This window comes from Mya arenaria, chromosome 8 (genome assembly GCF_026914265.1).
Source record: "Mya arenaria isolate MELC-2E11 chromosome 8, ASM2691426v1".
Taxonomy (NCBI): Eukaryota; Metazoa; Mollusca; class Bivalvia; order Myida; family Myidae; genus Mya; species Mya arenaria.
This window is the reverse complement of record NC_069129.1, coordinates 35,339,824-35,484,002: the sequence shown is the minus strand read 5'-3', so window position 1 is coordinate 35,484,002 and position 144,179 is coordinate 35,339,824. Positions and strand designations below refer to the sequence as shown.

The following is a 144,179-nucleotide window of genomic DNA, read 5'->3' as shown; positions in this document are numbered from 1 at the left end:
CTTGTTTTCTGTTTTACTTGGGCACAAATCTTAATACGTTAACCAGTTAGTATGTTACTTATTAACTGAAATTCGCCTTTTGATCTGTATGTCTGACCTTGATCTTGAAATTAGCTAATTGAAACATACGCTCTGCATATCGGCTTAAAATGGTGAACATCTGTGGGGAGTCATTTCAAAATACATCTTTAGGTTCAAGAGATATGGAAATGACACGAGTCATATGACCTTTGACCTCTAAGTGAGACTTGACCTTGAACTTAGTTGGTTGTTACATGCGCTCTACACATAATGAAGAGGTATGAAGTAGACAATAAATGCGGTCATATTAAATTACCTTTGATCTGTATGTCTGACCTTGATCTTTAGCTAATTGGAACATACGCTCTGCACATAAAATTAAAATGGTGAACATTTGTGGGAAGTTATTTTAAATTCCTTTAAGGGGTTCAAGACATATGGAGCGGGAAACAAGTTATAGTCATATGACCGCTGACCTTAAGTGTTACACCTTGAACCAAGTTGGCTGTATTATGCGCTCTGCATCCGAGTTATTTTAGAATCCTTTAAGCGGTTAAAGAGCAAATGAGCGGCACGAAATGAAGTCATTGAAGGAATGAAATGCTGGGTTGGTGACATTATCGGGGTATGAACGCAGTTTGGCTGGTTAAAGCGTGAAGGATCCGACGAGTACTTTGGCCAGCCCAAGTGCGTTCATAACCCCGATAATGACATCAACCACGCAATTCATTTCTTATATTTACACTAATAGTTCATTATTTCATTTAAGAAAACAATACCATAATTCTTTCTCACCCATTCTGTAAATAGAACGACGCGGTCGTAACCGGAAAGTTTATCAATTTACGTCATAATAACGCGGGAAAAGATTAACCACTTATAAATGTAAAATTAAAACACTAATGACAACAATCATACATTTAACATATCATTAATTAACACTCTCTAAAATATTGATTGAAGTTTTTCGGGGCCTGCTGACACAATAGTGAATGCAAACAGTAACCAGATCATCAATTTCCATGTACTAGTATATGGTTATGCGATGATTCGTGATCCGAACATGTCCGAAGATGTTGCGTTCATCGGATAATATTCGCTATTGCCGAAAGGCGGTTCATTTAAGGAATGGAAGTTTTGGTGTATATATATAATATATATATATGGCATTTGACTGCTTAGTTTGACATTAACCTTGAACCGAGCTGTTTGTAACACGTGCTCTGAAGATCGCTCAATATGGTTAACATGTGTTGGAAGTTATTTTAAAATCCTTTTGAAGCAGTTGAAGAGATATGGAGCAGACACGAAATGTAGTCATATGACCATTGACCTCTAAGTGTGACCTTGACCGACCGTAACCGAGTTGGTTGTAACATGCGCTCTGCACATCGTGTCAATATGTCTCCATTACTTCCAATAATGACCAACACAAACAAGATTTACTCCCCTTGCTTCTAGTGTCTATGGATTTTTCACTCTGCACAAATCGTTTTAATTGTTCAATTAAATTACACATCCACTAGTCAAGTTGCTGAAAATTTATTGAACTTTAAGCAGGTTGTTTGCTGTTTCTAATATAGCTAGAGAAAACAAATATTTCGGATTGATTTTTAAAACACCAAGTCGGCCAGTTCTGGTTATTGTAGGTCAATGGAGATGGTTACCCAAGGAAGCTTCCTTTTAAGTTCCAATAAATTTGACTCGGTCGTTTCAGATTTGTTTTCTAACGCATATTAAACAGGAAGTCGACCATATTTATGTTGTACATGTATTTAATTTCCTGATTTAAACGGTGTTATTTTCATTTACAAATATTTTTCTTTACTAGCAGGAACTCGACCAGCATTTGATGTGATTATTCGCCATGTGACTTGACATACCGATGGTTTCGGAGTTTTACCGAACCACTGCGAAATGGGCTATAGCTCACCTTGTGCACTTTGTGATCAGGCGAGCTAAAAGTTGACTAAGCATGTTCAACCTGCTTTTGCAATCTCAAACCATTCAGCTTTAAAACCTATCAAGATGGAAAAAGCAATGGTTTGAGGTTTAACCATGATTTGGTTTGCTGTCATGTGTTAAAAGAAAATGCAACACAAAGTACATACTTCCTAATTGGTGTAATTTGCTCTAAATACACAAAATTTGCATTTTCAAGGTCTGGAGAAAAATTACTGAGTTTGCACATGCCACAGAAAACCATGATATAAGTGTTTCTGAAAAACACATTTTTGAGACATAGAAAACGAGACAAAAAACAATTTCAAATGTATTATGACAAAGACGATATAAAATGTACACAATCAAATGAAAATGGTCGCATGTGGTAGACAATACATGAAAATGAATTACTATAAAGAAACATGGATGTTGGAAACTAGTTCCAAACTAGAGTTCAAGTGCTTTTCTGTCCATTTGGTTGTATTTACTTCAGAAGAACATAATTCTGAATAAATTTTTAAACATAATTCCAAACGATTTGCAGAATATTTCCACACATAAAAATGCCAACCTAGAACAGTTAAAAGATCACTCTGGTTTCACCAGTTGTAGTGACATGATGTTATGTTGGGACACTGGAACTTGACCTTACTATAGTTTTTGGAAACCTTCCTGGCTTTACTCTGTCTTCAAGCGCTTAGAATCTTGGACCTGAAACAGAAGAATGTTTTAGTTTATACAAGTGTGTCAAAATTTCAAGGTTTGCATGCACTAACTTTACAATTCTAAGTAATACACACTTTAGAGACTTAAACAATTAACCCAAATGCACGACTTAAGAGGTTTTTTATTACTTTGAACCACATCTATGACTGTGAATCAGTGTTTTTTTTACAAGACTACAAGTTGTGGCCAGCAGCTGATTACAAGCTTGCATGCCCACGCTTGTTAAATGTCTGTTTGGCATTTACTATACTTAGTTTAGCTCCTAGTTTGCTTCTTCACATCTATTGCAGTATGAGGTGACTATAACACAGGTTGCCACAGAAATAGCTGACTTGTATTCAGAGGGATTTTTTTTTAATGAATGATAGCAGGGATTTTCTGTCCATATTGGGAAAATTTGTTAATTGAACGATGCAAATTCCTAGAGAAATTGGGAAAATTTGCATCATTCAATTAACCAATTTAAGGCCAAAGTTATCAGTCGCCTCAAATTCTGGGATTTTTTAAGGTTTAAAGAACAAGGTATTTGCATCTAAACATTAAGAAAAACATTCTTCTTATTGAGTTATAATATGAAAAAGCAGATTTTCACTTTAATAGTAATGTTTCAAAATTCAAAAATGTTTAAGACCAATACATTTTTATAATGCATGTTTGTGCTTTTATTGTCAGCATTAACAGCACATGTTTAACCTTTGTAATCAATATAGCTGGATATATGTTCTCTAAGAATATTGAAAAACATACTGGTCAAACATGTTGCCTGGATAATCACTGACAGGACTTGTCACAGTTGCCTGCACACTGACAGGACTTGTCACAGTTTCCTGCACACTGACATGACTTGGTGATTGACTGCACACTAACAGGATTATGTTCAGTTGCCTGCACACTGACAGGACTTGATGATTGACTGCACACTGACAGAATTTGATTCTCATACCTGCACACTGACAGGACTTTGTTCAGTTACCTGCACACTTACAGGACTTGACAATTAACTGCACACTAACAGCACTTGGTGCCTGCACACTGACCAGACTTTTTTTAGTTACCTGCACACTGACAGGACCTTGTTCAATGGCCTGCACACACACAGCACTTTGTTCAATTGCCTGCACACACACAGGTTTTTGTTCAATTGCCTGCACACACACAGGTTTTTGTTCAATTGCCTGCACACACACAGGTTTTTGTTCAATGGCCTGCACACACACAGGTTTTTGTTCAATGGCCTGCACACACACAGGACCTTGTTCAATGGCCTGCACACACACAGGACTTTGTTCAATGGCCTGCACACACACAGGTTTTTTCAATTGCCTGCACACACACAGGTTATTGTTCAATGGCCTGCATACACACAGGACTTTGTTCAATGGCCTGCACACACACAGGACTTTGTTCAATGGCCTGCACACACACAGGACTTTGTTCAATGGCCTGCACACACACAGGACTTTGTTCAATTGCCTGCACACACACAGGACTTTGTTCAATGGCCTGCACACACACAGGACCTTGTTCAATGGCCTGCACACACACAGGACCTTGTTCAATTGCCTGCACACACACAGGACTTTGTTCAATGGCCTGCACACACACAGGACCTTGTTCAATGGCCTGCACACACACAGGACCTTGTTCAATTGCCTGCACACACACAGGACTTTGTTCAATGGCCTGCACACACACAGGACCTTGTTCAATGGCCTGCACACACACAGGACTTTGTTCAATGGCCTGCACACACACAGGACCTTGTTCAATTGCCTGCACACACACAGGACTTTGTTCAATGGCCTGCACACACACAGGACTTTGTTCAATGGCCTGCACACACACAGGACCTTGTTCAATGGCCTGCACACACACAGGACCTTGTTCAATGGCCTGCAACACCACAGGACTTGTTCAATGGTGCCACACCCAGGGACCTTGTTCAATGGCCTGCACACCACAGGACCTTGTTCAATGGCCTGCACACACACAGGACTTGTTCAATGGCCTGCACACACACAGGACCTGTTCATGGCCTGCACACCACATCCTTGTTCAATGGCCTGCACACACACAGGACTTGTTCAATGGCCTGCACACACACAGGACTTGTTCAATTGCCTGCACACTGACAAAACTATGTTAAATTGCTTGCACACTACAGAATTTGATTCTCATCCTGCACACTGACAGGACTTTGTTCAATTCCCTACACAGTGACAGGCTTTGTTCAATTGCCTGCACACTGACAAAACTATGTTAAATTGCTTGCACACTGAAAGAACTTTTAGTATAGATACACAAACAACAAACAGTGCACCATCCAAAAAAATCAATAAAGTGCTTTAAGCTCTAAAAATCAAAATCAGAACACATTCAGCACCTTCCACTTATATCATTGCTTCTTCCATCTAGGTCAACATCACCTTCCTTCACATTTTCAAAATCATTTTTTCTTTAAATACATTAAGGCTTATTAACTATCCACACAGAAGATAAGATTGTAGCTTAGAATAATCTACATGAAGTTTACAATAATCTACATGAAGTTCAATGGAAAAGTATGATTATTAAATTTATCATTAAGTAAAAATAACATTTCTTCAAATGAATTGTGTGTAATAATAATATGAATCTATGAACCTAAAAAAGAACAATAATTACCTTAGAAGTGACTATGTTGAAGACTTAATAAAATTTAAAATCTATTCCCTGGTTACTAAAAATAAGAAGTAGTGGAATCTCCAACAAAAAGGGAGGCCATATAGCAAGACTTGCTGCCCTTGTTTCAAGAGTAAACTACATAACTATCAGATTTTAACATTTTGGTCATTTTGTTGTCGTTGATGATGTTGTTGACCAATTGACCCCTTGTTGTATTTTTGTAGAGGGTCACCTAAGGAAGCTTCCTGTAAAGTTTCATTGAATTTGGACTGGTAGTTTCAGAGGAGATGTTTTTTAAAGCAAAACAGGAAGTCGGCCATTTTGTTGTTGTTGTTTATCAATCGTGACCCTTGTTGTATTTTTGTAGATGGTCACCTAAGGAAGCTTCCTGTGAAGTTTCATTGAATTTGGCCAAGTAGTTTCAGAGGAAAAGTTTTTTAAGCAATTGTTGACGGACGGAAGGACTGACTGACTGACTGATTGACAAAGACCGATCACAAAAAATAATAATTAATATACCATCCATGCCAGTATCAGTTCTGAGAGTGGCACCGTTCCGGAGCATAAAAATATAGAAATCATCACAGTGGCAAACTGTTTTTATTTGGTGAACCGGCGGATTCCCTAAACAATAGGCTGTGCTAATCCTCAAATCTTGAAATCAACTAAGAAATCCAACAACACTCGAATGCCCTATTTTGGTACCGTTTCATTTTCGGGTCCCCGGTACAGGTAGACGATTATTTTTAAGTAATTCAGATTTTTTTGTCCAAGAATTTGATTTCAGAATTGATTCAATGTGTATGTTATCATACTTGCCTTAACTGTGAGCTTCACATAAACATGTCACACTACAATGTGTACATACCCTGGCCTCTCATCATGCCTGGTGGGGGTCCCCTCATGCCCGGTGGTGGCCCACCACGTCCCATCATACCTCCACGCATCATACCTGAACATAGATCATAGAAGTCAATTTGTGTGAAATCAGAACATAATAATACAACTTCCAAGTAATTTGAACTGACCATACCAGGGCTTTTTCTGTAATACCCACGGGTCCGACTATCGGACCCATTCCCAAAGCAAAATATAAGATATTTTTCCCAATCTTCAGAAAAAAAATCCCAATCCCAAAAAAAAAAAAAATTTTTTTTTTTTTTTTTTTAGAAATTCTTTTTACCTGTACTGGTTCATTTACAACATCCTTATAAATTATGTGATGTGAAGTTTTTTTGGTAATTGAACTCAGAAATCATTGATTTCATCACATTCAGAGATATGAAATATTATCTGTCATGATTTATTGCAATAGATATTAACACCCCAAGGATTGATATTTCAGCCATTGTGGGTCTTTTAACGGGAAAATAAACTAATATTAAATAATTTCCTCATTCACAGGAGACTAGACAGCTTTTTCTTTTCACTGTAAAATTTCCCAATTTCCACATTTTCACGACGCAAAATTTCCCAAATGTCTAGGGTCTTTTTCCCAAAATGGGCAGAAAAAGCCCTGCATACATAAAAACACAATTTATTTTTGGGACCGATATCAAAATTTGGACAGAACTTTACTACTAGATGTTTGGACTAAGTTTCCCTAATTCATATACTGCCCAGTATCTCTGAATTCATACACTTGATAAAACAAGATATGTTTGTCAAACATTATGCCCCCCTGAGCGCAATGTTGTCAGGATTATATGGACAAATGAATGAAATATGCTTGGACCGAAATGACAGCTGATTTGTCACTGACATTGGATGCCGTTGAGGCAGTTTTCAAGATTATGACCATTAAGTGTGAGGAAAGAGTGTGTTATGACCATTTGACTCTATGACCTCAAAATCCAAACATCAGCTGGTCACCAAAAATCTAAATGTCAAGTTAGAGGGCCATGGGTGCAAGCATTGTCAAGTTATCACGCGGGGCAAACCTTTTTACCATTCTAGGTCACTGTGACCTTGACCTTTGGCCAGATGACCGCCAAAAACAATAGGGGTCATCTACTGGTCAGGCCCAGCCTCCAAGTCAAGATTGAGGGCCATGGGTGCAGGCATTGTCAATTTTCACTCGGACAACCTTTTTATCATTTAAGGTCACTGTGACCTTGGCCTTAGGCCTGTTGACCCCCAAAAACAATACGGGTCATCTAATGGTCCAGGCCCAACCTCCAAGTCAAGTATGAGGGGCCATGGGTGCAGGCATTGTAGAGTTATCACTTGGACAACCTTTTACCATACAAGGTCACTATGACCTTGACCTTTGACCTGATGACCCCCAAAACAAAAGGGCTCATCTACTGGTTAGGCCCAACTTAATATCAAGTTTGATGACCATAGGTCTAGGCATTGTTGAGTTATCACTCAGACAAACTTTAAAATTATTTTACCATTAAATAAAAGTCACTGTGACCTTGACCCGATGAGCCGTAAAATCAATAGGGGTCATCTACTGGTCAGGCCTCAACTTCGTGTCAAGTTTGATGACCATACGTCCAGGAATTGTTGAGTTATCAGTCTGACAAGCTTTGGTCTACCGACGGACGGGCCGACGGACCGACCAACTGACATGTGCAAAGCAATATACCCATCTTCTTCGTAGGGGGGCATAAAAATAAATGAAATAAACAAATAACTGCAATTAATGAATAAACAAGAGCTGTCACAGTATGTGACGAATGCCCCTGAATGTGACATTGACCTATGAACAAGGTCAGTACATGAAAAGCTGATCTTGCAAAATAGGGACATGGGTCTTGCACATGACACGTTGTCTTGGTATGTCGAACACATGTGGCAAGTTAATTTTAAATCTGTCCATACAAGAAAAAGTTACAGCCCGGACACGACAACCTATACTCTATGTCCTTATGCAGCATTCCATTGTGAATAAACACCTAAGTGTGACCTTGACCTGATAGGTGAGGACAAGGGTCTTGCACGCGACACGTCGTCTTGGTATGTCAAACACATGTGGCAAGTTATTTTAAAATCTGTCCATACAAGTGAAAGTTACAGCCAGGACACGACAACCTATACTCTATGTCCTTATATGCAGCATTCCATTGTGAATAAACACTAAGTGTGACCTTGACCTTAGAGGTAGGGACACAGGTCTTGGTGGGTTGAACACATGTGGCAAATTGATAGGCACAGGTCTTGCATGAGACACGTCGTCTTGATATGTTGAACACATGTGGCAAGTTATTTTAAAAATCTGTCCATACAAGAGAAAGTAACAGCCCTGACATGACAACCTATACTCTATGTCCTTATATGCAGCATTCCATTGTGAATAAACAGCTAAGTGTGACCTTGCCCTTAAAGGGAGGGACAAGGGTCTTGCACGTGATACTTTGTCTCGTTATGTCAAACACATGAGGCAAGTTATTTTAAAATATGTCAATACAAAAGAAAGTTACGGCCCGGACACGACAACCTATACTTTATGTCCTTATATGAAGCATTCCATTGTGAATAAACACCTAAGTGTGACCTTGACCTTAGAGGTATGGACACGGGTCTTGCACCCGACATGTAGTCTTGGTATGTCAAACACATGTGGCAAGTTATTTTTAAATCTGTCCATACAAGGGAAAGTTACAGCCCAGACACGACAACCTATACTCTATGTCCTTATATGCAGCATTCAATTGTGAATAAACACTAAGCGTGACCTTGACCTTAGAGGTAGGGACACAGGTCTTGGTGGGTTGAACACATGTGGCAAGTTATTTTAAAATATGTCCATACAAGAGAAAGATACAGCCCGGACACGATTTATTGAGCCGGACACACGGTGCGATTTTAATATGCCCACCTTCGGGAGCATATAACAAAAAATGAATCATGAAATATTTTTAATGTCAAAAGTTCTAAGAAACAAAGTGGTGGCTGTCAACTGTAATACAAATGTTTATACATGTACCTCCAGAAGGAATGAACTGAACCCCTGTTAAAACTGACAATGACAACAATCATTTAACATATGGTAACTTGATTGTTCAATTTCAAATATATTGACATGACACAAAACCACCCTAATATAAATTGTTACCTTTTTACCAATAAAGATATTACATAGTCGCGTGATAACACTGGACAAACAAATGCACATGGCCAATTTACAGTTACTTCTAACCCTCGAAAATATAAAGTATCTTGACACTTCATTTTGCGTCATTTCATCGAATGAATGATCAATTAGAATTCAAAAGCATCAAGTACTGGTAAAAGAACGGAGATGACATCTATATATAGTTCCATGTTTAAATAGCTATCAATTAAACACTGCCCTACCTGCTTGTGGGTTCATCATTTGCTGCGAGGGTCCCCCAACCCCCCTTACAGGACCCTGGAGGCCAGGGGCTGCACCCCCTGGTCCACTTTGTACACCCCGCCCTGCTGCCCGACCAACACCTGCACCTGGGGCTGCTCCCGAAAGTGGCACACGCGACATACCATCCTGTGAAAAGAATTAGCAACAATAAAAGAATGTTACAGTTCAATTATTGTCAGTTGTACAGCTTTCTTAAACTTTTACAAGAAGGTCATGCAGTTTATAAGAACTGTACTTAAAAAAACAAGAGAAATCATTGAGATAGTGAAGGAAAGACACCTTACAAAACATACTAACATCATTATTATACATAGCTCCAGCCAGTATTTGAAAAGGGCAGTGTGCTGGGTTAGGAAGGGCACGTTTGATGTGCATTGAATGGACCTTAATGGGGGCAATGGCCAATGTTCAATACTTATTATGTAGGTGTTTTTACTACTTTCAATGCTAACAGTTTGTTATGAATACCTTACCTGTTATCTTTGCTGTACTGTCATTTGTGTCGAAATTGTATATTTATTATTTTCACTCATTTCTAAAAATTGACTCAATTTGTCAAACTAAAGGGCACAGCAGGGTGTCGTAAAAAGGCAGCAGGGTGTTGTAAAAAGGCAGCAGGGTGCCAGAAAAGAGCAGCAGGGTGCTCCATCCTGCTACTTAGGCCTAGCTGTAGCACTGATTACCCTATACATAATGGTTAAAAACCTTTATATGACAGATTATCATTTGTAAATTATACCTCTGATGGTGGAGGTCCTTCAACTGTCATAGACACAAGATGTTCCCCTCGTAATAAAACCAGTCCCAAACTTCTCTTTTCTTCTCGCTCACCAGATTTTGCGGTTTTAGGCTTGACCTTTCTGAACTCATCACAGTCCCCAAGAATCAAGTTCATGTGTTTATCAAAGGCTTTAAATGTGCCGACAAAAGTTCTACCATCCTGAAGCGTACAGCGCATCCGGTAGTTGATGTGCTGCAGCATCTTGGAGCTCTTCCCCACGACCTAGATTAAAGAGTTAAACATGATGAAAACAATAGGGGTTCTAAAAAATCTAACTTAAATACAGGATCTAGCATTTTTCTTGCTTGGGAGAAGATCTGATAATAACCCATTGAAACATGTATGGTTAATGATCTGGATTTACAGTATATTTACAGCTATTTTATTTCAGCAAATACAGATGAGAGGCCATGAGAAAGTACCCCTAGTGGGGATCGAACCCACAACCTCTTGGGTGAGAGGCGGACACCTATACCACTAGACCACTCTCACCTCAATTTTGTAAAGAGTATATTTTAATAACACTACAGGTACTGCGGGACAGTGTGCGAAATAAACAGAAGCATCTACCCGAGGCGACGAAAAAATGACACAGGCTACAATTTTTTTTATAATAGCCTAACTGGCGATGAAATCATCAGGCTTGCTGGTTAAAAAAATTGATGGGTCAATGTTTACACGGACACCGTTTACAGACTTAATTTCTCATCGGTACGGATGTTTTCTGATGGAGTGATCTCCCTTATTTAGCAATACTATACTTTTGACAGAAATCATTTTCAGACTGTCAATACTTTGTTTGATAAATTGAGGTATTGAAGTTTAGGCGTTGTTGTTTTATCAAAAACAACTTGGATTAAGCAGTTTTTGAAAATTATGAAATATGTAATAAAATCCTGTCACGAGCACCACAAGCAGCATATGTCGACAGGACCTTCACCCCCCCCCCCCTACACCAAAACTCCCACCCCCATGCAACATAGGTTAACAGCCCCCCCCCCACATGGATCCACCACCAGCCCCCCCACCCCATGGTAAGACAGGACCACCATACAGTACACTCCACGCAGAACTACCACTTTCCGTTTTCCTCGGCGGATTGTAACATCGCCTACATGAAATCCAATTTACCAAAATTCGCTTTCCTCAGCGTTTTCACTCATTCACCCTCCAAGGCTGATCAGACGACCGTATAATTACAATCGCCGCATTACTCGGGGTGAAAACACCGCGAAACTCCGAGGAAACCAATAAGAATCTCCTACTGTACATGTATCTAATTTTGTTGAATTTATTTGAATACTGTTCTTTTATTGTCTTGTTTCAATATTTTTCAGACTCACTTGCACATTATAAGACTGGTAATCCTTTAACGGCGCAAAAATTCAATATAATTATGTTGATGTCCATTTTTGATCCAGTTCTAATTATAACTTACTTATTTGACCTTAGTCCCAGAATCTTAAAGTAATGTAAACATTCTGTTTGCTATGTATATTCAATTAATTTTCTTGCAAATTTTTTACATTTAAAACCTCCCGTTTGATAAAAAAACACACACCATTTTTCGCAATATCAAACATGCCAGGTACCTGAAAGTAGTCTAAATTAAGTGCACAATAAGTCACTACAAAATTTACATATCACGTAACTTCCACGTTGCCAAAAATACTAGATTGCGTTTCATACCAACAATTTCCAATTATTAATTAAGAAGTAATGGTTTAAATATTTTTAAACAGAATATTCATACTAACACCGTAACTTTCATAAAATATTTTAATTGAAAGCTTAATTATATTCATTTAGAGAAGGAAACAGATTACAACAATATCTTCATACAGATGTAGATTAAATTGGCGATTTTAAAACCACAGAACATGAGTTACATTCATACTTTAATAACGTCAAAATGAACAATGCAAGTAAAATACTATCTGGAATGGGGAAAAACATCTGATTTGTATCACAAAAGAAATAGTGACAGGAAAAATATTCACACTTACATGGTACTCAACACTTTCATTTCTCCAATCCACTTGTTCTCATCAATTTAACACAAAAAGAGTATGACGTAACAATGGTAAACAAACAAACATGTGGTGTTATATATTATATGTGTGGATATCAACAGGCCATTGATGTAAGTTGAAAGGTAAATTAATAACTGAACGAGATATAGATGTATTATCTTATTGAATATGTCTTCTTTCTTTAAGAGGAAAAGCTAACGAATGTGAAAATGATCAATTTTTATAAACGAATTAACTGCAAATTAAGTACTTAATTTCAATAGTAGCAAAGCATACAACTTGGAGTTCCTCTTTGAGGCCAATAAAACAACTCGATTACCGGCGATAAAACCCTCGGTGGAAAACAAGCAACTCGGCCAAACTCGGCGGGTTTCAGCGAGGAAAGCGGTTACATATTCAGCAGATGTCCGCAATAAATTAAAAAACCCTCGGAGTGACCGAGGAAAGTGGTAGTTTCGCTAGGAGTGTACTGTACTTGCATCTTAAACTGAATAAAATAAGATACTGTACAGTTTTCATATCATTGCTTGTTTTTAACCATGTAAAGTACTCATAAAGATGCCCCAAAGTATTTCTGTTAACTAGTTGGCTAAGGAAATCTGGCTCAGGCTACAGAAATCTCAAAGTCTGTAGCCCCAAGGTTTATTTCGCACACTGGTGGGATAATAGATGTGTTTATTGGTTTCCAAAAATATATGAATTACAAAACTTTTCGAGTTTGTGGTTTGGGCTAGATCTAAACCTTCGTTGCACAATTCCTAGTGCTCTGCAGTCAGAAGCGCTACTGACTGACCTCACCAAATGACATTTTTACCTTTTTTATTTTATACATATACATGGGTGAAAGTTGGAAATCTTGTGAATCCTGAAAATTTTGCAGGGGGCCCGGAAGCTCCTGGAAATTAGTGGTTTTTAGTGCTTTTACAGCGCTTTTCCAGAATTATATGATTGCCAAAGAAACTGACTTATTATCATGCAGAAAATGCATGATTTTCTGTAAACAGCTCTTGTTCATGGATATACCCTAAACATAATCTTTGATGTAGATTTAGAATGAAACATAACCCTCAAAATTTAGCCATTAGTGTCACATTCAGATAGCCATGCCCATCTCCATTCGTTTGTTTACTTTCTAAGTCCTTAGTGTTGTACGCTGGGGGTAGAAACTTCGTTTTTAACATTTTTTGCAACGATCTTTTATCACAAGAATAATGTTGTTTTTTGAAAGAATCACCTAACCGCCAAAAGACCAGCTATTTTATTGAACTACAGCCTTCAGCGAGCCAATCAGAATTGTTGTATTATATTGTAATTCACTGCTACCCACAGTGGCTTGATGACAAAGGCTCATTAAAGTCACAATAAAAAAATTCAACTAGCCAAAATTATATTTTATACACACTTGAACATGTAAAAGGTTCTCCTGTCAAATATTCAACCCATCGTCTGTTGCGTGTGTGTTTTTCCACCGTTTTTGAGAAAATGCAAACTATACGACGGGTTGAATATTTGACAGGAGAACCTTTTGAGGTAAGGTAACGATAGTCTACGTAAAAGTGTTGAGTGTTCCCGTGGTTCCCGTCCTTCGGTCGCTTTGGCTAATCAATGAAGGCGAGCCGGGTACTACGTCATTTTGACAGCACAATGTCTTCCTAGCGATTGTGATAATTCGCATTTTGAAGCATTTTCGTCGTATACTGTTTCTCTCGACAAGGATACCGGTGTTAACCTGCACATAACTGGTCGCTGCATATATGAGCCAGGTATTTAGTTTGTAGCTTAATTGGAAGTTATCATTTTCGCAAGAATTGGTCTTTGTTTACATTTTTGTCGGGCGAACATTCTTCACTTGTTTCATATTACAGTATAGGGTATTTTTTTTTTCAAATCTCATTTTATGTTTATGGCAATGTATTATATTGATGATATACATGTTCAAGTATGTATAAAATATAATTTTGGCTAGTTGAATTTTTTTATTGTGACTTTAATGAGCCTTTGTCATAAAGCCACTGTGCTGCTACCTAGGCGTTTAAAAAGCGTCTGCAATGTCTTGATGATCGTGAACATTCCCGATTGGCTTTCCAGTTCAGAATTTATTGGCGGGAACGGTCAAACCCAGCTAGTCTATTTATGACCGTAGCCGAACACGCTCTGGGCTATCTTCGTAAAAACCCGAAAGTGAGCACCCTGCAATGACGAATCATTACTAAAAATAAATTGCAAAACAGATCGATTCACTGGAATTCACTTTCGTTTTCGTTTCAACAATTTGAAAGTCGAAGTCAGGGTTGAGGAAGGCCTATACCCCCCTTTGAAATCTCAACAGATTTACACGATTTGGAAAAGTGATCCCTGAGGACATAGAAAATCCAGAACTTCCGGAGCAGTCCGGAAAAATTTCACCCATGCATATATACAGTATAATATATAGTGACATTTTTCAAGTAAAAGTCTTTGTACATTAATGAAATGTCATGTTTTTTCTATCTAAAAATTTTTTAGTGTCACTGTTATGTGACGGACACCTGTGGTTGTGAATGGAAAGGTTTTTTTCACTAAATATTTTGCACCAAATTATGATCCGTACAAATTTCACACTTGACATTGAAAACGTTTTATTAATTTATATTAGATATACAAACATTAATAACAGTTGACCAAGCAGCATAACAAGCCTGATAAAAAATTTAATGTAAGTCAAATTAACAGAGCCAAAATGTAAACAATAGAACTACTTCGAAACCGATCGATTATTTAACCAGTATCTCGTATAATGTGCATATTCCATTTGACTTTTCTTCGTTGTTCACAGATGATACTTAAAGAAAATAATTAAATTCACCATATTGAAAGATTATGACGGTGGATTCCGTCTGATACAAAAATTGTTTCCACCAAAGCCGGTGTTTCGTACTGTGTACGAATTTTCAAACCTAAAGAAAAACTAGTAGAAAGGAAAAATATTTAAGGCAACGAAAAATCAAAGAAAAGAAAATAATAAAATTCGGGCTTACTGAATTCATGCAGTTAACTAGTATTATATCATACGACGGAAGAAAATTACCAGATTAAAGCAGTTTCTGAAATGGATGAAAAAGACTGAGTTTTACTGCACATTCCATACGTTTTTAAGGATTTCATACGAAACTACTATGGCGACAGTGGTATATCAATATATCTATCTTCCGTTAATGTCAACGGTTAACCCCCTACTGGTGACCTAGACACTTGCCCGTGAAGGATTGTAAGTAGTACAAAACTTATGCAAATAAAGTTAAAAATATGAGGTACAGATCAGGTTAAAATAAAATAAGTTTGATAACTCTCTATGGCGAGACATGTTCAATCTGACCGACAGCCTTATTGAACGGCTCCAGGATAGAGCAGGCCACAATATATCGTTCGTCGGGAGGTTGTTCCAATGGAATACAGCTCTTGGAAAGATGGCAAATTTGTAATAGTCGGTGGTGGCTGATACTAGTTTGTGATAATGTCGATATGGTATTGTCAGTGGGATAAGGTGGCCGGAGATGGTGATGGCTATAAGGCATTCGGAGCTCCTCGGCCATTTTTATCGAAAACAACCTCGGATGCATTCGGAGCTCCTAGGCCATTTTTATCGAAAACAACCTCGGATGTTTGCCGGTACATCAGCTGAATTAAGTAGTTCGTAAATTTTTGAATTATATCATTAATTAAATGTAGTGTTTTAGAGTTGTATTTATTGATCTAAGTTTAAATTGACTGCCAGTGAAGTGTATTATTGCAAACATAATTAAGATTCCCAAGAGCTAAGTCATAAAAATTAACTGCTAAATAAAATTACTACGCGATCTTCTTGCAGCGGACTTTTAAAAACGTACGTAGGACTGATTCGAAAGTTGGTATATATGGGTATCAGTGAAAGGACACCAAAATGTGGAGCAATATTCAAACTAAGGATGGACAAGAACTTTGTAGGCAGAATATTTCAGTGGTTCATTTCCTTAGAAAACCATATGTGCTGTTTGCCTTCTTAGAGATGCGATTTATGTGTGAGCTTCAAAAATTGTTTTTAATGATTACACCTCAACTTACGAAAATCTACTTCATAGATTTCAATTGCCAACATTACATTTGAGTAGGGTAAGATACATTGCTATTGAAACTTACAAATGTCTGTATGGTAACTCACCAGAATATGTTTAAAACCTTGTAACTTTTAAGACATGTAATTTTAATCTGAGATACAATGAAAACTGTGTAGACGTTCCATCAGTAAGAACACAGACCTATAAATAGGTCCATGGTAAGAACAACTAAATATGGAAATACTCTTTCCGCTTTGAGGCCAGTCAGGTATGGAACAGCCTCCCAAAGGAAATAAGGTGCTCCCAAAACTACCTGGAATTTAGAAAGCTGATCCGCACCTGGACAGGTCCCTCTTGTAAATGTTCAATGTGTAAATAATACCTTTTTGCCTTAAAAATAGAAGAAAATGAGAACTATAAGATGTTGCACTGAATATCTTTTATATCCTTTGTCTTAACGGAAAAGGAGTTTTGTTTTCAGTGGGATGGCTTACACCCACTGGACAAGATATGGGATTCAAATACCTGAAAAGATTTAAGCGGACTTCTTTGACTAAAATAACAACTTATTAAATTAAATTACATGGGCTAATATCTAATTATGATTGTTCAAATGTATATAACATCTGTCGTACACATACAACTACTTGTGTTTTTCTTTCGGCAAGTATTTTGTTTAGGTGTTACGACTTTACTTTTTCAATTTTTAGCTCTACTGGCCAAAGGCCAGAAGAGCTTATGCGATGGTAATGTGTACGTAGTATGTGCATCCGTGCATCCGTGCGTCTGTAAACAATTGCTTGTGAACACTATACAATCTTCAGTTTTGATTATATCTCTTTTAAGTTATGCACCTGGTGTCATTACTGGCCACACCCAGGGTTCACATAAATCTGGAAAGGTTTGAAAATCGCTCTACTGGCCAAAGGCCAGAAGAGCTTATGCGATGGTAATGTGTACGTAGTTTGTGCATCCGTGCATCCGTGCATAACTTAAACATTCACAACCAATTTTGTTAAGATGAATGCGCAAACTACAGAACTTAAAGCTAAAAAATGGCCATTGGGCTTTCAACAAGAACAAGGCAGAGTAATTCACAAAATCAACTGCAGAAGCAACAAGCAAATTGTCTCTCAAAATCCTAGACTTGCAAATTGTCTCCCTTAACTCTAGTCTTGAATTTACATGTACATGTAAACTTGGCTAAAATAGAATTCGCTCATGCAAACCTGGCTAAAAATAGAAAGCATTTCTTTAAAACTTTCATGGCCCATAATCTAGGCATTTATGGGCGGATCTGGCTGGTTTTCGAAAGGAACCGAGCTTTAATGGATATCTTAATACTGTACAAGTTTCATCGGGATACAATCAAAACTGAAGACTGTATCGTGTTCACAAGCAATTGTTTACAGACGCACATACTACGTACACATTTCCATCGCATAAGCTCTTCGGGCCTTTGGCCAGTCAATCTAAAAATTAAGGACTACTTCTATACTGATGTACCGGCATACATTCGAGATTGTTTTCGATAAAAATGACACGAGGAGCTCCGAATGTGAGTGTGAGTGATATGGGGCAGTTCCATTCGTATGTAGTGTAAAGATTTAAGATATTGAATACAAACAATGAATAATTAATAGACGTGATTTTGCTTATTTTCGCCCAAAATAGACATATAAATAGCCATTTTTTAAAAAGCTAAATAAATATCATCTTAGTACCGACTAAATTCTCAAATTATCTATTTCATTTTTTTTACTCCTATTAAAAGCAAATTAAATTGTCTATTTTGTTAACCAAACATCGGAATATGGAGACCGGATAATACGGGGAGAGACCGGGGAATAGTATCGCCCATCCTATCAGTTAAGGTATGACGTCACCATTGCGTCGTATGTACTTCCGTTGTGTGGAAAATTCTCAATAAAAAATGTTTTATGACTGATAGACATGTTTTCACATGCTCAATACACTGTAAATAAAAAATATCATTATTCCTGAAATTTTTATACCTTGAGTATCTATTATTGCTTGATTTATCATTTAGAATAGAGATTTAAGCATAAACTGCTGCCCTATAGTTGAAAGGTCATTTTGGAAGAACCGTCATGGCGGACTGTGCAATTTTTAGAGCTTGTTTTTCAAGTGGAGAGATTTTTCTTAGGAATAGCTTGACCCCCCTTTTTATTGGCTTAAAATGTAATTTAAAGCTTGTACTTAAAGAATACATATGTTTATCATAGTCTGCATTCGCTCGAAATGCCTTTACATGTTGTCTAAAAATAATCATTTCACATTGAATGAGGAAATGACAATGGTGGTGTGTAACCTTTAAAACTAGAATCGTGGTCATCGGATTCGGACAAGTTTATTCCCCGGAAATTAAACCGGAGAATTCGGTAAAACCTGGAAAAACATGGATCGTACTAGAGATGCGATAAAATGCTCATTTGGCGTAAGATATCGAACCAAAATGTTTTCAATAAAATTATGATATTTCATTTGATCCTATAATCAGTTTTATTGGTGATTGTAATTCATTGCACCAGAACCAACGGAAGACAAGCAGAAATCTTTTGAACCGAATGTGGTTCTGAAAACACATTGCATACAGCTTTTCGGCGGGAAGGACTCAGAATAGCGGTATACAGTTCTAAAAGTACAAGTTCTTGCACTGTGTTATTCATTGTCTGTCGTGTTTCTCCTTCATAGAAGTCAGACAGTAGTCTTGGATGGCGATCATTCTGAAGAAGTACCCGTAACATCTGGTGTACCTCAGGGCTCTGTACTGGGTCCCTTGTTTTTCTTGATTTACATAAATAACCTCCCTTCTAGTATCAAATCACAAGTTCGACTTTTTGCAGATGATACTGCTGTTTACCTTACCATCAATTCTCCCTCTGACTGTGCTATCCTTCAAAATGATCTCAAACAACTGGAATTATGGGGAAATGATAGGGATATGGAGTTTAATCCCTCCAAGTGTCAAGTTTTGCACATAACAAAGAATAAGCAAATCATCAGAAATCAATACGTACTCCATGGCCTCATCTTAGAGCCAGTATCAAGTGCTAAATATCTTGCTGTTGATATAACAGCAGATCTCACCTGGAACACTCATATTTCAAGAATTACCACCAATGGAAATAATACTCTCAACTCCATTAAAAGAAATAGAAAAACAAAAACAGAAAGTGTCAGGACTTTAGCTTACAAAACCCTTGTCCGTCCACAGTTATAATATGCAAGCACAATTTGGCACCCACACACAAAATCAAAGACCAATAAAATTGAAATGGTTCAACATCGGGCTATTCGTTGGGTTAAACATGACTTCTCTCCTCTCTCCAGTGTTACAAACATGCAGGAAAGTCTTGGTTGGCGCTCAATTGTACAACGTAGACTACATTGTAGATTACCAACTTGTAATGTTTTACAACATATACCATCATCATGTTGCTATTACGCTGCCATCTTATATTCAAACACCAATAAGATTTACCAGACTAATGCACCCACTATGTTTCAGACAAATTCAAGTAAAAACTGACAATCACAAATTTTCATTCTATCCTCACTCGGTTGTACTTTGGAACAGTTTGCCAAATCATATTGTCACTATCCCCACCCCTGACACATTCAAGGTGGCTGTGGCAACCATTAAGCATTAGATAAGCGAGCAGTGTTTTTATCCTTTTACCAGTTCACCAATCACTTTTTATCATGTTACCTAAATTGTGTTCTCTTTTATACCCTAGTTCTCACTTTTCTGATGTAATTTGCCTCATCAGTGTTTTATTTATTTTTTTCCCTAACAAGCCGGCGCGCACCGTTCATATCAGTAACACTCGGAAGAGGAGTTGACATTAAACAGAGATAGTTTTGCGACTGCTATGGCGCTGAATGACGTCATGTTCACAAATCAGGAAATGAAGGTATTTCCTGGACTGAGCACGAAACCCCAACTCCCTGCATGGCTAGTGCTACAGACCACAGCCTTCTATTATATCATGTTTTCAGAGACTGAGATTGCCCAGAACAAGTGGAACACATTTAGTGTTACTGTTTAAAATAATGACGCTCTTATACATAACGCACAACATCGAAACTGGTGATTTAGCTGACTTACAATATGTAGAAGATAGAACAGAAAAGAAGAAGATTAAGTGCTAAATAAAGAAGTTGACAAAAACTGTAAGGATATTGAAGCACATCGAAAAATGGTTTTATTCTTGTGGATGAAAAGAATGATCTAAAAATCGCTATTTCATACACCAAAGAAGCTTGCAGATGTATGTACAAGACCTGCTGAGAAGGAAAACATTGTATTTACTTGAACTGTTCAAAAGCAAGATGTATGACTTTTACCTGATGAATAAGACCTGTTGAGATGGAAAACATTGTATTTACTTGAACTGTTCAAAAGCAAGATGTATGACTTTTACCTGATGTATAAGACCTGTTGAGATGGAAAACATTGTATTTACTTGAACTGTTCAAAAGCAAGATGTATGACTTTTACCTGATGTATAAGACCTGTTGAGATGGAAAACATTGTATTTACTTGAACTGTTCAAAAGCAAGATGTATGACTTTTACCCGATGTATAAGACCTGTTGAGATGGAAAACATTGTATTTACTTGAACTGTTCAAAAGCAAGATGTATGACTTTTACCCGATGTATAAGACCTGTTGAGATGGAAAACATTGTATTTACTTGAACTGTTCAAAAGCAAGATGTATGACTTTTACCTGATGTATAAGACCTGTTGAGATGGAAAACATTGTATTTACTTGAACTGTTCAAAAGCAAGATGTATGACTTTCACCTGATGTATAAGACCTGTTGAGATGGAAAACATTGTATTTACTTGAACTGTTCAAAAGCAAGATGTATGACTTTTACCTGATGTATAAGACCTGCTGAGATGGAAAACATTGTATTTACTTGAACTGTTCAAAAGCAAGATGTATGACTTTTACCTGATGTATAAGACCTGCTGAGATGGAAAACATTGTATTTACTTGAACTGTTCAAAAGCAAGATGTATGACTTTTACCTGATGTATAAGACCTGCTGAGATGGAAAACATTGTATTTACTTGAACTGTTCAAAAGCAAGATGTATGACTTTTACCTGATGAATAAGACCTGCTGAGATGGAAAACATTGTATTTACTTGAACTGTTCAAAAGCAAGATGTATGACTTTTACCTGATGTATAAGACCTGCTGAGATGGAAAACATTGTATTTACTTGAACTGTTCAAAAGCAAGATGTATGACTTTTACCTGATGAATAAGACCTGTTGAGATGGAAAACATTGTATTTACATGAACTGTTCAAAAGCAAGATGTATGACTTTTACCTGATGAATAAGACCTGTTGAGATGGAAAACATTGTATTTACTTGAACTGTTCAAAAGCAAGATGTATGACTTTTACCTGATGTATAAGACCTGTTGAGATGGAAAACATTGTATTTACTTGAACTGTTCAAAAGCAAGATGTATGACTTTTACCTGATGAATAAGACCTGTTGAGATGGAAAACATTGTATTTACTTGAACTGTTCAAAAGCAAGATGTATGACTTTTACCTGATGTATAAGACCTGCTGAGATGGAAAACATTGTATTTACTTGAACTGTTCAAAAGCAAGATGTATGACTTTTACCTGATGTATAAGACCTGTTGAGATGGAAAACATTGTATTTACTTGAACTGTTCAAAAGCAAGATGTATGACTTTTACCTGATGTATAAGACCTGTTGAGATGGAAAACATTGTATTTACTTGAACTGTTCAAAAGCAAGATGTATGACTTTTACCTGATGTATAAGACCTGTTGAGATGGAAAACATTGTATTTACTTGAACTGTTCAAAAGCAAGATGTATGACTTTTACCTGATGTATAAGACCTGTTGAGATGGAAAACATTGTATTTACTTGAACTGTTCAAAAGCAAGATGTATGACTTTTACCTGATGAATAAGACCCGCTGAGATGGAAAACATTGTATTTACTTGAACTGTTCAAAAGCAAGATGTATGACTTTTACCTGATGTATAAGACCTGTTGAGATGGAAAACATTGTATTTACTTGAACTGTTCAAAAGCAAGATGTATGACTTTTACCTGATGAATAAGACCTGCTGAGATGGAAAACATTGTATTTACTTGAACTGTTCAAAAGCAAGATGTATGACTTTTACCTGATGAATAAGACCTGCTGAGATGGAAAACATTGTATTTACTTGAACTGTTCAAAAGCAAGATGTATGACTTTTACCTGATGTATAAGACCTGTTGAGATGGAAAACATTGTATTTACTTGAACTGATCAAAAGCAAGATGTATGACTTTTACCTGATGAATAAGACCTGTTGATATGGAAAACATTGTATTTACTTGAACTGTTCAAAAGCAAGATGTATGACTTTTACCTGATGTATAAGACCTGTTGAGATGGAAAACATTGTATTTACTTGAACTGTTCAAAAGCATGATGTATGACTTTTACCTGATGTATAAGACCTGTTGAGATGGAAAACATCTACTTGAACTGTTTAAAAGCATGATATATATGACTTTGTCTCCTTGCTTATGAACTACTTATCTCAACATTTCTATGGGTTCCATTGCAATATGGACTGATATTAATATTTTCTTGGATATACTAAAGGTGTTAATTATTTTTTTCTTAGAGCTTATTGATTGCAATGATATGCCACTCTTTCACTTTATTGGTATTAAATATATATGTAAATATTTTGGAAGTTAACAGAATTAATATTATTTCTCAGGAAATATGTTAGGGTTTTCCTCAGGACAATATAAAAGCCATATTTCCTCTCAATGACAATACCTTGACCTTGAATCTGAATGGTAATGAATACAAGCGGGATATTTTTTTATAGAAATTTTAACCTTCTTCATAGATTCTATAAACAATCAGTAAAAAAATTAAAATATTTCTACCTTCTAATTGCAGCTAGCTTTGTCAAATCTAAAATGAAACATGGTGTACTGATTAACTCAGTGGATTAACTTAACAGTAAATGGTGATTTTTTCAAAGCAAAGTTCTTAGTAAAAGTTTTGAATTCATGAGGTTACTTAATTGCGTATAATATATATAGAATCTGTCATGAGTCGTCATATACCGTAATACAAAAATTATTTAACCAGTTCAGGAAATTTGTTCGTAAGCAAGTCTTAGGCATGCTTACTAACATATTTCCTGGACAAGTTGAATAAATTTGTGTTTATATATATGATAACAAAAAAAAAACACTACATGTTTCACCTGCGCTGAAGATGAGCCAAATACCACAAACTGACAGAGCAACGCAATTTCCTTCTCTACACGCATTGTAGAAAAGAACCCGGAAGAATTTAAAACAAAATATATATCCTATGGTTGACATTTCCTGTTTAAATACAGAAACTGACAAACATTATTACAACTTGCTGGACAATTACCAAATAAGCAATAATTGTTTCCTATTAAATTGTTTTCATTATGCGCAGTGCTATTGTTATATTACACATATGTTATACAGAAAAATATGATATGGTAACCGGAAACAAGATAGCATGTGATAATATAAATTATGAAACCCTACCAAAACTATAAAATTCAATAGGGTTGTCAAGGTATATTGTGGTATGAAGTAAACTAATAAAAGTTAATAAACTCTTATTAAGTTTATTTATACTAATTTCTTGATGCTCAAAAATGAAGAAAGCTGATAGCTTATAGAATCTAGCCCTAGTCTATTTCCTTGGTAGAAACCAGTACTGTTGTCCGTTTTGAGTGGCTATGAGAAAGTTACCCTTGTTGTATTGAACCCACAAAACCCTGGGTGAGAGGGGAACACCTTTGCAGGGGTTATAACAACTGATAATTGTCAATTGTCATGAAACGCAAGTGAGTTATGTAAATTTGGATATATACTTAGTTTATTTCGTAGGGATCTTCTATCTATTGATAGATGTGGCTGCACAATTTTAAAATTTCATAAATGCAAACTTTTATGGAGGCTTTATCCAAATACTGCTGGTTCATGTTTAAGTCTAGTACAGATGGTGGTTGACTCAAAATTTCTGCAGAAAAAGAAGCATAATGAAATAAGCAAGCTAAATGCAAAGATATTGGGATCATGTTTGTCCATGTTTTCCAAAGTTTTGATTCTACAATACCCTAAATGTTCTATTAAATGAACCAGGCATGTGTTTTTGAGAATCCTGCATGCTAAATAAGAACCATTTTTCCCCATTCAGCAAACTTTTTAAAATCTGCTAAATTTTTGATAATCAGTCATGTATAGAATCAAAAATATGAAATACCGACTATGCTTGTCACAATTACCAATACACCTATTGATTATCACATGACCTATATCTTTGCACCTCTCATTGTTAACAGTAAGGTTTTTCGTATATACATGCACCAGCAATCTGAGCAGTGCTCTATAATGCTGCAAATGGGAAGCTTTTCGTCGGAAAAAATGGATTTTTTTTTTGAATTTAGAATTAATGTCACAGAATCAAAAAAAATAGACCCTCGAAAAGATTCTGGGCGAGTCTATTAGCCATGCAGTTGAATAGGATATTTGCTGCATTCTTAAAAATGTTGCCATATTGACAATAAAATTTACGTGTATCATATTGTGTGCTTTTAGTAGGAAATTTACAATAATTTCCTACTAAATGCACAAATTAGATATTAAAATTTTCACAAACACTAAGTGGCATTTTCAGTGTACATTGAAAGACATTTATTACATTTTAATAAATGTTCCAGAAGAAAACAATTTTTAAAATCTCATTCTCAACTTTATTTGAAAATAAAATTCACCCTTGCCCGAAGGTCAATTAAAAGAAATCAGGAAATTAGTGCCAAAATATCTATCCAGATAGAAACTAAAACTTATTTTATTCTGGCCTTATGCCCTTATAATCAAGGACATAAAATACAAGAACTAATTTCAGCCATATTGGGGGTTTAAAGTATTTGGATAATCTTGATTCCTGCTGACAGAGGTTATCGATCACTGTAAGTCTATATCCAAGCAGCCTGCTGTAGTACTAATAATATCTGTCATGTGTTTCCGTTCCGGATAGAAAATTTGACCCAAGGGCACCTGTGTTGCCAGGTAACGAGGCTTGCAGAGTTACCGACTACGCAGCGTGCCAGAAGTTCATATTTTTCTATCCGGAATGGACACACAGGATAGATATATTTTCTAGCATACCTTGAATTACATATTTTTTTGTGAAAAATTATATAGAAAAGCGCATTTTTGTACATTTCACCAAAAAGGGAGTGTGATGATGTTTACTGACGTTATTACGCGCAGTAATTTGTATTAATTGCATACGTCAATAAGTTCCTTCGATATCACATCTTTTAAGGTATTTTGTTTTGTTTAGAAGATATTTTTTTGTAACGTTAATGTTAATGGAACTAATCTATTGAAATCTCATAATTATGGTTACATAAAAAGTATAATAAAAGAAATAAGAAGTATTACATCACAGCGCGTGAGTCATCAGGCATAGGGGGTGCCAGATAGAATTATCCAGCACGGCTGAATTCAGCGGAAATGCCTATCCGGTGTGCTAGAAAGAGACTTCCAGGATGGATAGCTCAACTGCCATTCTTTTCTTTTTATTTAATTGTCAGCTTGAAAAATAACATTATACTACGGTAATTATCAGGATATTGAGTGCTTAAGTGAAAAGCTTCATATAACTATGAAACCTCAAAACAGTACTTAAGGTTAAAGCATTTCCATGGTAAAACATTTCATTTTCTTGACACAAAATTTTGCCAATATACAGAGTTTATCTCCCTTCATCCACAAAAACCGCCAACGCTAGCTCCACCATGACATCACATCCCAGTCTGAGTTTTTGAAATACGCTATGACCATTGCACTGACAACTGCCGTGAGAGTCCAGAACGTCAGTTTGTAGTAGATGCCTGAGCCATCTTGGTAAAACACAGACATCCAGCGGTTACGTCGCACTATCAGTTTATGTCTTGCTCTGTTTTGAAGACGAGCTTTATTTAACCTGTATGGACAAAAAATGAGAAATACTCCTGTTAAATAATGAAAACCAATGATTGATGTAATTGAACAGTAACTGATTAATTATGCTTGTTGACAGGATATTAAATAATAGAAAATTGCTTTGTTAACCATTTTTAATGAGAATTTTTTTATTTTGTGTCTAATGTAATTAACAAAAAGAACTTAAATTATTCAGGTGCAACAAATATAATCTATCAAATTATGTAGATACACTTTTGAGTAATGTTTGTATTCAATTTTTGCCACTGGAACAAATGCAAAGCCTTAAAACTTCTCATTGAATTAGGCCTTTTTGAAGTGTATACAATACTGACTGTTGCGTGCGTTTCATGTTGAGTATGGCATCATGCGCAAGGTCATCAGGTGAATACTGGTCATACAGCTCTCCCGCACGTACAATGAGCCGCTCGTACGGAAGGTCGTCTGGAATCTTTGACAGTACACTGTGTAACATGCACATGTCACACTCTGTATCCATTACATCTGCCTCTCGGTACAAAACAATCTGAAAACAACAAGGGCTGGTATTCATAAAACATCTTAAGTAACACCTTACATCAAAGTAGTGATTTTTTAAAATATTTTATAGTCAAATTATAACATATCCCGAAAGAATCTATTTTCGACCACAACCTGCTTTCGACCGGCCCCGGAAAATATGTAAAACACTTTGACTGTGTGCGACATCCGGTCTTATTGTTTATCATAACTGCAGAACTGTCAGAAAACGCCTCGTGAAGAAAACTGGAAATTCTAGAGTTAAAAATCTCAAGTTTTACGAAAAACAACAAAAATTAATAATTTTTAATGAATTCCAAATTAAACCATTGATTTAGAATGATTTCACTTTTAAAACACTTGTGTTGTTTTCGTCTGTCAGATTTAACATATCAACCAGGGCAAAAAAACCTTGGCCGTACTGTTTTCTAAGTATAATGCAGATTGCAGAACATAACAAGTGCAAAATAGGGTATCAATATATTGCTTTTACTAATGAAAATGAATATTTATCTACAGGTAACTTAATTGCAATATAATTGGACTCTCAGTGTTCATTACTTTATACATATTGCAGCCTAGGCAGGTCAAAAGAGGATCATACAGAGTGGGGCCAGTGTTACCAGGGTTCATGATTGGTGAATTTATCCTTTTGTACCCATGTGAAAGCCATGAGAAGGTGTATTGCCCTTTGACCTTCTTGTGGTGATCAGTAACTATAAAGTGGCTGTATGTATATGGAAATGTCATTAACTAAAAGTTACTTTAAACAGTTAAAACAAGTTTTACAATAAACAACTTAATTGAAAATGAAAAATATTGAGCACTTTTGTTGTGAAGTATAGTTAAAGGTGATAGTCGAAAACAGGTTGTATTGAGGCCAAATTACTATATGTGTTAGCCCCCAGTTTGGATGCAAAATGTTAATAACAGACAATTGATATGGATTTCATAGTTTTGTTTTTTCAAAGATGATTGTTTTAAATGATAAACAAAAACATCTATTTTTCATTATCTCTTAGTTATTATCACGGACCTATAAACCATGGATTGGCAACTGCCCCATATCAGTGAAAGGATAAGAAATAATAATTTACCCACAATCCTTATCGCGCGCTCGGCAAATATAGGAATTCCGCCGAATCTCCGATCGGTGATTAACGGCGATATTCCGTTATTTCCGCCAACTCTGCTAATAATGCCTTGTTCGTTATAGATTTAAATATAATTAATAACTGTGACTTTAATCAGATTCAATTGGACTATTATCAACTCAAATGAAAGTACCGCGCATTTGAGTCAATTTTAATTAATGTTTTCCTACATGTCTACATTCGGCCAATGTCGGACGTCTCGAAAATGACCACAGGGTAAGATCTCGGAATGAAATCCCGCTGCACGCGTGAGTTTGAGATTATCCCATTAACACAGATGAGAGTTGCCAATCCATGGTTTATAGGTCCATGTTATTATGCAAAGAAAAAATTCCTTATGCGGTTCAAAAGAGGTTATATGGGATATATGTAAATGTGTTTATTTTACAGAAAAGTATGAATTTTGATAAGGGTCTATAAAAATTAAGTATTTATGACGTTATGAAGATTTTTTATCATGTGACAAGTGGGATACTTAAATAAGGAAAAAGGCATAAGTAAGGAAATGACTTTAACATGTTTTATGAATATCGACTCTGTTGTAATTGTAAGTGGTGTTGCAAAGGAGTTGACTTTAATGCCATTTAGCTGTACAAAAATAATTAAACAGTGACTTTGTCAACAAACTTCTCTTATTCCATAATGGTGCCAAAGAAGTTTTAACAGGGGCGCTTCAAGCCTAATGTCAATGCTTGCGTCTGTTGTTTTCAGTCAAAAACGGGACTAACTGAACAATTATTGTAGCCATATTTATGGGCCTTGCTATACACATGCTCACTGTCTCTTGCAACATGTGTACCAAATTCATTCAAATATCCTGAACATATATTATGGTATGGTCAAAGTTAAACACCTGCTATTACAATACCTGAACTTTTTTTTCTTTGAAAAACAGACAAGCTAATGATGAAATGGATTTTGAAACAGGCACTAGAGTGCAATTGTCTCTTGGACCTAAAACCAAAGGTCACTTACTAATAAATTTCCCTATCTCAGTTATGGGCCTTGCTTTACATGTGTGTATTGTCTTTGGCAACATATGCATCAGGTTTCATTTCAGTTTTTTCAGTTATGGCCAAGGTTTAAGTTTTTGAACAATGACGCCACACAGCGACAACACCAATGCTTTAACAATACACCAGCTTTTTTCCTTAAAAAACAAACAAGAAAAACAAGAAAATTACTTTCATTCATAAGTTAAAGACTGTGAAAGAATTCAAGGAAAACTTACAGCTGCTGCAAGGTATATGGGCATAAGAGGATGGCAGGCAATGAAGAAGTCATAACATCGTACAATGTCACGTAAATGGGGCAACACATGACCGTACCATGTGATCAGCCAGCTAAGGCTGAATATCGTGCCAACTTCAGACCTAAAATATAACAGTTTTTAAATATAAACTTGATAAATTTAGCTCGATGAAGAATTGTAACAGTGTATAATGGCGCGTACATGAGGCAGCATGTCACCATAACATGTTCTCAGCAAGCTTAGGCTAAATATTGTGCCAACCATAGGCTTGAATTGCCAAAAAGTGTCTAGGAGCCTTCCCCCAAGGAAATTTTGGAAAGAACCCCTTAGTATTGGTTTTTTGGGACAAAATTACATAAAAAGGTTTAAAGGTAATTTTTTTCCAGCATGCCTGCAAGTCCTGCATGCTCTCGCAGAATGCCTTCTCAGTTATGATAAAAAGTCCTGATTTTTTTCTGCATTGCCCATCAGGGTGTCCTTATATTGTTCTTGGTGTAGCAGGGTTCTGGAGCAGATATTTGTAGTCTTTAAAATCGATTCCATTTAGTTTCTACCAATTTCTTTAAGCTTCACGGTGATGAAAAGATATAGCATATAGACTCATGCTCGAGTCTGTTTTCTAGGTAGTTACCAGTACTGACATCCACTTCAAGAGGCTATGTGAAAGGGTGAATGAACACAACCTCTTGGATGGGAGGCCAACACCTATATCACTAGGCCAGTCACCAGGCTCACCCTCTTAAAATGAAAACAATTTGTTCCATTGTTTTACATTGAATTACCAAAAATACATGTAAGTATCATTTCTAGGGATATCGTTTTGTTAAATTTTTATTTGAAAATAAACAAAAAAAATTAATTGTCCAACATTGTATTTACTCTACATTCTATTCTAATTAAAGGATAAGGGTTAAAGGGATACTATAGGATATTAGTTTTACATCTTGAATCATAATGAATCCCTCAACAGGGTAAGTTTAACTTCTTAAATCATTGAACCCCTCACCAGGGTAAGTTTAACATGTTGATTCCTTTAACCCCTCATCAGGGTAAGTTTAACATCTTGAATCACTGAACCCCTCACCCAGGTTAAACATTTTGAATTATTGAAACCCTCGCCAGGGTGAGTTAAACATCATGAATCATTGAACCCCTTACCATCTTGAATCACTGAACCCCTCACCCAGGTTAAACATCTTGAATCATTTAACCCCTCACCAGGGTGAGTTAAACATCATGAATCATTGAACCCCTTACCATCTTGAATCATTGAACCCCTCACCAGGGTGAGTTTAACATCATGAATCATTGAAACCCTCACCAGGGTGAGTTAAACATCATGAATCATTGAACCCCTCACCAGGGTGAGTTTAACATCATGAATCATTGAACCCCTCACCAGGGTGAGTTTAACATCATGAATCATTGAACCCCTTACCATCTTGAATCATTGAACCCCTCACCAGGGTGAGTTTAACATCTTGAATCAGTGAACCCCTCACCAGGGTGAGTTTAACATCTTGAATCATTGAACCCCTCACCAGGGTGAGTTTAACATCATGAATCATTGAACCCCTTACCATCTTGAATCATTGAACCCCTCACCAGGGTGAGTTAAACATCATGAATCATTGAAACCCTCACCAGGGTGAGTTAAACATCATGAATCATTGAACCCCTCACCAGGGTGAGTTTAAAATCATGAATCATTGAACGCCTCACCAGGGTGAGTTTAACATCATGAATCATTGAACCCCTTACCATCTTGAATCATTGAACCCCTCACCAGGGTGAGTTTAACATCATGAATTATTGAAACCCTCACCAGGGTGAGTTAAACATCATGAATCATTGAACCCCTCACCAGGGTGAGTTTAACATCATGAATCATTGAACCCCTCACCAGGGTGAGTTTAACATCATGAATCATTGAACCCCTTACCATCTTGAATCATTGAACCCCTCACCAGGGTGAGTTTAACATCTTGAATCAGTGAACCCCTCACCAGGGTGAGTTTAACATCTTGAATCATTGAACCCCTCACCAGGGTGAGTTTAACATCTTGAATCATTGAACCCCTCACCAGGGTGAGTTTAACATCTTGAATCAGTGAACCCCTCACCAGGGTGAGTTTAACATCTTGATTCATTAAACTCCTCACCAGGGTAAGCTTAACATCTTGAATCATTGAACCCCTCACGGTGATGTATCAATTATCATTGTATATTTTTCAACCCTTTGTTATGATTTCTACTCACACATATGGGCAAGTACACCCCTGGTGTTCAGTAAAGACATTGATCCAAAAGCCCAACTTAATTGTTATTAGTAAATTACAGCAACAAAATCATTGTGGCATAACAAACAGTACTTCAACTACCAATTAACAAACAATACTTCAGCTGCCATTTAACAAACAGTACTTTAACTGCCAATTAACAAACAGTACTTCAGCTACTTACTAGAGATTGCTTTTTTGAAAAAGCGTTTGTCTCCCCGATTGAATGGTTGTAGGTGAGAAATAATCATGATGGACATAAAAGTTGTACTTTTGGACTAGAGACGAACAAACATAGGGGTCATCTACTGGTCATGACCAACCTGCATACTAAGTATGAAGTTCCTGGGTCCAAGTATGAAATTCCTGGGTCCAAGCATTCTTTAAAAAAGAAATATGACGTACAGACTGGTGATCAACAAATTGTTTTTTACCTGTAGGTCACTGTGACCTTGACCTACTGACCTCAAAATAAATAGGGGTCATCTACTAATCAAAACCACTTAGCAGACCAAGTATGAAGTTCCTGGGCTCAAGCGTTCTTTAGTTATTCAGCGGAGAACGTTTTTTCATCTAATAGTCAATGCGACCTATACCGCGACATTGACCTTTGACCTACTGATCCCAAAATCAATAGGGGTCATCAACTAGTCATGACCAACTTGCATTTATTTAAAGTTGGGTATGTGTTAACAAGAAACATTAGCTCAATGAGCTATTTTCGGACATGAATAACAGACATACATAACATATCAAATAAAAATAACAATGAGCTTGTGACCTGGAAATAAAAGTATATATGTTAAAATGAACACATATTGGAGCAAGTATTTACAAAAGCCGTTTGTTATCATATTCATGCATACAAATACAAATAGGAAAATTGGATTAGAGCATCGAAAACACTGATTACATCAACAAGTTTTTCCGGCTGTACGGCCAGTCCACACGTGCACGGTTCCACTAGTTGATATACTACTGTAAAATGGTTAGTTGTTTCAAAAGTATAACTTAAAGGGTAATCATATACATTAAAATAGCAAAATTGTAAGTAGCAAAATATACAAAGGAATAACAGCTTTGTACATGATCATCATGTGTAGTTCGTAAAGTACTCATAATTAATCTAGCTTGATAGGTAAAATCTTTGGAAAGAATTGCTTAGAGGAGGTATGATATTTATCATGTTATTTTGATATTACACCTATCACTATAAAAGAATGTTAATTGAAAAAGTAAAGTCGTAACACTTTAACAAAATACTTGCCGAAAGAAAAACACAAGTAGTTGTATGTGTTCGACAGATAAAGTATAAATTTGAAACAATCATAAATAGATATTAGCCCATGTTCTTTAATTTAATAAGTTGTTATTTTAATAAAAAAAGTTCGCTTAAATCTTTTCAGGTATTTGAATGCCATATCTTGTCCAGTGGGTGTAAGCCATCCCACTGAAAACAAAACTCCTTTTCCGTTAAGACAAAGGATAAAAGATATTCAGTGAAACATCATATAATTCTCAATTTCTTCTATTTTTTTTAAAGCAAAAAGGTATTATTTGCACATTGAACATTTACAAGAGGGACCTGTCCAGGTGCAGATCAGCCTTCTAAATTCCAGGTAGTTTTGGGAGCACCTTATTTCCTTTGGGAGGCTAGCTGTTCTATACCTGACTGGCCTCAATGTGGGAAGAGTTTTTCCCATATTCTAAGTATTAAGTTCCTTAGCGCAAACTTTCTTCAGTTATTCAACAGGATACTGTTTTTACACCTCAAGGTCACCTTGACCTTTTGATCTACTGATCTCAAAATCAATATGGATCATCAATTAGTCATGACCAACTGGCATACCAAATATGAAGTTCCTGGATTAATGTGTATTTAATTTATTGTGCGGAAACCATTTTTCAGCTTTAGGTCACCGCCAACATATCATTTTTCACATAAAGGTCACAGCGACTTTGATCTTTGACCCACTGATTTCCAAATCAATAGGGGTCATAACAAACAACAAGTGTCTAGACCCAAAGAATCTTCAGTAATTGAGGAGAAACCGTTTTAAAGTTCCTGGGTCTTAGTGTTCTCATGTTATTGAGCGGAAACGAAGTGTGACTGACTGACAGACAGGGCAAAAACAATATGTCTCCCCCATTCATTGGGGTAGACATAATTAAAAACAGTACTTCAGCTGCCAATTAACAAACAGTATACGTCAGTTGCCAATTAACATTTCAGGCCTCCTATACTAGTAAATTTCACACTCACTCAAATACAATTATTTTTTTTTAAATTGAATTTCCATACAGCCATAAAAAATATCCATGTAAATAATGTTTTAAAATGATACACAAGTCTCTAAGGGACACCTAGGAAGAAGTATACTCGCTTTTCCATCAACATTAAATGAATGTAAATATTTTTTTACTTTACAATAAGGTCAACTTTTTCATGAACATAAACATCAAGGTCTATGCCAAGGTACATGTACTCTCTGATTTACATGTATGTATAGGGATTACTTTTAAAGTGTTTAGTGGATCTCCTGATTCCCTTAGCCCTAATTAACCTTTATTACTGATCATAACCCCCTTAAATTCCACAGAAATACTCTCAGTAATAATATTCTCTTATTCCAAGAGCACGTCCATTGTGCTCTAAGGCACGCACCCAAGAGAGCCCATGCGCATCACTAAAAACGCTACCTAATAGAAAACTTGATGTTCATATTTATAACCAGCAAGGGCTTGTTTATGTCATCATTGCACACTGATTATATTAACGTGACATCATTTAACCAATGATATATGCTGTTACAATTATTGGCCATTTTTATACAAACAAATTGTTGGCAACCATTCTTTAATGATAAATATTCCACTGCAGAAGATTTCATGTTAAACTTATTTCTTACTGTGAGGAATAATTATTTAAAATATAAATACTGATCCCATGTTTTCGAGTGTTCATGCAGGCAGGAGGGCACTCAAAAATTTGCTCACATGCCCTCTTGCGTTCATACAGCAAATTCACACTTAAAAAAGGGATCAATCCGCAATACCTTTCCATATGGTCCAGTAGGTCAGGGTTTACACGGCCAATAAGTGGGTACATGTAGTGAAGAATGTGTTTGGTCCGCTCCATGTCCTCATCCATAAAGTCTCTGGAATAAACACATTGAAGCAATGAAAACTTCACACAGCAGCTATTTCTCTTTGCCGTACTGTAATCACTGCTGTCAGACATTAAGCTTTTAAAGATTCAAACAAAACAAGAAGGCAATAAGATGATTTTTTGATATATTTCATAAAATCAAAATAATACAAGACAAGCCACAATGCGACGAAACCAGGTTTTCAATGATTGACTGAAGAACTTTAACCTTCGTTGTGAGATATATTTTCAACTGTTTATCTATTTTAAGTAACAGTGATCTTCACCTTGACACTAGGGGCCCCAAAAGCAATCCCGTGAAAGTTCTCCATAAAATCTTCCTATATACCAAGTTTGGTCACAATATGTCAACCGTACTAAAGTTGTTCAGTACCAACCATTTTTCCAGTTAAGGTAGCAGTGACCTTAACCTTGTGGCCCACACCGTAATTCCATGAAAGGTCTCCAGAAACTCTTCCTATGTACCAAGTTTTGTCACATTATGTCAACCCTAACTAAAGTTATTCAGTACCAACCATTTTTGTATTTTTAGAAACAGTGACCATGTCTTTGACCCTAGGGGCCCCCAAAAAAAATCCCATGAAAGGTTTCCCTTAACTCTTCCTATATACCAAGTTTGGTCGCAATATTAACCTTAACTTAAGTTATTCAGTAGCAGCTGTTTTTCTATTTTTAGTAACAGTGACCTTGACCTTGACCCTAGGGGGCACAGACGCAATCCCACGAAAGGACTCCATAAACTCAAATATACCAAGTTCAGTTGCAATATGTCAATGAAAGGACTCAATAAAACTCTTCCTGTGTACCAAGTTTGGTCCCAATGTGTCCACCTTAACTAAAGTTATTTAGTGCCAACCATTTTTATTTTTGTTGTAACAGTGAACTTGACCTTGATCCTAGGGGCCCCAAACAAAATCCTTTGAAAGGTCTACATGAACTCTTCCTATATACAAAGTTTGGTAACAATATGTCAACCTTAACTAAAGTTATTCAGTACCAATGCTTTCTATTTTTAGTATCAGTGACATTGACCTTAGGGGCCCACAACACAATCCCAGAAACGGTCTCAATAAATTCTTTCTATAAAACAAGTTTGGTGGCAATATGTCAACCATACTAAAGTTATGTAGCACTAACTGTCTTTCTCTTTTTAGTAACAGTGGCCTTGACCTTGACCATAGGGGCCCTAAATGTAATCCCATGAAACGTCTCAGTAAACTTTTATTATATACCAAGTTTGGTCACATGATGTCAACTCTTATTAAAATAATTTAGTTGCAACCAAGGCAAGTTTGACGCCTGCCCTCTAATCTACCCGCCTGAACAAAGATGTACTTTGTTCTAATAACCAGGTTTCACTTCGTGAAAACCTGGTTTACAAGGGCACTGCTGAGTAAATGCCAACATAAGGCGAAAAAATCAACAATTATTAAAGCTAGAAGCATGTCCATATTGTCTCTAGCAACATCATCACTGTGTACCAAGTTTCATTGAATATCTTGTAACATTTATTCAGTTATGGCGAAGGTTAAATACTGTAATCGATAATGACGCCAATGTCAATGCTGACAACAACACTAAGGCTATAACAATGACACAACATCTTTCTTTGAAAAACCGACATGTACAAAATAAAATGGATTTTGAAAACGTCACTTAAGTACAAGGCTCACAAAATTTTAAAATCCCAAAATCACTATTAAAATGTTGTGCTATGTAAGGTGTATATTATAGCAGTTCCTGTACCTACCTGAGGTGGTTGAGGGACAATTTATCCACAAGGGCAAAAGCCAGATTCTCCCCAGCAACCAATAAGAATGTCACACAGATGTCATGGTAACCCTGGGATAAGAACAAGTTATAATTATAACATCCGTGAATTGTTAAGTCCTAGGCTAAATTAGTTGGTTAATTAATGATAGTTGGAACATGAAGGGAAACAAGAGCTGTCATAGGACAGTGTGATCAACTATATGCCGCTTTGTCTTAGAATTGAACACAATAATGATGTAATATGTGCCTGTCAAAAGCAATAAACAAAAAGTCGAATTCAAGAGTAAACAAGAAACACCGAAATGCGATGAAACCAGGTTTTCAAACATTGACAGAAGAACTTCAGGCTTCATTGTGAGATTCAGTTTTAACTGTTTTTTCTGTTTTTAGTAACAGTGACCTTGACCTTGCCTAGGGACACCAAATCCCATGAAAGATCTTCATAAGGATATACAAAGTTTGGTCGCAATATGTCAACCCTAACTAAAATTATTCAATACCATTAGTGAGTTCGACGTTGCCCTCCTGCCGGCCCACCCGAACAATGACGTACGTCATTCTAATAACCAGGTTTCATTTGTGAAAACCTTGTTAAAAATATTAAAATGTGCTTGTCAAAAGCAATTAAATAAAAAAGTAAAAACAGAGTCAATCAAAGGCCATTATTATTATTTAGGGTTACCGGTATTATAGAGTTATGTTACATAAAGGTGTGATGGCTTCTCTGTAAAGCATGAAGGCCATTGAATGAACAGTTTCCTAAATACTTTAACCAAACTTTTTAAGTTCATCAAGGGCCATAATTTGTATTTAGGATAATATGGAGTCATGTAATCTAATTGTGTGATGGTCGTAAACTACTGTGTGAAGTATTAAGTCAATTGAATAAAGGGTATAGAAGATATTAGTAAAAATCCCAACTTGCCCTAACACTATAACCTGACACAATGTGCCCTTAAACTTTACCCCAAGTTCCTAAGTCAATCAGGGGCCATAATTTGTATTTAGTTTAGGATAATATGAAGTTGTGTGATGATGATCCTGAATAACTGTGTGAAGTTTTAATTGAATTAAATGAAGGGTCTTGGAGTTATAAGTGAAAATGCCAACTTGCCCTAAAACCAAAAGTGACACCGACGACAGGGCGAGTACGTCGTCTTGGTATGTCAAACACATGTGGCAAGTCATTTTAAAATCTGTCCATACAAGAGAAAGTTACAGCCCGGACACGACAACCTATACTCTATGTCCTTATAAGCAGCATTCCATTGTGAATAAACACTAAGTGTGACCTTGAACTAAGAGGTAGGGACACGGGTCTTGCACGCGACACGTCGTCTTGATATGTTGAACACATGTGGTAAGTTATTTTAAAATTGGTCCATACAAGAGAAAGTTACAGCACGGACATGAGTTATTGAGCCGGACGCACGGATGAAGGAAGGACGGACGGTGCGATTTTAACATGCCCACCTTCGGAGCCATAAAAAGAATGTTTGTCCTTATGCCCTCATATTGAGGACACTGAAAAAAGCATGGCACTCAGTCTGTACGAAAGTTCGTCGGACCTCGGCTCCCGCCAATTATAAATGGCGAGTCAATCGCAGCTATTTTGTAGGCCCACATGTCCGGCAATACTTTTGGGGGCAAAATGATTTAATAAATATATGTTCTAAATGTATCTTGTAATTTTTATTAACTAACCTACCGGTATGTTTACTAGATCAAACCAAGTTAATCAGGGCGTTTATCAACCCAAGCTCCCCGGGTTTTGACTCACAGAAATCGTAAATGACCCGAAAAGCATGCATCATAAATTTGTAATATTAATCATTTGAAAGGAGCCGCAAGACATGATCTAAATGCCTATTTAATCAATTGAAGTCAAGAGCAATTAACACCCAAAGTGACAACTGATTATCGATCTAGAATATGAACGGTTTCCATGTCAATTAGCAGCAAAGGCCCACCATTTCTGAAGACAATAATCTCTGTCTTTTTTAAATTTACTTGTATGCCAGTATCATGGCAAAAGCTAAATACTACATTGAGTTGTAACTGGAGATTGTTGGCTGTATCCGCGCAGTTTGCTACGTCATCAGCGTACATAAGGCAGAAAATATCAGGGATGTTATTAGTTATGAAAATACCATGTCTGCAGTTATCCTTTATATATGATACGAAGACATTGATGTAGAGAAAAAATATTATCGGTAAATTCAGATCCCCCTGACTGGTGCCTACATTACATTTAAATGGTTGGGTTGTTTTATTTCCTTCAACTTTCACATGGGCCGGTAATTTTGATGGATACATCTCAGGTACAAACTCTAGGACAACATTTATAAAATCAGTTTCTACAGAAATTTGCTGTTCAATTTAACGTTACCTGGTAGTAGTGGAGTTCATCGTGCCTGACCAGGACTCGCATGATGAGATCCACCAGTTGGTCTTGCAGACCCAGCCGAACATCCTCGTCCATTCCTGCAACAGAACCAACAGAATAAGGTTATGTGTAATATCTCTTAGTGTAATTTATACTTTCTTGACAAAATCTAATACCTTTAAAGCTGCACTCTCACAGATTAACCATTTTTACAACTTTTTCATTTTTTGTCTTGGAAAGCGCAAATTTTTGCGTAGATATCTGCAAACCAATGATATAAGATTGCTAACCAAAGATCAGATCGTAGATTTTCATATTTCCGATCGAAAATTAATGTTTTATGGTTTTACTAACGGTTTAAAACAAAATCATAAAACATCTTTTTTTTATCTTAAATATAATAATCTGCGATCTAATTTTTGTCAGCAGTCTTTTATAACTGGTTTCCATGGAATTTCTAAAAAATTGGCTCGTTCCAAGACAAAATATGAAAAAGTTGTCAAAACGTTCAATCTGTGAGAGTGCAGCTTTAAGAAGCAAAGCGTGCTCTAGTCTGTTTTCCAAATAGAAACCTGTTCTGGTGCCCTTGATATAAGGCAACAACAAAGTGTCCCTGTTTGGCCTTGGACCCATGACCTCATTGATGAAAGTTGTTGACCTACAACACTCGGCCTAAAATGTAATTTAAAACACTTACCATCTTATTCCAGCTCGAGTTAAACAAACAATGTGTTCGTTAATTTATGTTCTGCTGGAGTACAATTCGCCAACAATAATATTATCAGGCATTGCAATCCATTGTTAACAGTGGTTAATAGTTAAAGTGAGGTAAATTAGAATACATGTTTTTATTACAGATGCAAATGAATGGCAAAATCGATTTTTGAATATTTGGTATTCTTTCGATCGAATATTCGATACCAAAATAAATCTTTTTAAAGTTGTAGTAAACTTTTATTATTTGCTATAGCACGGACCTGTAAATCAGGTACAGTCAAAACTTGTTGGCTCGATATTCCAGGGACCCGCCAAAATACTCGATAGTTTGTACTTGTGCCATTTAAAGACAGAAATTAAAGTGATAGCATGTTGGCATAAACCGGTAAACCAATTAAATTTGATAATAATTATGATACCAATCAAGCAAATCTAATTGATTAGGCCAAATAAAAAATAGGTGCGTTTCAGGTAACACTGCCAATAAAAATAGGGTAGGTAGGTCGGAATATTTTTATTTTTTTTTATTTTTTATATATATCGATTTCAGTAACTGTTGACTCAGACTGTAACAAAAATAAAAGTCATCAATTTTCAGGTTTATGAGCAGTTTTTAAACATGTTCCATGCTTCAAAGGAAACATTCTTTATTTGTCTAGTTAAATACTTTGACAATTATGGTTGGATTTCAACTAAGTTATGGTATATCACTCTGCTATTATTAAAGACTTTCCAGGAACGGTTTTACTTTTCTTTATGCACCCTTTTGCTTTAATCACCCTCTGTTGTATGCTAACCTGCCTGTTACATAATTACATGGAGAGTGGGTATCAAATTTACCATATAAGCCATCAGCCAAGGAAACCTCAATGCTGTCAAGAGGACCTGGGGGTTCAGGTTTGAAAAACAAGTAACATGCAGGTTTTATTTCCAAAATTTCACACTAAAGTCAGGCCCCAATTTCTCCAAACTTTACAGGCTTAAGTCGCTTATTTCAATTAGCCAAAATGCATAATGAAAATGGATTTTGATAAATGAAAAATGGTTTATTCTGATAATCATACAGATATTTCCTACAAAATTCCTCAAAATTCCTTAAGAAGTAAATATATCACATTTTATAGAACAACAAAAATAGTGAGATTAGCTTAATCCTGTTATAAGGGACTTAAGAAGTTTCGAGAAATTGGGGCCTGACAAGAATTACACACTTAAGTCTGACATATCAATCCGAAAGTCAGTATCTGACACATTTGTATCTGACAAGAAACTAGAAATGTGTCCATAGGACACGGATGCCCCCACTTCGATTTTTTGTCACAGAAAATAAGCCATAATGATTATTCAGGATAATCTGAGGGCTCTAACTCCTAAATGATTAAAGCGATTTCCATGGCTATCGAACTTGATCAAGATATTATGGTCACAAACATGTGTTAAAAGTTTGGTGAGGATTGGACAAACAGTTTTCAAGAATTAGATCGGAAACATTCTTCGGGACGTATTTTTCAAGTCTTTTTTTGCAAATAAAGGGCCGTAACTCCTAAATGACAAAAGCGATTTCCATGGCTATCGAACTTGATCAAGATATTATGGTCACAATCATGTATGTAAAGTTTGGTGAGGATTGGACACATACTTTTCAAGAATTAGATTGGAAACATATATTTTTGAAGTATTTTTGGCAAAAAAAGGGCCGTAACTCCTAAATGACTAAAGCGATTTCCATGACTAAAGAACTTGATCAAGATATTATGGTCACAAACATGTGTTTAAAGTTTGGTGAGGATTGGACAAACGGTTTTCAAGAATTAGATCGGAAACAATCTTCGGGACGTACTTTTGGCAAAAAAGGGCCGTAACTCCTAAATGACTAAAGCGATTTCCATGACTATCGAACTTGATCAAGATATTATGGTCACAAACATGTGTTTAAAGTTTGGTGAGGATTGGACAAACGGTTTTCAAGAATTAGATCGGAAACAATCTTCGGGACGTACGTACGTACGTACGTACGTACAGACAGACAGACAGACAGACAGACGTACGTACGGACAAGGGCAACCCTATATGCCGCCACTTTGTGGGGGCATAAATATAGTTCAAGAATTGAAATATATCTGACACATTTGTATCTGACAAGAAAATATAGTTGAAGAATTGAAATATACCTGCCACACAAGCACAAACTACCCGTTATTCACCTTACTTAGAGTTCGGACACTCTAAATATTTGGACACCCATTATTATTTTCAAAAATAATTTATTTTGCGTACCTAATTTTCGGACACCCAAAAGACATCGATTATAACTTTTACAGTTACTTAGTCTCACAGACAAAGATTATTGATCTTTATCCTTAGTAAGCTTACCGTATACATCACTGTGACAAGTTAATTAGTTACTACCCATCCTAAATGATGTATTGCCTGTTGAAAAGGAAGTGTGATATATTTAATGGAGGATTAAAGAAACAACAAAGGCAATCAAAGGATTAAGAAAACACAGACATGACATGTTGGTAAAACGATCCACCATTATAAACTTTGAAACTTGTACCACACTTTTAATATAGACTTTATGAAGCAATAATCGTACATTAATACTCATTGAAACATCAATAGAACAATAAAAGTCAACACATTCAATGCTACAGGTAACTATTTAATGTGATGAATTATTGTTAGAAATGCAATACTTAAGTTACAATCGAAAACACCACCCAGACACATTAATCCTGCATAACAATATCCATGCTCTCCATGAGATCCTCATGGGTATAACTGTGAGTTATGTGACGTCACACAGTGTGACTGTTTGATCTGAAGCCTATAGAAGGTGTTTATTTATTTCAATGCATGTATAAAATGGTGTTGAATGGGATTTTAATTAACTTGATGACGGAGTTACACTTATAGGCGTTATAACCATTGATAACTACGGAAAAATTAATAAGTGGTAAAATGCAGACATGAAGAAAAAAGGCAGGTTTAACATACATGTAGATAAAATGTAATAATGGTTATTTTCTATGAATTCGGACAGCGAAAAAAATAATTATTTTAAGGTGTCCAAACTCTAAGGTGAATTCCGGTAAATACAATCAGAAATCCAACTCTAATATTGTCAACTTTGCGTATACATTTCGTAACAAATGCTTTTCGTACCCAAATCACATTTTTTTCAGGGAAAAATTGGTTTGGGTCGGCGGGAAAAAATAGGGTCGGTCGGTAACCTGAAACAGACCTATTTTTTATTTGGCCTTATCACCTTGTGCTAAATGAAGACTAGAAATGTGTCCATAGGACACGGATGCCCCCACTTCGGTTTTTTGTCACAGAAAATAAGCCATAATGATTTTTGAAGTATTTTTGGCAAAAAAGGGCCGTAACTCCTAAATGACTAAAGCGATTTCCATGACTATCGAACTTGATCAAGATATTATGGTCACAAACATGTGTTTAAAGTTTGGTGAGGATTGGACAAACAGTTTTCAAGAATTAGATCGGAAACAATCTTTGGGACGTATTTTTCAAGTCTTTTTTTGCAAATAAAGGGCCGTAACTCCTAAATGACAAAAGCGATTTCCATGGCTATCGAACTTGATCAAGATATTATGGTCACAATCATGTATGTAAAGTTTGGTGACGATTGGACACATACTTTTCAAGAATTAGATTGGAAACATATATTTTTGAAGTATTTTTGGCAAAAAAGGGCCATAACTCCTAAATGACTAAAGCGATTTCCATGACTATCGAACTTGATCAAGATATTATGGTCACAAACATGTGTTTAAAGTTTGGTGAGGATTGGACAAACGGTTTTCAAGAATTAGATCGGAAACAATCTTCGGGACGTACGTACGTACGGACAGACAGACAGACGTACGTACGGACAAGGGCAACCCTATATGCCGCCACTTTGTGGGGGCATAAAAAGCAAACAAATCAAGGTGTGATATTCTTACCTGAGCCCGCGAAAATGACATCATGCCAAGCAAACAAAACAAAGTGTGAAATTCTTACAAGGGACCGCGAAAAATGACATCGAGCGTGGAGGAATATGGACCCTCAAGACATCCAGCCATCTGATTGATTTTAATATGAACATATAGTAAAAAAAATTGGTCCCTTGTCGTGTCGAGCCAAAAAAAATATTGAGCCAAGCAATATCGAGCCAACAAGTTTCAACTGTATTTAGGTCTGTGGCTAAGGTTAAAGCGGGGACCCTTTTCCTATCTATCCTAAAACACTTAACTATAAAGTTATATTTAAAGCAGAAAAGTTACATCGAAACATGGAAAATAGTTTGTAGTACATAACTAGCACATGTCATTCATATCATCACAGCTATTTGAGCAATATTGCGCAGCCTAATTGGCAACAATAAAGACAATACATTTGTGTGACAGCTGACTCCTTAAACACTTAAATGACATGGTCATTTAAATGTACTGAAAATAATTGAAATTTGTTTAATGTCACTTGTCTAATAGCCAGTTATTGTAAAATTACATGGAGTTTTGGTTTATTACATTATGCTTTGTCCCTATATTGACATGGTGTGTGTATAGTGTATGGTCATCAAGTTCACACGTCTGGCATTAGGGGCCAATTGTTGTATAAACAATTCAAACAAACTTTTATCCTTTTCTGTCTGTGCTGTTATTTTAAAACAAAAATTGCAATTTTTTTACAATAACAGTATATTTAGTTATATAATCAGCTTATGATTTAAACTATCTAAATACAGTGGAAACTCACTAAACCGGATCTCCACAAAACCGGAATCCTCGGGATGCCGGACTTTTTTCTGAGTCCCGGTTTTCCCCTTCTATTTTCAATGAAAAGAATCCCTACAAAATCGGTACCCCGGAATTCCGGATACCGGACAAAAAATCGGGAAAATTTGTAAGTGGTCAACGTAATTTTACCTCACAAAACAGGACGTTTATTTGTTCAAACATGTCAAAATAATTTTGTGTATTAGGAATTCGCGAATCGCGTGTCACTTTGATTTGAAAGCCGGTGCGTCGTTAAATATTACACCTGTGATGTTGTGTTTACTCGATAATGATGATTGTGCTGTGGATTGACTGTCACGCGATAATCAAACTTGTGAAAAGAAAATTGGTTGAAACATTAATTTGTTTGTTGCAGAAAATAAAGAACAAGAAACGGTTATTTAGTTATCATTTTGGAGGGTTGTTTTATCTAAAGGCTTCTATGATTGAATCAAATTAGAGCGGTTCGATAATCAAACTATCAAACATACTAAACAGGCATTAAATTACGCGAGTTGTTTTATGTCAAGACTTGGAGGAAAGATGATTATAAAAACACAGAAATTTTTAATTATGCTCATCACTTTTGCAAGTGCTTTAATCATGTCTCAACCTCAATATTTTGAGTAAACTTACTCCGTACATCAAATCCTCACTAAACCGGAATCCTCACTAAACCGGAAATTTTGCCCAGTCCGGACCTTGTCCGGTTTAGTGAGTTTCCACTGTATAATCATCATAATAGTTTTATCAGATACTCAATGAAATCCTGATTCAAATTATCCGGAAATGGATAGTCTTTGAAGCAAATTCGTGCAAAATCTAGCAAAAAAAAAATCTTAATCCCTTTTTTTATCCTCATTCTTGTTTCATAAAATTAATGTTGCCAAAATAAACCGCTATAAAGCAAGTTAATGTATCCTTCTATTGCAAAGTGTGACCTTGACCTTGAACCGAGCTGGTTGTAACATGCACTCTGCACATGGTCGCAGTATGGTCAACATTGGTGGATAGTTATTTCAAAATCCTTCAAGCAGTTCAAGAATTATAGTGAACCTCAATCTGTCCGGGTGCGCTTCGAACCGGAACTTTCCTAAAACAACAACAACAAAACCCCCAAAAGTCCGGACACTTATACTTCCGAAACATTATTATTTTCAAAATTAATTTATTTTGTGTACCTTCTTTTCGTACACTCAATGGTTCATTCATATTTGTAGTGAAATCAAAGATTTTCGCCATGATTTAAAGGTTCTCAGACGATGATTATTATTTTTCCAATCATATGGTATTTTCTGAACAGCCTAGATGCAAACATTGTAAATATGGTGGTTGGTTAACTAGCCTAGTGTAAAATGGGATCATACGGTATTCAACTGATCAATCTAAATTTTTATCGGACAAACCGCACTTCTTTTAAGTGTCGCAATACAATACCATGTGCCTTTTATCCCTACACCATTCATGCTGACGTCACACAATGTACCGTTTGATATGCAGCCAACAAATTTCAGGTTAAACTCTCGCAGGTGTAAGTTTGGATTGCAGTTGATAGAACTTACATAAGGCATAAAAAAATAACCATTGATAATTGCGGATAAATTAATGTAACGATTAATGAAATGTGTATTGAAACCTGACATTTCACGTGTATATACGCAAAGCCTGGTCGTAAGAAAGAAGGTTTTATTTCGGACTTAGAAAAAATAAAACAAGAGGGCCATGATGGCCCTAAATCGCTCACCTGAGTAAAAGAGTTTAACCTTTGTTATCAATATAGCTTGATATTTGTTCTCAAAGAATATTGAAAAACATACTGGTCAAACATGTTGCCTGGATAATCACTGACAGGACTTGTCACAGTTGCCTGCGCACTGATAGGACTTGTCACAGTTTCCTGCACACTGACAGGACTTGTTGATTGGCTGCACACTGACAGGACTTTGTTCAGTTGCCTGCACACTGACAGGACTTGATGATTGACTGCACACTGACAGCACTTTGTACAGATACCTGCACACTGACAGTACTTTTTTCAGTTGCCTGCACACTGACAGGACTTTGTTCAATTGCCTGCACATTGCAAGAACTTTTAGTACAGATACACAAACAACTGACAGGACTTCGTTCAATTGCCTGCACACTGACAAAAGTATGTTAAATTGCTTGCGCACTGAAAGAACTTTAAGTATAGATTCACAAAGTACACTCCACGCGGAACTACCACTTTCCGTTTTCCTCGGCGGATTTTGGTCATCGCGGACATGATATCCAATTTATCATAATTCTCTTTCCTCGGTGTTTTCACTCATTCACCCTCCGAGGCTGATCAGTGGACCGTATAGATACAATCGCCGCGTTACTCGGGAGTGAAAACACAGCGAAACTCCGAGGAAAACCGATAAGAATCTCCTACTGTACATGCAGGGTTCGAATTTAGACTCGCATACTCGCAAAATGCGAGCGACATTTGCAAATTGCGAGTTACTTTTATTCAAGCTCGCAAAATTCTGCGAGTGGCTTTTTCTAGACCACAAAATGTTAAAAGGAATGTAGAATAAACATGAACTTAACTCCGGTACGTAGTCGAGTGTAAACAGCCTATAAGTGGCATGTTTACACTACCAGTATAAAGAAGACAGTATGGAGTCACGCTCTAGTAAGTTTTCAAAAATAGAACAAATACGAAAAAAGCCGAGTTTTATCTTGAATCTTTCCGTGATGCTCCGAGGCGTGCATTATTCAAAGTGAATTAAAATGACATATAATCACATAGCTCAATCATTGGCTAAATTTAGCGCTTTCGCACACTCTTTGTAAACCCCATCAACCTAAGTTGCAATATATTTCCGCCCAACTGTCAAAGTGAATAGACTTCGTTGATTGATATATTTCATGGTCCAAAGCATCCACGCTACATTTACTGTTGCTTTTATTTGTTTTAAATATATAATGTGATAATTTTTGATACTTATAGACTTCATGAAATCTGTAGCGTGCTTGCCGAATGGGTATTACCAAGTATCAAGTTAGATACTTTTTAATTTCATTATAATTATGTCTTAGGTGTAAATTTCTACTTTAATTAGACAATATTATAAGGGAATAAAGCAAATGATAAAATTGCAAGTTGATTTTTCATTTTGCGAGTTGCCTCAAAAAGCACTCGCAAAATTTTGCGAGTGCTCCTCAAAGTTAAATTCGAACCCTGACATGTATCTGATTTTGTGTAATTTATTTGAATACTGTTCTTTTATTGTGTTGTTTCAATATTTTTGCTTACTTGCACATAATAAGGCTCGTAATCCTTTGACGGCGCAAAAATGCAATATACTTAAGTCGATGTCCATTTTTGACCGAGTTCTAATTATATCTAAACTCATTTGACTTCCAACAGTCCCAGTTACTTAAAGTAATGTAAACAATCTATTTGCTACGTATATTCAATTAATTTTTCTTAACTGTTTTACATTTAAACATGCAGTTTGATAAAGAATGCATTTTTCGCAATAAGGCCACTACTTTTATATCAATTGGTTTACAAAACCGGCGGGTCTAATTTTCCGAAAAGTACAAAAAAATGAATTTCACTTTTATTTTCAAAATTATTTTCCCGACCGTATTGGTTTTGGTGCGAAACGAAAGGAAAATGAATAGATAAGAGTACGAATGCAGTGAATCTCGACTGGTTTGTTGTTCCGTAGCCATATTCGCCAATTTATAGTGATAGCATATGAGCAAGTCAACTGTTATGGCAGCGCCGTTGGCAATGGCGGAATTGACGATAGCAGTCATTCTTTGTATAAAATAATTAACTAAAATATGAAGGAGTTGTTAAAATAACAATAGCAATAAACATTTGCAAATTTAACAGCCGACACAAACAATAACTGTCACATGATTGTTGTTTTTTCCCGCTAATTTAGGTCATGAAAATATTGTTGTTTATAGATAAAAAATAAAAGTGTCAGCGGCTGCCATCGAATAAGTAGACACAAATATCTGTAAATTATGTGTGAGAAAAACATTTTATAATATTTTATGGTTATATATCAAATAACAGTGCACAAAACGTGAGTGATGAAATTGAAAGTAAAATTTCTAAGTTGACACCGGTGACCTAGTTTCACAAGTTCGGTCGGTGGTGTTTATGGATTTTAAATCACATAATGGTTTTGAAATACTTGTCATTGGGTCAATGTAAAGCTTGTGTTTATTCTAGATTACATGTTTATTCATGTTTGGGTTAAAAAACAAACAAAGAGTTGAACACATGTGTCAATGACATTAACTCATGCCGGGAGTGGTGTGCAAAACATTTAGATAAAACAACACGGAAAACTATTTTGAATAAGTCCATTTCAATTTGTAATGAACTTGATTTTTCACTATAAATGAGATTTGTTGTAGTCACCAAGGAATACTCTTTAAAATGAAAAAAAAATAAACAAGCATTAAGTATAGATGCCCTGTGAACGCATATATACACAAAATATCCGATACATAATTATGGATTTCTCTGTCAGTTTGCTATCATTGGTACATAAAGTTAAGCCACATGCTAGATTTATTATTTTGCTATATGTGATTTTTATGTACTGATGTGGTAATTTGCTGCAAGATTTGAATTTGAAATGGATTTGGTGAACAGCCCATGGTAAGTATCCCGGTCCGAAAATATCCAGACTTAGCATGAATCGGGTTACACACAACTAGGACCCCGCATGGTAAGAGTTATTAAAACTCAAATCTAGGTCTTGTTAGGCTTTTAGTTTTTCATGAATTGTTTTCACAATATTAAAGCTCAAATGTCTTCATAAATGTTACTTCCTTATTTACAAAATTGGTAATTATTTCACTTTATTGACATTTTCCAATATTAAAATAACTTAAACAATGTTTAGAAAATGTAATGTATTGTTTTAATACAGTGCAATTTTTGTGTATTTTAATGCGTAAAATTCGCCTCCTCTTTTTTTTAATTTAATATTGGTAAGTTTTTAAGTGTTCTGCATTCACTTTTGCTTTAGCATACCCTTAAAGCTAAACAAATGTCTTGCTGAGTGATATTCAATGTATCTTTGATTAAAAGTGTAGTTTATACATGTAAACTCGTTTTATAGTCAATATCATTGATGTTTTATATGCACAGTATGTAAGATTTAAACTGTGTGTTGAATAAGAACTTTGAAACTTTGAGTGTATTAAAGCATGCAATAATAGCAGTTTAAGAAGTAAATGATATAAAAGAAATTTTCACTGTTTTTATGTTGTTTTCTGATTTTCACCCTTTAAGAGTATGTTTTGTGAGTTTTTTCCTTTTTTTTTTTTTTTTTTTTTCGACCACCCAGTGGACATTTTTTCAAAAATCTTGTAAACCAAAAAATAAAAAAAGAGTGGCCTAACAAACATGCCAGATAGCCAAAAGTAGTCTAAATTTAGCGTACAATACGTCACTACAAAATTTGCATATCATGTGACTTCCACATTGTCAAAAATACTAAATTGCGTTTCATACGTATAATTTCTAATTATTAACTAAGAAGTTTCAATATTTTTAAGCACAATATTCATACCAGCACCGTAACTTTCATAAAATAGTTCAATTGAAAGCTGAATTATATTCTTTTAGAGTAGGAAATAGATTATGCCAATATATCATACATGTAGATTAAATCGGTGATTTTTTAAACCACAGAAAATGAGTTACCTTCATACTTTTTTAACGTCATAATTAACAATGCAATTTAGATATTATCTGGAATGCAGAAAAAAAATATGTATCACAAAAGAAATAGTGACAGGAAAAAGATTCACACTTACATGGTACTCAACACCTGTATATTACTCCAATCCAATTTAGTTCTCAACAACACAAAAGCTGTATGACGTAATTATGGTAAACAAACAGCACGTGGTGTTAAATATCTTAAATGTGTGCGGATATCAACAGGTAATTAACGAATATTAGTTGAAAGGTAAATTAATAACCAAAAGGGATAAAGATGTATTGTTTTATTGATTAAGTATTTTTTTTTCTTTACGAGTAAAATTGATTTTTTTAACGAAATAACTGCAAATGGTATTATTTATTTTCAATAGTAGCAATGTAGTAGCAAAGCATACACCTCGGAGTTCCGCTTTGAGGGCAATAAAACAACACAATCACTGGCGATACTGGCAATAAAACCCTCGGCAGAAAACGAGCAACTCGGCGAAACTTGCCGGATTTTAGCGAGGAAAAAGGTTACGTACTCGGCGGATGTCAGCAATAAATTAAAAAAGCCTCGGAGTGACCGAGGAAAGTGGTAGTTCCGCGTGGAGTGTACTGTATATACACCGACAACAAACAGTCCACCATCCAATAAAATCAATAAATTGCCTTAAGCTCTAAAAATCAAAAAGCACTTCATATTCCATAATTGCTTCTTCCATCTAGGACAAAATCACCATCCTGTATATACTTCAAATCATTTTTTTATATACGGCTTATTAACTATCCACACAGAAGATAAAATTGTAGCTTAGAATAATCTACATGAAATTTACAATATTCTACATGAAGTTCAATGGAAAAGTCTGATTATTAAATTTATCATTAAGTAAAAATGAAATTTCTTAATAAAGTGTATAATAATTATTTTAATCTATGAACATAAAAAAAGAACAATAATTACCGTAGAAGTGACTATGTTGAAGACTTAATAAAATTTAAAATCTATTCCCTTGTTACTAAAAATAGAAAGTGGTGGAATCTCCAACAAAAAGGGAGACCCTATAAAAAGACTTGCTGCCCTTCTTTTAAGAGTAAACTTTACATAACTATCAAATTTTAACAAAATGTATTTATAATGAACCTGTAACCCACTGGGTGAGGCCAATTTTTCTCCAGTGGCATAATCTGAATAAACATGGAAGATAACCAATAAACAATGTTACTCACCAAATATTTAACCTATTAGTATTTGCCCAAAACTTTTAAAATCTATTCCCTTGTTACTAAAAATAGAAAGTAGTGGTATCTCCAACAAAAAGGGAGACCATATAGCAAGACTTGCTGCCCTTGCTTCAAGAGTCAACTTTACATAACTATCAGATTTTATATATATATTTATAATGAACTTGTAACCCACGGGGTGAGGCCAATTTTTCTCAAGGGGTATAATTTGAATAAACATGGTAGATAACCAATAGACAATGTTACACACCAAATATTTAAGCACTAGGCTGCATAGTATTTGCCAAAAAAAGTTTTGTAAGTTTTCCTTTAGGTTGCCATGGCAACAAGAGTTCTGCATGGAATTCATTTCTTTGAACAATTTTGAAATAGCACCAATAAAGGATCACTCCTATGAAGTTTCATCAAAATTGTCCAAGGGGTTTAGGAGAAGATGATCATTATAACCAATTGTTGACGTTTTCCTTAAGATTGCCATGGCAACCAGAGATCTACATGGAATTCATTTCTTTGAACAATTTTGAAAAAGCACCAACCAAGGATCATTCCTATGAAGTTTCATTAAAATTGTTCAAGGGGTTTAGGAGAAGAGGATGATTATAACCAATTGTTGACGTTCTCCTTTAGGTTGCCATGGCAACCAGAGTTCTGCATGGAATTCATTTCTTTGAACAATTTTGAAAAAGCACCAACCAAGGATCATTCCTATGAAGTTTCATTAAAATTGTTCAAGGGGTTTAGGAGAAGAGGATAATTATAACCAATTGTTGATGTTTTCCTTTAGGTTTCCATGGCAACCAGAGTTTTACATGGAATTCATTTCTTTGAACAATTTTGAAAAAGCACCAACCAATGATCATTCTTATGAAGTTTCATCAAAATTGTCCAAGTGGTTTAGGAGAAGATGATTATAACCAATTGTTGACGCTGAACGAGGGACGATGGACAACAGACGCCGGACATAGACGGTCACAATAGCTCACCTTGAGCACTTTGTGCTCAGGTGACCTAAAAAGGCAAACAATATCCAAAATATTTGCATTATATAGTCAGGAAAATGTTTCTCCTTAGAACTACCACGTGTTTGGACTGATTACAAGGTTGCCAATTAGAAGAAGTGTTTATCGTAGTGAAACAAAGCAGCTGGTCACGTTAGTCTGATGGTAATCATGTCACATTTTTGGGGTTGTGAATGACAAGCCAGGGTTCTGTATTCAAATTTTTCCTGACTTAGCAGTTTTGGACCAAAAATAAACAAGAAGCCCAAAAGGGCCTATGCTCTACTGGCATGGCCTTTGTGGTCATCAATCCACAGCATGTATGTACCGTATGTGTAAAAGGCAACAGACAAATAGTTTATGTTTTGTGTTTGGGTTACCTGAAAATGTAACACGTTCAACATCTGAGCCCAGAAAGTATTGTAAGCAGATTAGTTGCATGAACTATTTTAATATGTGCCAAGTAAAAGTCATCTGACAAAAAAAAATGCTTTCAAAACTGTACTCATAGTAAAACTTTCTGTAGTTTTAAAAGTTAAAAAAAGTTGGTCAAAAGGTCAAAGTCAAGGGCATCCTAGGACAACATTGATCAATTTGAACAAACATTCACAATCAATTGTGCTGAGATGGATGCACGAACACACAAAAAGATTTTCAAACCTTTCCAGATTTATGTTTACCAAACCTGTGAACCCTGGGTGTGTAGCCAATAATGACACCAGGTGCATAACTTAAACATTCACAACCAATTTTGTTAAGATGAATGCACAAACTACAGAACTTAAAGCTAAAAAATGGCCTTTGGGCTTTCAACAAGAACAAGGCAAAGTAATTCACAAAATCAACTGCAGAAGCGAAAAGCAAATTGTCTCTCAAAATCCTAGACTTGCAAATTGTCTCCCTTAACTCTAGACTTGAATTTACATGTACATATAAACTTGGCTAAAAATAGAATTCGCTCATGCAGACCTGGCTAAAAATAGAAAGCATTTCTGTAAAACTTTCATGGCCCATAATCTAGGCATTCATGGGCGGATCTGGCTGGTTTTCGAAAGGAACCGAGGTCTAATGGATATCTAGATACTGTACAAGTTTCATCGAGATACAATCAAAACTGAAGATTGTATCATGTTCACAAGCAATTATTTACAGACACATGAACGCACGGATGCACAAACTACGTACACATTACCATCGCATAAGCTCTTCTGGCCTTTGGCCAGTAGAGCTAAAAACAAGAGGCCCAAGATGGCCCTGTATCGCTCACCTCAGTAAAATTTTGTGCTATAGACTTTTTGATAATTAAAGGGCAATAACAGGGATTTGGCTTCTCTGATGTATTATGCCCATTCACATTCTCACCAAATTTGCGATGATTAGACAAATGCTTAAAAAGTTATTGAAAGGACAAGAGCAATTTTAGGTAATTACTCTCGGGTAACTACAGCAATTTTGCTAATTATCAAACAAGTTCATACACATTCAGACCAAATTTGGTCATGATTGGACAAAGGGTTAAAAAGTAATTGATCGGACTACATACTGGATGGTGCCTGTCTGCCCTTCCATACACCATAGGTGGAACAATTATTTGTCCAGTTTTGAAACACATGACAAAGATATATTTGTTTAAAAAGATACAAAGGGCAATAACTCTTACAATATTTTGGTTGGATTTTATATAACTCGTCAAGAAAACTCACAATTTACTGTGAAAAAGCTCATGAAGTTTGAAGTTGGAACCTTCTAATAATGGACAATCATCGATCCTAATAACTCACCCCCAGCCTACGGCTAAGGTGAGCTAAAAATGAACAAATTTCAGATCAATTTTTTAAACACTTTCTGTAAGTGAAAATCGGGTTATCTCTTGAACCGCTTACCCACAATTATTCACCATATTGAAATAATGTGTAGAACTCATTAACAAACAGGTCAAGGTTTCACTTAGAGGTAAAAGATCGTATGACTTCATTTCATGTCCGCTACTTATCTTTAAACCGCTTTCAGGATTGTTTAAATAACTTGCCACAAATGTTCACCACATTGAGAAGATGTGCACAGCACATAATACAACTAGCTAGGTTCAAGGTCAAGGTCACACTTAGAAGTCAAAGGTCATATGACTATAAACAGGGCTTCTAGAAGCCGACAATTTGTGTTTGGGGTCCCTTGAGTCAAGATCAAGGTCACTGTTACTACAAATAGTATAACGGTTAGTACTGAGTCATTTGAGTTAGGGTTGACATATTGCGACCAAACTTGGTATATCTGAAGAGTTTCATGGGATTGCGTTGTGTGGCCCTTAGGCCAAGGTCAATGTATCCTTCAAATAGAAAAACAGTTGAAACTGACTTAGTTTGTTTACCTTGATTGATAAGTCGAGGATCTATATCGATACAGACGCTTGCATTAGCAACAACTACTAAGTTTTGTCAAATTTAGGTGTGTATTATCGCTAAAAATCCCTGTTTATGTCCCAAGCAGCTTTAATGTAAATATTTACCACGCGCGAAAATGTATCACAGACAGCATGCACATTTTTGAAACTCATCTTTTGTTACAAATAAATAACTGTAAATGTCATACATGAAGATGCATATGCATTGCCAACTCTGCTATCACATTGTTATTTTTCTTCCTTATTATGCAAACATCATATATTTGTGTTATCTGCTTTCTGACATGTTTTGGTTATTTATAAATAATGCTCATTATATTTTTAATCGTTATCTTTGCCATGGGTAAGGAATATTATTAGATTTTAGAAGTAAGGGATGCAACTCTTTCAATTTCTAAGCTGCTTTTGATTCATTCGGAGCTCCTCGGCCATATTTTTAAAAAACAACCTCGGATGTATTTGGATCGGTTTACATACTAAAAAAGAGGTATGTTTAAGTCTGCTGCAAGTAGATCGCGTAGTGATTTAATTTAGCAGTTAAACTTTATGACTTTACTCTTGGAAATCTTAATTATGTTTGCAATAATATACTTCACTGGCAATCAGTTTAAACTTAGGCCAGAGTTTTAATATCTTTAGATTTACGAGAGCGCCGTACCTAAATATTGTAAAACCCAAATAAAAATAAAATTCATTTTCGTAGTTTAATTTTTATTTTTTCCGACGAACGTTGCTCCAATGTTAAGAAAAAAATAAAATTAGTGTTCTATAACCCATATCTCAGAACCAACTGGTGTACCAATTGTCATTCATTATCGGTCTTTTACCGCACAAACCACGTAAACCAGTCGGAAATACGCGGGGAAACAGAACAGGTACCCGATACCATAACAACGTCCTGTCAAAAGTGAAAGTACTTTTTGTCATACCCCTTATTTCTCACAATTTCTGCAGCTATATAGAAATGTTTTACTACAAAAACGTTCCGATGTTTATGTTTCATTATTTAAATCAAACCGTGGTGAACTTAGAGCGTGTTTATTGTGATTTTTTTGTAGATTCAGTATGTTGTTCGCGTTTCGTGGAATGATTGCGAAACTTCCGGTCAAAATAAGGAGACAGTAATTCGTGGGTTGTATTGTCTATTAAAAGTCGTTGGCGCACGTCGTATATTAACAAGGATGAATTGGATAACAGCGCAAAAATGTATAGCTTCTGACAAACACAAACTGCAAAATGATATCGTGTTCATCATAGTCAAAATGGATATTTTTTTTCTGAATTTGACTCTGGGGAGCATTGAACACACTGCTTCACGATCACATATTTGAAGAGAAAAACACATGGTATCGTGATATTCGTAGTTGTTAATAATAATTTAGAATTTAAATCGTTAAAGAATACTGAAAATGATGTAATAATAACATAGTGTGTGTTTCCGATAAAACAGAAAAAATCTGAACATAAGATATCTGGCAGTCAGTGCAAGAAGTCAAACTTATCCGTTGCTTATTGCCAACGGGCATAGCTGGAATTAGAAGGATATTTTTCAGGTCTAACTCTAAAATCAGTTCTTAGACCTGGTTTTTTGAAACATATAACACTTGTAAAATTTATCTTAATGCTCCCAAATTTTCTTTGGTGAAGTACATAAATGTAGATTTTGAATGTCTGTGTATCCGTAAGCCCTGTCAAACTTTGAAGTGAAGAGGAATTTCCATCAGGGCTTCTACTTTTTTTGGTTATATTTTCTATATAAAAACCACATCATGGTAAATTGTCACGGTGCTATTTCGTTAAAGACAGAAAAACACATTTGACCTCCTTATTATACCGTGTCTGAAACTGTGTTCAATGTTTGATTACTTCACAATGGAAAGGATATGCTTATATTGTGGGAAAAAGGTTAGAATCGGCCATTTAAACTTCTTTATTACACTGACATGTTTCATAAAATCCATGGGTTGATAATATATGCACCTCATATGCATAGATGCATTCGAACAAATATATACAATTAATTTCAATGAGCACTTGAACTCACAGTGTTGAGGTCAATATTTTCAGTCATTAAAAGGATCTTTTAATTATGCTTTTGAAACTTTATGGTGATCTATCACCCTTTTTTCAGCCTATGAAATAGCTGACACAAGCAAGGTGTGTTTTGTCTTCATGATATAAGAAGATTTAAAAAAATATAAAAAATCGGAGAAAAATCCGTTTTATTTTTATTTATTTCTCCTTTGGGACATTTTATGAATTTTATTTTTATTTTTATTTCCTCCTCCTTACCCAACTTTTTGAAAAATCTCCCGTAAATCTAAAGATAAAAAAACTCTGGCCTTAGATCAATAAATACAATTCTAAAACACTACATTTCTAAAATGATTTAATTAAAAAAAATACGAACTACTTCAACTGATGTACCGGCGTACATCCGAGGTTGTTTTTGATAAAAATGGCCGAGGAGTTCCGAATGGCTTTTGATTGAGTTGATTCCTATTCACAGCACAACAGTTACGGAATATCAATTTATCTTTAGATAAAAAATAATTTTAATGGTGTACTCCATGCCACCGAAGGGTGATTTACTGTGTATAAAATGCAGGTTTTTCGACCATGAATCAAAATAATTTGTGAATATGTACTTTGGCAGATGCCGAGGTTTGAACCAAACATGTTTCATGCCAAATTTGAAGTTACTGCAACCAAAACTTGCAAAGATATTGATAAACAATAGCTGTCACAGAGACAGCGCGCTGGACTATTCCGCCGCTTTCCAGTGTAAGGAACTTTTGGCGAAACATGCATGGATCACTGTTAGATTAGATTTCAATGTAATACATGAAGTGCTGAGATATTAACATAAATGTGGTTACATGGAAAATTTTAACCAGAATTTTCAAATCTAATAATAAAGGGCCATTATTTGCAAAATACAGTTATCTAACTTGGTTATTCAATTACGTTGGGTGGTTGAATACCATTGTATAAAGTCTCAATGCAATACATCAAGTAGTTGCTGAGATATAATCCTATGTGTGCTAACATGCAAGACCTTAACCAGAATTTCTAAGTCTCATAATAAAGGGGCAACAATTATATAATATGAAAGATAGAGTAATCTTGCTTGATCAATGAAGAAAGTTAAAGGGTTGGGAGCCTGTGTGTAAAGTTTCAATGCCATACATGATGTATTCGCTGAGGTATTGACTTAAAAGTGGTTACATACAAAACCTTAACCAGAATTTCTATGTCAAATAAAAAAGGGGCCATTTTTTGAATTTAATGCAAACTAGAATTATCTAACTGGGTAAATTAAGTAGGTTGGATGGTTGAGTACCACTGTATCAAGTCTCAATGCAATACCTCAAGTAGTTGCTGAGATATTAACCTATGTGTGCTTGCACACAAAACCTTAACCAGAATTTCTAAGTCTCATAATAAAGGGCAATTATTTGCATCAAATGCAAACAAGAGTTATCTAACTTGGTTAATTAAGTAGGTTGGATGGTTGAGTACCATTGTATCAAGTCTCAATGCAATACCTGAAGTAGTTGCTAAGATATTAACCTATGTGTGCTTGCATGCAAAACCTTAACTAGAATTTCTAAGTCTCATAATAAAGGGCAATTATTTGCATTAAATGCAAACAAAAGTTATCTAACTTGGTTAATTAAGTAGGTTGGATGGTTGAGTACCATTGTATCAAGTCTCAATGCAATACCTCAAGTAGTTGCTGAGATATTAACCTATGTGTGCTTGCATGCAAAACCTTAACCAAGGTGTGACGCTGAGGCCGACGCTTGGGTGAGTACTATAGCTCTCCATATTCTTCGAATAGTCGAGCTAAAAACTGTCCAAACTGTTTGCATCTACAAATGCAACCAGTACTCCTATTTTCGGCAAATATTAGGTTAAAGGGAGTTTAATCGGTGATAACTGAAAAAATATGCAGGGCAGGATTATGATTATTGTATACTGCACTTCCTGTTATTGCCATCTATCTCTATACCAAGTTTCATTTCAGTCCCTTTAGTGCTTGCATATAGATATGGCTGGGACAAACTCCCATTTTTGAAAACTATCAGGTTAAGGAGAGTTTAAAGGGAGATTACTAACAACAAATGCAGGGCAGGATTATGGTTCTTGGGTACTGCAATTCCTCCCATTGTCATCTATCTACAATTCAAGTTTTATTTCAATCCCTTTAGTATTTTCCAAGATATGGCCAAGATAATCACCTCTTTAAATCAAAGTGCTGAAAGCACTGATGGACTAGGGCTTCATTTAGGGGAATGTTGATAACCATGTTTTAAGCATTAAACAAATCGGCTCACATCACAAGGGGTCACTGTTTAATGGGCGAGCTTGAACTTTAGACTAAATCTGCTTGCAAGCTGCAAAGGAAAATTTTAAAAGTGTGGGTAGAGGGAGGGGGGGGGGGGGGGGCTAAAGTGTTTAATCAGATAAAGTCATTGTTCTTTTGAAAATCTCAATGTTGTTAAATCAGACCTAAACAAATTAATTTACGTGGTTGGCGTATGTTAACCAAAGTACACATACTTCTTTAATTTGATTAAATCATTTTATATCAAAGGTCTGTTATCTGCAGTTGTAGAGAAGATTTTCAATGATGTAATTATATCCTATATAGAAAACCTGTCACCTCTTTCAGGGGAGCTTTAAACCACAGGGCCATACTTTGGATAATATTTGTAAAAGACATCAATTAATGCAACAGTTGGCCATTCTTGTATTGTCCTCTGTCTCTGTCCTGATAGCTCCCTATCTCAATAGTTGCAAATGGTTGTAGGTTCATGATTCTCCTGGTCATACAGAAAGATGTTGAATGTAGAATCAAGAAGCTTTCATTTCAGGCACTCCGAATTGAATAGAACTGTACCATTTGGAGTGCGTAGAATTTGAAGGGTTCATAGGCAACATGTATCAGGTGTTGCAGTACATTTACTTTACTACAAATACTTTTTTTACCCGCCCTTGTAAATCTAAAAAACTTTCATTTCGCAAAAGTAGTTCATATATTAAACTATAATAAGGTTGCTAAATCAGAGTTTGAATAATTCTGATATCTAGATGTGCCTTTAATTGCAGCAATTTAATGTCCAACTCATGATGTCAATTGAGCTGGATACTTGAGCTGGTCAATACTGCATTTCCTTGGTGTGGGGATTGCTTTATTAACTTGAATAAACAAACAGTTCTTGCGTTGGAAAGTACAATGTATTAACAATGTTACATGCAATTTTCTTGACCTGACTCCATCCAAGCCTTAAATCTAAGATCAACATGTACTTGGGGCTATGTGTTTTATCAATGAGAACTATAAATTATGTTCAATTTAGTGCCACTTATGATATATCATTCCACATACAAAACCACTAGAATTTTCTTTAAAACAACTAGCATCAATATCCTATGTTATGATAAAACCATTGCCAAGTTGATAATTTGAAAACACAAGAAATTTTATCTGGTAATGGTTTGACATAGTCTTTCTAGACAGCTGGACTTGTTTTGCAGTTACTTTGAAAATCTTCAAAAGCTAAACTGATCAAGACTGGAGCAAAGAACTCACAATACCAAAAGGGATTTTAAAGACTTAAGAGATCATTCTCATATCACCTATACCATTAGTTTTTAATCTACAAACTTAAGTCAACATAAAAATGTTTTACATTAATATTGCAATGAATAAAACATATTGCAATAACATAGCAATCAAGTATGATCACTATAAGCCTAAACATGAGAGTTCAACATTTTCCAGATAAACAATAAATAATTTTACTTAATAATTTTCTCGATACTTACACAAGCTGGAAAATGGTCTCTTTTTGAATACTTCACATATTTCATGGCTTTCATCATTCAAACTAACATTTCGCTTGTTATTTCAATATTCAACGATTTTGTAAACATTCATAAATGATGGTTAAAATTAAGATTCATACTAATTATGCCTACCTAAAACACCCGACTGACCAATTAGAATCAAATTTTGGCAGGGCTTATTGGTGGTTCAGTAAAATCAACCATGACCTCCCACAATCTGCACTGATAAACAGTAGTAAATGCATTGTTTCCTTTGTTCTTATTTTCATAAAGTTAGAAAACAACTGCAGTGAATAAAATTTATTCCTTATCACTGAGAAAAGGTTTAGAATGAACGAAGCCGACGGTTACATTTAGTGGGATATCAAATCCTACAAATGTATTCATCATTTTATGTAACCGTATTTAGTATAAATGTTAAAGTTTTGAAAGTCTAAAAAGTTTCAATTTTTGTATATTTTGTGCTTCATTTAATTTCATTCTTTGAAATTTGTTTTTCTTCGTGTTCAATCCCAAGCATACTTGTTCACATTTAAGTGCAAGACAAGTCTCTAAATTATGATCTGAATATTTTTTTATATTAATGTTATGTCACATAAAAGATAAACAATGTATTGTGCTTTTTAAAAATAACAGTTTTTCATCTGTTTAAAATTATTTCAAATGCTGTGCATTGAAATTTGATTATGAGTTAAAACTATGATGGGAATAATTCAAGGGAATGGTTTTTTTTGTGATTTCTAGCATTAAAATTGTCTGAATCGCATGAAAATCTATAAATTACGTAAGGTACCGGGTATTCTCCAATTGGTCACACTTTTTGAACGTTGTACTGTCTTCTTTTTGCTTGTCTCAAATTTAATACAGCATTGGCTTCACTTGTTGTTTATTAAAGGGACTGTACACCAGATTGGCACCAAAAAAGTTTTTTTTTCTTTAACGAATCTGAGGACAATTTTTTAATAAACTATTTTACTCTTTGATATCCTTATTGTAAATAAAATACCAAAATGTAAAAAAATTGCAGTGCAGTGTCGAATCCACTATGCTATTCAGACTTACTCTTACTGGGTGGAATTTCCAGATATATACCTAACTCGCTTAAATCACGTAATAACATCAACAGCAGATTACACATAAGGAATGAATTATACTCATACAGTGTACCTAGTAATCTTTTTTTAATGGAAAAACACGAAATAACTGCTATTAATAAATCATTTGTAAACTATGTGCATCATCAGTTAGTAAGTTTCAATGCATTAATTGTACACATAGATACCAAGTTAATGTCAGGTTTCTATAAAAAAGAAAGTTTTTTCTTTTTCATTATTAACTGAGTACAGCCCATTTAAAATGTACCTTATAATGTCTGTGACTTATCAAATATGTAGTAGTAATGGTCTGCAACCAAGATTTGTTTGAATTATCAAGGTTTCAAACTGCATTGTGTATGCGATTGGAAAGCTAATCTTGAAAGCTCCCTTAGTATAATTTTTAAAAAATAACATAGACCCTGCAAGGTACGGGATGATTCATAAAGATTTGCACAGTTATTTATGTATAATTGCATTTATTGATACAGGTTACCGTTTTCAAATTTATGATTTAGATTGCAAAGTATAACTTATATAAATAAATATATATTCTTAACTTCTAATAAGTAATTAGTTAATTTGTCAACTGCGCACCAAAACACTGTATCTGAATGTATACTCAAGCTTATGCATCCGTCAGTTGTAACCATGCACACACCCCCTTCCCGGTCCAGGGAATAGCAGGGACTTTTACTTTCGGTCCAGCCAACCCAAGCTAAAATCCCCGCCCTGCAGGGATGATCTGATGGCAAAGTTCCCACCAAATCCCCCCCAGCACCCAAGGGACATTAGGTTAAGCCACATCTGCACTGTATTTTCCACGAAGACCCGGTACTGCGGGGCCACCTGAAAGGTAAAAACACAGCCCATTTCCCCGGTATACCCCCGGATGTGGGGGCCCTGGTTACAATTGACGGGTGCATACTGATCCATAGTAATCCAATCTCATGCCAAGACGATTTCTGGTCTGACATCGCCAGGTAAGTTATTCTTAAGCATAAAAAAAGCCTGGACAGCATTTGAGAAAGGCTGTTGTGAGGTTAAATCTTCATTACTTCACTATGCCACAACATTGGGTGATTACTTATTTTCATTCTTGGCTAGGAAACAAAAAGTGAGATCAAAGCGTCTTCAGAAAAAGAACTTCATGATGCACCAGTCAAATGTAACCACGCCCGCTCCCCCCCCCCCCCCCCCCAGGTCTGGGGAATACTTTGACTTTCAGTCCACCAATCCCCTATAAAATCCCTGCTCTACCCTGCGGGAACGAACTGGTGGTAAAATCCCTGCCAAATAACCTCGCAACCCAAGGTTCTTGGGTAAGGGTAATTCCCCGCTATATTTTGCGGGAAGATACAACCACCGCAATCATCAGGCACTGCGAGGACACCTGAAAGGTGAAAACACTGCCCCTTTCCCTAGTATACCCCGGGGGTAGTAACAATTGACTGGTGCATAATAAGATTAGAAATCAAAAGTGAGCAGGCAAATGGTGATGGTTTATCACACAATGTCATTGAACAAAATGTACTTACACTGAGAATGGCTCCAAGACTTTTCTATGCACATAGGTAAACACTCATATTCATAAGCCAGATGCTGTGCACATATTAATACATTTGGCTTCATTTAGAATCAAACTCCATAAATAAGTAAGCGCATATTTGATATTTATTTATCTCCATTTTGCAAAATTGAAATCACAAGATTTTATCAAACGAACTTGTATTGCTTGAAATTCTACGTGTCAAATTAAACATGCTATCCACGGTAAGATGACAATAAATCCGTTTGATGGTGGTAATCATTCAATGGCGACTTTATTGATAAATTTCTTCAAAATAACACGTATAAAATTCACACCATCAGCATTCGGAAGTAGTGATAACATGTACATGTGTGAATCATTCGGCCGCTCTGATCAGAGTGAATGAGTCAATACAGTAGACTGGTACCCGAATTTACTTTTCCTCAAAAACACAAATTATAACGTTATACAGGTACGCGGCATATGGTTTTTATTTTACATTAATAGTATTTAAACAATCAATACCAAAAATCATGCTGTATTTAAAAAAGTGCTGAGTGCCATGCAATGATTAGTTAAAAAATAAACTTTGTATTTAAAAAGAAAATGTCACGGAAACATGCAAATTATGTCGAAAAAAAGAACAGCCCTGTTAATAAATTAATACCAACATTCTATACAAAGGATAACAATACTTTTAAAAACAAACAAACAAATATCCTGGTTGTTCACTACTTAGACAAGACATTTCGACTGCGCGACGGGCACCGTGGTTAGCTGATACTGGTCTCTATTCGGATAAAAGAGAAAGCGGCTACCAGTCTATCAATAAAGAGCTTTGAACGGAAAATGTCGATGCGTTCTTTTCCAATATGTTCACATTCTTATTGCATTTAATCTGAGCGTATGCAAGAACATTCATGTAGTTAAACCGATTAACTCACTCGCTACGTACCCATTTCCTGTGCTTCATTAAAAGAACATACAATTAGCTTGTCTTGTTAGGAGAACTATTTTTATTGGATGTTTTCATTGTAATCAGTTCTGGTAATACTTTGATTATTCAAATTCGCTATCGACAATCCAATCAAAATTCAGCGTATGAATACATTACGTCAGTGAACCCCCAGATACGGCTTGAAAATGCAGACATCGCGGTTACGGCTATGAACTAGGCCACAAGTGCCCTAGTCCAAAAATCAGATAAAGGGGAAAAACCTGTAATTAAAGAAATATGCAAGACAGGATTTTGGTTCTTGTGCAATGCACTTCTGCTGTAGTTATCAATCTAAGTTGCATTTCAATCCCTGAACTATTTTCCAAGATATGATTTGGACAAAAACCTATTTCCAAAAACTATTAGGTTAAGGGGAGATAACTAGAGAAATATGTATGGCAGAATTATGGTTCATGTGCACTGCACTTCCTTTCATCGCCATCTACCCATACTTTAAGTTGCATTTGAATACCTTTAATATATTCCAAGGTATGGCCCAGTCAAGCCTATTATGAAAAATGGTTAAGGGGAGATAATTCAATAAATATGCAGGTTCTTGTGCACTGAATTTCCTCCTATTACCATCTATCTAAATACCAAGTTTCTTTTCAATCCTATCAGTAGTTTTGAAGTTATTTTTCCGGACGAGTGTGTGACCGACTAATAGACAAACAAAGCGGCTCCTCCCTTTGAGAAACATTATAAACAAAGTCATTTTCACATAATACCTTGAACAAAATATAAAAGAACCAACATTTATTTGCTTTTCATTCACAATATACACAGTATTTAAATAAAGTACTCAGTTGAGTACAGCAAGTGAAAAACTGAATACTAAAAAGCTAATAGTTTGTGTTGGAAAAATACATAAATCATATTGTAATTGTCTTGTGATTGAAATATGTGTATTCGATACCATTATTTTTCGCTTAAGTAACATTATCCGGTAAGAAAATCAAGAGAAATTAAGTTTAGCTGTTCATGTTTGTTTATCTGTCAGAATGTTTTGAAAACAAATTTAGAATCGTGTATGAATGGTTTGCTGTGTAGTGCCGCATACAGTTTGTATCTGCATGCAGTCCGTCAGCAAACATCATCACCATCATCATCATCATCATAAACTATCATAATAAATTTACCCCAGTGGGAATTTGGGTTTATATGCATACATTTGTCACTGCCAGCAAATTTCCCCCAGTGGTAAAATTTGTCATATGAACGGGGTTATAGTGACCCACAAACATTGAATCAACTGAAGCTCGGACTCTGGTCTGTTCAATGTTATGGACTGACTGGGATGTCACTTTAGTGCTTGGGGATCCTAAGAGGACTGCATTATATCCCGTATTATACTTTTATTATTATCTTGATCTTTTATCTTTCATCTTATATAATGAGGTAGTTGTGTAATATATTTATCTTGTAAACCTACTTAACGTTTACACACAAATTGTCTTCAGCGAACCTAATAAGAAAGTCCTTAATTCTTGCTGACCATATTCTGAATGACCTTGCTATCTCTACCAGACATCCAGAGATATCATATATTTATAGTTCATCACTTCAAACAGGCCAATCAGCATATTTCATCCACTATATTTTGGTTGTTGGTTTACATGACTCAATTCATATATAGGGTATTGACGTCTCACTTATGAACTACTTACCTGAGTTCCAACAGCGAAGTATAAGTCAGTTATAGTTAAATATAAAACAAACTTTGAAAACATTTGCTCTACTTGTAATGTATGAACAATTGAATTGTACAGCATTTCTAGGACAACTTAAGATGAAGAACCATTTAATGCCATGGTTGTAATTGTCTATCTTTGCATTACTTAACTGTTAAGTAAACTTAATTTTCAACTTTAAGCAAGGCAAAAATGATTAATTATTTTCTTAGTATTGGCAGGAATCATTTGACTAACTGCAACTTAATGTGGATACAATTCACTATGTGGGGACATTGTTGTGAACGCTACAATGCCACTGTTAAGAATGTCTTGAAAAAAATTCACTGCATTTAATCAAAATAGGCATTTGTTAGATATTCTTTCCCTACCGCAAACTCTTGATGTCCTGTTGAATTAAAGTAGTTATCTCATGACACATTTTGTGCCATAAATCAGAACACACTTAATACTTGGATAATACCAACCAGTGACTATATACATAGGATTGCAGCCAGAATTTTAATTAATTTACAACTATACCATGACAAATATGATTGCTCCCCACGCATGGTTATTCCATGATTATAAATATGATACCAATTGTATTTAAAGTAAACATAAAGCCCAAGGGCAGGACCGCTATTGACTCTGGGGCAAAATTTGAAGTCTGGATATTAAGGACCATGAGACATATAAGGGGTACATACAAACAATTTAATACCATCAGAAAGCCATAACTCATTTCAGAACTAGTATATTTCGGGATGCAGTTTCTTTTTTCCACTAACATACGAGAACATTTAATGAGAACTAACACAGGTGGGACTCAAACCTATAGCCAAGACACACTTCTTAAGAAAAGATACCTGGAGGAAAGCGTTTCAGCGACCTGTTAACATCGAGGACCACCTGGTTATAGTCACGATGTGAGTGAAGCACTTCCTCACCTGAAAATGTGCAGGAAAAAATTAATAATCATAAATTGTTTACCCAGTAGAAAGGACTGCCAATGGTTCTCTTCTATTATTTTAAAAAAATACCGTTTTTCACAAATTGTTAAGCAAACGCTGGGTATTTTTAAATCACATATAGATAATTTACAAAGGACATGTCCCCATTAACAGAATTTAATCTGTCAAACTTTCAAAATGGAGTTAGGCAACAGGCACTATTTAAAATGGTAAGATCTAAGCTTCATAAAACATACAGCAATTACTAGTTTTAATGAAAGTAAAGACAAACATTTCAAACTTATCAAAGTGAACTGCAGTTTTCATGTAACTGTTGACTGACCTTGACCTTTGATCAAATGACAACCTGCCCCAAATAGGGGTCATACTTATAAAGGGCAACCTTCTACTGAAAGTTTCATTGTCCTATGTCTCTCTATTCTCGAATCATTTTGATGACAGTGTTCATAACACTGTTGTAAATGAACTTGACTTTTGACTTAATGAACACATAAATAATAGGAGTCATCAGACTATCCCAGACAACCTACCACTTAAGTTAAGAGGTCCTTGGGAAAACGGTTCTTGGGTCGTTGTGAAGACAAACTTCATAAGACAGTTGACTATGACCATGACCTTTGACCTGCTGATCTCAAAACCAATAGAACCAATTGCCATCTACAACTGAAGTTTCATGTTTATAGGTCAAACTGTTCTTGAATTAATGTGCAAACAAAGTCAGACTATAACCTACATTTACAGCCTTTCAGATTGCCTATTGACCTCCTATAAGTACCACACTCAATCTTTAAGAACTTAAAAGACATAATGTAATAATAATAAAATTCAATGTCACTTTGGCCGAATCTGCCATTGACGGTTTTAGAAAAATACTGATAGTTAATGTTACATTCAGCTCAAAAACAAGTCTTGTGGTTAAAAAACAAACTTTTAACATTTTACCAAAACCTATTAACATTTGTCAAAATAATTATGTGATGTTTATTTTGTACATTGCCTGCCCTCATCACTGCATTCAAAAACAACTATGTTTAAATTGATGTAAACGGTTTGTAAAATACAATATCAGTTATTTTCTATGCATACATTAGAGTTAATTTTGGCAATCTACAGCAAATGGAGCGAGCTCAGCCAGGCTGCAGGCCGAGAAAGCTCACACCATTTTCTGTAGATCGCCTAAATGAACTCTAACTTATTTGGTGTCCGCACTTATTTGACCCACTAGCTCCTCCCTTTTTTGTAGTCATTTGATATTTTGGCACGAAAGTTAAACCACCCAGGCGTTAGTTTTATTAATGAGTGTCGGGCGATGGTATATTTTTTCGGCGGTGTGATTTATTAAAGTACATAAAATGGATTGACGTTTGTACAAAAGATGGAAAACACCGAAACATGAACGTTTATGGTTAATTTATTGATATTTAGATTTTTATTCATAATGATCAACAAAAGATTGCACATTTTGGTACTGAATTTGTTTGAATGGTTGTTTATTATAAAGAGCATATTAAAGGAGGAAAAGTAAATAAGATTTGTCACAGAAAAATATTTTAATTTTGCACTGAATAGATGTCAATACGATTTGAAAGGTGATTACACATCTATTTCCAATTCGGGTTCATGACATAAGCTTCAATTGCCTCTTGAAAATGGCAACCTTAACTGTCAATCATAGTTATTTCGCGCATGCGCAGAGGGCAGAGCGATTTATGAAAATAGACGACTTTATCAAATCATGTAGATCAACAAAATAATTTCTATGAAAATAAATGTTGGTTACATTCACTGTCAGATCTGCTCTACAGGATATGGAGTCGCAGTAAATAGGGTAAATCCTCGATTGTCATTGGCCCACAAATATGTGCGAACACCAAATTTTCTTTTAAGCGCTTGATAACATTCATTCGCTATTTCAATGATATCAATATCGCATTCAACAGACTTTGATCATATGATCAGGTTGTTCTCAAAGTTCATTCTGATTGGCTGACATTCGTTTGATGCATCTACTGGTGATGTTCGAATAATAATTGACTGACACGCGACCTAATTATTACCGATTTTGAAAGCATATGTTGTCTGCTCACAAATACATGAGAAGCTGACAATGTCAATAACAAGGCATCAGGTGCATGTATGGCAAGATGGAAGGGCTGCAGTAATTTCTGTTATTTACAGAAGTCAAAAGAGCAGCATGGCACATGGGAAAAACACCTAGCTGAAACACAAAACACCAATTTTTTTGTGATAATTGAGTTTTTGATCAATTTAATCATGGCACTGTGACCTGCATTCATTGCATTGTAAATCAAAATATTTACATCATCGTCAATTTTTCAGACTGTTTTATCGCTTTTATCTTTCCACCAAGGCCATATTGTTTTTGTTTTTATGAATTTTGACATAGTGAGTGTAAGGTCATTAAACTGTAGTAATCATCTTAAACAATTATATGCATGTCCAGCCAGACATGATGCCAACTGTCTGCAGAAACAATTACATAACATGAATACCCTTCAAATTTCACTTTGCATGTTCTTATTTGTTGACCATTGAGAATTGAGATTTATTGCTGTTAAAGTACCATGTAAAGCAGGGTTACCAATAATATTTCGTAGAGTGAATTGACTAAATAAATGAACCCTTTTATGAAGTACTATGCATATATATATATATAATGTAATTGACAAAGACGGTGAGATTTGAACCTGTGTTGAAATGTTCAGTTAGTACCAAGCAGCACTTCCAACTGAGCTGTCAAGGGATACATAATACAAGATGGGTAAAATGTCTTTCTAACAACATTGACATTGAAAGTGTGCTGTAAGACAAAAGTTTGAATAAATCACTTTTCTCATTGATCTGCAAATAATTGCATCTACTAAAAACGTTACTATATTTTTTAACATTCCACAGAAAACACAAGGCCTCAGTTTGGGATATTTAATTTGCGTAGAACATAAACTATTGTATCTTTAGTGATAAGAAAATTTTTCATTCTAAACATTAATTATATAGAAAACAAGAGCTGTTGTATGGCAGCACACTCGACTACGCCGCTTTGTCTTAGAAGTGAATACGATAATGATCTAATATATGCCTGTCAAAAGCAATAAAAAAATCAAATTAAAAAATAAACAAGAACAGCGATGAGACAAAACCGGGTTTTAAATGATTGGCAGAAGAGATTCAGTATCATCTGCTTTCTCAGTGACCTTGATCCTAGGGGTCCCAAACTCAATCCCATGGAAGTCCTCCATGAACTCTTCCTACATATCAAGTTTGGTCACTGTATGTCAACCATAACTAAATTTATTCAGTACGAAATGGTAATCTATTTTTAGTAACAGTGACCTTGACCCTAGGGGGCCCAAGAGGCAATCCAATGAAAGGTCTCCATAAACTCGTCCTATATACCAAGTTTGGTCACACTATGTCAACCCTTACTAAAGTTATTCACTACTAACCATTTTTCTATTTTTAGCAACAGTGACCTTGAGGATGACCATAACTATCGGGCCCAAAACACAATCTCATGAATAGTCTCTATAAACTCTTCCTATATACCAAGTTTGGTCGCAATATGTCAACCTTTACTTAAGTTATTCAATACCAACCATTTTTCTAATAATAATAACTTTGACCTTGACTTTGATCCTAGGGGCCTCAAATGCAATCCCATGAAAGGTCTCCATAAACTCTTCCTTTATACCAAGTTTGGTCACTATATGTCAAACCTTGCTAAAATTATCCGATACAAAAGGTGACTTTGACCCTGCCCTCCCACCAGCCCGCCCGAACAATGACGCAAGTCATTCTAACAATTAGATTTTCATTTGTGAAAACCTGGTTAAGTATATATAAATGTGCCTGAAAAAGGAAAAATAAAAGAAAGAAAAAAGTTAATCAAGGGCCATTATTTGTATTAAGGGTTTAAATGGAGTTATGTAAGATGGTTGTAAATAACTTTGTGATGTATTAAGTCAATTGAATGAAGGGTATAGAAGTTTTTGATTAAAATCCCAACTTGCCCTAAAACTTGAACCTGCCCTAAAACTTAAACCTATGTTCCTAAGTCAATCAGTTGCCATAACTTGTATAAAGGATAATATGGAGTTATGTAACCTCAATGTGTGATGGTCCTGAACAATTGTGTGAAGTATTAAGTCAATTGAATGAAGGATATAGAAGTTATTAATAAATATCCCAACCTGCCCTACAACTTTAACCTAAGTTCCTAAGTCAAGCAGTGCCATAACTTGTGTTAAGGATAATATTGAATTATCTAACGTCATTGTGTGATGGCCCTGAACAAATGTATGAAGTATTAAGTGAATTGAATGAAGGGTACTGGAGTTATAAATGAAAATCACAACTTGCCCTAAAACTTTAACCGGACACCGAAGCCAATGTTTGGACGAGTAGTATAGCCCTCTTTATTCTTCGAATAGTCGAGCTAAAAAGTTGTGCATTAACACACTACAGTTTTTAAAACTAGATGAAAAGATTGTATATTTACTTTTATTTAGCCTTCTCGCTCCAATTTCTTACTGCCAAAATTTATTCTACAACATCACCATAGTTATCATCAATCATCAACACCTATGCTTACACCACCACCATCATCAACAATGAATATTAAAAAAATGGCATACTGGGTTTTTCAGGAATATTGTCCACATTTATGCCAACCAGCTTCGGCCATGCTCTCTGGCGTATGTCATCTGTAACAAAGCCACCAGGGCTTATGGCAAACTCCCGTAGCCTATCCAAGTCAATATCTTTTGAAGATAATACTTTCTCGATTTCAGCTTTCTTCCTTGCATATTTGTCATCTGTAAGAAAGTAAAATGCTCTTTCATTATTAGGAATAATTTGGGAAAAACTAAATTTTTGGCAATTTAGAATTGGTCCTTTTTCATTAGAAGAAATAAATTAATGAATGTTGAAAACAGTGTTTTGCCATGCAAATGAGAATTTAAAGTAGATTATTGTAAATAATTGAAAAACAGTACATGTGTACTTTAGGGGTTTGGGTTCTCCAACTACAAATTTATGGTATGTTTTGTAATAAAATGATGATTTATTTGTAAAAGAAAGTTATTTTTATTACTGTTAATTATGTTTGCTTGTTTTTATATGGAATCCAAATCGAGTTTCGAATACTAGTGGAATCCGGCATTCCTAACCTGGGCATTGGGAATACTGCCGAAACTGTGCTGGAATCCGGTTCCAAAAATGGAATGACAACCTCAAATGAGATCAACCTCATTCTATTTTTAAAGATTGAAAGAAAATGTTTAACTAATGAGATTAAAACAAACTCCTTTAAAAGTGCACAGCTGGAATCCAGCTATTTCTCATGCATTGTGGAAAAGATCATCTCTGTCCTTCAAGGAGATCATTGACACTGTATATGTGCTTGTAGGAGATTGTTTGTTTTTTCGAGGCATAGGAGATGGCAAGCTGAAGTACAGGCAGCAATTTCATGATCATGACTACCTTAATGACCATGCCCCCTCCCTCCCAACTTTTGCAACTCTAAAAACATACAACAAATTACTGAAATATAAAAAACAACAACTTTAAACATGCAAACATAATGAAAGAACCAAAACTATTTTTTTTTCAAGTTTGATTATATTACTGACATATAAACCATGGATTGGAAACTTCCTTCTATGTCTATATAGATGATTTTGTTTCCTCGCAAGAAGCAAGATTTCATATGCGATCATAATTTACAGGTAGATTTTTTCAATACTTGCAGTGCCTGCGCTCATACATGCCATATCCCCTTTAACTATTTACAAAATAATGCATTTATGGAAATATTAATAACTGATAACAAGATTGTAACCGTGTATTTTATAGCTGAAAACGCAAAAATATTAAATGTTTGATGAATGCTAAAAGATTTACTGTGATCCACTATCGTCTCATAAGGTAGAAATACCGTGTTTTCTGCACCTTTTTTTCAATTTAAATCGGTATCCTTCATCAGAACCATTGTTTTCGACATTTATTCATCTTTTTAGGTATATTTAAACATTTTTATTAATTGTGTTTAATCTTTTTTGGGAGTAAGAGTGCACCTTTAAATAAATTCTGCATTGAATCTCAATTTGAGTCCATATAATCCGTAACTAACTGAACGATCAATTTCATATCACAGGCAACCAATATAAGGCTTACTTTGGGTCATAGAGGACATATAAATGAACATTTGGATGTATAGTTATGATGCATTTAAACAATACTTACTGGTAAGACATCGCTGTTTTTACAGAAACGACATAATTTTCCCAGACTTTTTTAAGAGAGAGTGCACATAACACATTGCCTTTAACAAAATAGGACTTGAAAGGAGCAAATTATTGTTTGAATGCTTTAAAAATTTAATATCAAATAACAATTTTTATCACAATTTCCAACTTCAAAAACATCAATAACAAGAGCTGTCACAGAGACAGCGCGCTCCACTATTCCACCCCTTTTCAGTTTAAGGATTGAAAAGTTTTGGTGAAACATGCATGGATCACCACATATGCATCCTTGGATTTGTTTGCAATATCAGCTATATGATTTATAGTAAACTGATTTATTTAAAATGAATAAAGACAAATATGTCGCAACATTTGCGTTTTTTTGCAGATTTAGAATGAGGGTCTTCCCCGGAAGAGTATCGATGACGTGTACCAAGCCTTTCACGAATGTCTAGATGTGGATGAAACCATTTTTTTTGTGTAAAATTCAAAAACATTCAGCCTTTATTAAAATACAGACTTGATGGAATTAGCATGCAATACATTAAAGGATTATAGGTTGTATACAACAATGCAAGATTAACCATATTTTCCTCAATTACAATGGAGCAGAATTTCTATGTCCAATGTAAAAGGGCCATTATTTGAATTTTATGCAAACTAGAGTTATCTTACTTGGTTATTTAAGTAGATTGGATGGTTGAGTACCATTGTATAAAGTTTCAATGCAATACATCAAGTACTTGCTGAGATATTAACCTATGTGTGCTTACATGCAAAACCTCAACCAGAATATTTAAGATATTAAGTCAAATAATAAAGGCCCATAATTTAAACAAGAGGGCCATGATGGCCCTAAATCGCTCACCTAAGTAAAAGATTTTAACCTTTGTAATCAATATAGCTTGATATTTGTTCTCAATGAATATTTAAAAACATACTGGTCAAACATGTTGCCTGGATAATCACTGACAGGACTTGTCACAGTTACCTACACACTGACAGGACTTGTTACAATTTCCTGCACACTGACAGGACTTGTCCACTGACTGCACACTGACAGGATTTTGTTCAGTTGCGTGCACACTGACAGGACTTGATGATTGACTGCACACTGACAGAATTTGATTCTCATACCTGCACACTGACAGGACTTTTTTCAGTTGCCTGCACACTGACAGGACTTTGTTCATTTGCCTGCACACTGACAGGACTTCGTTCAATTGCCTGCACACTGACAAAACTATGTTAAATTGCTTGCACACTGAAAGAGCTTTTAGTATAGATACACAAACAACTGACAGGACTTCGTTCAATTGCCTGCACACTGACAAAACTATGTTAAATTGCTTGCACACTGAAAGAACTTTTAGTATAGATACCAACAACAAACAGTGCACCATCCAATAAAATCAATAAACTGCCTTAAGCTCTAAAAATCAAATATCAGACCACATTCGACACCTTCAACTACTATTATTGCTTCTTCCATCTAGGACAACAACACCATCCTTCAAGTATGGATAATCAAATTTTTCTTTATATAAGGCTTATTCACTATCCACACAGAAGATAAGTTTGTAGCTTAGAATAATCTACATGAAGTTTACAATAATCTACATGAAATTTACAATTATCTACATGAAGTTCAATGGAAAAGTCTGATTATTAAATTTCATAATTATTTTAATCTATGAACCTAAAAAAAGAACAATAATTACCTTAGAAGTGACTATGTTGAAGTCTTAATAAAATTTAAAATCTATTCCCTTGTTTCTTAAAATAGAAAGTAACGGAATCTCCAACAAAAAGGGAGACCATATAACAACACTTGCTGCCCTTGTTTCAAGAGTAAACAAAATGTATTTATAATGAACTTGTAACCCACGGGGTGAGGCCAATTTTTCTCCAGGGGTATAATTTGAATAAACATGGTAGATAACCAACAGACAATGTTACACACCAAATATTTAAGCACTAGGCTGCATAGTATTTGCCAAAAAAAGTTTTATAATTTTTCCTTTAGGTTGCCATGGCAATAAGAGTTCTGCATGGAATTCATTTCTTTGAACAATTTTGAAAAAGCACCAACCAAGGATCACTCCTATGAAGTTTCAATAAATTGTCCAAGCAGTTTAGGAGAAGATAATGATTATAACCAATTGTTGGCACTTTTCCTTTAGGTTGCCATGGCAACCAGATTTCTGCATGGAATTCATTTCTTTGAACAATTTTGAAAAAGCACCAACCAAGGATCACTCCTATGAAGTTTCAATAAATTGTCCAAGCAGTTTAGGAGAAGATAATGATTATAACCAATTGTTGACACTTTTCCTTTAGGTTGCCATGGCAACCAGAGTTCTGCATGGAATTCATTTCTTTGAACAATTTTGAAAAAGCACCAAACAAAGATCATTCCTATGAAGTTTCTTTAAAATTGTCCAAGGGGTTTAGGAGAAGATGATGATTATAACCAATTGTTGATGCCAAACGACGGACGACAGATGCCGGACATAGACCGATCACAAAAGCTCACCTTGAGCACTTTGTGCTCAGGTGAGCTAAAAAGTGTTATCTAACTTCATTAATTTATTAGGTAAGATAGTTGAGAATACATATCTAAAGTTTCATTGCAATACATGATATATTTGCTGAGATATTGACTTAAATGTGGTTACATGCAAAACCTTAACCAGAATTTCTAAGTCGAATAATAAAGGGCAATTATTTGCATTAAATGCAAACTAGAGTTATCTAACTTGGTTAATTAAATAGGTTGGATGGTTGAGTACCACTGTATAAAGTCTCAATGCAATACATCAAGTAGTTGCTGACATATAAACCTATGGCAGCTTACATGGAAAACCTTAACCAGAATTTCTACGTCAAATAACAAAGGTCAATTATTTGCATTAAATGCAAACAAGAGTTATCTAACTTGGTTAATAAAGCAGGTCTCAATTTAACCCCATGTTGTTTTTTTTCTCATTTATTTTCAACATAAATCATATTTACATAATATATCAAAACATACATATATGTTAAAACATCTCTATGTTGTATTGAAAAATAATTTCTATCTAACACACACGTACGCACGTACGAACGCACGCATGCACACACACACGCACGCACGCAAACACACACACACACACACGCGCGCAGACACGAGTACTTCCCATTTTTTTCTGTGGGTTTCATACTTATCATTATTTAATGCTATTTGCTCTTCTATTTTGATTCTTAATTTCAGATAATGCAAAAATACATCGAAGGATAATTGTCTGTCATTACATTTTGATGAATTGATATAAAATTTCATTAAGATAATTAAAAAATTACAGATATTACTGTATTTCCTTTTTTTGACTATTCCCAATGGGGCTTCCTGTTTGTAAATTGTTATATTTATTGATGTCAATGTAATAAAGTTGTTTAGTTTATTCCATAACTGTTGAGTTTTTTGACACTCCCAATATAAATGTTCAATTGATTCAACATTTGAGTTGCAGAAAGTACATAGACTGCAATCGACTAATTTGACTTTAAACAGAAATTTGTTGGTCGGTAATATTCTCATAAGGAATTTATAGTTGAAACTACGCAATGTTGTATCTATCGTTGATTTGTAAATATTACTATAAATAGCTTTCCATTCCAGATGTTCACTAATTTCCAAAGTTTCTTTCCATTTTGCTTCTGAAATCGGTTTGAGAATATTATGCAACAAAATTGAATACAGAAGTTTATTTGTTTGTACTGATGTTTCAACTTTGTCTTTGAATTGTTGAGTATTAGCGTAAATAATCCCATCCGAAATCAGTTGTGTTTTTATATGTAATGGAATTGATCGAACGAGTGTTTGATAGTTTATAAAATCTGTATTCCTTATGTTGTATAGGTATTGTATTTGATTGAATTCGTAAAAACTGTTTGTTCTATAGTCGAAAATATGTTCAAGATACTTAATACCTTTTTCATACCATTGTTTGAAAAACAGAGTTTTTCCATTATTGCAAATTGTTTGGTTATTCCATATCACTGTCTTAGCTGTTTTTATTGAGTTTGTGTCAAATATTTGCTTAATTTTACTCCAGGATTTGATGACATCATTTATGAATGAACCTTCTTTAGAAATTTTGTTTATTGTGGTATTGTCTAAGTCACAGTCAAAAACCAATTCATTTCCATAGTTAATTAGCTTCTTTTTAAGAAACATTTTCCATTGACTTTTGTTTTTGTCGTCTAAATATCTTTTAACCCAGACAGCTTTAATGGAGTTAAGAAAGAGTTCGACATTTGTAAGTTTTAGTCCACCGTTTTCGTGGTTTTTGGTACATAATATCTCTTTTAATTTTGTCTGGCTTCTTGTCCCAGATGAATTTAAAGATAGATAGTTTAATGTTTTCAATAATACACCTGGTTGGATTTGCGAGAACAGTGAATGGGTAGATGATTTTGGGCAATGCGTATGTTTTCACTACTGTAATTTTACCCATTAATGATAGTTTTCTATGTTCCCATTGTTTTAGAACTTTATGAAATTCTTCGACCTTTTTATTAATATTTTCGTCTATTGTTTTTTGTTTGTCATTGTAGAATGTAATACCTAAAGCGGTTGAGCATTAACCAAAGACTTAAAAGAGAGGTCAGAGCCATCATTAAAATACGTTGCATCATCAGCGAAAAGAGATTGTTTTATTTCTGTATCACCGATTTTAATACCCTTGATATCAACGTTTTGTTTTATATAGCCTGAAAGTATTTGTAGACAAATGATGAATAAAATGGAAGAAAGTGGACACCCCTGGCGTACTCCTTTTTCAATTTCAAAGGCCTCCGACATATGACCATTGTTTATTAGTATACTTTGAATATCTGTATAGAAAAGTTTAGTCCATTTAATTATATCTGTGCCAAAATTAAAGGATCGCAAACTGTCAAGTATAAAGGAGTGATCAATACTATCAAATGCTTTTTGAAAGTCTGCAAAAAATAGGAGTCCAGGTAGTTTATTTTCTTCAAGGTATTGCATAACTTCTATGATAAGACGAACATTTTCGCCGATGTATCTTCCTTTGATAAAACCAGTTTGTTCAAAGTCAATAATTTTAGGTAGTACTTTTTTAATTCTATTAGCTATTGCTTTCGTTGCTATTTTATAATCAATGTTCAATAGACTGATTGGTCTCCAATTGGAAAGGTTTTCTAAATTTTTACCAGATTTAGGAATAAGTGTTATTATACCTTGCTTTTGAAGTGGTGTTAGATGTCCATTTAGAAAAGAGTAATTTAATGAGTCTATAAGAACGGATTGGATATCGTTCCAGAATGTTTTATAAAATTCTGTAGTCAGACCATCTGAACCAGGGCTTTTATTATTTTTCATATCTTTTAAAGCATTTTCGCATTCATATATTGAGAGTCAACCTTCGCATAAATTACTATCGAGATCTGGAAGTTTATTGTTGTTTGTGTTTATAAATGCATCTCTTATATTGTCTTCAAGGTTTAGGTTCTTACTATAGAGTTCTTTATAAAATTTTACTTCTTCAATTAATGTGTTTTTAACTCCTGATACAATTTTATCATTCACTTTAAGTTTATACACTGTTTTTTTCTCAGAGTGTTTCTTCTCTAAATTAGCAAAATATTTTGTTTTCTTTTCATTATTTTCCACGTGTATTGCCTTTGACTTAAGAATATGACCATTTATATATTCACTTCGAAGTTCGTCAAGTCTTTGTTTTTTCTGTATAAGAGATTCAGTTATGTTGTCGATGTTGATATTTTCTATATTTAGCTGTTGTTCAAAAGTGTAATTTCTTTTAATAGTCTTTCCTCTTCTGATTTAAGTATTCTTTTTTTATGCGATGCATATTTGATTGTTGTGTTCCTAATTGAGCCTTTAATTATTTCCCATAATGTATTTGGATTAGCAGATTCATTATGACATTTTGTTTCTTGTATGCATTCCTTTATTTTTGACTTATATTCATTGTCTAATAAAAGAGCACTATTTAGTTTAAAATATCCCGGACTTTTATCGCATTTTAGATCGTCTATCGTTATTGATATAATTGAATGGTCCGTTTTAAATCCTGGTTTAATCATACTTTTCTGTACGTAATTTAAAATATTATTTGATATAAGAAAATAATCTAGACGGCAATGTATATGTGGTTTGGAGTTTGAATGCCAGGTATATTGCATTTTAGATGGTTGGAGTAGTCGCCATATATCAACTATTTCACAAGAATTTATTATATCATGTATTTTATCTCTACACTTTTTATACGTGTCAGTTTTGCCATTCTTTTTGTCTAGAGAGCAATTGAGAATAGTATTAAAATCACCACCAATAATATATGTTTTATCGTTATTCTCCAACAAATATTTTTGTAGCAGATCAAATATACTAGTATCATCCTTATTGGGTCCATATATGTTAATTAAGGTTATTTCATTTTCGTTTAATATGATGTCTACTGTAAGAAGTCTACCCTCTTTAATTTCGGTATGATTTGCTAATGTTATATTCGTATTGGGGTTGATAAGAATTGCGACTCCTACGCTATTTGAACTGTTACCACTAAAAACACAAGGTCCATCCCATTCGTCTTTCCATTTTGAAAATAGTTGTTTAGAGCAGTGTACTTCTTGCAGTAATATTATGTCGTATTTATTATTCTTAATCCATTCGAAAATTTGTTTTCGTTTTCCCATGTTGCCTAAACCTCTTACATTTAAAGATATTATTTGTGTTTCCATTTTTCAAATTCTTGGGGTAAGTCTGATATCACGACACATTTTAGCCATAACAAAACACATTTTGAATCACGGTGGAAATAAAATAATGACATATAAATGTCGATTAATGTATCGGCAAGTGCCATGGATCAAATAAAATTAATTGTGTTTACAAGTGCATCTATTTTAGATAATATTTTTAACTAGTTATAAGTCAATTATAAGGGTAATGAATGATTTATAGGATTAAGTAAGGTATAAGAAGGTACAATATTTCAGCCTTATATGAACAAACTAACAATTTAAATAATCGATATACTAGCATCAAAAACCGAAAAAGTCTTTAAATCTAACTATACTATTGTTCAGTATGAATTTTGCGGTTTTTTCTTTGTTTAAGAATATTTTTCAAAAAAGGAATCGAAAGTAAAAATATCCTTTTAAAGAAAAACCGGCATATATTATTTAAAGTCCATACCCTGTATTGCACAATCTCTTTGTGAAAGACTTCTCGCACTGAGTATTACAGGTACAGCCTGGTGATCAAAGGGATTGAACAGGGCATTACGTCTGTTTCAACAGAGATCGATAATCTAAGTTACATATCTAAATCGTATTCATATCTATTGAAAAGAATTAGTTGTACAAAATTAGCATGTATTTATATATACTGTTCCCCTAAAATTCTCCTTATATAATATCTGTCACAAATCGTAATTTTAAATGTTAACACATTAGTCTTAATGACATCAAGTTATACACATTTTACACACTGTAATACATAAAAACCTCATAATACGGTAATTAATATAGTAAATTTGTGATTTCAAAAACATTTTATGATTTAATTAAAAAAAATGTATCCTATGTGTAATGCAATAGTTTAAAAAGCAAAAGGAGGATAAAGTATAACGATATTGATATCAAAGGGAGCTTATAAAAGATCGTTCTTCTAATTACAGTACATTGATTTCATTGCCTCCCTTGAGTACCAATGTTGTATTACCAGGATCATTATCATCTCATTTATGATAAGAGTATTACTTTAAGCATTTACCATTTCCCCGTCATGATAAATGTAAAATAATCTAATATACCATACATAGCTACTAAAGTAAGTATATGATATGGTATAAACCTGTGTTAATAATAATTTTAGATTGTTTTGCAAATAAGAAAAGGATATTAAATTTTGATCAATAATCATATTAAAATAAACATAAAAGAATCTTTTAAGAGAAATCCTTTTAACAGTATCAAAGGGGGGTAATTTTCAGGCATATTACAAGCTTGATAGTAGTACATTCAAGTAGAATAGCTATATCTATATATGTATAGACGTCTATATTATAATTATATTATTTAAACAAAAAATCATAACAGGCTGCTGTGCACACGTGTGTATAATTTTGAATTTGTATTATATCTGCATTTATCTAAAAGTAATAAATAAATCAACAGTTCACAGCCTGTTGAGATTTTTCATGGCAATCACAGTGAACAAATATAATTATGTTTAAATTGTTTCGTTTTGTTTTCATTATTGTCGATTTTACACTATTAAATGTTTACTATTAACCATAAGAAAAGCATGTTGCTCGTGAGCTACAAAAGCTAATCGTATGACATGTCACAGTTTTCACGAGTAATTGCCGCAAGGTATACTGCTTTCCGAAGATAGCGTCACACGTTGATTGCCGATGTTTGCACAAGCCGTGGCCACGGGATGCCAGTCCAGTCCCTGTATTCACGGAAACGGATATTGGAAATGTTGCCTGTATTGTTTTTGAAATATAATTTCCCTTCTCTTGCCCATACGCTTTCATTTTCGGATATCTGCCTTCTCGCATGACTTAACACTAGTCTGTTTAGCTTTGATAAGTCTTCATTGACATAAATGTTTGTACCTTTTAGTTCTTTTCTCCGTTTCATTAGGATGTTTCTGTCCATCCTGGAGATGTATCTCACAATTATTGGCCTAGCTCTGTCACTGGGGCGTCCGAGTCTGTGGCACATGTCTATATCTTTCATCGCCATATCTAGGCCCTTGATATTTTCGTTCAGGGTTTTAATAACCATTTTTGATGTTTCCTCGGGCGTTTCAATACTTGACCCTGCCCCTTCCTTTATTCCAGATATAATCACATTACTTCTTCTTCTATACTGATCAATTTCATTTATATACCCTGCTTGTGTAATAATAGTTCCCTCTAGATCTACAAACACCTGTTTTGTTTTATCTGCGTCCCTTTCTTTCACCTCTGCTTGCTCCTTTATATTTTTTTTCAGCTTGTCATTTTCTTTTTCTATTTCAAAAATTCTGGATTCTATCTTGTCAATTTTGATGTCAAATGCCTTTGTCATCTCTTCTTTTACTATCTTAACAATTTGAGGGACGATAGTTTTAATGTAATCTTCCTTCTGTTTTTCGGCTTTGTTTAATTTGGTGTTTATTTCTTTTAAGGCTTTATGAATTGTGATCATGCTACTGTCTGAAGGTTCTACAGCATCAATATCGTCTTCCGATTCTAGTTGGGGGGTTGCTGCTGACACTGCTTTCGCTCTCTCTATCCCGTTTACGTGTATCAACTTTTTCCATACCTTATCTTTGTTGCGCAGTGTATGTTTAAAATCAGTCAGCGCGGGAATTCAGTATAACGTACAAGGCGATACAAGGTTATCTACATACCACTCATATACAGTTTACATGTTTTTAGCACTAACGAATACATCTACGACCCAATGGTTTGCCGATAGAAAGTTTATAAAATCATTGTTTTTCAATTTTCACAGCAAGAATGATGGTATTTTTCATCTACTTACAGCCCATGTCCTATTTCCAATGTTTATTTTACATTTTTATGTATTAAAACACTTTTAATTTCACAATTTTCACGAGCTCCCAAAAGTAAACACTGTCACACAAGGGACATCACTCTCAATTCCCCATGGTTGAAACAATCATCAAATTCTAGTGTCTATTGTTAAAACAATTATTCTTTGTGGTCAGCAAAACATTGCGCTTAGGGGCCATGATGAGTCATCAAGCAATTTCTAAGCGCTGTTCCATTTCCAGGCAAAAAAATAATAAGCTTCTCAATGATCATTTGGTTAATGGTGATCCTAGAACCCGATATGCATCGCCTAAGATTCAGAATGATCTGATAGGTATTTGTGGCCACCTTTTTTGGGGGGTTTTCGAGGTGTAACGACGCTGGCGTATTTGGTTTTAAGGTGTCAAAACGGATCAAATGCGTGGCCAGGGGTACAACGGTGCCAGCAATATGTCGGGCATACATCTTGGAGTGCAGGTGAGGATTCGATCCCTCATACCAGAGACGATAATTATATACCCATTGCAAGGCACACTGTTTGAACCTCACCATAATCCATGCATCCAAAGATGTTTATGCTAGAAACCTTATAGTACAGTGCAACAGGTGGCATTCGCCTTAAACTACTCCGGAAATGCTTACTTCAATTCCAAGAAACATTTGCAGGAGATGATGTCAGCAGGGAAGGCATGGCGGAGCGGACGCGACTCCGATCTCTTTGTGAGACTCGCTGGTCAGCACATGCAGACGCATTGCACTCATTCCTTGTATCAAACAGGTATAACACAATCTTGATTAAACAGTCGAAAATGAAATCATTGCGTAAATATTGTTTTATTGTTAACCAAACACCATACTGGTACAGACATAATTTTCTTTATCCTGCAGGACCGTGGTAACGACACTCGACCGACTTTCTGATGAAGGGGATATGAAGGCTGCGGTACACAAATTGTCAGTTACGAATTTTGACTTCATTGTGACCCTGGTGGCAATTGAACATCTTCTGTCAGCCCTAGTTCCACTGTCTAACATGCTACAGGCGAAGGACTGTGACTTGCTTCATGCAGCTAATGGCACGGGTCATTATGGTTCTTCTTCGGGTAAATTTTATTTACCATTTTTCATGATAAATGTTAAATATTCAGCAAAAACGTGTAAGCATAAACTGATTACATATAATTATAATAAATTATTATATATTATATAATAATTTATTATAATATCCACAGTGCCTTACGAATCTTAATACTTTCAGGCGGAGAGAAATGACGATGAAGTCTGGACCAACCTGTTTCAGAAAGTGGTGGACATTGCTGGTGACATTGACGTCATACCCGCCGCTCCCAGATGTTATGGTCTTTAACAACATCGAAAGTCCCAGGCAACACGTCCAAATTTTGGAAGAGAAACATATTTTTGCCTTTCGTCGACCACTTGCTGGTAGAATTAGAAACATGCTTGATGCAGCCCATGGTTGGTTCTGTGCCCAACAGCTTCTTCCATTGAAGGAATCTTTTGACGTACATATACATCCTTGGATTTCTTTGCTATATCAGCTATATGATTTATAGTAAACTGATTTATTTAATCAATAAAGACATATATCTCGCAACATTTGCGTTTATTTGCAGATATAGAATGAGGGTCTTCCCCGGGAGAGTATCAATGACGTGTACCAAGCCTTTCACGCATGTCTAGATGTGGATGAAACCATTTTTGTCCACGATTGTGAGCAATGGCGTATGTGGTGGACAGACACGACATTGGCGGTTGAACTTCCAGCTGCCCTGCTGTCTCTGGTGGAATCAATTATGCTTGCAAGCAAAGCCCTTTATCCAAGCATACGACACTGTCTCATCCTTTTAATGGTCATGCCGGTGTCTACAGCAACAGCCATGATGAGAAGGGTCAAGACATACCTAAGAAGTATGATGGGTACTGAGCGCCTGTCAGGTCTTGGTCTCATGAAAGTGTATAGAGAAAAAATTCCCTGGACCACCCTAGTAAGGGAGTTACATTTCAAAATGGCTGAGTTACGCCCCTGAATCCAGAATATCCTATACAACCGTGTATAGGCTGTATCAGTTAATTAAGTCTACATAATAGACGTTTAAAACGGGATTTTTCAAATCCTTCAAGGACTTGCATCATGAAAAATCGTAAAAACTCCGTACACATACAATTATTTGAACTTCTGTACTGTACGTTTAATTTTGCTATTCCACAAGAATAATTGTAAAATCTGCCATGTTTGGTTACCTTTTAGACTGTTTGATTCCCTCTCGGATTCTAATTTCTTTGAATCCGTTTTTGTTTTGTTTATTAGACCATTTTCAACTGTCATTTTATACGTTGCCACAAAAGAAAACCTTGGAAGTATTAAGAGTGAAGTAATTTACGGTAATATTTTCATCGACACCGGGTCCTACCAAGTCAAGTCAGCGGCTACCAGACAAATCGGCCCCTTACCAAATCGGCCCCTTACCAAATCGGCCCCTAGCTCAAACGGTTACCTTTTCGGCCCCTTACCAAATCGTCCCCATCCCGTAGACGTTTCGGCCCCTGATCACCGAGACGTTTCGGCCCTTATTATTTTTTGTTTTTATTTCTAAATATTTCGAAATATAAGTAAAACATGTAATTTCATTTGTTATTTTTATAGACAAAGCTATATACATGCATACAAAGGTATAGATAAAAATAGATTTAAAGAAAATATATGTACACTTGAAAACATTTTTTTTATTTTATTTCTAAATATAAGTTAGAAACTTTAATTTCATTGTTTTTTATAGACAAAGCTATATACATGCATACAAAGGTATAGATAAAAATAGATTTAAAGAAAATATCTGTACACTTGAAAACATATTTTTATTTTATTTCTAAATATAAGTAAGAAACTTGTAATTTCATTTTTTTTTATTTTAATAGACAAAGCTATATACATGCATACAAAGGTATAGATAAAAAGTTTAAGAAAATATCTGTACACTTGAAAACATGTAAAGATTTATTCACGAGATAATTTTATAAAACGAAATAGATTTGAAGAAGAAATGTTTAAACTTCATTTTTTTTTTAAATAATTTTTAAAAATTATACATAATTATGTTGCTAATGTTATGTATAATGACATGTCCATTGTCTAACATCAGTCTTGACCAAACACCTATCGCCCGCCGTAGATGGCACCAACATTTTTCAGGAACTCCTCGCAGGCGACCCTATGGGAATCGTATGAGTCCCACTCATCCATGATCCTGGCGTTGATGTCTCTGTAACACTCTCGACATAAGTTATACATTTTATGAAATTCAGTTATTTATATTCAAATCAGGCAAGGATGAAAATAACTATTATTAATCTTATATTGAATACGTATGCAAAACCATACTGGCTTAAACGGTGTTTTTAGACAGACGGTCTTATGGCGAATTGTCACATTCCACAAAGGTATCAGGTGTTGGAATTGTGACACTTTGTCTTTACAAGCTTATAAATACGTCTACAAGGTTTGTTCCGACTTTCCCAACCGCTTATTCTCACACAGATTAACACAAATTATCTCTTCGCACCTCAAACAGAATATTATTTCACTTTTTTATTATGGATATATTGTTTTACTCTTTTTAAAATGCATATTTATTGTAGAATATCTGTAGAACTATCAAGTTGTCACTTGTTTGCAATTCATATCTATAAAACAAACATTATTTCCTAATTATGTATAGATAAAACACTAATTGTGAAAAAATAATAATTAATAATTATTCTGGAGCAATAGTATACCACATAGATAACAAATTAATGGTTGAAACGTAAAGGCATTTTTAAAAACGCAACACGTTTAAAACAAATGGTACCCAATTTTAGAAACGATTGAATATATATATACTTACGTTCTTTATATTACTCAAATCTTCTTAAATCAACTGTAAATAACATTAACAAATTAAAGACAATTATTCGTTCACACGTATTTGAATGTCTTTTTCACACCCACAACACAAACAGTTTGCCTTGCAAAAAAGAACGCATGGTTCAAAGACAAATTTTCTTTGACGTCTTTAATGATCAATTAATAATTACTACTACTTATAACAGTTATAACAAATAAACTTTCTTAGATTTTCTAACATTTTATATCAAAAATCAGGGTTAATAGTTATTTAGATTTTAATTATATTTTTTATATCAGTCATATCAATGTTTTTTGTCTATTTGTAAATTTCAAGATTTTATTTACAACTTATTTACAGATCTCATTTACATTTATAAGACGACCTACAATGTTTTTCTTTATACTCAAGATAAAAAATAAAATAAAATTAAGGGGCCGAAATGTCTCAGTTGAAAATCACGAAGGGGCCGAAACGTCTCGAGTCATTTCAATTAAGGGGACGAAATGGCAGGGCCGAAATGTCTTATGGGCCGATTTGGTAGTAGGCCGATTTGGTAAGGGGCCGATTTGTCTTGCTCCCAAGTCGGCAGCGCTTACATCAACGAATTGACATAAATTATCTGTCTAAAATCCGCATTTTTTTTAAATCATACAAAAATGGCGTGAAGCTGGTAGAAGTAATTATTGGAAATAAATTTTGTTTCTAATTGTTGTTGTTATTTTAAATTCACTTAAAGTACTGATATGCGATTTATATAAGCGACATTGCCGGTTACTTCCGGGTTTTAAAATGTCCACTTCACCAAAACCTCGATTACGCCGTACACAAAGTTTCAACAAGGTACAGGACATCGGGAATGACAACAAGAAAGAAGTTTCTCTACCCCATGGAAAAACGTAAGTGTTCTGTAGATGAGTTCAACTAAATATATTTCAACTATGAAATGTTACCAATTTTCAAGTTATCAAAGCGTGAAGGGATTTATGTAGATCTATTTTTAGCCATCTTTTTTCAATTTTCACGGACAGACCATGCATGAAACACTTTGTAAACACGGAGCAAACATTCTGTCCTATCAGCAGAGTGCTAGTCCTATCATGATGGAATAGTAGTTGGAGTTGTCTTAATTATTTTAATCACGATGTATCAGTTTCTTTTGATAAGGAACACTGTATATCAAATTTTCAATTTAGTCTATATACATGTAATTCATGGATTTAATATATTGACTAGTCACGGCTGATTCATGTAACTGGACATTTCTTGACATATTGACACACATAAGTGACCTGTTCCATGTACATGCACTTTGCCATTGAAGTTGTGCATGTACGTGTTATCAGAGCCTGTATATAAACCTTGAACAAGAGAAAACCTCCACAGTTTTTGTGCAATGTAGACATTATTAGTGTATATAACACTGATATCGCAACGTTATATGGATCGTTAACAGTTACAATAAAGTGTGAAAGTCTGTATGTAAGAACATATTGCATAGAATAATTTCTAAGTAAAAGGACCTGGGATGTAGATACTGAAAATGGTGGAATGACATCATTCAAATGTTGTTATGTATTGCATTATTAAAAATAACCATAATAAATATAACTGAAAAGTTGATGCAGAACAAACTTTTGACTTTGCTAATTTTCACTTATGTGTCATTGTAAAGATGCCACCATTAAATTTGGAAAGGAATAGTAGTGACCAGCAGGTAGAAAACTTGGTAACTGAAGTTCAGGAAGGAGTGGTGTCTGAGAAAGATGCTGATGAATGTGAGAATACATCTGCTGCTTTTATACCAGTAAATAATTTGGAAGAAATATTAAATGATGACTTGTCAATAATCCAAAAGAAGAATCATTTGTTTAATGAACAAGATGAAAAGAATAGTAAAGAAAATATACAGAAAGAAAACAATTGTTTTGAAGATTCCTCATCGTGTTCAAATTGTCTAAATGAAAAGAAACAAAATTTTCAAATTTACCGCAGAAATTCTAAAGACAGAATAAATAACAATGCAAGTATTATTGCAGCTTTATTTGAAATTTCTCCTGAGTGGTTTAAATCATTTTTGAATGATCCAGAATATATTATGGCTGGATCCAAGAAAGCTGACAAGTAAGTTTTCATTGTTGATTATATCACATTATTAGCATCAAAATATTTATTGCATTTGCTGAGTATGTTTCAAGTTGTAGTAAATGAAGAATTTCATCTTCCGGAGAAATTGTGCCTATATAGTTTTGTCCACCATTGGTGACCATTGAAAATTTCTGTTCAGTAATAATTTTATTCAAGCAAATATCTGGTATAGAGATAACTATTTATTATAGACAAGTGGATTATGCATGATTTAGTTATCATAGGAAATATATCAGGGCTTATTCACCTTCTCTAGAAGAAGCCAAAATTTGGGTACCTTTTACCTGAACCTTATATTTATTCCTATTTTCAGACATGTTTTTCCCCCTACCCCCATAAAAAAAACAAAAACACACACACAAATTATGCTAATATTAAAGTTGTGTTTGTTCCTAATTGTATGTCAATCTTCCATTATTTTGAATTAATGAGCTCTAAGCATTTCCACATGAGATTGACCTAATTTGAAGCGTTTACCCAGTGTAAGAAATTCGGCTTTGAATCCACTAGCCCATTCGGGCTACCGGATAGGAAATTTTACTAGCCCGAAACCAATTTCACTAGCCCTAACTTAAACACTTAAAAGTATCACTCGTTCGGAATAATTTTTGGAAGTTTAAATACGATTCCGCAACGATTCTGATCATCTAATCAAGCACGCTCATACAGTTTCAATAAATGTTCCCCAATCTGAACAATGCGTCAATAATAAATTATAGTCATACATATATTAGTGTAGTCATCAAAAGTTCAGTAACTAATAAAGTTTTCAAAAAGGTAATACGAGAAAAAAGAGAAAAATATTTTCTGAACATATCATTTATTTAATGGAAAGAGTTATGCATATGTACTATAAGTTCTGTTATCCAATGCATCCTTGTCAAATCCGATATGCACCAGCGATTGTGCAATGACATTTTTCTCTTTTCAACTTTCAGTTTCACTTTCAAGTTTCAGGAGTAACAACAAAAATATATCGATGTTTATATTGCCAATATTCCTATAATTGTTTTTTGAAAATTAATGGCAGAGCTATTCAAAGGTATAAAATAGAACCTTACTGTACTGTACACAGACAACGAGTTAACTATATCCGACAGTTCTCCTTTCATTTTGATTAAATTTGTCAGGAAGTAAGCGGGCATATGTTTCCTCTGCATTTAAGACAACTTTTGTAGAATGACTATGTTCTGTTCGCATTAAAAACTTAAATATCTTTCTTTTTGTTTTAGCTAATAAATAAAATATATTTAAATGAAATAAATAAAATATTAATGTTGATATTGCTATTTTAGCATTGTTGATTTTCATAGCCATCGTTGTTGTCGAAAACTGCCGACTTTATCCGTTAATTTACATAATGGGCGGAGTTAATGACGTCATACAGTAGAGTTTGACTGCTGATAATAGACACAGTTACTGGTTAGAAACTGATCGATAATTACTTGTCGCTTCGGGCGTTAATTAATTTTGACATGTGTTTGTATTCATTGATTAAATAAACAAACATTAAGCACAAGGCTTGAGCCCTGAATAGCAGATTAATTAGCTTTTTTATCATCGTAAATTTTGACGAATCCAACTTCGCCGTTGTCAAGGCGACTTAGTCGCACCAGTCGCCTTGAAGGACGCATTCTTGAATAATAAGGCTATGCGTATAAAAAACACGACACGTAACGCGTTTAATTGGCAGGTGTTTTTTTTTAAATCACTTAAGGAAAAAATGGTAGCCCAGTCGGGCTAGTTTCTGTGGAAAATCGGTAGCCCCAGCTGAAATTTGGTAGCCTCGGGCTATCTGGCTACCGTGAATTTCGAACACTGTTTACCTATACCTTCTGTCTAGGTTTTACTACTTAGTCACTCATGCAGTCCCTATTTTCCCTCTATTTTCAGGATTCACAGACATGCAGACTCTCTATTCAGCACATCAAGTGGCTTCAACAATTACAGAGGGCTCCTTAATCTCTGTATCATATTACTGGTAACAATCTGATTAAATTGACATACAAGAAGCTTGGGCTTCGGTTTGACTTTTTCAAACTCAATTTATATATTGTTTCAGAATTGGATATTGTCTCAATTTTTGTTTAGTAAATTTTAAATAACATTCAGGAGTAATTGTTTAGGATAAAAATCAACAACACTTTGTTGAAACTGAATGCAGTTTATTACTTTGTCAAATACTGCTGTTTGCAAATAACTACTTTTAGCAAAATGTCGATTTGAAACCAATGCAAACTGTTCATGTATTGACACATTGTGGGGAGTGTTCTTGCCTGTTCAGTAGTAAGTTCCACAGGGTATGTCAAAATATGTTGGCCATTCAAAAAATATGTAGACTTTCATTATAACTTGTCAAGATTTTGACGTCTTTTCATAACATTTGGTGTGTATGTAAACTAAGGTATTTTTTTAAAGAAACTGGAAGAATAATAGACAAAATTCATTTACTTTTTGTTCTTCTGATGATTGTTTTAACAATAAAATGCTAATACAGAGCACACAGTTAAAAACGTATGTAATTGTTTTAGTGATTAAACATATATGCCTGTGTATAATGCTACCAGTCTTTAAACTGTTTTAAAACTTTCTGATAATCAAGCTTTTATTACCAAAGTGAGCTGGCGAAATGGTTGACGTCGTAATATGAACATAGCAACAATTTCTTTTGTATTTTTCATAAAACTCTCAAATCTGTAAAGTTTTATTTCAAAAGTGCTATAAAAGTACATACTTCTGCATAAATACTGCTTACATTTGTTCGATGTTTAAATTTGAACCTGTCATAGACAATTGCATACATGCCATATTTTCTGGAGACCATTCAGGGGGATTTGTTCAAAAGTCTGAAAATTCAGGGGGATTTTGGTAGTATTCAGGGGGATTTTTTAGCAGGTCTAATTCGACAAAATTTCAAAGTATTTTAAGACGCAAGTACGAAAAAAACAAATTGCCATAATTTTGAAAGGCTCCCGAGGGGATTATGTCCAGAATTTAAGGGGATTTGGGTCACATACCAGAGAATTTTCATCATCGCCATGTAGCATTACGGGCATGACACATGCCAATTTACCTTGTCTACCCCTTTTTCCAGCACTTCATCTATATTTTTATGAGACACAGCCATATTGCATAATAAAAGCACTCACTTGCAAAATAGAATACTTAACAGAAAAATATGTTTCAGAGACAATTTAATGGGCTTACCTTCCTCTAAAATTGGATACAAAATCTGCTCATTATGATCATAAATGATGACTTTCAGACTAAATAGAGAGAATGGAATGAATTATCAATATTTTTCATTTTAATTCCCAAATAGTCAGATTTGTTTGCTTCTGATAAAAAGCAAATATATAATTTATTGTTAAATTTCATAAACATATCTTCTTTTGGCATTCATCAAAAAATAAAAACATCACCACCATAATATTAAAATAAATAAAAGTCATTTCATCCGAATTGTCTACTTTCAGTTTCTCTTCTGGAAGTTCTGTTATTTTTCGATATTTGCAATGAAGGTCATGTCATGTACGTAAACATATTATATTAGTGGGGCATAACAAAGAACAGCATTGTCTATTAGTTATTTTAATCCTTTTCTTTACTAAATAATGTACTGTCACCTTTAAATTATAAATCCTTTTGATGACAATGACACATGTTTTGAAGAACACTTTAATTTGTTACATCCTCTCTGATTGGATAAAACCTATAATTTTAACCAATGAAAATCGACCTTTTATCTGACCAGTCTAATTGACATTTCTTATGCAAATTCTGTCAGTTTCAATCAAAACAATGCATGAAATGTGCACTGCTGATTTATTAAGTGTCACCCAATAGGTGTTGTTAAAACACACCATCAGTTGATAATCCAATTAAGACAGGAAGGGCATTATAACTGTAAACAGGCATATATAATTAAACCCTGTGATAATTTTGCGTAATTTTAAATACACTTTTTTTTTAATTCCGGGGGATTTTCATCCCCCTCCGGGAGACCGGGGGATGGGTCGAAATTCCGGGGGATTTTTTCCCCCTCTGGGGGATATGGCATGTATGAATTGCTGCCTTTTTATATCAGCAAAACAACACCCCTAAGTGCAAATTGAAAATTGAAACTGATGATGTAAACTCAGCATGCTGTGTTTGATATGCTAACATGCCAAATAACATTAGAAGGAACTGTGCTTCTGGTACATTATAAAGACATATATTACTCAGTAGCAAAAATCTTTTAAAAAATATTGAAAATAACTATATAAATTCTTAAGCTGAATAATGATCTCTTTGCACATATAAAAAACATCTTTTGACGTTATTGGATTGCTCTACCTCACCTGCTTTTAGATATAACAACAGCAAGCAAGATCAACGTTTCTAAATGCAATGTTGCACATACATGTGAAGAAAAATTCCTGTATTCCATATGGATAAATTTAATTATTGCCTCTATTATTCAAATGTTTTATGCAACTTGTCTATGTATTTTTGAATGGCCCTTGTATATGCCAAAATGTTCCTGGTTGTAGTCAGTTTGATTGATGTGGGAAGTCGATCGACAGGCTGTATTTGTTATTTTATTAAAGGAAAGACCATAGTGTTTTGACTTAGCTTTCAATAAATTTATATAATTCAGTTTTCTATTTAAGTATTATACATTGTTTTCAACTTTGCCTGAAACATTCTAAAAGATCGCAGTGTTTTGCTTTACAATTTTTTATAATACAATTAATCAATAAATTGTTCATCTTATTCAAAATCTCCTGAAAATATTACTTATTGACATTATCATCCAGCAACCATTTGTATAAAACTGGATAAGGTATTCACAGGTAACTTGAACCAACCCAAAGTAATATGCAATTGACTGCTGATTCAATATAAAGTGACCAGACCATAACATAATAAAGACAATTCTTCAATCCCGCTTTTTTTTTATCAGACATGGGGAAAAGATGCCTTGACTAACCTTGAAACTTGTAAATAAAAGTTTTGTTTTTCTGCAAACAATGAAAAAATTAGGCTTACATTAGAAATGCATTTTTGACATTGAACCTGAACTTGAACTTGAAAACATGTATGAATTGAACTTGAACTTCAGTGTTTTAATACATTTACATTTCTGATAAGAGCTCACTTGTTTAAAGAGTGTTATCTGAGAGTCTTGTTTTACCATTTGCATTCAACCTTGAACATGCCAAATATTTTTGGTTTAAAATTTAAAGTGCAAATTTGAAAAAAAAAATGCCCTGCACTTTTTTGGCTTGCGTGTGTGTGTTTATAGAGATACGTTTTATTTTTCAGCTGTGTAATAATACTCTGGCAATAACAATTTTCCAATGTTACATTTTTTTGTTTAATCATTATGATTTAATTAACAATTAACTGATTTTATATGCTGTTTCTTTCATAATCTATGTAGCGCGCAGGACTTCCTAGCTTCCATGTGGTTATGGTTTCAGATACAAATACCTGGAAAGCCCTGTTAAAATGTATAATGTATTATATCTGGGCTATTGAGCGGTTATCTAAAGCCAGAGATAATCATGGATGTGACAGTGACTCTTTCCTATTCATACCACTTTGTGAAGTGGGGGCTATATAGGAATCATGCACGTTGTCACGTCCGTCCGTCTGTCTGTCCCTGTCTGTCAGTTCAGCTTTTTACTAAGATTGCAAGATGTTGAACACATATTAGACCTGGGTCTCTTGCTTCACAGTCAAGATCACTGCTTACCTGAGAACTCTGTCAGTTTTGCTTTCAAATGATAGTGGTTTGTGTCCGGTTGCTACCTTTGTCATTCATGGTGGAATTTTGAAATAAATTGGCAGTATGACCACCATAAGATGACTAAGTGTCATGTGCCACACTCAGCTGCACCTTGTTCTTAGAATTATTTGCCTGATGCAGGCAATAAAATCCTGTGTCAAGGCCGCGTGCCACTTCTGTGATAGCTCGACATAAAGTAATAATTGGTTGCTGTGTCTCTTTTTTATAATCTCACATGTAGGAGGTGATAAAGAGTTTATCATGAATTGACCTTAGACTCACCTGAGCACCTTTGACTGGGTGATAATAGGTAGATTATGACTTTGTGTGACAAAATATTGGTTTGACAGTGTATTAATATCAGAGCCTTGAACCTAGATGCAAGGGGCCTGCACAAGATTGTCTGAAAAATATTGAATGTACCATTTACATTATGTAAGGCACTTAAAAGCTTAATGAACATTTGACAGACCTATTAGACTGTTTTCATCATACAATTGCAGAAATCAAATTATGTCAAATGTGTTGAATATAACCAGTATATATGCATGACTTGAATGGCTAATGAATGTTCCACTTGTTGGACACTGATATTGACTAGGGCTGGCAACATCTGTATGACATTTGCTGATGCTTTGAATACTAGTCTTTGTGTGACCTATCCTCAAGTTATAGTGGAAACATTTTCTGAAATCAGTGTTACTGGTCTAAAAATAAGAAAAAAGGTAGAAAAGAATTACAACAGTAATAAAAAATGTCTTGAATGTCATTGATCATTTTCATGAAAGCAATCGCTTAGAATTAGTATGAACCAGTTGTCAGTCACTATTAGTTATAATTTTGTTAAAAAATAATGTTGTTGTTTTTCTGCAAGTAAAACAAAAATGGCTTCAAGGTTGTATGCTCTAATCCATTCTGTTCAACACTCTTGGACAAGCATATCTTACAATTTATGTATTGCTCAACGTCAAGGTACTAAGTGACAGGCCAGGTCAAACTCGTATGGATGAAGGGAAAACGTAACACAAGCTTTGAATGAAAATAGGGCATTTATTAATGCCATTAAAGTGTTTTTACGAAATATCGTAAAATAAAACATAAGTGTCAATAGCATGTGTATAATAACATTTCCCGAAATACATATCTGGGTGGAAAAACCGCCATTAAAGTGTTTTTACGAAATATCGTAAAATAAAACATAAGTGTCAATAGCATGTGCCTGACAAAACTGGTGAAGAGAAACAAAAAACTAACAATACATATGGTTAGAAAATATGAAGAAAAACATGGGGTTAAACGATGTGTTCACAATTCAATGTGACATGAAAAACAGTAAGATAAGCTCATTTCTCGACCTTGTAAACTGACAGATATTTAAACGGAAGGTGGTGGGGATGGTGGTGGTGTATTATATGAAAACTAAAATAAAATGCCGAGGCTTTCGCCCACGCTAAAAATATATCAGTAATGGCTACAACGTATCGCGATTGGCTGTTCAGAGCCACACGAGATAAAACTCAAAGGTGATTGGCTGAGGCAATAATTTATGCAGGATGCTGACATGGTTAAATACCACTAAATTAATGTTTGAACAATTCCATAAATAATTTTATGTTTGCATAAAATTTCATTTATGTATTGCTCAACATCAAGGTACTAAGTGACAGGCCGGGTCGAACTCGTGTGGATGAACACAAGCTTTGAATGAAAATAGGTTATTTATTAATGCCATAAAAGTGTTTTTACGAAATATCGTAAAATAAAACATAAGTGTCAATAGCATGTGTATAATAACATTTCCCGAAATACATATCTGGGTGGAAAAACCGCCACAAGGAGAATCTTCCGCCGCCACCCAGAGAGACCGGACTGAGATTACTACGAGTTCAACCCAGGTCATGTATGCAAACGGACAAGGAAAGGCAGAAAAAGTTGAAATGATTCATGGTAAAACACTGGAAAACGAACAGACACAATGTGCTTACTGCATATTCAAATACATGATGTGGTCGAGAACATGAGAAAAATATAAAAACAAACAAGAGAAATGCAATCCGACTGCGGCCATAAACCGTCAGTAATTGTATAGTATTATCCCAAATGAACATTTATAAGTGAAAGCATAAAGATGCGGCACTACCATCTAAATAAATAAAAAGAATAGATACAGTGATTGCGGCCTAGAACAACAAGGTGAAAACAAAGACATGAAAATAAAAACTGCGGCCTTTAACCGTCAGAGATTGTACAAAAATTTTGGCAAGAATGACCATTTGGCCATAGAGGCTGTTTGAGATCAAAGGTAAAAGAAGGTTACATGGCACTTAATAAAAACTGCGGCCTTCAACCGTCAGACTATAAACACAAAAACAAAAAACAAAAACGCAATACTTTAAGGCAAAATTGAACCGTCAGACTATAAACACAAAAACAAAAAGCAATACTTTAAAGCAAAATAATTACAGCAATTAAGTACACCACAGTTGTGGTAAAACATTTAGCACAGGTTTACCGCGGCCTTAAACTGTCGGTTAAACCAGCGTAATTCATAGAATTATATCAGTAAACATGCAGGTACATAAAAAAATCCACCGCGGCCTTAAACCGTCGGTAAAACCACTGTATCTTTAGTACTACATCAGACAACGTACACATAAAAGAGCACCGCGGCCTTAAACCGTCGGTAAAACCAGTGTATCTTTAGAACTACAACAATGAACAACATATAAAAATGACCACCGCGGCCTTAAACCGTCGGTGAAATGGTTCTAATGTATATACAGCAAATAACAGCAGGAAAATAGAAATTGAAAAACCACCGCTGCCTTAAACCGTCGGTGAGACTGCGTTTATGCAAAGTGTAGTGTTAACCGATGGTAATGGCATTCAATATGTTGGGATACTTAAGAGTGATGAGTAGATCTGTTATATAGAATCGTCAGAACTAGTGGTCAAGACGGATATGAAATAAAGGGATGATCTGCTGCCTTTAACCGACAGATCAAAACTGTGTAAGTAGGAATGTAAGCATGAGCGGGAGGGTTTCAACATGTGAGAGTTGACGTGTATTATAAGGAAGCAGCTGAATGCCACTGGCCAGGTTATTGGATATGGGAAATAGTGATGTTGTTTGTGCATGTATAGCTGAGAATGAAACAGGTGGTAACCTGTATACCAGAAAAGGGCAAAAAACAAAAAAAAAAAAAAAAGCATTGAAAAGTGCAGTTTGAGGAAATAGGGTAAGAGGGCCTGAACTAAGCACAATGTAGTGTGCACCTGAAAACATGGGGGTGGGATTTATGTTTGACCAATAAAATTGGTTATACTGTGTCATGGTAATTTGACGGTGTCTCGTTTGCTTGAGAACTTGCAGCGGTAGGCTGCGTGGGACCCCCTGTAGAAACCACAGATGTGAGGGTGCGGGCATTTGGCATTGCGACAAAGCGTTCTTTTGTTGAAATTCCAGCAGGTCTTGTCATGGAACCTATGGATACGGTGGCTGTGCGAGCTATGAAAAGATGTATGGAGGGGAGGTGAAAATGGAGTGGGTTGTTGATGGAAAGATGTACACGCCCTAAGCAAAACTCAGTATGCAATCTATCCCAGGGGAGGGGGACGGACTCTCGTAACCTTCTGAAATGGATGTCGTAATGGTAAAAAGCAAGACCAGGACAGCGAGCTGCAATGTCCCGGACGATTTCGGCATACTTCATAAGCTGTGCAGCTTCATGGGGAAATTTGGTTGTATACACTGCTGTGAATTTGATAAAAGCTGATGTCCAGGACTCTATGGGTATGATTTTCTGGGTGCGGGTGGAGGGTCGAAGTGTAAAGTTCGAGTGTTGATCGAGTTGAAATGAGAATTGGGGATCCCAGGTAGACGAAGGGAAAGAGGGTAGTAGAGAAGAGAAGTCAATGAATTTATTTCTCCAAATATCGTTGCAGATTGACCTCTTGATTTGGTTGAGGATGGGTGTAGTAATTGGCTCAGTGTATTGAATGCCATTAAATGTCAGCTTGCTTGTGTGATTGGGACTGGCGTGTTGAAAATCATTAGTTCTGGAATCATCAGAATCATAAGCACTGTCGATCTGCAAATGACGCGGGAGAGGTTGACTCAATGTCAGGCGATGTTGAGAGTGTGAAACAACTGGAATGTTCTGTAGACCATGAAGAGGTTGACCACAGCGTGGAAGCGTAGCACCGGGAGAGGGTTGTAGACAAGAGGAGGGCAAATTGTTTGTTTGTCGCCAGCTGGAATAGAACCATGTAACCTGGTTGTGGTCTCAGGAAGTGCAGGTCCCGGTGGGAAGACTGGTGACAGCGAAATGCTGTGGCCAGCATTGCAGGTGGTAGTGGCATGGGTAACAGTCCGTGTGTATTGGGGCTGTGCAATCATGTGAACAGAAGGCTGTTTCCTCTGTTTGTATCTATGGCAAGAAGATTCCAAAGGTGCCTGTCTTTGATTGTCAGTAGGTGTCATCTGAAAGGAACAGGAAAGTTAAATATTGAGAAAGGGATACCACCAAAGAGGGTTCCCAAATTTAATTATAATAAAGAGTTGGGATTCATAAACTAATGATGAACCCAGACATTGGTAAAAGGTAAAGAAGTCTGAAATCATAACCAAGGGCGTAAATTGATTGTCATTAGTGCGAGTCATATTTGAATAGTTGAGAAACACTTAGAGTGTAATGTATAATCTGGACCATGTATCCCAAGTACATTTTGTTTGATTTTTTGAATAGCAAGGTGAGTAAATAAAGCCAAGCTGTGAGCACTGGTAGTACCCATGGCGTGTTAATGAAACCAGAGAAAAATTATGCTACAACTTAACTTAGCCGAGTCGTAATTAAGAATAAAGGTCATATCAAATGGTATGTATAACTAAATCAACGATGGAACAGAGCTCGATTACTTAACCATGCCATAAATCATGTAGTGCATATAGTGTAAACCTAATTATGGCAAAGGATAGATCCGGGCGTGTTAACTAATGCAGTCTTGTAGTAAACATAGTAGACTTAGTACTCGTGAGGTAACGATGACATGATAAATGTGAAGACAATATGCGTTTACAAAGGCAAACCGTTAATACAGTAGTACACATGGTGTAGAAATAAATCAAATTCAATGATAAAAACGGCAAAGCTAACCAGTTAATAATGTAGTACACAAGGTGTGCAAACTGAAATATGCCTTTTTTGCATGCATGCTAAGTAATGGGACATGGCGTGTATACTAAGCCAAGCCATAAATAATACACATGGTGTGATAACTAAACCATGGTAAGCAATTGGACAAGGGGTGTAAACTAAGCCAAGCCGTAAATAATACACATGGTGTGATAACTAAACCATGGTAAGCAATGTGACAAGGCGTGTAAACTAAGCCAAGCCGTAAATAATACACATGGTGTGATAACTAAACCATGGTAAGCAATGGGACATGGCGTGTAAACTAAGCCAAGCCGTAAATAATACACATGGTGTGATAACTAAACCATGGTATGTAATAAGACATGGCGTGTAAACTAAGCCAAGCAGTAAATAAAACACATGGTGTGATAACTAAACCATGGTAAGCAATGGGACATGTAAACTAAGCCAAGCCGTAAATAATACACATAGTGTGCTAACTAAACCATGGTAAGCAATGGGACATGGCGTGTAAGCAAAGCCAAGCCGTAAATAACACGCATGGTGTGATAACTAAACCATGGTAAGTAATGGGACATGGCGTGTAAACTAAGCCAAGCCGTAAATAATACACATGGTGTGATAACTAAACCATGGTAAGTTAGGGGACATGGCGTGTAAACTAAGCCAAGCCGTAAATAATACACATGGTGTGATAACTAAACCATGGTAAGTAATGGGACATGGCGTGTAAACTAAGCCAAGCCGTAAATAATACACATGGTGTGATAACTAAACCATGGTAAGTAATGGGACATGGCGTGTAAACTAAGCCAAGCCGTAAATAATACACATGGTGTGATAACTAAACCATGGTAAGTTAGGGGACATGGCGTGTAAACTAAGCCAAGCCGTAAATAATACACATGGTGTGATAACTAAACCATGGTAAGTAATGGGACATGGCGTGTAAACTAAGCCAAGCCGTAAATAACATGCATGGTGTGATAACTAAACCATGGTAAGTAATGGGATATGCGTGTTAACTAAGCCAAGCCGTAAATAATACACATGGTGTGATAACTAAACCATGGTAAGTAATGGGACATGGCGTGTAAACTAAGTCAAGCCGTAAATAATACACATGGTGTGATAACTAAACCATGGTAAGCAATGGGACATGGCGTGTAAACTAAGCCAAGCCGTAAATAATACACATGGTATGATAACTTAACCATGGTAAGTAAGGGGACATGGCGTGTAAGCAAAGCCAAGCCGTAAATAACACGCATGGTGTGATAACTAAACCATGGTAAGCAATGGGACATCGCGTGTAAACTAAGCCAAGCCGTAAATAATACACATGGTATGATAACTAAACCATGGTAAGTAAGGGGACATGGCGTGTAAACTAAGCCAAGCCGTAAATAATACACATGGTGTGATAACTAAACCATGGTAGGTAATGGGACATGGCGTGTAAACTAAGCCAAGCCGTAAATAATACACATGGTGTGATAACTAAACCATGGTAAATAATGGGACATGGCGTGTAAGCAAAGCCAAGCCGTAAATAATACACATGGTGTGATAACTAAACCATGGTAAATAATGGGACATGGCGTGTAAACTAAGCCAAGCCGTAAATAATACGCATGGTGTGATAACTAAACCATGGTAAATAATGGGACATGGCGTGTAAGCAAAGCCAAGCCGTAAATAATACACATGGTGTGATAACTAAACCATGGTAAGTAATGGGACATGGCGTGTAAACTAAGCCAAGCCGTAAATAATACGCATGGTGTGATAACTAAACCATGGTAAGTAATGAGACATGGCGTGTAAACTAAGCCAAGCCATAAATAACACGCATGGTGTGATAACTAAACCATGGTAAGTGATGGGACATGGCGTGTAAACTAAGCCAAGCCGTAAATAATACACATGGTGTGATAACTAAACCATGGTAAGTAATGGGACATGGCGTGTAAGCAAAGCCAAGCCGTAAATAATATGCATGGTGTGATAACTAAACCATGGTAAGTAATGGGAAATGGCGTGTAAACCTAGCCGTAAATAACACGCATGGTGTGATAACTAAACCATGGTAAGTAATGGGACATGGCGTGTAAACTAAGCCAAGCCGTAAATAATACACATGGTGTGATAACTAAACCATGGTAAGTAATGGGACATGGCGTGTAAACTAAGCCAAGCCGTAAATAATACACATGATGTGATAACTAAACCATGGTAAGTAATGGGACATGGCGTGTAAACTAAGCCAAGCCGTAAATAATACACATGGTGTGATAACTAAACCATGGTAAGTAATGGGACATGGCGTGTAAACTAAGCCAAGCCGTAAATAACACGCTTGGTGTGATAACTAAACCATGGTAAGCAATGGGACATGGCGTGTAAACTAAGCCAAGCCGTAAATAACACGCATGGTGTGATAACTAAACCATGGTAAGCAATGGGACATGGCGTGTAAACTAAGCCAAGCCGTAAATAATACACATGGTGTGATAACTAAACCATGGTAAGCAATGGGACATGGCGTGTAAACTAAGCCAAGCCGTAAATAACACGCATGGTGTGATAACTAAACCATGGTAAGTAATGGGATATGCGTGTTAACTAAGCCAAGCCGTAAATAATACACATGGTGTGATAACTAAACCATGGTAAGTAATGGGACATGGCGTGTAAACTAAGCCAAGCCGTAAATAATACACATGGTGTGATAACTAAACCATGATAGGTAAGGGGACATGGCGTGTAAACTAAGCCAAGCCGTAAATAATACACATGGTGTGATAACTAAACCATGGTAAGTAATGGGACATGGCGTGTAAACTAAGCCAAGCCGTAAATAATACACATGGTGTGATAACTAAACCATGGTAAGTAATGGGACATGGCGTGTAAGCAAAGCCAAGCCGTAAATAATACACACGGTGTGATAACTAAACCATGGTAAGCAATGGGACATGGCGTGTAAGCAAAGCCAAGCCGTAAATAACACGCATGGTGTGATAACTTAACCATGGTAGGTAATGGGACATGGCGTGTAAACTAAGCCAAGCCGTAAATAATACACATGGTGTGATAACTAAACCATGGTAAGTAATGGGACATGGCGTGTAAGCAAAGCCAAGCCGTAAATAACACGCATGGTGTGATAACTAAACCATGGTATGAAAAGAAAAATGTGGCGCGTAAACTTAGCCACACAAAAATTATGATAATATTAGAAGCACAGAACATGCTTGAATATGGAAAAAACTAAATATCTTTTCAAGTAAAATCGAATGGACCCAGGGCAGTGACCACAGCAGCATGGGGATGCTGGCGAAGCAAAGAGAGCATGTGACGGAAAGGTGGCAATTGTCCAAAGCGAAATGGTAGAATGCATCAACTGAACGGGTCCTGAATCCTTTATGTAGAATGACTGGAGACACGCGCATGTTATAGTCCAATGTTAAACAATAAGTCCAAATCAGAAATATGCTGAGCAACGTATATTCTTGGTTAACATGGGTTAATGACCAGCACGAGAATAATAAGGGCTGAAATCATACACCGTGTTCATATTATCCATTGTTTGAACTAAGCACCAGGAAAACTCCAAGCATAGCACGTAGGGAGGCCCATATAAGTCCGTATTGGGTATCAAATCACAATAATGACAGAAGAATTCTTGAAGACCTGTAGATGTAGTATCTAAATTGCGACACTGGGCGCTGCCATCTTGAGTCACGTGATCCCGTAAACAGCCGATTTGGTTTGTTGCCTTTTCGGCACAAAACTTCGCTATAAAACAGGGTCGCCACCCTGACAGGTTTAGTCCAAACCGTGAAGTATAGCAAACAGCTATAAATAACATAAGTAAATAACCGTGAAAGGTACAAACATTTCATGTATTATATGAAAACTAAAATAAAATGCCGAGGCTTTCGCCCACGCTAAAAATATATCAGGAATGGCTACAACGTATCGCGATTGGCTGTTCAGAGCCACACGAGATAAAACTCAAAGGTGATTGGCTGAGGCAATAATTTATGCAGGATGCTGACATGGCTAAATACCACTAAATTAATGTTTGAACAATTCCATAAATAATTTTATGTTTGCATAAAATTTCATAAGTGGCTACATGGTTGAATAATCCAATCCATTCAGTGCAACACTCTTGGACAAGCATGTCCTTGGATAAATGATCAAGAGTGGCTACCTAAATAATCAGGAGTGGCTACATGGTTGTATAATCCAATCCATTCAGTTCAACACCCTTGGACAAGCATATCCTTGGAGAAATGATCAGGAGTGGCTACCTTAATGATCAGGAGTGGCTACATGGTTGAATAATCCAATCCATTCAGTTCAACACTCTTGGACAAGCATATCCTTGGATGAATAATCAGGAGTGGCTACCTAAATAATCAGGAGTGGCTACATGGTTGTATAATCCAATCCATTGAGTTCAACACTCTTGGACAAGCATATCCTTGGATATATAATCAGAAGTGGCTACCTATAAAATAATCAGGAGTGGCTACATGGTTGTATAATCCAATCCATTCAGTTGAACACTCTTGGACAAGCACATCTTTTGATAAACAATCAGGAGTGGCTTTATGGTTGTATAATCATATCCATTCAATCGTATACCGGGGATAGCCGGGGATATGGGCCGTGTTTTTACCTTTCAGGTGGCCCCGCAGTGCTGGGTGAATGCGGTGGTTTTGTCTTCGCTTTAAATATAGCAGGGAATTGGCCTTATCTAGGGTCCCTGGGGTGCGGGGGCATTTGGCGGGGATTTTACCATCTGTTTGTTTCCGGAGGGCAGGGATTTTAGCCGGGGTTGGCTGGACCGAAAGTCAAAGTCCCCGCTATTCCCCGGACCTGGGGGGGCCGTGGTTACAATTGACTTGTGCATAACAACAGGTTTACTTTTTGTTTGCAATCCTTGTTGTGTGGACAACCATTATCAAACTATCAAGAAGAGCATGATATTCATTTGAATAAATGTTTATATCCCACAGTCTGATTTTAATATTTTTGCAGAAAAATAGAGCCGATTCTTTTAATCATTGTCCAAAAAACTTACACCTTGTGAAAACAATGCAAAGGAACAATTCTACCAGGACCCATTTATGAAACATGTAAAGTCATTGGCTAACTTTTAAAAGTCATATTCATAATTTTTAGTATCCCCCTGGTCAAATGATATAAATACTTGATAAAATACTTTATTTTCATTGACTTTATTGAACAATACTTGATAAAATACTTTATTTTTATTGACTATTGAAAATACACGCTTGTATGTTAAAAGCTTATACAAGTCTTTTAATTTGACAAAAAAAAACTTTATTCAGGAAATGACACCTAAAGATGTTTTATGAATACTAGCTGTGATTTATTGTTGTCTTAAAGATGTTTTATGAATACTTCGTGAGATTTCATTGTTGTCTTAAAGATGTTTTATGAATACTTCCTGAGATTTCATTGTTGTCTTAAAGATGTTTTATGAATTCTTCCTGAGATTTCATTGTTGCCTTAAAGATGTTTTATGAATTCTTCCTGAGATTTCATTGTTGCCTTAAAGATGTTTTATGAATACTTCCTGAGATTTCATTGTTGCCTTAAAGATGTTTTATGAATACTGGCTGAGATTTCGTCTTAAAGATGTTTTATGAATACTGGCTGAGATTTCATTGTTGTCTTAAAGATGTTTTATGAATACTTCCTGAGATTTCACTGTTGTCTTAAAGATGTTTTATGAATATTTCCTGAGATTTCATTGTTGTCTTAAAGATGTTTTATGAATACTGGCTGAGATTTCATTGTTGTCTTAAAGATGTTTTATGAATACTTCCTGAGATTTCATTGTTGTCTTAAAGATGTTTTATGAATACTTCCTGATATTTCATTGTTGTCTTAAAGATGTTTTATGAATAGTTCCTGAGATTTCATTGTTATCTTAAAGATGTTTTATGAATACTGGCTGAGATTTCATTGTTGTCTTAAAGATGTGTTATGAATACTTCCTGAGATTTCATTGTTGTCTTAAAGATGTTTTATGAATAGTTCCTGAGATTTCATTGTTGTCTTAAAGATGTTTTATGAATTCTTCCTGAGATTTCATTGTTGTCTTAAAGATGTTTTATGAATAGTTCCTGAGATTTCATTGTTGTCTTAAAGTATTAAAGATGTTTTATGAATACTGGCTGAGATTTCATTGCTGTCTTAAAGATGTTTCATGAATACTTCCAGAGAATTCTTGTTGTCTTATTAAAGATGTTTTATGAATACTGCAGATTTATGTTAATTTGTTTATTGCTATTGTCATTTCTCTTTTGTTTTCTTTCAGGCTCTATCAAATGCAAGATTATTCTTGGAAAATATCATCAAGTGAGTAAATTTCTGTCAAATAATTTGATTAATTGCAAGATTTTTAAAATTTGCTTCTTTTAAGGTATTTTGGAAATATTGACCCACCCATTAATAGGACACTGGAATATTCAATCTTGATTATTTTTTAGCTCACCTGAGCCGTAGGCTGAGGGTGAGCTATAACAATCGATGCTTGTCCGTCATCTGTCGTCTGTCCACACTTAGTTAGTTAACACTCTAGTGTTCACTTTTTTGCCCCAATTGTTACGAAACTTGGTCAGGATGTTTGTCCCAGTAATTACTCGCACGAGGTGGAATATGGGTCATCTGGGGTCAAAAACTAGGTCACAGAGCCCAAATATGGAAAAACCTTGTTAACACTCTTGAGGTAACATTTTCAGCCCAAATATCCTGGAAATTTGTCAGAAAGGTTGTTTCGATGATTTCTAGCTCAAGTTCAAATATGGGTCATCTGGGGTCAAAAACTAGGTCACAGAACCCAAATATGGAAAAAAACCTTGTTAACATCCTGGACATTTTTCCGAAAGGTTGTTTCGATGATTTCTAGCACAAGTTCAAATATTGGTCATCTGGGGTCAAAAACTAGGTCACAGAGCCCAAAAATAGAAAAAAAAACTTGTTAACACTCTAGAGGTCACATTTTCAGCCCAAAAATCCTGGAAATTTGTCAGAAAGGTTGTTTCGATGATTTCTAGCTCATGTTCGAATATGGATAATCTGGGGTAAAAAAACTAGGTCATACAGCTCAAATATGGAAATACCTTGTTAACACTCTAGAGGTAACATTTTTAGCCCAAATATCCTGGAAATTTGTCAGAAAGGTTGTTTCGGTGATTTCTAGCTCAAGTTCGAATATTGGTCATCTTGGGTCAAAAACTAGGTCACAGAGCCCAAATATGGAAAAACCTTGTTAACACTCTAGAGGTAACATTTTCAGCCCAAATATCCTGGAAATTTGTCACAAAGGTTGTTTCGATGATTTCTAGCTCAAGTTCGAATATGGGTAATCTGGGGTCAAAAACTAGGTCATACAGCTCAAATATGGAAATACCTTGTTAACACTCTAGAAGGTCACATTTTCAGCCTAATATCCTGGAAATTTGTCAGGAAGGTTGTTTCGATGATTTCTAGCTCATGTTCAAATATGGGTCATGTGGGGTCAAAAACTAGGTCACAGAGCCCAAATATGGAAAAACCTTGTCTAGAGGTAACATTTTCAGCCCAAATATCCTGGAAATTTGTCAGAAAGGTTGTTTCGATGATTTCTAGCTCATGTTCAAATATTGGTCATCTGGGGTCAATAACTATGTCACAGAGCCCAAATATGGAAAAACCTTGTTAACACTCTAGAGGTAACATTTTCAGCCCAAATATCCTGGAAATTTGTCAGAAAGGTTGTTTCGAAGATTTCTAGCTCAAGTTCGAATATTGGTCATCTTGGGTCAAAAACTAGGTCACAGAGCCCAAATATGGAAAAACCTTGTTAACACTCTAGAGGTAACATTTTCAGCCCAAATATCCTGGAAATTTGTCACAAAGGTTGTTTCGATGATTTCTAGCTCAAGTTCGAATATGGGTAATCTGGGGTCAAAAACTAGGTCATACAGCTCAAATATGGAAATACCTTGTTAACACTCTAGAAGGTCACATTTTCAGCCTAATATCCTGGAAATTTGTCAGGAAGGTTGTTTCGATGATTTCTAGCTCATGTTCAAATATGGGTCATGTGGGGTCAAAAACTAGGTCACAGAGCCCAAATATGGAAAAACCTTGTCAAGAGGTAACATTTTCAGCCCAAATATCCTGGAAATTTGTCAGAAAGGTTGTTTCGATGATTTCTAGCTCATGTTCAAATATTGGTCATCTGGGGTCAATAACTATGTCACAGAGCCCAAATATGGAAAAACCTTGTCTAGAGGTAACATTTTCAGCCCAAATATCCTGGAAATTTGTCAGAAAGGTTGTTTCGATGATTTCTAGCTCATGTTCAAATATTGGTCATCTGGGGTCAATAACTATGTCACAGAGCCCAAATATGGAAAAACCTTGTTAACACTCTAGAGGTAACATTTTCAGCCCAAATATCCTGGAAATTTGTCAGAAAGGTTGTTTCGGTGATTTCTAGCTCAAGTTCGAATATCGGTCATCTGTTGTTTTTTATTGTTATTTATTGTTTTAAAATCATTGAAGGTACCAACTTCAAACTTCATGAACTTATTCACAGTAAATTGTGATTTTTTTGTGACAGGTTATATAAAATCAAACCTAAATATTGTAAGAGTTATTGCCCTTTGTATCTTTTAAAACAAATACATATTAGTCATGTGTTTAAAAAACTGGACATATTATAGATCCACCTATGGTGTATGGAAGGGCAGACAGGCACCATCCAGTATGTAGTCCGATCAATTACTTTTTAACCCTTTGTCCAATCATGACCAAATTTGGTCAGAATGTGTATGAACGTGTTTGATAATTAGCAAAACTGCTGTAGTTACCCGAGAGTTGTTGCGCTTTAATCATAGAAATTACCTAACATTGCTCTTGTCCTATCAATAACTTTTTAAGCATTAATTTTGTCCAATCATCACAAAATTTGGTGAGAATGTGAATGGGCATAATACATCAGAGAAGCCAAATCCCTGTTATTGCCCTTTAATTATCAACAAGTCTATAGCACAAAGTTTTACTCAGGTGAGAGATATAGGGCCATTTTGGATCTCTTGTTTTGTAAGCTAGTACAGGTAAAATATAAATTATGACTTTAAAGTTTTTTTTAGCATTCTTTGAAGAAAAATATGTCAGGTGTTTAAGCCAAAATTTGAATGAAAATTATGGGAAGTTATTGTTATTGTAAAGTCATAGCTTTTGTGAAATGCAACAGCATAAAAACAGATAAGCGTTGTCATCTGCTTCTGGTGCTCCTGTTGTACATTATCTTTTATTATGCTCTCGGAAGGGAGGAGCATACACGGCGGGGAATCCACGTGACCAAATGGTAGGTTTCAGTGCAAGATGGCGTCACCAAAACGCTCGACTCGAGCCGAAAATCAAGGCAATACATATAATTATAAAAGTTTCTTCATTTTTTAACATAGCCTATCATATGCCCACCTACCTAGTGTGTATTAGCATATCCATGTTTTCCTTGAAACTTTAACCGTTCTCGAGAACACTTCTGCAATGAATCCAAAATGTACGAAATCCGACTGGTAGGTTACAGTTCCATTTATCATTTTGGCTCAGATTTAGCAGAAAATGAGGTTGTAATTTGGGAAAATCGCAAAAAAACACTTAAGTTTTGTTTAAACATAACAGGCATATGCATTTGGCAACGAATATTTTAATGATTTTAAAAGATATGAGCACGAAAAGAAAATGATAGGTTGCAGCTCCGATTTTTGAAGGGATAGGTTGCAGTTCCATATAAAGTAGGGATGGCAACGAGTAGTAAAATTAATACTCGAGTACTCGGACGAACGTTCGATCGAGTACTCGGGTACTCGATTACTCGGAAAAATTGAATATGTGTTCGCAAAGACAAGATTGTGTATACATGTATCGTTAATGACGTATATTGTGCGTTGGTCGTATTATTGGTCATTTTCACCTTTAAAGTAAACTTTCATTACGTATTTTTACTATTTTAATAAAAAATGATATAAAAAGAAAACAAATGTTGTTTCAGGCTTTTAATTTGTCTAATTCGTTTCATTTTATACAAGTATGCACTGCAGAAATGAACAACAATCAGAATTACAATGAACGAAAATTAATAGCATACATAAAATAGTGAACGAAATTCAATACGAAGTTCAGTTGTTGAGTTGTTTACTCTACAATTTTATTTTTTTTAAATGATAGTTTTTCGTACTGTGTAATTGTTGTTTACCTGATTAATATTCATAATTCTTGATTTAAAATATCAACCAATCAATTGTGATAATCATTGCAAAAATAGTTAAAATACCCCCATTAAGAAATCAATTCTCGTTAACAGTCGATATTCTTTCGCTCGTTAGCGTCCATTGTTTGGTGGAAGGTCTCTAATTGGTATACAATAGAATTGTGTAGGTGAAAGTACCGCTATCAAAACTTCGCTACTTGACATCAGTGCTAATTTGAAATAAGGGTCCTTTGTTGACAGTTTGCAACTATCACAATTACTGTCAACTAATTGATTGAGGACAATTGTGTACACAGCGGGGATTAGAGGGACCGTAAATTGTCCTCTTGGCAACTAACCAGATCTGATATTTTGTCTGTAAATCGTGTATTTGGTGATTTTTATAGATGTTTTTTTTATTTTTTTCCGAGTACCCGAGTAGTGATTTGGTACTCGAGTACTCGGACGTTCGATCGAGTACTCGAGTACTCGGGTACTCGTTGCCATCCCTAATATAAAGGTTGTCATCTGGACTGCAAATTATGTAATGTGATTGTATCACTGATATTGTATACAAGCATGGAGGAATTGAAATGTGACAAACTGTTTTTATTTTTATGAATTAAAGATATATATATATATAGGATTATTGAATAATATCACGTTTAATATATAAATAAAAGTTAAACATCCTGATATTATATACACGTCGTGTATGTAATATCAGGATGTTTAACATTTTTATTTATTTACTGCCGATATATTATTATGTGAAGTATTATGGATACAACTTTTCTCCCACCTCAGATAAGTACATCCAATAATTTAACCATGCTAGATATTCTTATCTTGCCCACGGGCAAAGATAAAATGCTCGTATGGAACTCCTTTTTAATGGTCACCACTTTGTAATTACCTCCCTTGTTGAAGACTGTTGTCTGTAGCATCATGGAAACCTTGTCTTGTGGCAATATTTAGAATGCAAGTTAATTATTTCTCGCTTCGAATGTCACCATAAAACAGTTTTCACGCACCATTAAAAAATAATTGTTCACTCTCCTTAGGATTATTTAAAGACCGATTTTACTATTGATTTAATCGGAATCACTGCGCGCATATCCATGACAACCACGAATTATCTCATATCCATAAGCAATTATTTTCACTATGCACAAAAGAGTTCCAGCAAAAACTCATTTTTACTTAATTATTTTTAACTGAGGTGGGAGAAAAAGCATCTACCATAGCCGCTCGCGTAAGAAAGGGTAAACCTCGTTTCCGCAAAACTCCCTACGCTCGGGTCGGAATGAACCTATCTTACACTCTCGGCCATGGAAGAAACTTATAATCTTTATCCTGATCAAGTGTTAAAGATTTCTTTAGTTGAAGTTACCTTTAGGTTAACACAAGGTTTAATAAATAAAAAATACCAATCACTTGTTTGGTATTTGTTCATTTAAACAAAGGTGGTCTCAATTGGTCCGAAGTTGTTCAACACGGCGCATTAATCGAAAGTGAACTCTTCAATATCTTACATCATATTTTTTCTAGTACTGATATTAAGTCAGGTAATGCATGTTCATGACACGGAAGGATTATAACAGCGACGAATGTAGTTTTATAATTAAACAATGGAGGAATAAGCTAGGTTTAAACCACATCATCCTACGATTAAACAATATTTTTACATATAAAATGCATGTTGACATTGAAAACCAGTCGAGTTTAATTCGTTGATCTTGTTCAAACGCAAGTAACAAAGTTAAACGTTATACTTAACTAAAATGACAAACATTGCCTTTCATGAGTTCTGCTTACATGAACTGGTGACCAAATATGTATTACATGTAATATGTAAGGAGCGATTTAAAAGTTCAAACGTAAATGGGTAATAAATATACAAGCTCATATAGGAAGTTGCTTTTGACATGAACCAATCGGCATTCTACAACAATTAACACAAAATGTTGATTGATTAATATTATAACACACACACATATATATATTAAAGCTAAAATATCAAATGTAAGAACGGCATCAGCATAACATGAACTTTTTATTATGATATTTACAGTGAAAATGGATATATTTGTCGTGTTTTTTTGTTATGAGAATGGCACATGAGTCTTTTCCGATGATCTTTGTTGGAAGCTGTTTCGACAAATTTCATCTAGCCTTTTCCCAACGTACACTTAAAGTTTCCCTTTGTATTGCATTTCTGTCTGTGGGTGCTGTCGCTTTCTTTCTGCGTGAGGCCAGTCTTGACCTCACCTTGTGATCAAACGAATGCTCACTGAACACTTCTTTTGTTTTGTTGTATCGCTGCCATTTTTTTGGTTGGCTGTTTAGATATCCTGCATTCATTTCGTTTAGGTTGATGAAGGGAAAGACTCTCTTATTCGTGTCATTGGTCTAAAAGATAAAAATGCATTCCATATGATATATCGAAAATTGCAAAACATCGATTGACACGTCATACAATAAAAGTATACTGGTGTGCAGATTTTATCACAGATAATGGTTTAACAATTCAACTCTAAATGTGTTATACATCAATTTGTCACAGAAAACAAATCATTAATGATGGTAACCTTATAAATTTGTAAGCAGAAAAATCAAAAGTATAAAAACAGCAGTCTCGATGTGATTTTCAATGATTTTATAATTTTAGATGATGTTATAACTATGTAAAAAGAACAATGGTATAGAAAAATATCAGTTGAGTTTTATGGGAACCTATATGTTTGGCTTGAACACTAAAACTAAGTCAAAGAATCTGCAGTCCAGACGGCAACCTAATTATGGAACTGCAACCTATCTCTTCAAAAATCGGAGCTGCAACCTATCATTTTCTTTTCGTTTTTATATCTTTTAAAATCATTAAAATATTCGTTCCCAAATGCATGTGCCTGTTATGTTTAAACAAAACTTAAGTGTTTTATGTGATTTTTCCAAATTATAACCTCATTTTCCGCTAAATCCGAGCCAAAATGATAAATGGAACTGTAACCTACCAGTCGGATTTCGTACATTTTGGAAACATTGCCGAAGTGTTCTCGAGAAGGTTAAAGTTTCAAGGAAAAGATGGATATGCTAATACAAACTAGGTAGGTGGGCATATGATAGGCTATGTTAAAAATTAAAGAAACTATTATAATTATATGTATTACCTTGATTTTCGGCTCGAGTCGAGCGTTTTGGTGACGCCATCTTGCACTGAAACCTACCATTTGGTCACGTGGATTCCCCGCCGTGAGCATATAGTCGCCACTTTGTCCGTCAATCTTTCTGACAGTCCTAGCGGTCGTCCATCACACCCTTGTCCAGAGAATAAATTCAAAACTACTGATAGGATTTCAATGAAACTTGAAATGTAGATATATGGCAAAGAGAAGAAGTGCAGAACCTAAGAACATTCATCTCAACATATTTATTTAGTTATATCCCCTTAACCTGATATTTTTCAGAAATGTTTTCTTGTCCAGGTCATATCTTGGAAAGTTCTTAAGGGATTTAAAATGAACTTGAAATATAGATGGATGGCAAAAATAACCTGCATATTTATTAAGTTATCTCCCTTTAACCTGATATTTTTCCATAATAGGTGCTTGTTCAGGCCATACGAGGGGTGATCCAGAATTACGTGGAATTCTTACATATTTTCTATATTTATCGTCTAAATCATTTAAAAACTCATGAATATCTTATTCAAAGTGTTCTGCATAGATGATATTAATTGTAGGTATGTAAATTTAATGAGTTTTGAAAAATTACGGGTTTTAAAATAACAGAAACGCACAGTCGGCGCCCCGTCTAAAATTTAAGTGTACAAACTTTTTATATATCTTTTACGACACGCTTTTCTTCCACGTTTATCTACGAAATTCCGCCAAATTATATCACATATTACGTTGACGTCATACTTACATACTGTTCAAATTTCTGATGTCACATCCGTTTTCAAGTTGTTTTTTTCTGAGTTGATTACACGTGCAGTCTGTGATACAACATGGCTTCATCAAACTTTGTAGAAGCCCGAGCGGTGATAAAGTTTTGCGTTGGATTGGGGAAAACACTGACACAGACTATGAAAATGATGGCCGAGGCTAAATTGAAGTAACCTGTGTGCCGTTCATTAGCATTCAACTGGCATTAACATTTTAGAGAAGGGTAAGATTCCATAGAAGACGATAAGGGAAGAGGATGGAAGAAGACAAGGGCACGACGTTAATGACGTCGGTGAAGAACATCATTGAAGGGGATCACTGTTCGACAGTCTGTGATGTGACGAGCGTCGTCAGGGCGGGGTACAGAAGTGTGCAAAGGATTTTAACGGACAATTTAGGCATGCGTAAGGTTTGTGCGAGATGGGTCCCTCGGTTGTTGGACTTGGAGACCGTCGCGCATCCGCCACAGTCGCCAGATCTTGCGCCAATGGATTGTGCCGGTATTCCCAGAAATCAAGAGTCAGCTTAGATGACATCGTTTTCATTCATTCCATCAACTGCAAGTTAATGTGCATAATGCGATATCCACGTTTTGCAGAGAGTGGTATTCGAATGTTTATACGCAGTGGATTACGCGCCATGAAAAGTGTGTCAGTGTTGGTGGGAAATACTGGGAAAAAATGTGACGCTTTATGAGCGCAATGTCACTAACATCATAGACCATGCGCCTGTCGGGTTTAACCGTATGTCATTAATGCATTGTAATTCAGCAAAAAAAATATGTATTGTTCTGAAAATTTCAGGAATTATACCAGATATGTCATATGTATTGTTTGTGAATTTTCTTTGTTGTATGTGCAACGATATTTGAATTATTAAAAAAGTCCACATAATTCTCGATCAACCCTCGTATATTAGAATATTCTAATTTTATTTCATTGCGAAAAATTTTACTTTTGAATTGAATTCTCAAACCTGCTCATATTTTTGCATGTTTATGATTTTTTTAAACTTGTGTCTAATGATGCACCATCCATTCACCTGCTACCAGCACATCGAATTACAATTTCTGCCTTTTCATAGAAAATGGGCGTTTGGAGAGCGTCCATAGCTTCTAGCGATACTCTTGTTTTTTTAAAGCTAGCAGCCCAATGAAGTTTAATTCTATTCATATTCTGGGTAAAATAACCAGATTATAACTGCCTTATGGTAAAATTTGGAAACACTGTAAATAGTTAAGACAAAACAGATGTAGAGACATTGCAACTACCTTTCTTATTTAAATCCTATATCAAAATGGTAGAGTGCCTGTGAAGTGGAGGTAGGTGTACTTTATCTCTACCAGATGGACAATTGTGAAGATTGTTACAAATGCTATATCTTAATGAATTCAAGTGCATTGAACATGATTGTTTGGTTGTTTGGCAGTAAGCACTTTAAGAAATAATACATTGTGTGTTTCCAGGTATGGTATCTTGATAGATCCAGTGCGCTGGATTCAGATGTTCCTCAACCAACCATACAGTGAGGCAAATGTTGCACTTATCATTGGTATGTGTTAACAGATTTTTTACCCTTCAGAAAGGGCTGTTTCCTCACTGAAAATTTGTATAAAATTTATATGCAGTTATTGCAAAATTTTGAATTTATCTCTTGAAATTATATTCCTGTAATATGTTTTTCCCAAAAAATAGAATAGGTATTTAATTTGGTATTTAGTCCGTAAGTATATTATGGTATACTTATTTGGAATGTTGAATGAAAGAAAATAGGACGATACAGTTAAAATGGACATGTTTTATGTACGATACTACTACTGCTGCAGTTTCTTCTGTAAATGCTGTTTGACCTGCATGTACTGATTTAAAAATGATGCTGCCTCTGAGGCTCAGATACTGATTATGGTCACCATGGGGAGGATGATGGTGGTGGTAGTGGCAATGATGGTGGTGGTGGTGATGGTGGCAGTGGCGATGATGATGATGGTGGTGGTGGTGGTGATGATGATGATGGTTATGGTGATGGCGATGATGATGATGTATATAAGTTAATCTACAATTTAATCTACATTTCATAATTTAATACAGACTGTTTATTTCAGGCTCAAATGTGTTCATCCTTATCATGTATGGTACAGAGAAGGCTATCCTAAAGGTGTGTACCTATTCATTTTGTTATAGTTAAAAAGTTTACAAATTAGTTGTATTATTCAGTCAATGTAGAAAGTGACTTTTTATAATGCTTCTTCTGTACTCTGACTATACAAATGATTAAGTGGGACTTTCTGATTTGAACATGGTGCCGTTATTTCACTGTATTTATTTTCTGTGAAATCGTATTTTAAAGGCTGAATTTTTTTTAAATTCTAAATTTTGTGATCTCACAACACTGACACGGACTCAAAATAAAGAATTATTATGTATATCTTACTAAACAAAAATGCAAATGCTGCTTAAAAAGCACCAACTCTTAAATAACAAAAATTTGCAATTCATCAAAAATCAACTTCGAAAAATATTGCTTTCACTTTATCAGAGTATGATACTAAATGTAATCTACTGGTATTTGAATGAAAGTAGTTATGACCATATGTTACTGGACCTGAACACGTATCTTACTAGTTATCCGGATAGCACGGTGCTAAGCACACCTACTTTTCACTGCGGTGCCCTGGCGCTCATTCCAATTGGCACATGTGAGTTTGGTGGTTGGGCAATAATCAAGATTAGTCCGTTTCCTTCAGATACTCCCGTGTCCCCTCCACAGCACAAGATCACATTCATGAGTAGCATCGTGTTGACAAGTGTGATTATTAAACTATTACTAGTATGTTGGAATGACTCGTTTCATAGTTAATGTAAAATGAATAATATTAACTCTGTTGGTTCCTTGTGGCTGTTACAGGGCTGGTTGTCGGAGCGGTTGGCCCTGATTGGCCAGTCCCTCACGCTGATGCTCTCCATCATCGTCCCTGCGGGCGTCATCCTCACCCTTGAGGCAAATCCATGTATGCAATAATCTTCATTAATTGTTATACACTTAAATAAAAGAAGAAAAGAGAGCAAATTTATAGGGCTCATGAGTAATGTTCTAAACTGCTAAACTGTTAATGTTGCATGGTACCTCCTGGGGCTTCTTTCTCAAATAATCTTAATCATAAATGATGTTGTCAGTGTGAAATTATGTCTTCCCAAATGATTGGGGGAGACAAATTGTTTTTGCCCTGTCAGTTAGACTGTCCGTCCATCCATACGTCACAGTTTGTTTCCACTAAATAGAACACTATGATCAAGGACCTAGGTCGATGACCCCTATTGATTTTGAGATCAGTAGGTCAAAGGTCAAGGTCGCAGTGACCTTCAGGTTAATAAGGATATGTTGGCGGTGACCTAAAGCTGAAAAATAGTTTCCGCTAAATAACTAGAGAACGCTTGCATCCAGGAGCTTCATACCTGGTGACCCCTATCGATTTTTAGATCAGAAGGTCACCTTGACCATGAGGTAAAATAAGTAAAGGTTACAGCTCAGTTTCTTAAGATCACTTGTACCCAGATATGCCAATTGTTCATGACTAGTAGATGACCCCTATATATTTTGGGATCAGTAGGTCAAAGGTCACGGCTGCAGTGCCCTTTAGTAGAAAAAACAGTTTTCAATAATAACTGAAGAAAACTTGCACTCAGGAGGTTCATACTTGGTATGCCAGTTGGTAGTGACTAGTAGATGAGATGGAAAAATAGTTTCCGCTGAAAACTAAAAAATGCTTGCTTGAACTTCATACGTGGTATGCCAGTTGGTCATGACTAGTTGATGACCTTTCTATTGATATTGGGATCTGTAGGTCAAAGATCAACGTGGCGGTATAAGTCGCAGTGAACGTGAGGTAAAAAATTGGTTTAGATATAATAAATAAAGAACGCTTGCACCCAGGAGCTTCATGTATGGAATGCCAGTAGGTCATGACTACTAGGCAAGAAGGCCAAAGGTCAAGGTGACCTTGATGTAAAATAATGGTTACCACTGAATAACTTAAGAATGTTTCGGCCCAGGAACCTCATACATGGTTTTCTAGTTGGTCTTGATTAGTAGATGATCCCTAATGATTTTGAGGTCAGTAGGTCAAGGTCACAGTGACCTTCAGGTGAAAAACAATTTGTCACCAGCCCGGAAGTTACACATCTTTCCACTCAATAACTTGAGAACACTTGGATCCAGGAACTTCATACTTGGATCCAAAAACTTCATACTTGGTACGCAGGTTGGTCATGACCTATAGATGACCCCTATGTTTGTACGTCCCCAGTCCAAAAGAACAAATTTCATGTCCATCATTGATTATTTCTCACCTACAACTACACAATTGGGGAGACAAGCGCTTTGAAAAAATTGATAAAAATTCGCCAAGGCTAGTAGTTGTTATCAATTCCAGAAAACTTGTTTAATATATTCTGTATTGAACAACACTCATGTAATATCCTATATGTATAACAAGTTTAAACACATGTAATAATTTTGTTAAAAACCCTTATTTCACAAATGATAAACTAGTTGGTTACAATATCCTTTTTGGTAATTTTGTTAAAAATGAGTTAAGGCATTGCAAAAGGAGGACATAAAAATTAAAAGTAAAAAAACATATAAAAAATAGTAAGGTTAGCTTCATCTTCAGATATCAATCAGTTTGCCTGTAATAGATTGTTGGGGAAATAAGCCCCTGGCATTTTACTTCTACATGATTATTGATGCTTGATTTTCAATGCAAACTTTTTTACTTTTCAATTTAGAAAAGACTCAAGCACTGTGCTTTTGATGTTACCGTCTTTACTTTGAAAGTGTATTTTTATCTTGGACTCTGTAGACAGGTACGGTAATTCATATAGAAAAGTAAAGATTAACAATCAAACTATTATGAAACATGTTACAAATTCATCCTAATTTTATTAAAGTATGATGGTCTATTTATTTTACCTAAAATACAGTATACATGTATCATGTATGTATTTTTGCAGTGATATCGACTGTGATTCTGGGTATGTACTCGTGTGTGTTTTTGAAGCTGGTATCGTACGCCTCCGTTAACTTATGGTGTCGTCAAGCCACATCACCAAAGAGGCTTCGTGTTCGACGCAGCAAGTCCATATCCTATGATGGATGTAAGTGCTTTAAAAGCAGTTTTATATATAATATTTATAAGATTATTTTTTATTAGCCAGATTTTTAACGAATAATGACAGGTTATTGAATGGTGACAACGGGGTGGTTGGATGGGCTTTCAGATGATGTAAACAGTTCTGCGTTATTGTTTTAATCCAATAGTTATGAAACTTGGTTCAGAATGATTGTCTGCAAGTTGTTTTGAACAATTATGAAAGTGGGTCACCTCAGGTCAAAAAAGTTGTCTCTAGGCTTGTCCACAACTAAATTCACTTGCTAGTCTATAAACAAATAAACACAAATTCAGTGCACAATTTCGTTTATTTTTTCATAAGTTCAACCTTTTTATTCTATATTCATGGCATTTTTTCCCAAAAAAATCTGCTAAAAACTATACAATAAATGGTTATGAAAAGCAATTTTTAACAACATCTTTGCTGATGTTGTTGGATCATCAAAGGCTCGCTTACTGACAAATTCCAGAACTTTTAGAATAAAATTGTGTATTATATGACTTGTGACAGATCCTATATGTAATTATACATTATCTCCTATGAATATTTTAGGTCTAGCAATGTTACTGGATTTGCTTATTTTTAGCTCGACTATTCATATAATAAGGAGGCTTTTCTACTCGCCACAGCATCTGGTTAAAGTTTTAGGGCAAGTTGGCATTTTCACTTATAACTGCAATACCCTTCACACTGTTGTTCAGGACCATCACATAATGAGGTTACATAACTCCATATTATCCTAAATACAAATTATGGCCCCTGATTGACTTAAAAACTTAGGTTAAAGTTTTAGGGCACATTGTGTCAGGTGAGAGTTTTAGGGCAAGTTGGGATGTTTACTAATAACTTCTATACCCTTCATTCAATTGACTAAATACTTCACACAATTATTGATGACCATCTAACAATTAGGTTACATAACACCATTTTATACTAAATAAAAATTATGGCCCCTGATTGACTTAGGAACATAGGTATAAGTTGGGGCACATTGTGTCCAATTAAAGTTAAATGGCAAGTTGAGATTTTCACTAATTACTCCTATACCCTTCATTCTATTGATTTAACACTTCACACTTGAAAACCTGGTTTCGTAGCATTGCGGCGTTTCTTGTTTACTTTTTAATTTGTCTTTTTTTATTGCTTTCGACAGGCACATATTACATCATTATTGTATTAAAGACAAAGCGGCGTATAGTCAAGTGCGCTACAACAGCTCTTACTTAATGTACTATTTGACGAGACACCTTGCTTTAGTGTGTGTGTTTTTTTTATTTACAGCTAGTATTGCCAATGGGAAGGAGGAGACAATGCTTGTTAATTACCCAGATAACTTAAACCTGAATGGTAATGAGTAACAATTAAATGTTTGTTTCTGTTTTCATGCCTAAGTGACTTTACATACAAGTATGAGGCTGTAATTATCTGATTGATGTACATTGAGTAAAGAGTATGCTCTCAAGAATACTAACATTTATCTTAAACTGGAGGCATTACAAGTTCATTTTACATGTATTCTCTGACTTGCCTTAAAGCTAGCTATATTATAAATGCTTTAGTTAAAATGTTGAAATGAACTTGAAGCAACTTAGTTACAGCATGGTTTTATTTCAGATGAAGGTTTTATTCCGGATTTGTTAATAACAAATGGTATTTTAAACAAAAAGTGTTTCATGACAATTTCACAGCATATTTCTCTGTTCTGTCTGACTTGGACTCAGTGGAAGCTAAAAGTGTTTTAAACCAATATTTTGTCACAATTTTACAAATATTTCATTGTTTTGTTTCTCTGTCTCAGATCTGTACTACTTCATGTGTGCTCCAACACTCTGTTACGAACTCAACTTTCCACGCTCACTTAGAATCAGGAAAAGGTTCCTCATCAAGAGATTTGTTGAAATGGTAAATATCTTTAAAACATATCTTAATGCTTAATCAACATGATCAAAACCTGTATGTGAAAACAGCATTTTGTGATTAAGCTTAGATTTAGCTATTGATAGTCTTGGTTTCGTTGTCGGCATCAAAGTGCAAGAACTCAAAAACTATTCAAGATATTTAATAAAACTTGATAGGCAGAGACAATGAGCACATGAAAAGCAAGTCTCATTAATAAATGTCAATTTATGCCGTTTTTTTACTGACAATCAACAACACACCGTGCTGTTATTAGAGCTAAGTTTGTGAGTTGTAAGTAGACTTACATGACCTGATATTAAATATTTAGTTCATATAAATACTACATCAATAGTTTCAATAGCAGACATGTCCTGGGTTGCTGTGCTAAGCTTTGCTAGTACAAACTTTCATCTTGACATGCTTAAAGAAGGCTAAATAAAGATAATGTCTTGCTTTTCCTCCAAAAAATAATATTAAATGCCAGATTGTGAAGACACATAGAAGATGATAAATAATTATTGAGTCCATTCATAATTATTGAGTCTATTTTCTGCAGATAAAGCGTATGAAACCAATATAGGTGTCAATTTTGATGAAGTTCCCCTGGCAAGTTTAAAATCCACAACCTCTGAAGTGAGAGGCAGCACCTATTACACTAAACTTCCTTTACCAAAACCCACAATCTCAAGAATGAAAGGTAAACTAGACTACAAGACCGCTTTACAAATACTTCCATTAAATGAAAATAAACACTATGATGTTAAACGGTCAATAAGTGTGGTTTAATATACCTGCATTACTTTTTCAGCTGTTCCTGATTCAACTGATTGGTGCCTGTATCCAGCAATGGGTTCTCCCCCTTGTCCACAACTCTCTTAAGCCTCTCAGCGACATGGATGCAGCCCGTGTGATAGAAAGGCTTCTTAAACTTGCCATACCCAACCACTTTATATGGCTCATGTTCTTCTACTGGTTTTTCCACTCCACGTTGAATGTTATAGCGGAGGTTCTGAAGTTTGGGGACAGGGAATTTTACAAGGATTGGTGGTATGTCCGTTGTCCACTTTAAAGAAATTGCTCTTTTTTATAAATACATTTTTAGGTTATCTGTCTTTCGAAGAATGTTGAGGTATGGTCACAGCCTTTGCCTAAAAATCTATAACCTTGGCCATAATTCAAAAAAATGTTCATGTATTCAAATGAAACTTGGCACACATGTATCAGAGACATTATGCACATTTACAGGAAGGCAAATCACTCAGGTTACAGATTTATTTTGCCATTTCAAGATGACTTGCAGTTTTTATAAACAGAAGATATTTACCATCACAACCAAAGATAATAAATGTTCATGTATATTTGAACAATGATTATACAATATGCTTTTTTGATAACAAGTGGCTTGTATGTCTATTCCAATATGTCAATGTTGAATATTGACTATGTTTCCTATCTGTTTTTCCAGGAACAGTGACACAGTTAACAGCTTCTGGTCCAACTGGAATATCCCAGTACATAGATGGGCCACAAGGTAAGAAGTTTCCTCTGTGAAAGCAAACATAAGTCAAAGGCAAGCTGCTAGAGATAATACACACATGTTTAGCAAGGCCTATAACTCTGTGACTTTAATAAGTGTTGAGTGGTGTCCCTTGATCTAATATGTGGTCAACCGTTGCCCTCTTGTTTTATTACTTTAAGGTGAAGATATACAGTGTTCCACGATTAATTTAGGACATATTTTGTGTGTTCTTTAATTAAATGTACACAGTAATGTATGCCTGTTAAAATAGTGGTATACCACCAATCACTGACCCTGGCAACAACACTCTTGCTTCTGGAAACAAGATGTAAAATACATTAAGTACCTGTATTTATATTATTGTTCATTATTTTAACGCTCTTTTATCTCCAGGCATCTATACAAGCCATTGCTGAGGCGAGGCTTTTCCAAGTTACAGGCATCTGTTGCAGTTTTTATGTTGTCAGCTTTTTTCCATGAGGTAATATATGACGCTGTAGTTATTAAAAAGTTCTGTATTCAGTTCATATTGCAGTAGTATAAAACTAACAGTTGAACATGCTAGAAATTAGTTTTGAAGAAGATGAAAAGAAAAATTTAGTAAATATTATTGCGATTCACATGCCTTTGATAATATCCAGTTAGACTCTAAGGTTATGATATTGTGGAAGAGAAACATTTAGATATAGAAAATCTACTTTTTTGACAACCTATTTATTATGTACATTTCCTTCTACTGACACTGATTTTTAGTTGGTTTTGTCGAAGACGCCTAAAGACAACTAAACCAGGATAAAAGTCTTGTGGAAGTTGGAGTTTGTCTTTTTGAATATTTATCTTCCACTGACAAAACATACATATATAATTATTCTCTGTTTTAATCATTCCCAAAGTTGTCAAAGATTATTTTAACATGATACATGCTACATCATTTTGTTTTTCCTTTCAGTATTTGGTGTCAGTACCGCTGCACATGTTCAAACTCTGGGCATTTATGGGCATGTTGGGCCAAGTAAGTATTATTTTGCTATGGAGTAAGTCTCCATGAATAATATAACATACGTACTGGGAATATCTATTGCATTGTTATTAAGTGTATTTGATTTTGCTAAAGATAGGTTTAAAACCCTTTTTGACTTGATCATGTGAAATGTAATGTAACAGAAACTAAAGCAAATAGTACATACCGTTTTACTGTTCAACCAATGAAGATATTTACTAGGCACATACTGACCATGAACTAAGAGATGCATGTGTATGTGGTTTCAATATAATATTATTTTGTAAATCAAAGTACATATCAGTAATTATCGAGGGTGGTCGTAATCAGATTTAAGCCTCGTATCAATTATCCATTTGTTTCAGGTACCTCTAGCTATAGTGCAGGTGAAATACATCCATGGAAAGTATGGAAACATGGTTGTCTGGTTATCACTGATACTTGGACAGCCAATTGCCATTCTAGCCTATTACCATGACTTTTACATAAATAGCCAGGCATATGTGGCATTCAACATACCAGCCAATCAGACTGACGGAATTTAGTCATGGGATTTTGTCTCAGCCAATCAGACAGAACAATTTGTGTCAGGTGACTGTCAAATGATTTTTATTAGATGGCACGGTCAATGAAACAGAAGGATTTTCATAAATCTTTTACATGTCATAGACATTTTTTCCCCATTTTTATGAGAAAGATCACTCCCTGAATGACCAGTAAATGTTACAAATTATTTGTGTAATTGATTAATTGATTTGTGTAATTGATTAGTGTAATTGATCGCATGCATTTAAATTCATTTTGAAGGAATATTTTGTGTTATATCTTTCCAATCATGTACTATAGGTGAGCAAAACCAAGGAGGTGTTTGCAATGTACAGTGTTATTTGGTTAACTTTGTTTGTTTAACACATGACTTTTTATATAAATCATTTTTGCTATATGATGATTTTAAGTTTGGTAGCTGGTCTATAGTTCGAAATTTTCTTCTTGGTATAATATTTTGTTTTGCTGCATTGCATATTAATTCTTTTTGCTATGTTTAGTAACACATTTCAATTTTATCACTTAAAATTTTAAAGTAATTATATTAAATATCTTTTCAATGAACATAACTTTAAATGTATCACTACTTCTTTAATTAAAAATTCCTGTTCACCTCGAACTGTGCTTCAAATTGGGTGGTACGCTTTACAAGTTTTCACTATTGATTAGCAAGCCATTTAATAAGTGAATTATGTATAACAAGTTAATATTTGAGGATCAGACTATTGTACCATGTTTGAAAGTGTTTTCTTTGTTTTCATCTATACATTAAGTCCCGTACAGCAAAGGTAACAAAATCCCTATACATTGAATGCAGATAAATTACAATGCTATTCATTTATATGCATGCTAGGTATCAAATGCTGCCCTCAACAACATGGTACAAAACAGTTACTTTACCCACAACCCTCATGATTGAAATTATAAAGCTCGTCCTACGCACTCATGTAAAATTTCAAAAACTTGGGTAGCTGGTGCAGTAACTATTACCTATTCAATGTTTAAGATACTACTAGTATTTTGTGATCAAGGTGCTGATTTTGTTAAAAACTTATTTCTCCTGAAATACTTCTACTTCTATGTTTTCTATGTCATTTGTTACTTATGTTCTTAGAGATGAAATACAGTACAGTCTGATCAGACTGCATTCATCAATTTTATATATGTATTCATTTAATTTTATGTTGAATGCAAACGAAAATTAATTTGCTTCTTTCTAAATGAAATCACATAAAATAACAGATTTTTCTTTTAATCTTAGCCTGTATTTTCTCTAGACCAAGAACATATATGTAGGTACTTACTTTGCCAAGGTTTTGTTTTCAAGTTCTTTATATAGTCTGTGCTATGTTAACTGCTTCAAAATGCTTCAAAGGTTTATAAGCTACATATGTGTTTAAAACAGTCACTGCCTGTTTGTATCGACTAGCAGGCTCGTTCTTGAAATGCTCCAGTATGCCCAATGCATGCATATAATTCAGAAAAATGATTGCTATATGATATATATGTTCTGATAATTATGCTTTTGTTGGTTTTTGATGTACATTCACCACATAAGTTAACAATGTAAATGTTCCAGTATGTATGTAGGGGTAGACATTGTACTGCTGAAAACTACATGTAACTTAAATCCAAATCCAAATAACATTACTAGTTGCAGCTTGGAGAAAACATAGTTTTGTTACACTATTCTTTATGCTTTATTTTTCATTGTTCTAGAATTTGAATTAGTCACTTGTTATACACATTTTATTTGAAGATATAGATGTTAACTTATTATATTATTTAGCTTCTTTTGTGTTACTTTAAGAAAATATTACATGTGCTGTGCCATGATGAATAAAAATTCTTGAGATTTTTTTTATATTTTATACTCTATCGACTGGATCCAGGAGTTCAGTCCTACTGACAATTAATCTTGTATATTATCTCGAGGAGAGTGAACAGTTAAACATGTACACTTTCTTGAGGAGGTTTAACAGTTTATCTAATACATTATCTTGCTGAGGTTTAATAGTTTATCTAATACATTATCTTGCTGAGGTTTAATAGTTTATCTCATACATTATCTTGAGAAGGTTTAACAGTAAATCGCGTACACTATCTTGAAAAGGTTTAACAGTTTATCTCATACATTATCTTGAGTAGATTGAACAGTTTATCTTGTACACTATCTTGAGGGGGTTGAACAGTTGATCTTGTACACTATCTTGAGAAGGTTGAACAGTTTATCTTGTACATTGTCTTGAGGAGGTTAGACAATTAATCATGCACACTATCTTGAGGGGGTTGAACAGTTAATCGTGTACACTATCTTGAGGGGGTTGATCAGTTAATCTTGTACACTATCTTGAGAAGGTTGAACAGTTTATCTTATACATTATCTTAAGGGGGTTGACCAGTTTATTTTCGTACATTATCTTGAGAGGGTTAAACAGTTAATCTTATATATTATCTTGAAAAGGTTGAACTAATTATCTCGTACATTACCTTGAGGAGATTAAACAGTTAAACTTGTACACTATCTTGAGGGGGTTTAACAGTTAATCTTGTACACTATCTTGAGGAGGTTGAACAGTTTATCTTGTACATTATTTTGACGAGGCTAGACAGTTAATCGTGTACACTATCTTGAGGGGGTTGAACAGTTAATCGTGTACACTATCTTGAGGGGGTTGAACAGTTAATCTTGTACACTATCTTGAGGGAGTTGAACAGTTTATTATCATACACTATCTTGAGGGGGTTGAACAGTTAATCTTGTACACTATCTTGAGGGGGTTGAACAGTTAATCTTGTACACTATCTTGAGGGGGTTGAACAGTTAATCTTGTACACTATCTTGAGGGGGTTGAACAGTTTATCTTGTACATTATTTTGACGAGGCTAGACAGTTAATCGTGTACACTATCTTGAGGGGGTTGAACAGTTAATCGTGTACACTATCTTGAGGGGGTTGATCAGTTAATCTTGTACACTATCTTAAGAGGGTTGAACAGTTTATTATCATACATTATCTTGAGGAGGTTGACCAGTTTATTTTCGTACTTTATCTTGAGAGGATTAAACAGTTGATCTTATATATTATCTTGAAAAGGTTGAACTAATTATCTCGTACATTACCTTGAGGAGATTAAACAGTTAAACTTGTACACTATCTTGAGGGGGTTGAACAGTTAATCTTGTACACTATCTTGAGGAGGTTGAACAGTTTATCTTGTACATTATTTTGACAGTTAATCGTGTACACTATCTTGAGGGGGTTGAACAGTTAATCGTGTACACTATCTTGAGGGGGTTGAACAGTTAATCTTGTACACTATCTTGAGGGGGTTGAACAGTTAATCTTGTACACTATCTTGAGGGGGTTGAACAGTTAATCTTGTACACTATCTTGAGGGGGTTGAACAGTTTATCTTGTACATTATTTTGACGAGGCTAGACAGTTAATCGTGTACACTATCTTTAGGGGGTTGAACAGTTAATCGTGTACACTATCTTGAGGGGGTTGATCAGTTAATCTTGTACACTATCTTAAGAGGGTTGAACAGTTTATTATCATACATTATCTTGAGGAGGTTGACCAGTTTATTTTCATACTTTATCTTGAGAGGATTAAACAGTTGATCTTATATATTATCTTGAAAAGGTTGAACTAATTATCTCGTACATTACCTTGAGGAGATTAAACAGTTAAACTTGTACACTATCTTGAGGAGGTTAAACAGTTAATCTCATACATTATCTTGCCGAGGTTTAACAGTTTATCTTGTACATTATCTTGAGGAAGTTTAACAGTTTATCTCGTACAGTATCTTGAGTAGGTTTAACAGTTTATCTTCTACATTATCTTGAGAAAGTTTAACAGTTTATCTTGTACACTATCTTGAGGAGGTTAAACAGTAAATCTCATACATTATCTTGCCGAGGTTTAACAGTTTATCTTGTACATTATCTTGAGGAAGTTTAACAGTTTATCTTGTACATTATCTTAAGGAAGTTTAACAGTTTATCTCGTACACTATCTTGAGTAGGTTTAACAGTTTATCTTCTACATTATCTTGAGAAAGTTTAACAGTTTATCTTGTACACTATCTGGAGGAGGTTTAACAGTTTATCTCATACATTATCTTGCCGATCTTTAATAGTTAATCTCGAACACTATCTTGAGTAGGTTTAACAGTTTATCTTGTATACTACCTTGAGGAGGTTTAACAGTTAATCTTGTACATTATCTTGAGTAGGCTTTACAGTTAATCTTGGACACTATCTTGAGTAGGTCTAACAGTTTATCTTGTATACTATCTTGAGGAGATTTAACAGTTAATCGCGTACACTATCTTGAGAGGATTACACTGTTAATCTTATATATTATCTTGAAATGGTTGAACTAATTTCAACGGATTTTTAGATGATATTCACACTAATTAAGTATTGGTAAGAATGTCCCCCTTCATAAAATCTCGACCGCGTGTAAATGTGGGTCACATGGGGTCAAAAACTAGGTCACTAGGTCAGATCTTAGGGAAATCTTTGAAACCCACTAGAGACATTATATTTGTTCCAATTTTATCAGAACGTTTTACTTGATCAACTCTTGCTTTAATTGAAATTAGGTCATGTGGTGTACAAAATTAGGTCACTAGGTCAAATAAAAAACAAGGGGTTATATTAATGTTTGAAACACGCCAGTGACATTATATTTGATCCAATATTCAGGAAACTTTATCTGACTGTTTTCCTTGATCACCTCTAGGATTAATTTGAAACTAAGTCATCTGGTGTCAAAAAAAATCCCACTAAGTCAAATCTATTAGGAACGTTCTAGAGGCAATATGTTCGGTCCTTTATTGATGAAAGATAATCAGAATGTTTTTTCCTGATTTGCGAACTTGAGATTCCTCCATGGTTTCCCGTCGATAACTTTTTTGTTCCGCTATCTACGAGAAAACACACAAGAGAAGCCTTTAGACAGAAGACAGGGCGTCACCATTTGATAAGCAAACAATATCCTTAATACCACCTATATATACGTCAAGGTGAAGCTATGGCCCAAACACAATATTTTTTCATTTTCGCCATCAACTTTGAAATTAAACTCAAAAACCTCGTTTAATCTGCACTAGGCTCATTTTACGTGTAATCTCTTGTTGACGGAATAAGTTCAAAATAATTTTGTATATAGTACTTGCATGTATAAATATTAACATGCGACTACCATGCAACAAACAATGCATCAGGCATGAATCTTTGTACACCTCCTCTATATCTGCACTCGGAGATTACAGAAGTCTTGCTGATACCGAGTATGAGATTTTAAATAATTGCTGACAGTGTGATATCAGCGGTTATCCATTATGTTATATATGTTTATTGATAACGATGTTTGTCTAGCCGAACAGTCAGACGGCGGACAATGTACATGCGCACTGTATATAACATTGCTGCATGGTAGTTGTGTGTTCACTGCCCAAACACAGAATGTTTAACGTACCCCTGTACATTTCATAATCAATCAACATGCTTAAACATGTAAATGTTTTAAGAAGGTTGATAAATGGACCGCCCTAAGGCAAGGGTATATACAAGTTCACCCCAACCTTTGTCTCCTGTTAGGCAGCCACACACCTGGGATTTAGACAAAATACCAAAATGAATATGTTGTCTAAATCCCACCACTGGATAAGTGAATCTTGTAAAATTCACTGACACTAGGTACAATACATTGATAACATCACCTGATAATGTCAATCAATCAATCAATCAATCACGCAACAACGAATCGCTCAAATGCGTTGGTAACGCTATGGAAAATTGTGGTCTTCAAAGATGATATCTGAGCTTTATTATATTTGCTGAAGGGTTCCAGCTGTCAGTATCTTAGTCAAAACAATCCTAATGATTTGCCGCACCTTATTTCGTGTAAAAAGAGTGCATTTTATCAACCATAAGTGAGTTATTTTAAGGACAGTCAACGAATTTATTAAAACAAATTATATTTATTTCTACTCGTTATAAATATCATATAGAGCTGATATATAATGCAACAGCATAGGAAACAGAGCGATACTGACATAAACCATGTCGAGACAAATTAGGTGAAAGTTGTTATAGTAAAACTGTGAAGGACCCCATGGCGCTTCACGTTGCTCAAAACCATTCAATATACTAACACCTACAATAAACAAATACACAGGAAATTGGCCCCTACTGTGACACCAGTGCATTTAACAGGGGATGCCCAACGGGGAATCCCCTGCTGTGCATCTCCTGCTAATTGCACTGGTGTCACAGTTGGGGCCAATTTTCTGTGTATTTGTTTATTGGCTCAGGGCCATTTATTTAGGGTCCATTTCCATAATAAAACCTCCAAACTGCACAGCAGGATACTCAGATCGGAGATCTGATAAGAGGGGTCAAGGCAAGTAGATTACGATTAATAAATAGAGGCTGTGTACTGTACACAGATGGGGGGAGGGGGGCATTTTTAGAAGGCTTAAACTAGGTCTTTAAATCAAGTGAATTTCCCAAAAGCGAGTGGATATGAAAGTGATCTAAGCTAAGTTAAGTTATTGTGACAACGTTAAACAGTATACAATCAGAAAACCAGCGGTTCAGCTCTTGCTCCTGACATTGTTGTCGCTTAATTTAATCGGGATTGGTTGCTCTCATAGAGTCATGCTGACAAAAGAAAGATTTTGGACCAGATTTCTGTCAGACACAACGCTGGGTAGAAACCTTTTAGACACTTGAAGATAGCTGATATTTTAAATTTTAAATACAAGTTTCTGCGGCCTACGTACGCACACCCCACTACCAATTTTCATCATTCTTCATGTATATTTGAGCTGTAACATGTACCTATCAATTTTTCGCCCCAACGGAAGGGAGAGGGTGTGGGGGTGAGCAATTTTATCTTTGTTTAATACCCCTGCGGCAGGGAAATTTGTCAAAGTCTTTTGTGTAGAGGTGTAACATGCATCAAAATTCATTTGAACCAAACAACAACAAATCAGACTAAGTCTATATCCCGAATGGCGGTCTCACCTAGCCTTTCGGGAATCAGCCACTGTCTGAAGTCCCTTTATGTTCTACGCTTTTTGGTGGGGCGAAACACTGAAAGGTGCATTGCCATCAGCTGATTTCAGCTGTTCCCGTTCCGTTGACAGGCGACGACTGCAGACAATGAAGCTCGTTCCCGTTCCGTTGACAGGCGACGACTGCAGACAAAGAAGCTCGTTTAAAACGGCTAAACGCACGGTGGAGAACCCACGTGACTTATTTGGTAAAGTGCACGGCGACAAATGTCAACAAGTCTCGATTCAGGTAAGGTTTTTAAAGATAACTTTCTTAATATTTGGAGAATTTTTGTGAAATAAAGACCATAAACCCCGCATTTAAGAGCTCTATCCACGGTAATAAAGAATTTTCTCTAATATCCTTTTGATTTTGTGACATTTGTTTCATTTCAGAATATGAAGACTCCGACTTTATGCAAAGAATGCGGAATGGCATTTCAAAATAAAAAACAACAACACCTGCAGTGCGTTCAGTAAAGATGTTTGCGGCGAACGTTCGCTGTTTGGTTTCCCGCTTAACGTGTATGCGTAGCGTTGCAATAGGGATACAAAACAAAACGTTTGCGAGCGTTTTGTAAACGCTCGCCTTACTGAACGCACTGCAGGTAGACCACGATAGAAGGCATTCTGGTCAATTGCCATCGTTTTTGTGGGAAAGTGTTTACAAAGACACAGGTTAGTTTTTAGCTTTATTTTTTCGCAGAGAAATAAGAATATACTTAAGTTATACTTTTATTATGACTCCCCTCGTGTAGAGGTTAAGATTTGCCGTCGTCTGACTGTGTTTTCAACGTTTTTTAGGAGTTGCGTTATTCACATAATAATGTGGTCCGTGTTTCAGTGGACAGGGTCGTTTAGTTTTATGATGCTGATTACACGATCAAACACTCATTGCGTGGCAGTAATATAGTGTTTTTTTTTATAAATTATATTCAATTACTGACATTGCCAGCATTTCTCGCTAACTTGTGACAGTACATGTCTTTTTTATAGGTGCAGCAATGACGGCGAGACAAAGTTGCACGTTTGCAAATATTGTGGCAAAACTGCTCTTGCAAGATTTGAAAATACACGAAAGACGCGAAAGCGGCCAATTGAAGCTAACCTGTGATGTGTGTGGGTTCAAATTGGGTGACACGACCAATCTCAGTGACCAGATTTCTACTAGACACAGGGGAATGACACGTCACAAATGTCTACAGTGTCGCTCAGCATTCAAGTTCAAATCTGGACTCAGCAGGCACGTTAAGGCGAAACACACCTAATCAGGACACATTGAAAGATCACAATGGTCTAGTTAGAAGTGCATTCCAGTATGTTGCCGAGTTAAAATAGTGTTTTGATGAGTTTAACATTTTATTAAGATAAATAGCAAAACGTACTGTTACCAAATGGTGCTCTTTCAAAATGTTCGTTTGTCTTACAGTACTGAAAAAATTGCTGTGTAAAATTAGTATGACAACGGATTGAGCATAAAACATTTTCACAAGGTTTAGAGATGCATTGTTGTCATTTTCCCATTGATGTCATATAAACTCTTAACTGCACGTATCTTATATAATTCAGCAAGCTTTGAAACACTATTATTTTGTAATCACATTTCAGCCTTTAGTCTAGAACATTCTAATGTTCCATGCTCAGCTCTTATCTAGATGTTCAAGTCTTAGTCCTAGCCTGTAAGTTGGTAATATAGTGTGCTCTCATTCCTCCTTGCTGTTTCCCATCTAACTCCGAGCCTCCATCTTTACAATGAGTTCCTGTCTGTATTGTTCGAACGACCGCAGTTTTACTGATGTAGATCAGATAATATGTGTTCATACTGAACCAAATAAAAGATTCAGCGTTACCTGAATGAACAATATGCTTTAAATATGGAAATATGTATAGACTAATTGTGATGTGCCTATTTTATTGTTTTATATCACATCAAAACAGGAACATTCATGAAATTTATAATCAGCACAAACGGGCCGCTAACTACAGAGCTGTTTTATTCGCCGTCAGTCCAGATTATAATTTATAAGTAAAACTATCTGATTTTTGAAGAAATGTATGTATGATTCTGTATTGATCTGCATATTTAAAAGTAATCGAACTTATAATGGCAGACTTTCTCTTAAATTATCCCATAGACTATCTTTCAACTCCTCATTAAATATGATTGCTAAATATTTAGTTATTTAGGTGTGCGTTATATAATGCAAAATTTATTGATATAACTTAAATAAAAACTAAACACTATACATTCTGACTTCACGAATAGAAAATGCTTATATAACTATTAGTTTGTAAACCGCACTCTACTTTCAAACATAAACTAAAATGACCGTGTACTTTATCACCCTAAAATGTCCGTGTACTTTATCAATTTGGTTTTAGTTCATTTTTACCTTTGAAATAACTAAAAGTTAAACAATACACGCTGAAAACTATAAAATGCATAAAATTTGCTTAAAATAAGATTTGTGTATGAATTATTTACGGCTAACATGAAGTAAAGCGATAGATTTGTCAAAAGCCGTGTACTTTGCCTTAGATTTCAACTCTGAGAAATCAGTTGGTCAAGATTTTCAGGAAAACTTTAGGATATTAGAGAAAGTTCTTTATTACCGTGGATAGAGATCTTAAATGCGGGGTTTATGGTCTTTATTTCACAAAATTCTCCAAATATTAAGAAAGTTATCTTTAAAAACCTTACCTGAAGCGAGACTTGTTGACATTTGTCGCCGTGTACTTTACCAAATAAGTCACGTGGGTTCTCCTCCGTTTAAGTCTAAAATCGTCGCTTTAGTTCTCCCGGAAACAGCAACTCATAAACAGCAACTCATGTCTACGAACTTTTAAACCTAAATATGTTGTATACTGCAGGGCTCTGAGTAATAGCAACTGAGGTCTAAACCTATCTCCGACCCTGCGCTGTCTGATTCTATCGACTTCTATAGTGCTCACGGTAACATTAATTCAAGTCGACGACTTTGTGTTGAGGTGTGAACCTAACGTAGACTGAAGTAGATACGCTGTGTTGAGGTCTGAACCTAACGTAGACTGAAGTAGATACGCTGTGTTGATGTCTGAACCTAACGTAGACTGAAGTAGATACGCTAGAGGCAGAATGCAATACTAAGTGAACTATATAGTCGTGAGTTAACGTATGAATGAATCAAAGAAAGTGTAGTTGTCCCCGCAAACTAGAACCAAACCCTTACGTTTAAACGGCTGGCAAGAGCCGTCTGCGTAGTCAAGGTGTGAACTTGTCGTGGACTTTGAAGCTTTGACTGCAAGTAGATCATGTATCTAACTTCCTAAGTGCCTTAACCATACGTTACACATATTACTACGGCCCTGCCCCTCAACCTGTCATGGACTGTGAAGCTTTCATATTTTAACTTAAGTGCCTAAACAAGAGAAAAAAATGGGCTAGCTACGGTCCTGTGTTCAAAGTCTGAACTCGTCGTGGGCAGTGGAGTTGTCACCGCCAAGTGCCAGCCCCGGTGCCAATTAGCCGTGATAAAGTGGTGGACAAACACTGGTCACGTTTGTTCACTTAGATATGGAGTAAACTACAGGGCTGCTATATTGGCGTGTGTGGATAAAAACTGTGGATATGAACAGAATGAAGTATTCTGGCAAACATGTGGAACTGATAAGGACCTGTTCAAATAAAACTCAGATATTTTAACATTTTAAAGTTTTATATAGGTAACAAATTCAAGCTTGGAACAGTGTTTTTAGAAAAAAAGTGCCATGAAATGCTGCTTTTTGTCGGCATTAGTTGAGTTTTGGATATTGCAGGTTGGTGTATAGATATATTTCAATATAAATTGAATTAAACAAATGTCCTTAAAGTTACTCTATTTAACATATAAATAGCTAAATCTAGTATGAAAAAAAACAACAAAAAACCATTAAGCAAACTATGATGCCAATGATTTAATTATGACCATTTTTGTTTTTTTAGAAGCTGTGAAAGGTGAGGTAAGTATCGTAATATGAGGACAAGCAATGATGCGGATACTCAGGTGAGGACGTTTTTAGTCATTACTATAGTGACTGATCAAAAGCATTTTTTATCCATAATAATAATAGTAATAATAATAATAATAATAATAATAATAATGAATGTAATTCGCTGCTGTTGTTTTCCATTTCATTTAATATTTTAATTGGTGTGTTACTTTTATTAATTGCACATTTTTCCTTTACAGTCGGCAATTTTGATGGACAGTCGTAGGAACAGACGCGTAAAACAGGACTTGGTCGCGTCCGTGCTAGGTTCAGCGCGCCGTTAACGTCCGTTTTTAAAAATGCGAAAGAGTTACAAGTGATTTCTTTTTTTTGCTCAGGAAGCAGAATTCACATCAGCCATAAAAAAACTTATTTAAGATATCCAATTGCTCTCATTTCCAGCGCCGTCGACGGTGGTGCCACCTCACCAACGCACCGATATTGAATGTCTCCCCGACGCAATATCCATCTTCCTCCCCGAAACACTTCTTCCGGAGCGGCGGAACATCACGTGGCGGGAGGAGATGTGTAAAGCGGAGTTCAACGGAACCCATTTCGTGAGCGTCATCGCCCTATCCGAGTGTGGTACCACCGTCAGCATCCAAAATGATACCGTCACTTTCTACAACGAGCTTATAGTTCGAAAAGTTGCAGACGACATCCAAGACGTCAACTCTGACAGTGACGTCACATATGGATCGGATTATGAGACTGTGATCCCCGTTCAGTGTATTTACCCCAGGCACAGTAACGTCTCATCGAGCTACATCCCCGTGAAGCAAAACGTACGCTTTTTTGAGAAGCATTACGGAAACCTTGACGTATACATGCAACAGTTTGATTCTCAGGATTTCAAATTCACAATTCCGGTTGACGGGTCCCCGAGAAAAGTGCCGCTTAATGACGATTTGTACATCAGGGTGGGGCTGAACTTTGACCCCGATGACGTTAGAGTGAAGGCAGACCAATGTATTGCCACGTCCACGCCCAACCCTGCCGACTCCCACTGGCGACAGCTGATCAATGACGGGTAAGATAGCTTAATAATTATATGACAAGTTTTTAATATTAATTAACAAAATATCTACAATCTGTCAAAACACTTGTATGGTTAATCTGTTTATTTGTGACTTCATCGTGTCCAGTGTGCAACCGGTGTCGTATCCCTAAGATATCTGCAGCGCAATTACGTCAACTTGGTGAAATTCGTCTGTCGAGTTCAAAGCGATTCTTGGTGTCCATATTAAGGTTAAATTGAAAAAAGCATGTAACCATAATATATATGCCAGGGACATCCGTCGCTCTTTATTACCATTTAAGATGCCCAGTCAACAACGTGCGCCTTTTAACAGCGAGCGACTCAAGTGACGTGAAGTTCACGTTAAAGGCGTTTGACTTCCGGCACAACGCTTCCGGTTTCGTCTATCTCCATTGTCAGGTTTCAATTTGTGGGGCGGTGGACGATGGATGCCGTATGGGCTGTGGTGCACGTGTTAAACGATCTGCTTCCGGAAGTGATGGAACGCTGTTGGTATCCACCGGTCCGTTCTATGTGGAACGGCGCAATCAGAACAATGCTGTCGAAGGTAAATTGTAATTTCAAATTAACAATTGTGTGTTATGAACTCGACCTCCTTTTAATTAACAGTATAATTGAACGCACGTACACATTAGCAAACCAGAGATATGTAAAGGTATTTCATAAGTTCAGTCTCAGTAAGTTATACGGGTCCCCTCCATCATAAACACTTTGAAGAGTACAGACAGGAAAGAACCATTTTAAACCACCATTCAATGAAATTATGTAAAAGTTTAACCAGTTAAAACGTGTGTATGTATATTATAATAAACCCCATGTCTTCTTTCTTTTTATTTCTGATATCCTATAGAATTTGCCATTCCGGTTTCATTTGTGTTTGACATGTACGTATTGAAGTATTCCCACAGGTGCTTGAGTATACCTAGGTACGTCTCTGGCGGGTTATATGTCGGCACTTTATGTCATTTAGAACATTCTTTCTCCTAGACAATTTACAGTACCGTATTTATGTGGGGGGGGGGGGGGGGTATGCAAAGGGGCCATAATGCCATGATTTAAATATAAGATTATACGGACGTACCTTTTCATACAAGTATTTTCATTTTTAGAACCGCTGACAGCACAAACGATAGTTGCAGCAGTTTGTTTTCTGGTTGCCATAGTAGCAGTGATCATGGCCGTGATTGGCTGGAAGAGACCACGTGACCCAAAATCAACCAACTTCTGACTTACACCTGTCAAATTGTAACCATCATTTTCTTCAGTTTGAAGCTACTCTATCTTTAGTATTTTAACATATCAAATACATGAGAATGTGCTATCTTAAATCTACCAAGTTATTTCTTGATCCATATATTCTTATTTATGAACAACGCAATTTAATGTAGTGTTATGACCGACTGGGCAAACCATACATTATCGCTTTAATAAATTCAGACGTTTTAGTTAATTTCGTTCAACATTCTGTGCTAGCAATTCATACTCATTTGTAATAAAATCTTTACTTTAAGCCATGTTTGCTTCTCTAACTTTGTGTTATCAAATTTAACCCCTTCGCAAATAAGTCACTCGACACAAATGTAGTTCGGTAAAAAAGATGGAAGCAGCCTGCCATAATTAGTACATAAACACTAACTAACATCAACAGGACCATTATCAACAATAATTATAACACTCTAACTCGAATACAAACAGTTAAATTTAGACATTCTCAAAAATAACCACTTTCGTTTACTGATCCGATTTCTTTGAATTGTGAAACACAAATTATGTGAGTACAAGTAACATTAAAATGTGCGGTGTCATCTTATGTAAATGGTATAACGTTCAACCATTTCATTAAAAAGACTACCATTCATTTAAAAGCGAGAGCTATCACAGAACGTGAAAAAATATCCCCGCTTGAACCGGGTCAGATGGATATACACCATATGTTGAATAAAAGGTTGGATTAAAATTGCGTCTATAAACAAAAGCCTTCGATAGGTGCTCTACAAATCTGTGAAGATTGAATGAGTTCCGTTATCAGGTAAAACATGTTCAACACTGAGCACAACTTGGGACCTTCACCTTTACGATGAGAACGTAAAATGTCACGTGCAGCACACCTTCCAATGTAACTTAAAGCCTCCTCACACATAGGGCGAAAAAAAACCGACGGTCAACTTGACTTGGCAAATAGGACTTGAGTTAAATTCGTTCCCATTAGTATATGGGGGCTTTTCAAAATAATGAGGCAAAAGTGTGACATAGGGGTTGAAAATTCAAACCCAGTTTTCATGATTGTCACCTATTTTACATGAAAGTAAATACTTCAAATTACACAGAAATAGCTTTGAGAAAGTATCAGGAAATACAAATAAAAAAATATTTTGACCTTAAATCCAAATATTGGGAACATTTCTTACAATATGGGTGATTTATAAAAAGTGTCTTATGACGAGAACCAAGCATAAATCATATGCTTTTTCTGAATTATATAATCAGTAATTGGTACCTGTGTGTAGTCATGTGCATAATAACTCAGTTGTTTAAGAAAAATAAAAAAAATCAACACATTTTGTCTAAATTTGAAACCAAAAATAAATTGTTACCTCTCAAAGTGTTTGCTGTAATTAAAACAAGAATCAAATAAGGGAATAATCTACATTAACTTCACCTTATGCATCTTTGTAGACCACATACCAAATTTCAAGAATGTATTGTAACTTACAATTGCCAAATTTTTCATTTCAAAATTGAACTATTTTTCAGTGCACAGGGGACACATATTGAAAGCCAATATAATATGCATTTATAATAACTTTTATATTAATAAAAAAACTATTTGTGATCAACCTAAGACATTTCTGTGTATATGATAGAGTGTATTCCTCAAAATTTCTTCAGTATCACATTTTTCACAACAATTTCCTCAAAATTCAACAGCATGTAATGATGCAAATGGAAAATAGTGGCTAAGAGAACAACTTACAGCAAACAATCACACCCACACACACACACACACACACACACATATATATATATATATATATATATATATATATATATATATATATATATATATATTAAGACTCAATATGAAGTAATAAATGTTATATATATATATATATAACATTTATTACTTCATATTGAGTCTTAAAATAAGAAAATATCATCAATGGTAATATAAAGTACTAGAATTCATACATGTTTAGTACTTTGTTATGAAATGGAAAGGGTGCACAGGGGACAAATCATAATGCAAGTAATATTTTTCAATATTGTAATTATTTTTGTAACTTAACTATTCTTGGTAAACATTTTTACAATAAGAGGAACTGTACTTTCAGTAAAGCTTGAAACAATACTGTAAATGTTTGAAAGATTACATTAGAGCCTACAAAACTAAATTTCTAAACAATGGAATAAAATTTGTCCACAGAGTGTGATCAAGTTTTTGGTCTCAATGCATCTGTTACCATTAAAAACTTTTGTGAACATGTCTAAATTTAAAAGATGCCTCTTTACCTTTGGCATCCTTCTCAATAGAATAGTATCTTTTTTATTAGGCATTATTCAAGAATTAAATTCAAGAAAATTCTCAACTTTTGGTTTCCACAACGATTTAAATTCACCTGGCTTTGACATGGTTTTACTTTGGTCCATTTTAAGGCGCTCAAATTGTCAAAGACATTTCTTGCAACTCCACATATTCTTAGCATTGCTTGTGTATACTAGCTAGCTGCCTTTTTAATTTTTTCCTGATTTAGTTGGTGGGCCTACTTTTCTTATGACTATGACTGACAGACATAACCAATTGTGTAATTTTCTACAACATGACTTATTTTTAGACCTTCACTTTGGTGTGGCATTCTTTACCAGACCGTTAATTGTGGAGGCCCATGCCATGGACTCCCTCCGAAGCCAAGGGGTTGTTTTGCATGTTGTGCTTTTTCTGAATTGATGCTACTTTAACTGTGTGTGTTCATACCTTCTCATTTTAACCTTTCCCCTTTTATTCTGTCTGTCATTTTCTAGACTTTTGTTGTTTCCTCATTTCGCTTCATTTTATTTCTTCTCTGCCTCTGCTTCTTAAGTTTCTTTTTTTATTTGTAAAATATATACATTTACGGTAGGATCAATTTGTCCTCTTTCTTAGCGTTTGAGCAATACCTGGCAAATTCTGCTCTTTTTCTCAGTATCTCAATCTCTGCCATACATTTTCTGCAACTTTTGATCTTTCCTAAGTCATTCTTTCTTGCGCTTCCTAGACTTCATTGTGTTAATGTTTTCAACAGTCTTTTCTTCATTTGTTTTCATATTTTCTATGTGATCTCTTTGGAAAAGGAAGCTTAACTACAAGATTTTCAACTAGGGTACTTATTTCCTACATACAAAATTATAATCTGGTATATTTGCTATCCATATAAAAAAAATGTCCCCTGTGCACTTAATTTAAGCATATAATACCTTGAAACATATAAGAGCATTACATGAATAATTTCAATTTGATTTGATGTTTTTAAATTGTCATGATAAAATCAAAATAGAATATTTAAACAAAATATGTTATCTTTTGTGCCTCAATATTGAAACTGAATTTGAATTAATTCAATAAACCTTTAAGAGTAAACATTTAATGGCTTTATAATTAAATAATAAATTAAAAGTATTTATAACACACTTACCATCAAGTTGCTAAACTATCAAGTGATGCCTAAATATAACAAACACACTTCTCAGAATGTGGAAATAGCACCATATATGTTAGTTTATGACATTTTATTGAAATCTGCTAAAACAGGGTGCACAGGGGATATTGCTTTAAACCATGCAGATGCTTCAAATCTCTGTGAGAGGCTGAAAATTGTTTTTGCATCTGTTGTAACTTTTTTTCTGGGAAATACAGCAGAATATCATTTTATTGAAGAAATTATAGAAATCTGACAACAAACAACCGAAAAGGTGCACAGGGGACATTTTGGGGTAATAAGTCATGCATCTGAGTAACGGACAAAATAACGTATTAAATAATAAAACAATGTTATTTATATAAAGCTGGCAGGTTAAAGTTATTGAAATAACATAGTAATTTAATATAAATAGTGCTTAAATGGAATGGTAGTGTTCTCAATGTGAATTGAATATTCATTCTTCTTTTTTAAATGAATGGGGGTCCGTCATATGATATTAAAATTTGGTTAAGATAATACATATTTTTTTAATTGAAGTATGTTTTTTAAAATGAGAAAGGGTTAAGTAACATAAAAAACAATAACAAAATACTATATCATTCAGTTTCAAAAAAATAAACACATTTGAATAAAGGTCTTCATGTAAAATGTCACACTTTTTTGGGTGCACAGGGGACAAATTGAGCAACATATACAGACGAATACACAACTTTTTTCCTGATTGAGCCATCCATTTGAAACTCAACAATTTTCTTCACAAGATTGATTGGCCCATAATGTGCTTGCAAACACTTTCCAAAAGTGAAAGGAATTAAAGTTAGGAGAGATAAAAGAAAAAGCCTCATTATTTTGAAAAGCACCCATATGTAAGTTGTGCATCGTTGATGGTGTTCGTATGGATGCGTTTCTGAGCTTTTGCGTCCGTTGGGATAAGTCTTGTTCGTCGGAAAATTTTGAGCATGTTGAAAAAATTGTGGCGATTAAGTTTCGTCTATCATTCGTTTCAAAACTTTAATCATTCGGAAAGTCTTCGCATAGTGTTCGTCAACTGGCGTTAGAGTTCGCATGTTATCAGATCGTCATCAGCTAATTTGCGTATCAAGCGATCGAGGACGATCCCATGACGAATCGATTGTATGCGACGTATAGCAGCTAACTGCATCCGAATTTCATGACAAATTAAAGCGAATTGTGTCGATTGGTTGACGTTCAGAAAACGAACGGCAGACGCTTGCATATGAATCATTTCGAAGGGTAACAACGACACCCGAATCCACACAAATCATTACGCATCTTAATTTCTTGAGTAGTTTTGAGTATCTCAACAGTTTTGTGTATTTCTTGAATTTCATATATAAAAGTAGCCGGCTAAATATCAAGATTATTAGTTATTTCTTCGTCAAAATGGAAGATATACAACGCCTGATGCTGTGTATGTGGCTGCTATGGCCCACCAAGAAGTCTTCCAGCAACACCTTAACATCCACCAGTTCATCAGCCGATTTAGGGGGAGGAGAGGAGCCAGAGCATGTCGCATCTGGAGTAGACCATGGCTGCATCCCGAGAGACAGCGCCATTTTGGCATCTACGATCTGCTCATGGTATAGCTTCGATCTGCTCATGGTATAGCTACGATCTGCTCATGGTATAGCTACGATCTGCTCATGGTATAGCTTCGAAGAGAAGATATTGGAACCTTCAAGAAATTCCTCTGCATGCCAACTGAAATGTATGATGAAATATTCGAGAGGTTCCGCCATCGCCTCTGGAAACAGCACATCTGGTACAGGGAGCCCTTGGATCCAGGCCTCAAGTTAGCTGCCACTCTACGCCACCTGGTTTCTGGTGCCAAGTACTCAGACATGCAGTACTCCTGGAGGGTCGCTGAAATACCCTCTCTGTAGTGGTAATAGAGAAGTCAGTCATGCTATATGTGAGGAATATGTTGATGAGGTTACGACAGCCCCCTCCACACCTGATGAATGGAAACAACTGGCTGATGGTTTTCTCAAGAAATGGAACTTTCCTAATTGTGTTGATGGCAAACACATAACCATCAGAAAGCCCGCCAGCTTTGGTTCCTTATATTATAATTAAAAGGGTACGTCAGCAGCATCTTACTGGCCATTGTCGACTCAGACTACAAGTTTGTGTAATAAATAGAACTGTTAACTCAAAGTCTAATAAAAAAAATAAAGAAATGTATCAAAATATTAAGTTCAAAATATTGATACATCATACAGAAAAGTAAATAAATAATAAACTTAAAAATGGTTTGGAAGTCAATTGTAAATAACATCAAAACTTTGCAATATTTATTAAATTGAACCATTTCAAGGGGAAATGGGTCCTATGGTGTTGCAAAAAGTGCTGACCCAGATCAGCCGCCACGTCTTCGACAATTCCTAATAAAGGGATTGTGAAGACACTACAATAATATACCTGACTTTTTTTTAAAGTATTGGGCTTAACAAGAGAAGTAATTTTACTAACACAAGAAATTCTATGTACAAAATTTCTTTAATGGAAAAAACTTGTAATCAACATACATACAATGATACAAAAGCAACAAATACAGTGATACAAAATCTCATGGGCAAAGTCTCTAGGTGCTTCACTGACTACGTGGTGTAATGGCCCGTGAACCGGATGAAGCATCCGTAGCAGACAACAGAACTGAAGCAGATAGGGGGCGAGTGGTAGCACGAAGACTACTGTCTAGGTTTCTAATCATTATGGACATGTTGAGTGTTGATGCGTTGAGGACAACAGAGCCTGAGTAAGAGGGGAGGTCACGTTAGTCACTGGGGTCGCATGGACAGTGGGCGTAAAGAACCCTGTGATAAGTCCTCCTGGCCCTGAGCGGGCTGGCCTGTAAGTACAGAAATAATAATTGCATTCAGTTAAATGTTCATGAAATGCAATCAGCTGAATAATTTAATAAAGTATTATAATAATAAAGTAGAATGTGCTGTGAAAGTAA

At 35.3% G+C, this 144,179-nt stretch overlaps 4 protein-coding genes across 5 annotated transcripts; 2 read left to right on the top strand and 2 right to left on the bottom strand.

Annotated features, from left to right (window-relative positions):
- Positions 1-2,280: 2,280 nt before the first annotated feature.
- On the bottom strand, positions 2,281-15,480 carry LOC128245030 (small nuclear ribonucleoprotein-associated protein B-like). The gene is made up of 5 exons (XM_052963225.1): positions 15,360-15,480; positions 10,440-10,703; positions 9,661-9,826; positions 6,224-6,307; positions 2,281-2,676 (listed from the first exon to the last, which is right to left on the bottom strand). The coding sequence occupies exons 1-5, from the start codon at positions 15,360-15,362 to the stop codon at positions 2,663-2,665; spliced, it is 531 nt and encodes a 176-aa protein (XP_052819185.1). The 5' UTR covers positions 15,363-15,480; the 3' UTR covers positions 2,281-2,662.
- Positions 15,481-25,417: 9,937 nt separating this feature from the next.
- LOC128243049 (TBC1 domain family member 20-like) lies at positions 25,418-85,495 on the bottom strand. Its single transcript, XM_052960540.1, has 9 exons — positions 85,299-85,495; positions 71,842-72,021; positions 67,082-67,162; positions 39,207-39,301; positions 36,795-36,886; positions 34,932-35,033; positions 29,576-29,717; positions 27,007-27,197; positions 25,418-26,672 (listed from the first exon to the last, which is right to left on the bottom strand). Exons 1-9 carry the CDS (start codon positions 85,381-85,383, stop codon positions 26,474-26,476), a joined length of 1,167 nt encoding a protein of 388 aa, XP_052816500.1. The 5' UTR covers positions 85,384-85,495; the 3' UTR covers positions 25,418-26,473.
- A 2,038-nt stretch (positions 85,496-87,533) lies between these two features.
- Positions 87,534-126,256, top strand: LOC128243047 (diacylglycerol O-acyltransferase 1-like). The gene is made up of 14 exons (XM_052960538.1): positions 87,534-87,840; positions 90,983-91,070; positions 106,389-106,429; positions 115,731-115,816; positions 116,367-116,419; positions 117,170-117,272; positions 119,275-119,418; positions 120,715-120,780; positions 121,232-121,335; positions 122,141-122,379; positions 122,798-122,863; positions 123,245-123,332; positions 123,801-123,863; positions 124,217-126,256. Exons 1-14 carry the CDS (start codon positions 87,734-87,736, stop codon positions 124,394-124,396), a joined length of 1,428 nt encoding a protein of 475 aa, XP_052816498.1. The 5' UTR covers positions 87,534-87,733; the 3' UTR covers positions 124,397-126,256.
- Positions 126,257-134,979: 8,723 nt separating this feature from the next.
- Positions 134,980-138,030, top strand: LOC128243052 (oncoprotein-induced transcript 3 protein-like). Of its 2 annotated transcripts, XM_052960543.1 has the most exons (5): positions 134,980-135,268; positions 135,435-136,511; positions 136,802-137,067; positions 137,371-137,446; positions 137,630-138,030. In XM_052960543.1, exons 2-5 carry the CDS (start codon positions 136,006-136,008, stop codon positions 137,724-137,726), a joined length of 945 nt encoding a protein of 314 aa, XP_052816503.1. In that variant the 5' UTR covers positions 134,980-135,268; positions 135,435-136,005; the 3' UTR covers positions 137,727-138,030. The 2 variants fall into 2 exon arrangements, with proteins under 2 accessions (XP_052816503.1, XP_052816506.1); XM_052960546.1 differs by lacking the exon at positions 137,371-137,446 and having other exon boundaries at positions 134,987-135,268.
- The last annotated feature ends 6,149 nt before the right edge of the window (positions 138,031-144,179 follow it).

Excerpts from the sequence above, each read along its gene's own strand:
- LOC128243049 (XM_052960540.1), bottom strand. The coding sequence starts at position 85,383 with ATGACAGTTGAAAATGGTCTAATAAACAAAACAAAAACGGATTCAAAG. Across the intron at positions 67,163-71,841 it reads CAATATTCCTGAAAAACCCA|GTGAGGAAGTGCTTCACTCA; the intron begins GTATGCCATTTT and ends GCACATTTTCAG. Across the intron at positions 26,673-27,006 it reads AACATGAAACGCACGCAACA|GTTAAATAAAGCTCGTCTTC; the intron begins GTCAGTATTGTA and ends TTGTCCATACAG.
- LOC128245030 (XM_052963225.1), bottom strand. Across the intron at positions 9,827-10,439 it reads AAGGACCTCCACCATCAGAG|GATGGTATGTCGCGTGTGCC; the intron begins GTATAATTTACA and ends TTCTTTTCACAG. Across the intron at positions 6,308-9,660 it reads AATGATGAACCCACAAGCAG|GTATGATGCGTGGAGGTATG; the intron begins GTAGGGCAGTGT and ends ATCTATGTTCAG.
- LOC128243052 (XM_052960543.1), top strand. The coding sequence starts at position 136,006 with ATGTGTAAAGCGGAGTTCAACGGAACCCATTTCGTGAGCGTCATCGCC. Across the intron at positions 137,068-137,370 it reads TCAGAACAATGCTGTCGAAG|AATTTGCCATTCCGGTTTCA; the intron begins GTAAATTGTAAT and ends GATATCCTATAG. Across the intron at positions 137,447-137,629 it reads AGGTGCTTGAGTATACCTAG|AACCGCTGACAGCACAAACG; the intron begins GTACGTCTCTGG and ends TTTCATTTTTAG.
- LOC128243047 (XM_052960538.1), top strand. The coding sequence starts at position 87,734 with ATGTCCACTTCACCAAAACCTCGATTACGCCGTACACAAAGTTTCAAC. Across the intron at positions 116,420-117,169 it reads CAGAGAAGGCTATCCTAAAG|GGCTGGTTGTCGGAGCGGTT; the intron begins GTGTGTACCTAT and ends TGGCTGTTACAG. Across the intron at positions 120,781-121,231 it reads AGATAACTTAAACCTGAATG|ATCTGTACTACTTCATGTGT; the intron begins GTAATGAGTAAC and ends TCTCTGTCTCAG.